The sequence below is a fragment of the Dromaius novaehollandiae genome, chromosome 10, assembly GCF_036370855.1.
Source record: "Dromaius novaehollandiae isolate bDroNov1 chromosome 10, bDroNov1.hap1, whole genome shotgun sequence".
In the NCBI taxonomy this organism is placed as follows: domain Eukaryota; kingdom Metazoa; phylum Chordata; class Aves; order Casuariiformes; family Dromaiidae; genus Dromaius; species Dromaius novaehollandiae.
Window position 1 is genome coordinate 5,192,398 of NC_088107.1, and position 144,179 is coordinate 5,336,576.

Below are 144,179 nucleotides of genomic sequence, written 5' to 3' on the forward strand. Positions count from 1 at the left end.
CGTGAGAGAGATCCATGCTGGCATGAATTTGAAGTGAAGAAGTGAATTTTGTGCAATTAGAAAGTGCTAATAGGTGTGATCGCATCTTAGGCATGCAAGCATTAATAGTGAGATCTGGAGATGTTCTTGGAGAGGTCAAAATCTCATTTTGTCAGACTAGGAGATAGCTATGCGCATTTCCTGAGAGTAAGGAAAACAAACGCAAGACACTGAAAGCGTGACTATTAGTATGTAACAAACACCCTCCACTGCCACCCGGACTCAGCCTGAGTGTGATTCTATGTTATCACAATACTGAGCTCTCATCAGTGCTGAAGGATTATTTAATCCTGATTTTAAATGAATAAGAAATGCCCTTAAAAAGCCTAATTCAAAGCCCAGTGGAAAGATTACCATTGACTTGCGTGGAATTTGGGAGGAAATGGTTTGATTCGCTGTTAGCTTTGGGGCTGACGCATGAATGTTTGAGCAGCTCTATATTGAAGAGGGCATGAAATGCTGTCTAAATTACCCTCCAGTGAAGTGTAATATTTGATAACATCAGTAAATATAAAACAAAGACAAAATGACACCAACATTTAAGTGGCTTGTGATAGCAAATGAGGTTAAATGGATATAGAAAAGGATCCCCAGAGGTTGGATGACAGCACGATGCTGGTAGGAGCCCAGTTGTTACCGTCCTGATATCAACACGTGGAGCTCTAAATCTTTTTGGACCGTGGCTGAACAGATAGATTTGCCCATAGCTACGTTTTCTCTTATTCATATTGTATAGGCTGTCCTCCTCTCCTACCAGCAAGCAAATAAAAACTCTGTGCGAGCTATAGAGGTAGTTTGCATGGAAAAGCAATGAAGCAATTTCAGGGAAGTATTAAATGTAATTTTGGCTTTTTTTGCTGTCACTTAGCAGCTAGAAAGAGGAGACGCACTGGTGTGCAGAGACTGGAGTGTATTATGCAAACCGTTATCACAGTCCCGTTGACTGTTCATGGACCCCCAACTCTCTGTTTCCATCTGTTGTTTTATGTTTTAAGACTAAGTTGTTTGGAGGATGTCCAAATTCCTCTCCCTTCCCCAGCTTGGGTGAAGTACCTGCCTGCCTTAGGCTCCCAGCGTAGTCAACGGAGATAGAGGTTCCTCCAGAAAATGACTCAGTGACGTGCCAGAGCTGCTCCTTTCCCTCTTTCTCCTCCTCCCACCCCATTCCTTTGCCTGCCCAGGGATTTTATAGGATGCCTAAATACATCGCCTCAGTTAATGGCCAAAGGTGGTTGGGATGAATTGGGGCAATGCTGCCTCCTTGAACTGGTCATGGTTCAGAGTTAAAATACGGGTGCGATCCACCAGTGGACAACAGCAGACGCTGCCATGTCTGCGTCTAGCAAGTGGCTCATGGCTGACACAATATTTCAAGGGATAACAAGGGAACTTCAAGCTTATCCAAGAAAATAGAAATGACACAGAAGATAAATAAGCAGAGCACATAAAATGTAAACTCCATCCTATTAAAATTAACTATGTTTTAATTTCTGAAAAGAATGACATTTTGGTGTTAGATTTACCGAACAGGAAAAGATTACATGCATCATTAAAAGAAAATGTTTTCAAGGGCCCTTTTAAAAAATTTTATCCGTGTTTGCAATTGCCATGTGCAAAATATAAAAATCAGAGAAGGGGAAAAATACCCAGGAAGCAGTAGAAATAGCCCATTTTGTGAATTATAGGAAAAAATATACCATCTGTGATTTAGTATGGTTCCCAAGATCCCATCTGTGATCGAAGCACAGTCCTTGTTGAAGGCTGAATCCCTAAGCCATTCCATATGATAAAATATTTCTCTTGGAAGAATCTTGGGCTGATGTATTTTTTTCTTTTTTCTGGAATATTGCTCTTCTAGATGAGATATAAAACCCTAGAGGCCTAATTCCACCTCCAGTGGCCAGCTACAACTGACGTAAGCAGAAGCAGGAGTGAAAGGAGGTAAGAGCTCCCACTACCTTTTCTATCAAAGTTTCCACAGTATTTTTTTATCTGGTCAAGGTCAGGGGTGCGATGTCTGTCTATATGGTGATTTTGTACTCTCTAGCATAAGGTGTTGTGGTCAGATGCTTGTGCACATTTAAAAGGGTAGTGTCTTCTTAAAAGAATAACCACACTTCCGACTGCCTCCATTTTACCTGCAGTTACAGTGTTTTAAGTGAATGAGCTAGGCAGCTAGTGAGAGCTCTGTCACTGAATTAGAGAGGAAAAAAACCATTTCCTCTGCCTTTGCCAGGCAAGGATTTTGTGCCTTGATAGAGTCTGGGTGTAGCCAGCTGCCCTCCCGCTCCTCCCGTTTCAGCCACGGAGGCGGGCGGAAGCACCGGACTCCGTGCAGGATGCGGGCTCGCGCGTGCAGATGTGGCTGCAAAACAGAGGCCATAACTATGTTCTCTTGTCGTTCCTATAAATCTTTCAACAGAGTGAAAAAAGAGAGTGAGAGCCACATTCCTCTGAACTGGCAGGAAGGCCTTGAAGGCAGATGCACTGTCCAGGTCTTCTGATGCCTTTATATGCAGTGCCACTGTAATCTGTGTCCTCAGTCCAAAGGTGACCTTAGAGTATCACATATTTATACAAATGCAACACTTCTCATTCCAGCGCTCTATTAATTATACACACACGTACACACTGGCATCATTTCACTTACCACTGAACTTTATATTTGAAAAATAAACAAACACATTCACCTATTTAATATATGTTTATATTTTCTTCTCAATATAATTACAGGCTGATTATACAATTACAGAAAATACTTATATATTTTGTACAATTATGCTGTTACTGAAATAATGCCTGCAATAGAAGCGCATGTGTGTGGGTACGCACATTTTTATGAAAACACAGCCGTGGTTGTTTCAGGGTCGTGCAGCTCCGGCTAGAGCGAGGTGCGCTGTTCGAACAGAAGGTGAGCTGCTGGAGGAGCGTGTTTGTTATTTCTGTTCTCACCTGTGGGTGAATCTAATACTGTTACAGAATGGTTTCGGCTTTATTATGGAACACCTGCAATAAGGATGCTCACGCAGCCGGCTTTCGGGCTTGGCTGACTCGGCTCCGTCGCCCCCGAAGCACCACGCAGTGGGTTTGCTGGCGCGTTGTTACGGCGTGGACTGGCACAGATGGGACACCCCAGAGACACCGTCTCTCTCGCACGGAGCAGTGGGGGACGGGCCACTGAGCCTGTGTCTGCACTTGCCTCCGTCGGCTTTAGGACAGACGTTTCACTGCGCTTATGCTGCCTCAGAGCGATTTAGGCATTCGTCCAACCTAGCGCTACCCAGGGCTGCTTGAGCGCAAGAGGGATGGGGCAGAGTCATGTCACGGCATGTGATGTCGGGGCACTCGGCTGCAAACTCGGAGGACGTGATTGCGCTTGGCTCTCGTACAGCCCTCTTGTCTGGGTGCTCTGAGCCTTGATGGGGTTCCTAGTCCTAGTTTAATACAGATGAATAAACAAACAACTGGCAGCCATTGAGAGCGTCAGCATCTGCGTTGCTGCTGATGGCGAATGAAACGATTTACCCAGGCTAACACAACAGAGCGGCATCGGAGCTGCGAGCACAGCTCCTGCCTCCCACCTGCCTTTCTCTCAGGTCAGCTGGCTCCCGGCATCGTACCTCGAGGGGGAGAAAGTTCTCCTCAACTGGGTAAATATACTATGGATTTGCCTCTTCCATGCTGTGCAGTTCTCGCAGCCAAAGGGTTAAGAAGAAATGAGTGTGTTTGGCGTGCGCTCTGTGGAGTACCCAAAGTTTGAACACGAAAGGCCAGATTGCTTTTCACTTTTTTAAATTAACCCCCGTCCATACGCACGCAGCTAACGGTGCTGTTCCATTAAATAAAAACTTGTTCCAACTCCTATTTTTAATAGGGTAAGACCCTGCAGCTCCATCTCACAACTTTACTGACACAAGATCTTATTCAAAGCAGTCCTCCCCCTCTCCTCCTTGAAATCTGAGCTTCTGATAGCTTCATCCACATTGTGTTTATTTTATATACGCAGCTCTGCAGCTGCTGCTTCCTTCTTCTCTGATAAATGACAGCATAACTGTTGCATCCACTTAAAAAAGTAAATAAAATTAAATGGGGAAGAACAATACATCTCTGGCAGAGAATAATAACTCTTTTAAGGCACGTATCTAAATTGTACAGCCTGATCTTAATTGTAAGGATAATTCTTTGTTATTTCAAGCAACTTGGAACCCGACAGAAAATGCACGCTCTTGGCAGTACATCCAGGGAGATTTCTTTGGAAACAATGGAGTGAATTCTCCTGGACTGAAAAGAGATTGGAGCGTCTTTATTAGGTTAATAGGGCTATACTCGGTGATGAGAGAAGAATGGAAGAATATGCTGCAATCTATTGTTTGTTTGGTGTTGAAGGTCTTTTTTTTAAGCGTAGACAATGCTGGATGAGGCCCCGCACAGGGTGTTGTGTGGGAGGCGGTGAGCGTTAGGTATCAGGGTAAGCAGCAAGGAGCCCCCGGCCGGCTAAGCGCCAGCCCTCTTCATCTCCCTCCAAGCGAGGACGGTTTCCCTCGGCCCGCCAGCCGGTGAGCTGGCAAGCTTAGCGCACGCTGGACTGGTGCCACTGGTGCGTGGCCCCGTCTGGGCTGCGCATCAGCGCGTTGCTGTTACCTGTGTCGCTGTCTCACCCTTTGCGGGTGAAACCACCGCCAAAGGCTGAGGCCGGCAGAAGCGTGGGGTCAGTGACTAGCACAGTTGCCCCTGGAGCTAGGCTGCAAGTCCAGTATCTCTGTTCAGTCCTTAGAAGTCCTCTTGAATTTGCCTGAAATTTGTCTGAGGATCTGTTAAACAATCAAGGCAGAACAAAGCGAGGGAGAATAATACGAAATCGAGCTATTACCCTAGAGCAGGACAATATTTGTGGTAGCATCAGAGACTGGAATTTTTCTTGAATAATGTTCGGTTCCTTCTGGAATAAGGGAAACGTATACAGATGCATGATGTATTCTTCTAACAGATTGACTAATTCGGAAACTGCACACCTGAGACTGAGTTAAAGCAAGTTCGAGGGGAGCTAGGGGCTGCAGGCAGCCAGATAGTTGGAAGAAAAGAGGATCTAATACAGCGTTCAGGCAGAGGAAGGGAAAAGAAATAATTTCAAGCAACGAAACACTGATCTTGGTGAGGATGGGCTGAGAGAGGACAAATAAATAATCCAGGTGATGACTTAAAAATGTAGACATCTTGAAGAAGAAAAGGAAAAAAAAAGAGACAAAAGCCTGCAAAAGATGGGAAGTGCACTGTCTGTTTTGAAAGTAGCTATGAAAGACCTTGGGAAAGATCAAGGTGGGCAGGAGCACTCTAGTTTTGGGCGAGCGATAACAATCGACAGTCAGTCGAGATGGACACCTCCTCGGAAGGAATAAGGAATAATGGCTACAAAAGAAACGAGAAAGGCTTCCAAAACAGGTGAAGGAGCACTGGTGGGAGATTTACCCTGGGTGGTATCTGGGAGCTGGTTGCAGGAAGGGGCGAGGAAGGGCATCTGCTCAGGAAAACGTGCTACGTGACCGTACTCCTCCACTGCACGGCGGGACACAGGCGTTCTGCTCTTGCAGTCGTACAGCCGGCGCTCGCGTCCCTGGGACCGTGCAAGAGCTCTGGTGGCGCGTGGGGGCCCGCGGGGCGGCAGGCTGGGTCCAGCCACGCTTCCAGCTGCCCTTGCATGTCCCCACGGATAACCTTAATCTTGAAGGCGATCTTATGGTTTCCCTAACTACGTGTCCTGTTTACCACGTAGTCAGTGGCCATTTACCCTTGCACCTAAATAGATAACAGCAAGTTGTTTACCGTGGCGTGGTCTCAGCCTGCTTTGCTCCCTGGCTGGACTTGGTGCTGCCCGAAGGCCCTACTGGGAAAGGGTGGGGAGAAACCACAGCTTCCCGGAGAGGAGGAGGATGTGCCGGACCGCATTCACGTATTTGCTCTGCCAGGCAGGTCGAGGCTGGGTATGGGTTACGGTTCCAGCGTAGCCTCAGGGATAAATAAAAGGAGTCACGTTCCCGCTGAAAGCTGGCCCTGCTACCAGCTCCAGGTATCAGCAGGAAAAGGGCAGCTCCGTGTCCTGAGCCAACCCAGCAAAAAGGAGCCGGGTACACCTGCCTCTCTCCCCGTCACCTTTCAATACAACGAAAAGAAAACGCTTGTCCCCTGTGCTGCCTGGGCCTGCCCATTTACTTGTCTTCTTAGCACTGCGCCCTTATGAGGGTGAGCGGCCCGTTGCTAAAATCTCCTCCTAATTGTCCTGGGAGTGTTTGGCAGGGCTGAGACCTCAGCCCTGCGGTTCAGCGTGGCCTGATGAAAAATGACAAGTTGCATCCCCCCAAAAGCCATTTTGGTTAATTTGTCCTCCGCACAGCTTGTCCGAGGCAATGACTGTGTTTTCCTGGTGTGGGGACACACACACACGCACGCACACTACATGCTGTTTTGGCTATTTGGGCGAAGGCAGCGCGGGCTGCATCGGAGGAGTCCCACGGCCGGGCTGGGCTGGATTTCCTCTCTTTTATTACAAAGTCGCTCCAGTAACGGTGTCCCCTTGCCGTCGCTGAGCGAATTCCAGGCACGAGCGGAGGGCAACATATGGCATTCTGAAATTATCCAAGAAGCACCAGACACAACCCAGTAGGAGAGGCAGGAGGACTCTATAAACCTGAAGTGGCATCCTCATTTTCTGACGCTGCAGTTTGGTAAATGGAAACAAGGTCATTGATGGGTCCGTTTTTTTTCTTTTAATAGGGAGTAAAGTTTTACTGCTTTTGGAGTATCTGGCCTAGCAATTATCGTACTGATGTTCCCTGCATATGCTCCAACTTGAGGCAAAACACAAAGTAGTCTGACTGATATTAACACGAGCTAGAGCTCATCATGAAATAATCACATCACCATAGATTTATCATTTGGTGAAGGTGAGAATTTGTCTGGGAACTGATCAGGTTTTTCTCGTTGGACTAAACATTGAATTAGGACCAACGAAGTGGTAAGGACGCAGTGAGCAAGAAAAGTCTTGCCCTGTGAATGAGGGCAGTAAATGAGGTTTTTATTTAGTTATATAAGCTCTTAACCTTTCTTGCTTCAAAGTGCCATCTAGTGTTCGCAGCCATGCCTGCTGGCCTATATTCCAACGTTACGTATTAGCATCAGATAGCAAACAGTTTAAAGAGACTAAAAGGGAGTCAGACAAACAAACAAACTTTAATAACCAGGTTTTATTGACTTTTAGTTCATGGCTGTAGTAACTTTGGCAAATGATGCTTCTTTATCGTGTGATGGAATATAACATGTTTCAGCCGGGTTCAAGAATTGACCTAGATCTAAGAAAGCCTGGCCAGTGAAGCCCATGCTGAAGGAGATTCTCATCTTGAAACCAACTGTGGAATCGCATGCGCAAAGTATGTGCCCAGTGATGTGTCAAATTTGCATGTGCAGCGAGCATTATGGCATTATTAATGTTATTTGTATTGCAGTGGTGCTTCTGCATGCTAATCAGGGAAGTGGAATGAGGCGCTGCACACATGTAACGGAAAGGTGGTCCCTTCCCTTCCAAGTTTGCGAGCTAGCTACAGCGAGTAGGTGAATATGGGAATAGGAGAGCATGTTAATGACCATAATCCACTGGGCATGTGTGCACACAAGTTAATTGTGCATGCAAATTAGTCATGCAATATTAGCACAGTTTAGCATCTAAAGTGCAAGAATCAGGGACGGGCGATGCACAGGAATGCTTGTGAATGGGAGGCGGAGGAGAGGCAGGGAAGGGCACGAAAATATCTCCACGGTCAGAATTATATCTGGGGCATCTTTCACATGGGGCTGGGGATGTCCTGATTGGCTTGGAAATCTCCCTGCCACATCTGATCACCCCTGAAAACACCCCGAGCACAGACCTGAAACACAAAGGTTATTATTATTTGTTGTTATCTGCAAAGTGCTGACAGCACTTGGAAGTGCCAGAGGATTCATGCCTGGGGTTTTGCTCCTGCGATGGCCAGGAGCAGACTCTAATTAGCCCCAACAATGTCCATGATGGAGAACAGCCCTCCTGACAGGGAGCAAATTAGGTCTCTGACCTAGCAAAGCATTTAACCATGTGCCACATTTTTTAGTACGTGTATCTCTGGATTAAGACCTGGATGATGTAACCTTTTGCTGCCTCTAATTTTTTTGATTGCAGCATGAAGCACAGCTCAGCTTGCTGACTCAGAAATCCTTGGGTCCTGTATTAATTTGCTTTCTAAACTGAGTCCTTATGTCTGGACAAAACACCGGGGTTTCCCGAAAACAGACGATCTTTGCCATTTAACCCTACTAGAGTTTCTGTAAGCAAACCCATCCCCCATATTCAGCTATCCACAACCGCAGGCTCTGAACTGCTGTTGGTTAGCAATGTCTGTGGAGAAAGTCATGGCAGTTTTAGCACCTCTGTGCTATGATGACTTGCCTGACATCTCAGCAGTAATGCAGACCTTTGGTGACAACTGGTCACCTAAAGGACTCTCTTTCTCTCTGTCCAGTTACACACACACACACACTCACACACACACACACACAAGCACACTGTGTTAAGGCTCTCAGCAAGTAAGACAGCAGTTCCTCCTGTCTTTTTGCTCCTTTCATGATTGCTGAATGCATCTTGCATTCATTGACTTACCTAAATAAAAAAATGGCAAAGCAGATAAAATAGTGCTGAAGAACCTGGAGGGCTGCACAAGCTATAGGGGATGGTGAGAATTACCCAGTTCCATCTTTTTGGAGTTTGGGAAGCAGATGTTGACTCTGTCACCTGGAAAGCTTGAGAGTCACCTCCCTCCCTATCCAAGCTGACATGACTTCATGAATTTGTCAGAAAACTCCTTGGTGCTGTGGACTTTATGAGGAGCTACATATCTCTAAAAGGGAATTTTTGGCTTAAGGTTTTTACCCTGGATCTTTTCATGAGATGGTGGGGGATTATCTTCTACAGGACAGGCTGGGAGCACGTCTGCTTCACCTCCCAGGCCACGTTGAGCTTGGTAGTTTTGGCGTGGGGAGAATAGGAGGCATCGGAGGGACACTCCGGATGGAGAGTGGTGGGTGTTACACTTGATGGTCTGCTCACACCCTTTGGCTCAGGAAGCGTCTGGGAGAGTGTGCCACAAAATACTCCTCTTTTATAGCTGCTCTTTCCCCTGTGCTCATCTGAACCCATGGGGCATTGGTCTGACTCCATGTCACTGCCTTATCTCCTCTGTTTTAACTAATCCCAACCCATTCTGGTATGCCACGTAGTTTCTACAGCTTTGAGAGGGCATGATACCATGGAGGGCAAGCACCCTTCTCCACTGGTGCTCCCTCGTGATCCAACGGGCCCCAAAGTTGCACCCCCAGAGAGACTGTGAGAAGCTGGCAGAGCACAGAGCTGCCCGCAAAGCGTTTGCACCCCTCGCCGTCTAACCGTGCGCATCCGCTTTGCCTCTCCTGCTAAGCCAGGAGGGGTAGGGTTTTAATGCATGCTGAGTTACAAATTGGCTTGGAGCAGGTTAGGGTCATCTTAAATTTTGATGCAGAATTAAAACAAACGAGGGAATCTAGCAGCTCATGCTATCAATGACCGTCCAAACTGTTTCTCATTTGCTCAGGCCAGAAGTACCTGGCTGTCCCGTTCCTCGGGGAGCTACTGAACCTAGGTTTTCACATGATTCTCAATTAGCAGAACAAGGGAAATAGAGATAAAAGAGCACTTCTGAGCTATGAAGAAGGAACCTCAGAGGTTCTTGCAAGTGGAACCTTCAGTTCTTCAATGAAGCCGAAGCGTGGTGCAGCATATGCCCAAACAGCACAGAGTGTGCCGAGAAACTTGAACTGGTTTTGTTTATTGTCATGTACTCAGTGCAGCAACATTTGTGCAGATCAGATCTGAAGAGGGGGGGAAAAAAAAACCCTCCACCCCTCTCTTAATTAGTTACAGCACAGTGTGTTTCTTTACTGCCACCTCTTGGCCAGCAGAATATAAGGTTTTATACAAAGACTGGAGCATCTCGTGTGATGTAAATATGTTAAACCTGCTCTGGTCCATGCTGCTGTTTCATGGAAGGAAATATTGTAAATTGGCATAAAAGAATATGCTGAAATATTTGTATTTCTTGCTTCTTTTTTTAATCAACTTTTGCTATCATGGGCATGGTATGGGTTTTGATGTTTGTAACTACCAGCTGGTGTGTGCTCAGGCTTTTAATATGGTCATACAAAAAAATTAGGCATTTTCAAGAATAAAAATATCACAGTATTTTTCCCAACACAAAAATAAATTACGAAAGGAGAAAATTCTCCAATATTTGCTTTGTTCGTCCCCTCTGGACTGCACTGCTTACATGTCTTTTTAGATATATACACCATATGTATCAATCTGTGGTCAGAAGGACCTCTTCCACAACAGAGGCTGGGGATTTTTCTAGTAATTCTTCCGTCAGCTTCAGAACTTTATGTTGAGAAAAACGATGGCTTTCAGACTGTGGTCCGCAGACCCCAGGGTTCATGCCCTACTTGTTCGTAGTCAGGGAAAGGTAACTAGAGCAGACAAGACAAGCTTAAGGTTTGCTGCACAAGGACTGAAACCGCCATAGCAATATTTTCAGGAATCTGCAAATTGAAAGAAGTTGCACACGGCTGAGCAAGAGAATACTCTTTAGATAGATGCTCGCCCTAGATGGGAGGTTTTCAAGTGACAGAGCATCTGTTACATCCTTAGGTAATTTGTGAAAATAGTTAATTACTCCCCTGTGATGTAAAACATCCATGTGTATTTCTAGCTGTTGGGATTTTTTTACATCACGTTTTTCTAGATGGTGATCTCTTCTAACCAGGGCACTCTGATTTTTTTTGGAAAGTGTGGATGCTATCCTAATTACCAATTACTGACTGATAAAATGAACTTAATGTATTATCAAAATACTTTCTAATAGGAATTACACGTGGTCCAGTTTTCCTGTTTAAGTCATGCCTCCGTCACTGATTCGGAATGATTTAGGCAAGGGCTTATCTGCAAACCCCAAAATGATCCTACTGAACTCAGCAGCAGTAGGCACCTCTCAGTATTAAAAATAAAATCTCCAGCACTAGCATTTTGTAATTTTAAGACCCAGCAAACTAACGGTTTGCCAACTGCGTTCGTTCTTTTCATTTTGGCTTCTCTTGGGCATATTATGTGACTCTAGTTTTACTCATTAAAGTCTCAGATTGTGCTTGTTTTGTTAACAACTGTTAGGGCAGGGGTTCTTACTCTTAATTGGCACCATCTGGAAATGAGAAGAAAATTGCTCAGGATGAACGCAAAGAAGAGGAAAGGCCTTGCACTTTCCCCGTTTGCAAAACTTATTCCATTTGGAATAGCCACATCTGATCTGGGAACCTGCTTGCCCTTCATTTCTGCTGGGGGCAGGAGGAGAAGAGCGTTTGCTCTCAGGAAGCAGACAACCTACACTCTGCCAGCAGAACTAGAAAATAATCATTAGAACCAGAAAGTTGCACAATTGAGGCTGCTAGCAAACTAGGTCTTTTTATGCAAATTGAATATCTTTGTTCCCAGTTTTTTTTTCTAATCTTGCACCACTTGTTCAGCATTTCCTTATTTTCTGGCACTGGTTTCCATAGCTGCATGCAATCACACTCTCACACAGATGCCATTCTGTGTTCAAAGCACTGAATGCTACAGGGCATATTAGTGTTTTTATGCTTTAGATCTATCTTTATGTAACTTCAGAGCTCATTAATATATACCATTTTGTGTGATTAAAAAACAACAACCTGGCACATGAGAAGCTTTGAACAGGAGAATGGATTGCAAGGAAAATGGCTTTCTTCTCATTATGCAGATTTTCAGCTAGACATGAGATGGGCCCAGACAGTCAATGGTCTAGGTACCACGTACTAAAATGCAATAATTCCCTAACTACAGACATGCAGACGGTGTATCAAAAAAACCCCAAACAAACACTATTCAAAATGTGAAGATTTTCACATTATGATTTCACAAAAGTAGACTCAAATGAGTGAAAAATCCCGCGATATTCATCTTAAGGCTTTTTAAAATATCAGTGAAAGCTGTTCTCTTTTGCTGTGTGAAGAGCTAGGAACTGGACTGAGGATCCCACAGTGATAGGCTTATTACAAAAATCTAGTTAGCAGAGGCTGGAAGAAGTGTAAATACTCTGGCTGTTAGTGAAGCACAATTCTCCCAGTAGAAATTACAGCTTGAAATGTCATCTCTAAAACTGTTGTGCCAAAAAGGATTAAGACTATGGGTGCCAGAGCTTAGCTCTTCTCTAGCTCTGGCTGCTGGCTTCAAAGGAATGAGGGGGGGTGAGCATCTTCCACACCAAATAAGGTGATATGGGCATTTTTCTAGCTGCCATTTCTGACTTTTCAAGCTGCTTCCTATATAATGACACCAGCATGTCACCTGCTAACCAAAGCACAGTCTGTCTTAGCAATACAAGCAATTGCCCCTTCCAGCCTGCATGCCTCTCCCTGACGTGGCTCTCTCTCTTACCAGGGTATCCTGATAACGCCTCAAGAAGAAGATCCCATGGTACAGTCTTAAATTCTCACTCATGGCTGAAATCATGCTGTGAAGGCTGTAATGAAGAGGAGTAACGGGTGAAGCTGGTAACCAAAACCAACTCAGGATACAGCAGAAGCTCATGCTTGTAAAGGTAGGTACACCACTTGGTACGTTTAACGGTAATCAGGGTACAAAACCAGTCTCAAAGAGCAGGAGGACATTTGAGCCTAAGAAAAAAGGTGGCCAGTGCAGCATGAAACAAAAATGACTCTTAGTGAGATACCTCCGTTTGCCTGTAATGCTGTAGATGCATGTGCTTTAGATGGCATCACTGAGCACAGCAAAAAGACACTCCCTCACACCTGTTTTAGGAGGCCATATTTCTAAGGAGCAGCTCTCCAGAAAAAAAAAATTATCTTTTGTGTTAGGGTGTTGGGGAATCTGCTGTTGTTGCAGCTTGGGCAGTGGCAGTAATGTAAAATCTGGTGTAATCCACCCAGGGCTCACTAAAATGTTTGAGAAATGGGCGAGCAAGCACATTTTTCCTGTCTTAACCCTTGACTTCGTGTTAAGGGGTATGTGACTTGAGTAGCAATGCAGCCCCGACTGGCTAGAGAAGTAACAGAGAAATCCATGTGGCTACATACGATTCACACAATTTTGTCTCCAAACAACAGTGCCACACAGTTCCCCAATGCTGAGCACTTTTTTGTGTCCCGTGTCCCCCCTCGCCCCCACCCTTTTGCTTCTTCACATTAGAAGAGATGTACTGATTATATGGAACGATGACAACAAATTGAGACTAATGTATGAAATGAAAATCCCCCCCTGATGGCACAGAGATCTTAGACACATACTCTGCAATTACTGCCTTGCTACAGTTTCTCCTGGGTGTTACTACTCAAACACAACACTGAGTACAGGCAATTTACTGCAGAGGTCATCAAAAAAATCTTATTAAACCCACACAGTTTAAGGCCAGGTAGTTTCCTAGCTCATGCTCCTGTTCGGGGCAAAGTCCTGGAGGCTGGCTGGGTGGCTGCCCAAGGGAAAATTCCCTCGCTGGTGTAAGGAGTAAGAGTCACAGCGGGAGGCAGAGGGGCAGGGCGAGCTGTGTGCCGTGCAGGAGGATGCCCGGGCTGAGCGAGGCGGGGGCTGCAGCCCGAACGCGCCTCCAACTGCACTGCAGACCCGCGGACATGTCACCAGCTGCTCGGAGAGGCCGTCGCACGCAGGGAGACCTGGAGCCGAGGCCAAGTCTCTCGAGTAGCCAGCAGCCCGCACTTAATAGCCATTTCTTTCCCTGGAATAGCATAGCCCCTGGGGACTTGGCATTCGTTCCCGCATGATGATCTGTTGAATACCCTGCAAGACGCTGGACCAAATTCTCTTAGCAGCAGCATCAGGTGCTTGCAACTGCTGGGAGCCGGCGGGGCCAGTTGGCAGAGGCCCGGGTGTCTAGCAAATGTGCTGATCTAGCACTGACACGGGAGCTCCTGCCAGGGCCAGCCCTGCAGAAGGCCAGGCAGGAATTAGAGCTATCTTTGTGCAGTGTAATTTACTGACAGGCCCAGCTGTCCTGTCTCCTGTTTTTAGGTGGTAAATGCCCCATGCAGAGATGCCACAACTGCGCCAGTCAGGGTGAATCAAACTCTTCAAACAGTCATCACTGATGAGGCATTTTGCCTTCTCTGGCTAATGCCCCGAGTGGGTAGAGAGGCCTCGTGTCAGCAGTTGATATAAAAGAGGGAAAAGATGTTGCCATTCATCCAAGAGTCTTTAATAGCCCAGATGACACTGCTGCATCTGAGGTGCAGGTCCAAGGGGGAACGCAGGCTCCTAAATCTGCTTCCCCATCCCGCGCCACTGCTGTCTGCATCCTCTGAGGGAAGAGGCATCCGTGCAAAACCCTCTCTCGGCCCCTGCCACGATTTAGCGCCGTGCCACGCTGCATGGTGACAGGCTGCACACAAAGATGTGAGAGCTACGTGGAGGGAGGAACAGTGCTGGGAACAGGTGCTACATGGGCAATACATGAAACTGGCTTTGATTCAAGTACATGTTTGAAGAAATACACCTGAGCTATTCCCATGGAAGGTAATTCACATCCCTGTGACTGGAGACTCAATTCAATCTAAGAGATCATTAATCTAAAGACAGACATTTAAAAAGCCCAACAAAAAAAAAATCAGTGCTATGGTTTTGTTAATTTTTTTTCCCCAAGAAAATGATAACATATATTTAAAATAAGTTAATTCCCTTCCCACAACACCCTACTTCCCTCCCCCAAACCAGGCACTTTTTTGCCATTATAGCTTTGTTTTTATTAGAATATTATGATTTGTAGAAATTATTTGATGATGAGAAACAACACAAAAATATCAGTTACCCAAGGAGAAATATTTGTATATACAGAGAGGGAATTTAACCTCAAACATTCAGTTCACCTATTCATGTGTGATTTATATTGCCCCAGGCTCCTAGGCAGAGTGAACACTGACACCCTTTGATGTTGAAAGAAGCCTAGTGACTGGCCTTTGGAGAGATTTGTGATGTCTCTATCAGTCTGTCAATGGAAAAGCAGGCAGCAAAGCCAGGCCCCCTAAAGATTTCAAGGCCTTGTAGGCAGTGGAGTCATGTAAGCATTTTGCTTTCACCTAGTGCTTGAGAGGCCAAGCACAAGCGGCTGGTCTAATTGAGTAGTTGCAGAGCAGCGTGCTGCGGTCTGCATCTACGCGGACCTGTGTGGCTGCCTGCCCTTTCGGCCGGGAAAAGGGACCGGTGTCAGGGATGGCTCCACTTACCGGCTGCCCACCCTTGAGCCAGGAGCCCTACGGTTTCTGTTCCAGACTGATAGGGATATGCTAACCTGTGACCAGGATTCGGAAGGGAGGAATAAACCTTGCTTATTTGAAATGAAAACATTTGCTTGCACTTGCTGAGGGGCAAATAAGCGCTGCCCAGAATTTCTGCTCCGTAGTGTGGTATCAAGCACCCAAAGTTTTCCGTGGGGTGACATAGCCTGGAATAGGTCTGCCATCCCCTACAGAAAAGGACAAAGCTCCAATGAAAAGGGGGAGGCAGCAGTGTATTAGGCATTGCACATCCTTGGCACAGGACCAAGCCGTGCACCGAGGTGAGCAAAGAGAAGCAGGTGGCAGAAGGGAACAGGCGCTGATGCTCCTTGTGAGGCGAATTCCCAGGCAATGTGTTGAGTAACACTTTGGAAGATAGGATTAAAATTCAATACAATGCTGATCGATTGGGGAAATGACTTCAAAACAGTAACATGTGATATAATAAAGACAGCTGTAGAATGGTTTACATAGAATTAGGGACTGCTGGCTAGGCGCAGCAGGATCTGAGGATTACCGGGGATTATAAACTGAAGATGCATCTAAAATATGATGCTATTGCAAAAACAAACAAACAAGCAAAAAGACCAGTGCTTCATGGTTATATTGAGTCTAAGAGCTCATTTGAATCAGGTGTGTCCACAGTTGCAGCTTAATAGGAAAGTCACAGAAACCATCCAAGTATTTGGAAACTAAGAGTAAGGGGAAGCTGGTATATTCCCTTTGGCAAAGACTAAAGAATTGCATTTGAGAGGGATACAGTAGCCAGAGACTGCTTCTTCTTTCTGGCTGTCGAGAAGAGAACAGAAAAGCGAAGCTGCAGGCAATTTACCTGCTTGGGTCATTTTACATGTGATGGAGATGAAAAGTTACAACTATTATTTTTTTTAAGTCTAACTCTTCTGGGCAGCAATGAAGGGGGCAGGAATATGAGATGAAGCTGAAGACCCAGAATGAGGCAGGTATCTGTAAATTTGCTTCAGTGGGGAAGTGGAGAATAAACTGTGGGTTCTGCTTTTCCAAGGAGCCTCTGTGGGGAACTAATAGTCTAGACTTGTCCTTTTTGGGGCCTAATTATGTCTCTCTGTCAAACTATAAAAACAAGAGTCTGTAGCATCACAAGGGAAAATGAAAGCTATTGGCCTGTGTTCTGCATTTAATAGGATGTCAAAATCTAAAGCACAGTCTGACTGGTTTTTGACTGAGGTTAGAAAAGAAAATGCAACTAATTGGGCTATTTCTGAATATCCCTTTCTGTCTAATAGCTGTGGACTTGCATACTGTAACGTACTGGGAGTCCCAAACTCTCTGATCAGTGCTGCTCTCTGGATGGGAGGGGTCTTTTCTGCTGATGGGATTCAGGCTCCACTTGATGAGCAATGTCACTACTGGTGGGAATGGTTTCCTGGAAAATACTTTTCACCATCCCACATCCCCATGTCATGGAGATGGAAAAACAGAGCTGGACTTCCAGCTGTAAAGAGGTGTAGCTGGAGAGGAGCCGAGCGCTCCATGGGAAGCATCTCACTCTGTTGGTGAATTTTTTTTTTCAGTTTTCATTGAAGATTAATTTCCAAAGTCTTAGAGAATGAAGAAACGTACAGAAGGTATCTTTTCAATTAAATCACAGATTTTTCTCTTCAGGTAGCATGTTCCCTGAATCAAAGTAAGACACGGTGGTCTCCAGCTTATATAAACAAGTACGGAGGCTAGAGTTCACCTGAAAAATACCCCATATGTCTTATGGGTGAACTAAAGAAGTGGGAGCCAACCTTTTTCTAGCCAGGCTGCTCCTCCATGACCCTCTCTTCCACTTGCACCTGCTTCCTGACCATTAACTCTTGCTTCCAGGTTCTTAGAGCTACCTCCTTTTTTTGCTCTCTCTGGTGCAGCACACACCAGACCATGTGCATCCAAAAAGTCTGAGACAACAGGACATAACGGCCTATATTTAAACTGATGAATGCATTAATTACACTGTGGGTTTTGCTGTGTCAGGGGATGCTAGGTGATGGTTGAGTGCCTTTCCTTTTCCTTTGGAAGTCGGTTTGAGGCTTTTTGAGTTGAAATAATTTCTTGGAGAGAACTGCAGCAGTTGCAAGTCCCTTTTACCTTTCCCTAGCCAGCTGCCCTCATTCTGAACCAATGCTTTGCTCAGCCAGTTCCTCATGTTTTACAGATGAACTGAAACAAAGGTGGAATTTGTCCCACTGCAAAAGAAAGGAAGAGGGAAAAAAATAACTGTCTACATGATTTCCCACATCCTTAATTTGCTCTCTTTTTGACAAGAAAATTCGATGGTCTTCTGCTTTAGATGTTTTGGGGTGGCTTCTCTGAGTTTCATTCTTCTTTTCTGACCAGACTTTGTGTTCATCAGGAAGCCACCAACCTTGCTTCACAGTCAAAATTAAACAATGCAATTCAACCTCAGAGGACAGGAAAAAAATCTGGCCTCAAAATGGTGATTTTTTTATGTCACTTCTGCAATGTCTTGTAGAGGTATTTGAGTCAGGTAAGCAAAGCCTGTGAGTCCACAAGAAAATGGAAGGTCTTTCCAGGAGTCAGCAAAAAAGGATGGAAAAGAATATAAAAGGTGAAAGACTTGAATAACCCAAAGGAGCTTAGGTAGCTGAGAGAAATGAGAGCACCTGGATCTTTTTGGCAGATGCCAAAATACTATGTGACAAAGCCTCAACACTTACATGGGGATTTATAGCCATATTTTCAAATAACTACACAGTGATTTCACCCACAAATAATAGTTTCTGCAGACACAGCTAAATTATGTTGTAATTCCCAGGCTGTAGCTGGAAAAGAGACTCAAAACAGCTTGGCCCAACACTGGAAGCAGAAAGTACTGCTTACTACCAGGCCTTTTCTAGGAGGGCCCTTCTCTTTGGCTTTGTATCAAGATGCCAAATTTTGATGAACATGCACTTAGCACAGAGCAACGTCCACTGTCGCAGTGGTGCGGAAAGGATGGGAAACTGGACATGACTTGGCCAGGTCATTAGCCCTGGGTCCATCCTGCATTTCCAGAAGTGAGAACTGATGTCACTCAGCTGAGGGTGGATAAACTGAGTCTTTGTGTTGCAGCCCTGATCCATGGTGGCCTCTATCTTTAGTAGCAAAAAGTCTGGGCAGGAACCAGTAGCGCTTAATGCTTCATTTCATGAAACCCAAAGGTACGTGCGTGGGGATGGTGCACCTGGTGCTGAGTCTCCCGGGCCAGGCAGGGACCAGTCACGTACTTTCTTTTGTAGCCCTTGAGCACAAGATTCCCAGAGATTACTGGGAAGCTACTTAGATAAGGCCTATATCTGTATTGGTCTTAACTTAAATGTGTGTTTAATTGTTACTGAATCTTGCAATAGGTGGATTTAAACATGTGCTTAAATAATTTCCTGATTGCAGCCATAGCCCTCAGCTGGATATTGCTGCCAGTTTAGTGATGATAGCACTGTCTCGGTATGAGTAATTTGTGAGTTACATTGGAAGAACTAAATGATAAATTACCATTTCTTCGAGGAGGGTCAGTTTGCTTGCTGCCCCCACCAGCTCTTTCCTTGTGCAGACATTCAGGGTGGTTTCTCCGTTCAGCACAAAAGCCTTCCTGACTGCTTCACATTTAGCACAGCTTGTCAGGAGCTACTGAAATCTCACATCTGAACACAAAGGTGCGAGTCATTTCAAAGTTTTGACAGTGATCAAGGCAATCAGAAAAATGGTGACAACTGCAATTAAAATACAGGCTACTTACGGGGCGGGGGAGTGGAATTAATAACCACGCAGCTCAAATTTGGCATGGAAAGTTATGGAACTGGAATTACGGGGGGTCCAGGTTTTTCCCTTCTATTTTTATCTGTACAACCTGAAGGGTTGGAAGGGACATGCTGCTCAAATAAGGGATTACTTTTGCCTTTTAATCTATGGCATAAAAATGACATAAAATCCACCTCCACGAGCCACCATGTAAATGAATCCAAGGCAAATAATGCACAGGGTGTAACAAAGCAACCCAGACTCGCCTGCTTTGCAATATGGACATTTAATTCATGCTTCAAAATTACGGGAAAGCTGTGGCCATTTCAATTTACAGCCCCACAGAAGCTTCCCCCTCCCCGCAACAGCCGAGTTTTTTTCCTTTTTGGGGGTGGGGGAGAAGAAAAAAAAAAAAAAGGTCGGCAAATCCGTGTTCGATTACGGCTCAGATTCCTCCGCTACAAAAATAAAAGGCCGAGCAGAACAAAGAGATTTGCATTCTAAGTGATGCAAAGCAGCCAACAGTGTTTTAATGTTCTGTTTGCTCTGTGATGTCTTCATCAGGCGCTCAAAGCGAGCGGCTCTGGCAGCAGCAGGTCCCCGCGAGCCTGTCAAATTCCGTTTCCATGGTTTTCCTTCAGGCAGCACCATAGGCAGACAGCGCCGAAACGGACCCCTGCAACCTGTTTTGAACAGTGTCTCTGATGTAGGGCCCCAGAGCGGGCATCAAACTAGCAACAAGCAGCAAGAAAATAACAATTTTGCTTTTCGCAGGTGTCAGAGCGGCAAACAAAAGGCTCTTTATAAAAGATGCAGCATCCCCTTTTTGTCGGCGTTAGCAGTTTAAAGTCAGCTGGTCAGCTGTCAAGTTAAGAAAGAGGTTTTGGAAGGGCTGTGCTGGGAGAGAGGGAACCCATCCTGAGCAATTCTGATTGTTTCCCCTTCACTCCTTTGGCCGCGCTAAATAGCACCTTCTAATCATTGAACTAACAGCTATTAATGGTGTTTCAATTATTCCATTTGAATCAATGAGGAGGGCTATTTTTTTCGAACAACTACAATTTTTTTTACATACAAAGAAAGCACAAGGGTCTCACTATTCCTTCACCTTGAAGAGTACTCTTTCATTTAAACAAAAAGTTCAGAACATTTAAAGCATTTGAAGCCATATCTGAGCATTGATACAGAGTATTCAAACACTGAGAAAGACGAGTCTGTGGTCTTCTGCAACCCTGTCTGCCTGTGTGAAATAATGCTTTAGAAACATATCCCGTGCTGAAAGAGCAGAAGTCAGGAAAGCTGACTTCTAGATCCAGTTGGACCAGTGAATGTCTGAGCAACACTGGTTAAGCAGCTTCATTTCTTGGTGCCTCCGTTTCACCATATGTGAAGAATATTGAGTTTTACGGCTGAGACATGATGTAAAGATAATTGTTATCATTGTGGTTGTGGATGCTGTTATTACCTCCCATTATCATGACACTAGTGATTGGAGCTGATGAAATTCCCTAGTGGAACAGTTTTCCATTCAAGGAAATTGATGGGTCAGATGCTGGCGAAGATGCAACAGAACCTGCTTTTTCCTACCGGTTAGCCTACTTTATCACAGCTGCTTGGGGAGGTTCTGGGAGGCTCTGGCCTTGTTGGCTCTTGCTGGCTTAGCAATGCACTTGATAAGCCAAGGAGAAGCCAAGAGCCTTGGGAACATCAACTCCAAGTTACTTGCTTCTTCCTCTAGTAGAAAGACCTGAGGGTGGAAATTTGGTGTTACTGGGCTTGCAGTTTTTGGGCTCGTAGTTTCTGGTCATGATCTGTGGGTGGTGAGCTGGGAACTTACAGCGCATGGCTTTCCAACTCAAGAGCTCCCAGTTCATCTGAGGCTTCCATAGCAGGGCTTCTTCCTTCACAGAGATGTAAGCTGGAAGTCAGCAAGCTGTAAGGATGCCAGTCCAGGATTCCTCGCTCTTCCATGGCTTTGAGGTCTGCAGCACCCAAGCTTTGTATTCCAGTTCTTGAATTTATGCTTCCCACTGCCTCGGAGACTGGGCCTTGTTCTCCTTAATGGAAAAAATCCAAATGTTTGTGGTTTTGTTCCAAATTAGGGTGGAAGCCAAGTAAAAAGATATAGCCAAGTCTCATGCAAAATAGAGATGCATTTTTCTGTATGGCTCACCCCAAAGCGATCTAGTTTATAGTTTGATGAAAGTTAGCTAAAGTACATTCAGCTAATGCTGTTGCTGCCCTCGCAAAACTCACTGGAAAGTTTGTCACCTCCCACGCTTTTAGGTGCTTTCAGAACAGACTAATTCAATACTTTGCCCTTAATTAAGTGGTTAGTTGATTATTGCACAACATCTGTAGATGGAGCAGACTGACGGTGCTGGGTGTGGGCCGAGATGCCAAGTGTCAGGGAGCAGATAAAGGTGATGCAACGCTGCAGCTGAAGTCCTGCCCTGACCCTGGGTTTAAATGAACAAACACAAGATCTGTAAAGAAAACAAGCTTGGGACTGGCTAGTGAGAAGGCTTTAAAATTGCATATGCCATGTTGGTCATTATTTTTTTCTGAACTTTAATTCATCTGTTAAATAAAACTGAAGCATTTTTAAAACGAATAATGCTTCGCTATAAACCACACATTAGCACCAGAACAAGGTCAGGTGCATCTATACTGACAGTGAAGGACAAGTCTTGGCATCACTAACCTCTCTGTACAAAGTTTCGGTGTCCCAGGAATAGTTAAATTCCTTCTCCATAGATAGAAACAACACATTTGTTCTAAATGTGTTACTGTACAGCGTAGAATTTGCTCCCACTTTCTCAGGAGCCAACTGTACAGCAGAACGAACGTTCAATGAAATGAGCAGTGGCTGGTATGAAGGGAAGGGGTGAACAAGCTGCAGACTCTAGCAGAGTTTTCTTTTGATCAGAGCAACTGTTCATGACTTTTGTTCAGCTTCTCATGCTGAAAAAAATCCTCTGGTGAGAAAAATATGTCTGTGTCACAGTAGAGTCAGATGCTGGCAGTAGTTGCGCCTAGAATATTTTTTTAATGAACACTTCTGTTTGCAGGGTATTACATGATTGTACAAAATGCAGCCTGTACTGTTTCTCAGTTCGAAAATAGCTGTAAGTAGTCTGGGTTAAAACAATCAAACAAAAAAAGCAAAAGTGACTTTGTTCAGGAATGGTTTGGAGCCATACCCTTATGTAGCAGGGTGAAGGGGACGTATCCGTGGAATTACTGGAGGGAATTGCGATCAGTTCTTTTAAAACTGAGGGTTTTTGAAAAAAAAATCATTTTTTCTGTATAGCTACACTGTTATTTATGGATGAGGACTGAGCTGGAGGGAGGGAGGGGTGCTTATGGGGTACTAACCTTGTATTCTCTCTATTGCTTAGTTAACTCCCATTTCAAAATCGAGAGCTTTACAGATCTATTATTTAATTTGGAATAAGGATACTTTGTTTGGAATAAGAGTACATTGTTCTGGTTTAGGCCTTTTAGAATTGGTCCAGAGGTCCTCACTCTTGTCACCTGCGTGGGCCAGATTGGAGAGCTGTGCTGATCAGGGTGAAAATGCAGGCGGCAGGTATAAAAGGGGAGAGCCTTTGTCCCCAGCCCTCTCCTGGGCTAGGGTAGCAGAGACCTGGGAAGCACCGGGGTTAAACTATTGTGGGGAAAAAAACATTGTTATTCTGGACAAGTGTATGCACAGAGTTACCCCTAAGAGCTGGGTAGGGAGAAGCTTGTTAACCTCTTGTGCGCTGGGAACCAGGTAGCACCCTTGAGCCCTATTAGAGAATTATTAATTATTCTGTAGGGTCTCCTTCCAGTCAATGTATTCCCATTCGGATGCTTTGATGAGCTGGTTTAGCAACACAGACCTCATCATTACCATGATTTTATTTGCTATTCTTACTTCTCAGGGTATTAGAAGTTTTTTACAAGACAAAAGCAGTCCAAAGTCTTGCTATGCCAGTAAGCAGGGATTTATCCTGTTAGAAGTCTTTTTAGACTGTCAGAATTATATTATTCTGTAGAGTCTTGGTTGGGAAAGGTGAAAAATAAAATCAAAAAGGACAAAGCAGTTAGCACAGCACAGTGTGCAAGAGGTATCCTGAGCAGAGAAAAGACACTGGATGACACACTCAGGGTGAAACAGAAGTGGGAAAAAGTAATTTTATCTCAGCATTTGCTTTGGCTGGCTTCTCAGTCGCCAACATATTAATGGCTCTTCCCCTAGCAACTACAGAGCTTCCAACATGCAACTATTCTTTGGTCATAAAGACAAAAAATTGAGTTTGCCAGAACAGAGCTACCCCATTCTGGGTTGCTGACAACAGTCCCAGACTGTCCATATGCTCTGTTGCACTCAGAAGCGGTAAAGCAACATTTTTGCTCCTGCTGGTGCCGGTGGTGTCCCTGCGGTTGTTATTGTTTCCATCCGTACCCTCTCCTCTTCCCTGGAGCTCGCGCTCGCTCGGTTTCAGCCTGTACTGATAGCAATGTCACAGAGCCTTAACGGCAAGAAGAGCTAACAGATGTAGCTGTTGTCGGTTCCCTGGGAGCCGGTGGTGTGGCCTCACTTTATTCCTCGAAATGGCTCTTGCGGGATGGCCGTGGAGCGTTTTAGAGTGGAAGGGTCACAGAGGGAGCAGACCTGATCCCGTGGGCTGGATCAGAGCGGGGGGGGGGGGGGGGGTTACCCTGCAGGGAGGTGCAGGATCTGCCACGTTTGGGGTGCAGGAGCTAAGAGTAATTTCTTTTTCAGAGGAATTGGATGTAACAGATGAGATAGGGAGTGAGGAGCAAGCTGGAAAAGGGCTGGAGGGTCCCTGACTTGTAGGGGACGGATAGGCAGTTCTCAGTTACTACCAGCAAGAATTCAGGGCCATGGAGGGATTGGTAGAGATGGACTAAAATGTTCTCTCTTTCAGTGAGAGTTGCAGGACTTGACTTCTCTCTTTGGGTACACAGGCAGGGTATGAGTGTTAAGATGAGAGCCCAAACACTGCTTGCAAAGGCTGGCTTAAAAAGCAGCCAGGCAGGGGAGTGCATAGCTGTGTTTGGTCGGCTTCTCCAGTGTCCTGCTCTATGGTACTTCACAACACTGTTCACCATCAGCTTAAGCTGCTGTTGCTTCTTAAAGGGGTGATCCCATTTGCTCCTACTCCTCCACGTATTAGCTAGACATCCCCATCCTGCTCAGGTCCAGCCAGAAACTAACCATGGGCTGGTCCATGTGGCTGACAAAGAGCTGTTTGTCCACAGGGTGGAGGGGGGCAAGGCCGGGGGCAGCCTGGCCTTCGGTCTGCTTATGCTGGCTGTGAAACTGCACCCACAGCCGGCATCCCGCACCCAAGTTTAATTCTGTGTTAAGCATCCTGATTTGTTGCAGCCCCTTTTGGGAATCTTTGAAGGTATAGTGTCCTAAGGGATCCTGATGCATTGGGCAAGCTCAATTAGGTCACCAGAAAAGCTGAAATATATCAAAATAACAGTTTCTACCTTTACCCATTAGCAGCAGAGGGAGCAATTCATTGTTCTGATTCCCTTCCATGAAAGACAAGAGTGGGCAAAATACCAGGTTCTTTCCACTATTAATCTATCCTCTTCCAAAACCTACTCTTATCACAACTTATTGTGCTTTCAGACCTGCACATTCAATACTACATGCTTTCTTTAGGGTGAGGATTTTTGTGTTTATTGGCACACTCACTGCCAAGGCAGATAAGAGACTTTAGTCTCTACATTATCACTATTTTCGTTGTCCTGGAAGCCAGTCTGACTTTAAAAAGAGGGATAAATATTTGAGCTTGTTTTGCAGATGCAAAGTAATGCTCTGGTTTTTTATGCTTATTTATATCCACTAAAATAACCAGCTTGAAGAGGCTTTTTCAGCTTGTTGGGCTAAAAAGTTCCCTTTTGCTAATATTCACTTGCTGTGTTCATTATTCTGTGCCAGGCTCTTCCCTCCCCTGATTGCATGTTATCACCTTCAATGCAACAGCTGTGTCATTGCTAAAGGGTGTTAATCTTCCCCTATCTAACACCTTATTGACAGCTAGAGTCCGGGAGGCCCCCAGTCTTTTCTGACTTGGGTGATTTGGACTTCTCAAAAGATTTCTTTTTTAGCTTCCATTTCATTTTGTACCAAAGTGCTTCTTGCCATAGTCTGATCTGGAGACTCAACCACAGCCCATCACCATGCACAATTAAAGCCATTCCCTCCTGGGCTGCTGCAGCAAGGTTTGACTTTTCTGTCTACATCAGTTTTCGAGACTATAACCAGGAGAATATTCCCTAACGATGTCAAGGAACAATGAGCCACAGCTAATCAATAAGCACAATACCTACGGCACACCATAGCCCAGAATAGAAACTGCTCCGGCAGGTGGGACAGCTGGCTTGAATTTTTATTTAGTGCTTGTGAAAGACACTGTGGCTTTCAGCAAGACAAGAGCAGCACTGACAGTGACAGATCCCCTATTACCTTGTGCCATTGAACAGAGTGAGCCACTTCAGCAGATACAGTTCTTTTTTCCTCAGTGTTTTGTAGTGGATTGGAATTAGTCTAGAATTTCATTTTTCTGAATTCCCATTACGTAGAAGTGTTCCGGACTGTCCTTCGGTTTCCAAGGTCACCTTGACTTCTTGGAGGCCTGGAAAGTTGCTCTGACTCTACAAAGTGCAAACTTGCATGCTGAGCTGATTACCTGACTAGATCTGATTTATACCATCCCACATCAGTGCAGGATTCAAGGGGATATTTTCCAGAGATACCCTGTTTTGCAATGGAAGAGCAGCAGGAAGCAACTTTCCTTTTATTCTTTATCCTCCTCTACTGAGTGAACTGCTAAATACATGCAGACACTCAGGTGTTTATCCCACCTATGTTTGGACACAGCGCTGAAGTGCTGAAGTTGGGAGCAAACTGCCTTTTGCTCTAAAGTCTACAGAAAGAGACTGACACTACTGAGCCCACGTAAGGACTGAGTTGCTTGGCAGAGGTCTCCCCATGGGTGATACAAGAAACCACAAGCAACTGTTCCTAAAAGGAGAGAGTAACCAGCTAATCAACACCAGTTGTCCTGGGTTTCTCTTACAGTCACTGTAGCAAAGTGGTGACCATCAGAAGTTGGCTCTCAACAGCCCCTGCTGTCATAACCTTAATTTCCCACTGAGGCTAAGCATTTTTGACAGGAGGAAGCATTTATCAGCAGACTGCTGAGCAGATCAAGATGGATACAGTTTTCTTTTTGTTTGGATTAGGAGGGGCGTCCAGAAAAAGGAGACAATTGCAGTTATAAAAGAAATGTAACATTTAGTGCACTAAGTGATCTACACATCCTGCTTCTCCAGTACTTAAAAAAGGTAGCTGAGCGCAACACCGTGGTTTGAATACTGAACCGAGAATCAGGGGTGTAGGGGACTTTGCAGAACTTGAACTAACTGCCTAATTTTACTCTCAATTTAAGTGAAGTTATCTAATTGACTATGATTGTTAAATTCGTTAGGTCACTCTAAACTGGGGCAATAATAATAGGTAATCTGTGCCCAGAACAGCTTTACCTGACAGCTAAAGTACAAATACTCATTCGATGATAAGATATATCCTAGTCTGAAGATATATGTGCTCAACATGACTGTCAATTGACTTCAAACTTGACTCTCACAAATACTGCATTATTCCACTTCAGCTACACCTTCTGTGGGGCTGCAATTTCCAAATTTCCTGCTGCAGTTCCAAAGCCATCAGCACATTTCTTTGGGGGATGAATTGGGCCAATAACATTTTCAGATAGGCTTGGCCAGATGTAGTTGTTAAAAGAACCAGGCCAACACAGTGTGTCATTAATGAAAGAAACACAGACCCCTGGGGGAAAATATGAACATCAGGTTATTTGGCCACCAGCTGATTCCTTATCAATGAGTGATGTAGCAGAAGGCAGAGTTGTATTACACGTGCTGAGAGGCCACTGCTATACAGAGAGGCACCACACTCGGGATAATAGCCTCGTCTAGCTACTCTGGAGCCCTCAGCAAAGCAGAACATGCCTGGCACCCACTCTTTTTTTTCTTTAGTTCTGCTTTTCACACTACATATGAATGATATGGATAAACAGGCTGAGCTGATACACCGCTGTGGTGAGCAGTGGACCCCAGGGAGCTGGCTGACAGAGTGTTTCCAGCATCAGGGCTTTAGGAAAGGCATCACTTACTGGCTGGGAGTGTTTGCCCTGCATTATTTGATACTTTTATAAATTGCAAATAATTTATTTTCCATTCTTATGGGAAGGAAAGCCATCAAAAACTGGCTGACTATTTGATCTAATGTAAAATGAAGGAAAAAAATGTTCTCAGCCTTGTTAATAAGTTTGCTTCAGGAAATCAGCTTTGTTCATTCTGACCAAACTTTGTACCCTGAGATCACAGCCAAATAGCTGAGAGAAGTCTGAATATTACTTAAAGGAATGGTAAGGTCACAGCGGCCTGAGCCTCTCAGGTCGCTCTCCTTGGAGACCAGTCTCCTTTCACGCAGATGACTGTGCTCACAGGTACATTCGTGTAGAGCAATGCCATCCAGTGGTTGCTCAGATTCATCACAAAGCCAATGGCTTGTTCCTTAGGGACATTACATGAGCCTAAATGTTTCTGCTCTTGTTTCCAGCTAAGGCATTTCTCAGATACCAAAAGACTGTGAAAGTGGCCAGGTTGATCGCTTCCAGCTTCTTTGTCATTTTACATGTAAAGCTGGGGTGTATTTCAAATAGCAGCCGCTTGAAAATGTTAATAGACATTTTGGGAGAAATAATCTTCTATCCATGCAGTCCAAATACCCAGAGTGATTATTAGGCCTGAATTTTGTTGCAGGGACTGATCACATGGACTGGTGTGGCAAACTATGCTGATTTTTGAGACAAAAATGCAGTTTCTGAATGAAACTTTCTTGCTAGCCATAGCCCAGGAGATACCAAGACTGCTCAGTGGACATTTTTGCTAGAGAAGGGTGCACAAGGATAAGAGAGTATTGCACAAAGGAAAGGATGGATGAGGGCTGAGCTGAGCAGAAAGCATCTGCTCAATGTCCGTTTTTAAAGAGCTCCAGTATTGCTGGCTACCCAAGTAGTGTAGCATCGTTGCAGGCTGGACATTTTGGGGGTCTTAAGTCTGCCTGGCTTCATCCCCTCCCTTGCCTTCGCCCACGACTGCCATTGGACTGTGGCACAGGCGAATGCCCCATAGTGACTAGATTAACACTTCACATTTCTGCCTTTTGCACTCCCGAGTCAGACTTAATTGCACGGTTCGGATGGGGAGGATTAGCAGCTAAAAGCCGTGGCCAGGGCCGCAGCAGCTGTTAGGCTGGCACATCACCCGAGCAGGCAGCACCTTGCACGGGGCTGGCGGCCAGCCTGCCCGGGTGCTCTGCCCACGGTGACGCTCGGACAGGGCCCGTCTCCCGCACACGCAAGAACACGGCCCAGCCATGCTCGCATGACGCTGTACGGGAGACAGGCGAGCCCAGACTTGAGGTCTGCCGAGGGGTTGCCCTTCGCAGCAGCGCGGAAGTAGCCCGTGGGTCTTACCTTCATTTACACTCGGGCCCTTTTACGCTGCTCAGGCAGCATCGGCGACAGCCTTCCCACTGAGACGGCAGCCAGGATCGCAGAGATGCTGCCGTTGCCCTGGAGCCGGGCGCCCGTCTGCGCGTGCTGCGGTGGGTTTCCGCTCTGTGCATCGCTCCTGTTCGGCAGAACAAATTCCAATCAGGCGCGACAAAGCCCACCGGGTACTTCTGACAACAGGTGTCTCATTAAACATCTCTCAACCTTACAGGCATTCTCATTGACAAGAACCAAACTCACACTCAATCACAGCTTAATCACAGCCAAACTCTATTAACAAGTCATACTAATTACCAACTTCTAACAATTTCTCAGGTTCAGAGGCAAAATATCCTTTCTTTATAGATGAAAACAGACTGGTGATACTCCAGCTCTGGCCATAATTAGGTCCTTTTAAACAAAACAAAACTAAAATAAAAATCCAGACAGATCCCTTTGTGATAATGGTCCTTAAAGTACAGTTGTACAATAAGATGTTTTGTTTGTTTTAATTTTGTATCTGCTATGTTGCCCACAAGGGTCCAATTAGCTTGTTACAGATGCTTGTATCAGTTTTATCCACTTGTCTTTTTTTATTTTTGTTTAAGAGGGGTAACTTGTCGCACAGATTGCTGGCCTGCAGGCATCCAGAGATCAACAACCAGCTTTCTGTGATACCAAGCCCCCTGTGAAACAGGCAGTCCTTACCCACAGAATTCATAATGCAAAGGGTAAAATGAACAGAGGGGAGGGAGGGGCTTGAACTGGATTTTGGATTATTGTGGAATCATCTGATGTGTTCAGAAGTGGCCTGAAGATGGCAATTCTGCCATGGCTAAGAATAACTATGACGAACTTTGGTTCCTACACCTTGAAAATTAAAATGCAGGTTTTATTCTAATAGTGTGAAGCGTTGCCTTGCAACAAAATACACAGCTCTTAAGACTTTCCTTTGAATTGTACATGTCAGTACTTATTCTTATCCCCTGGTATGCTTAGCACATGTGCAATTCTGTGTAGACCTGGATGCTTTTCTCCATTGTGTGGCTGTATTGAGTGCCCAAGCACTTAAGAACTCACTTGTATAATCGATACGATCACAAAAGGGTCCATATAAATTAACACGAAGAATCTGACTTGAACTGACAGTGGGGGTATTTACAGCTAGGGCTAATGCATCATCTTTAACTCACGCTGCTGCTGGAGAGGAAAAAACCCACAACAGACTGAGTTAAGGACTAACATAAGATTTCCTAGCATTTTCTGAACAATGTTGGTTCAGGGACGAAAGCCTCCTCCTTGTATCTGTTGTGCAAAATCCAGGAGCTAGCTATTTACTTTTTCTTGGGTTTAGTTGCTGTTTGCTTTTCCTCTTCTTAATTTTAAAAGGAAATTAACATTTTCCCTTGAAGATTATGCAGGCAAGGGGGAACAGAGACTTTTGCTACTTCAAGGCTTAGTATCAGGAATTATTTTACCTCTGGAGCAGGTGGTTTTGTTTCTTCACTGAGGAGATGCAGGAAGAATACAGGATGCCTGAAACTCCTGGAAGACGATTGTATTTCGGAGGGGGTGGGTTGGTGTGATATGCAGTTCCAGTTCAGCTCATGGTGAGGGTCATTATGTGCTGGGGCAACTCCATGAAGCCATGAGCCTCAGAAAGCAACTGCAATGAGGAGCAGGGGTTGCCCTGGGCTGGCGTGCACAGCTACTGAGCAGCCCGGGAGAAACCTCCCTGCCTTCGCCTCCAGCTCAGCCCCACAGGCTCCATCCTTCATGTGTCGATGCTGCTAGACACCACGCGTGACTCCAGGCGACCACGAGTAATGCAATGGCTTAACAGTAATGCAAGTGGAGAATTGGTCTAAAAATTGTTGTTACATGGCAACAGTAGAATGGCTTGGGTTTAAGACTGAGTGTCGAAGGTGTCTGTGGTGAACAGAGAACTGTCTTGATAAGAGCCTAAACCTTTTGTTGTGACATGGTCATCCTCTTCACTCCTGAGGCTGACTAGATAGGACGAAGTGGCTAGGCCTGCCAGAGAACGGTGCAGGGGATGCCGTGGATCAGCCCAGCACTTTTCCATGTACTGTGCAAAATACAAAGCAAAGCTGCTTCTGTAGCTTTCAGGCAGAAGATGGTTTGGACCAGCACTTCTCTGCTCACCAGCCTCCTGCATGAACTGGCAGCAGTTACCCAAGCGTGGTACAAGGAGATGTGCCAAAGAGGGATGGGCTACAAGCAAACAAAGCTGCAGGGGAGTAACAACAGGAGGAACGCCTGGTGAGGATACATGGGCACAGCTACCTGATGGCATCCCTAGTCTTTTATCATTTGGTGGGGCAGCACTGGTGTGGCAAGTCTAATGTAGGCACTCCTGTTTCTACAACCCTGAGCAGATCTGCTCAGGGCAGCCTTTGGTAGAGAGCAGCCTTCCTCACATGATTCCAGATTTCCAGGATGGCCTGGCCTGACGTGCAAAGCAAATTCCATCTCTTGCTTACTTACCTACTGCAAAAGGTTGGTGCATTTTGTGCAGCCAGGTGGAAATACAGTGAGATGTCATCTCTGTTATTGGCAATTGGGTTACAGTGGCACTTGCAATGCTTCCAGCAAGGTTCGAGTCGCAGCCTGGGCCTCTGTGCATAGTCATTGTACACATGCAATGGAATAACCACAAAAAAACATTCATGCAGTGTCTCATCAGGGGAAAACAGGAGATTTTTGCCTAGCCATATTCTCTTTCCTCTTCATAAAAGGCTGTTTCAGACCAGAACAAAGCTTTTTGCTTTTGCCAGATGAAATTTGGATGAATAGGCTAGCAGGTGCTGAAGCCGGCTCTGAAGATTTGTTCGGGCTTCAACGTTACTCAGCATTGCCAGAGCTGTAGAGCACAAGAAACCTAGGGCCGATCTGATCTGTTTCCTTCTGTGGATTACAGTGTGCAAGACCTGCAAGAAACCTTCCTAGTTCTGAGCTTTTCTTTGGAGTATGGATTTCTTTTTTCTTCATGGATTTTTATTATTCCTGAAGTTTAAAAAGAGCTAACATAAAATAAAACAAAAGAAAAAACAATTCAAGCTTTACTATTTTGTGCAGCAATCACTTCTGATCAGAAACTGAAATCCTGCTTCGTGCTCCTCAGTGTGGAAATCTGTCAGGTAAATAGAAATCACCTTGTAAAAGCCCCTAAACAGCTCTGTTTTATATTTTAATTGAGGAACAGAACATTTTAAGTACTTTTATTGGGTGGCGCCTGCTGAATGACAGATGTCCATGGCGGAGTAATGCTGAGCACACTTTCATAAAACAGGGCAATTCCTTGCTTAAAACATTTACAATTAAAGGCTTGATTGAATAACAATGAGTTCTGTGCATGGAGCTCATTTCTGCACTTGTTTGTGCACCTGAATCAGGCTGTGATCATTCGGTAGGTTGGATATGAGGTGCCAGTTGCTTTGTTCAATGACCAAATAGTGCTTATGGGCACAGCTGGAAATCTGCCTTTGATTTTTCACCGAGCAAGAGATAAGGTACACTACGCTGCACTGCTAGACTTGCTAACACCCTCATTTCAGCTTAGAGGCTGGGTTTTTTTTAACTACATGTTAGCAACTCTCCCAATTTGTCAAGAGCCAGAGATTTTAAAATGAACACTAATCCTTAGCAGCTGATAAGGTCTTACTAGCTTCTGCTTTATTTTTTGTCTAGCTCCTGTGACCTCTATTACTGAAATACCTGAGAACATCACCTTCACTAGTGCACTGATCCTCACAGTATCTCAAGGAAGTTAGGCTATTACTGTTATTATTTTATACAGTCATGTATGGAGTACTGAGGTACCTGAGATCAAGCGACTTGCCCAATGGTGTTCTGAGAAAAGGGGTGGAAGAGTTATCCAGTCCATTGCTCTATTTGCATGACTAGTCTTAGGATGATATTTAAAATGCAGCCTTGTGAATGTAGAAACAGGCTTAAAGAAAGAACAAAACAAACTGCAGCAAACCAGTTGACACCAGTTGACCAGTTGACAGTGATAGTGCAAACTGTCACTCAAGCCAACTCAGGGACTCAAGTGAGAAAGGATTTCAAATTTGATCCCTACAGAATCAAAAAAAGACCATGCCTGCATTGACATCAATACAAATTTGTGAAGGCACAGAAAATCCTAACAGGGAGCACCTAAGCTCGGAAGAAATGACCCCACTTTCCTCAGAAGAGATGAAAACATAAAGTAGATGTTGCCACAACAGAATGAACATGTGTCATGGGAATAGCAAAAGGCAAATTGTGTCATGGGAAAATCTCGAAGGATTCAACCCAGGATGAGAATGTGCAAATTGATGCAAAATTATATGCAATTGAGCAAGATAACACACATCCCAGCACTGAAGAAAATGCACTGCATACTCATGAACAAGATGGAGCTTAAATCTGAGGAGGTCTGAGGAAGTCTAAGCAGTCCCAAGTGACTAAATCTTGGCAGGACTAAGAAGGGTTCCCAAAAAAGGAGGCAGGAAGGTGCTGCAGAAATGAAACAAGGACTAAATGAAGAGAAAGGGTAAGTTACAGAACTGAAGGGAAATTTGTAACCCAGCACTACTACATAAAAAGGAGAGGTACTAAGTAATGATAATAGTTGGTCTGCGAACAGAAAGTCACCCTGTAGCTTGCTTCTGGCATACTGTATTTTTTTCTCTTCCTGGCCTACTCTGTTGGCAGAGGGATTTCAAACAGTTGCAGTGTTCCGGCTCCAAATAGCTGCATTTCAGTTCCAGGGGAAACAAAATTCTAAAATAGCCTTATTTGTAAAATTCTTGAAGATGTGGGAATTTCCTCTAGTTTTAAGGAAAAGGAATGTAAGCCAAAGGCTGGTACAAATAGAGAAAGACGGCTGATATTTAATTAAATGCATCTTTCTTGTGGCATAAGTGACTAAGCTCTTTCAAGTTGAAAATCTCTCATACTTACTGCACTATTCTCCATTTAAGTGACAACACAGACCTTTCTGGGATGGAGGGAAATTTTCACAAGTTTTCCTAACTTGTTCTGCTAAGAAGTACTGATAATGATTCTGGCAATAGGTTCAGCTGCTCAAATCCCATGTCTTTCCTACGCAGTAACAGCTCACATAGATACCAAAGGAAAATTTAAAGATTAAACCTTGCTTTGTTTGAACTTCTCATTTCTTCTAAGATGGGTAGGAAGATGTTACTAAAACCTCTTAATTTCCTCCTACCCATACAACAGGGAAAGGAAGGGAATTGTTCATGTAGGTGGCCGGTTCCCAGACCTCCCATGCAAAACTGAAGAGACCAAATAGTGCTGACCATCAGAGCTGGTATTTACTTGATATAGTGCCTCAAAATTCTCTTATTCTTCACCACAAGCTCTCTGAGGTCTGTCTTTGCTAAAATAGCAGGCTGGACAAACATTCACCCCGATTCTTGGTGGGCCTGTCCAAGAACAGCCAGAAAAGCACGATGGCTCTTCTGAGAACCATCAGACAGCTGTGGTTATTTACAGCAACCCCAGTACACACTGCAACAACTGCCCATCCTCACGGAGGGTGCCAGAGCCCTCTGCTTAAGTGCTCACTCCTGCTACGGCCTCTTTTCCAAATGTATCGGTTCTGCCAAAGCAAAAGGTTAGAAGAGTGGTTGCGATGGCCCCAGGAATAACATACACTTACGAATGATTCTGATTTATGTAAACAGGGTGCTGGCATTTTACAAAGCAGAGGAAGACTTGGTCCCAAAGCAAAAGAAGCCAGACTATCCAGTTCATCAGTGGTGAAGGTCTCTTGACACACAAATGAACACAACTACACTCACAAGGGACAGGGTGGGAACTAATCTCACTTTGCCAAAATGAAAGTTTGCCACATGGTCTAAGCTTGTCATCTAGCCTTCTTTGATAGCCCCAGGGAAAGGAAAGTATCAATCTCAAAATGGGATAAAACACTCTGGAAATGCCTAAAATAAGTGGAATGAACTGTTGCCTGGCAGTGCTTATCTTTCTGTCTTGACTATATAAGGAGACTAGACACAATATTCAGACTGGACACCCAACTTCCAGACACCTAATGCTAGTAAAAATGTCCTATGGTCTAGGAAATAAAATCTGCAGAGAGAAATGGTGGGAGAGATTATGAAGACATGGCAGACAAAAGCAAAGAGACAAGCACAGGTGGTGCAAAACAGACGGAGTCTAGCTCAGAGTCAGGAAACCGTTCAGCACCCGTTTGGTTTCCCCTGCCTGCGAAGCAGCTGGGAGACTCCACAAGTCTTATTCCAGGTTACCTAATTCAGGACAGAGGCACATGCTTTGCACAACAGAAGGGGTTACCAAAGGGACCTGCATGCGTGAAACCAACCTGGCAGAAAGGAGGAATGAAAGCAAAGCTACTCGGACAGAGCGCTGAGTGGCTCTGAGCACCCTGGGACGGTGTCTGTCACAGCAGCAGCGTATGGAGGAAAGCGGGGGAAAGAGCACTAGGGTCAGTCTCGTGTAACCTTCCTGCACGGTGCTGACATCAGCAAGACTCTTCATGGGCAATGATCCCCAGGTCTGGCAGAACTGAGCCCTAAGTTGGCCTGTCAGCTGCTTTCCCTGGAAGAGGCGTGCTAGAGAGGCAGCCGCACTACACGCGGTCCATGGTGGCACTAGTCGGCCCGCTGCTAACAAAAGAACATTTTGAGAGCTAATAACTTTATACTTTTACATGACAAACCAATCTCTTTGGATTGTCAGATCACTGACACATATCTCTCCAGTGCCAGAAAACTGTACCAATGTTGTTCCCGGGCTGCTGGGGTGAGGAACCCACATTGCTACTCCAGCTGCACAAAAGCACAGGCTGCCCTGGTCTGCCCTCAGAAGCAAGTAAAAATTTCCAGCTAGTTACAAAAAAAAGCATGAGGAAAAAAAATACCATGTATTGGGGCTGTTATTGTCTAAAGAAAACAGTTGGAACACAGCTGGCCTGATCCTGCACCCATGGTCACTGCTGAGCTTAGTGCGAGCAAGGGAGTTACACCAGGAGAGTGTGCTGACGGAGGGAGCTGAGGATCAGGCTCGCAGACCTGCCTTTGCAAAGGGTCAAGACAATCTCACGTAGGGCACAACTCTGTTAGTTTTGTTCTGGTCTTCTTTTTTTTTAAAAAAAAAAAAAATGAAAGGGACAGCATTCATTCTTTTCTGAAAATGATATTCCTCTATGTGTGAGAAATGAGAATAGGTCAGTCTAAAGGGAAGGAAGAGTGTAACACATTGACTACAAATGTAAGAAAATACCAAGGTCTGCAGATCCCCAGCCCAATTTTGTTTTTACATATGTAGGATGACTTGTAGCGACATGGAATTTTATTTCATAAACCTCTCACTCTCACTGCTAACCATTCACAGCTGCTATATACGCAACAACAATAACAGCAATAAAAAGGAATTCTTCTCTATTAGAAAAGAGATAATTAGGGACCAGGATGTATATGGCTCCTAAAAGTTACCAGGGCTTTCCAGCTGTAAGTCAGGACCCCACGTGCCCGTTATTCAGCGGGAGGCGTGCTCTCCGCCTGGGCTGCGGGCCGAGATGTGTCCTCGCCATCCCGACACAAGGGCCCCGGCCGGCCGTTAGCATTCCTGCGCGCGGCCCCATTGACTGGCGACGTGGGTTTCCACGAAGATACAAACCGGGCATGAGTCAAAGCACAGTGAAGTCAAAGGGAGTCTTCCCAGGGAAGCTGAGATGTGAAATGCTCATGGGTTTCTTTGACAACATCAAAAGGAGTCCGTTGCGCGGTATTCCCCAGGCTTTCTCCTAGATGTCTACCAGCTACACCCTTCCTTCCCGGCTGCAATTAGCACTTACAGTGCTGCAAAGGGAGATGATACTCTGCCATCCTGCTTCAGAATCTCTCCCGCCTTCCCCTCTGTTAGGGACACGCGCCGTGGGTCAGGAAATACTGTAGTGGAATTACACTTGCTACAGTACCCCCCCCCCCAGCCCTTATTTTCTTCTGACTATTAGACTCTGCTCAGCATCGCGGTATATGAGCATGTGAACACAAACGATAGGAAACAGCTGCAGCGCTTCGTGTGCTCAAGCCCCTCCGTTTGAGTCCCAGCCAAACACACTGGCCCGCCGTGCCACAGAGACACACGGCCAAGCTCCCGTCTGGGCTTATTCCAACCCCGTGCTTGCGCAGGCCCAGACGAAATATGTGAGGCTGCATTTGGTTCAGCGGACCTCCAAACCTCTGCAACTCCATTCGCCCCACTGGAATGCCATGCGTGCAAATTGGGCCCAGTACGTTTCATGCAAGGTAACTGGAGCTGGATAAGTGTCTGCAATTTTGGTGGAAGAGTCGGGGCGAGGAGAGAGGTGGGAGTGTATGACCGCTGACCTTAATTAGAGGAGATAAAAATGTTGAAACATGATTCCTAAGAAAACCAAGGAAGGCCTCTATTGTCAAGTGTTTCCACATGGATGCCACTGAGAAGAGGTCAAGTGCTTTCTATATACTTTAAGTAAACAGCAGATTGTGAGTTCACAGTCTGGACTGGATTTGAGCAGCCCCTGTGTTCTGCAAGATCATAATTGAGTCTTATGTACTTAAGATTTGATATCCACCGACATTATTACTTGAGAGTTGCCAGGAAATAGAGCAGCGATTAAGAGTTATAAAGTTTGCTAGTGCAGCTATGCCTAATGTCATATATGTCTAACCTCAGGCTAGAATTGTCATGGGTTCCCACTCTAATAGACCAGCAATAATAGACTCTTTTAAGAGTGTCTCTGCTGCTGGTGGCTTTCTAAGATAAAGACATGTCTCCTTGCATCTTGATTGTCATGAAAAACGCGCACAGCCTGCAAAATTAAATTTGCTAAATGAGAGATGGGTTGTATGTCAGGAATAGAGTGCTCCAAATAATGTAGTTTACTTACAAGCTAGTGTGAAGCATATCAAGCCACATTTAAAACGTTAGGCATAAAATTCTTCCATTCATCTTTGCAGCTCTGCAGACTGAATGCTAAGAAGATTGAGTGCAGTGAGTTTGTACCGAAAGCAGCTCAGTTTTCCTACCTGGAAGTGGGATGAGTGGTCGGAAAACACAGCTCTATTTCATATCTGCAGATTCAGTTCTGGTGTCACTGTCAGCAGTTGTGCATTTATCCCAGGTGCTCAGCATCTCTCCTATGCCTCCCGAGGTACACAGTATCATTATTAGGGGTCCTGTTTACAGACAGGCAAACTGAAGCAAAGAGCAGCTGTCCAAGTTCACAGAAATCAGTGGCAGATCCAGAGCCCCTGACTAAACCCAGTAGACCTAATAAGTTCTACAGCTATTACGAGCAGGAAGAAAGGGCAGGAGTGCTCTTACAGGCCTAATTGGAAACATATGAGAGTTACTGGAAATCTTCCTGTCCATTCAGTGGGCTTTACAGGAGGATTTGAAATAGTCAGGACCCAAATTATTTAGGGTGTATTGCTGGAAGGAGGCAATGAGGCATGAAACTTGGGAACCACAGTCCCAAAGACCTCTCTTGGAAGCCAAGCCATAAAGCTTTATAAATGCATCTGACGTGAAATATCACTCTTTCCCTGACTGCATCTGCCTGTGAAAAGGAAAGGGCAGCTGATTTCTGAGTGCTTTCTTGTTAGAACTGTGGATTTTAAATCTCTGTCCATAATTAAAGTGGGGAATGCAATTGCACATACCGTTAATTAGTACTGATAAACCAAAGTAGCAATGGAATCAAATAAAAATCTCCTGTCACTATGATCAGATCCTGGAAAAAAGAAAGACTCGGGAGCCTCTAACTTATTAGCATGTGGGGTTTTTTTTGTGAAATACATGTCTGAATTGCTAGCCTTCCAAACCTTGCATGTACTCTGACTACATGATGTCTAAAGGTGTAGATCAAGAGAGAGGAACTTTATCTACATAGATGGCAAAAAGCAACTTACAGTTCTTTTAACATGTGACCAGTCCCAATTATGGCTTCTTCCACATGACATCAGTATGCGACGGAGGATCTCACGTTTTTTTTCTTGCCAGAGGCAAATGAATACATTATCCAGCAGTGAGGCGTGGGGCAAACGGATGCGTAACTCCAGGGTGATTTGGATTCCAAGCTCGCGCAGGGGCGTGAGCCAACCTCAGAAGTCATTTTCACTGATGCTGACACATAAGGCATCCCTCAGAGACCTGTCTATCAAACTGCAACATGCTATGCAGAAAAATTAGATTACTCATGCTACAATAAAGGAGGGAAGATGTCAATGATGAAAAAAAAGACTTCAAAATATAACAGATATTTATGAAGTGAATAAAAATCCTGACAACAGGAAAGTATCCTAGAGACTTTTTATTTATTTATTTTACCTCTTCCAACCCATTTCAAGAAGAGCTAGCTGGAAAGACCCTATTAATTCAGACACTGCCTCTGGAAAAGCCACCACTTCATCATGATTGTCACATTACTGTACTTGTGAAATATCATCTTAAATACTCGTTATGATTTTGCTGCTGATCTTGCTGCAGTCAGCAGCAGGATTTCTTGTGGCTTTGCTAAGAGCAGGATCAGGCCCTCTCTCTCTCTGTGTGAATTGCAAATGGCTTGTTCACGTGTCAGCTCAGTAACTAGGCAAAGTTCACCATGCTCAGTTCAAAGCATGCAAGATGAAGCTCAGGGCATTTCACCCACAGTGTTTGCAGAGTTCCTCAGGTCTACAGAAGTGTTAAAGTGGTTTAATACAAAATCCATAAGACAAACATTATGCAGCTATGTGTGAAGCCCTGTCTAATAAAATCTATTTCTTTGGGAAAAAAATACAAAGTATACTTAGTAAAGAAAAGAAAAGGCTATGTGAAGCTTAGCAAAATCCTATAAATCAGAATAGTGAACAGCTTCAGGAAGGGAGATTTAAAATAAATCTGCAGAAGAACATACAAACATACACACACACACACACACACACACACACACACAATCCATAGCTGGAAATAGATCTGGACAAGTGCCGAGGTTATAACATCTCAGACAGCACTGCAGGACTGGTTTTACAATATCAGATAATGGAAAGGTTTGGATAAGAGATTTTTCTTCTCTAGTAATAACAAATCTATGTTGCGGCTTCCGCTATATTTGTTCCTTAAGTTATTCCTTAGGAATGCTATTTGGGAAGGCTAATTGAGATTTTAACTCCACTTGCCCTGAATCATCTTATAGCCATACTACTCTCAGCTGCAAATTCTATTTTACCTATTGTTATAAATTTTTAAGGAGCCAGTTGCTATATAGTGGCTTGATTTGTGAAGCAGTTCCAACCATTTTCCATGGGTTTTACTTTCCTGTCTTGAGTCTTTCTTCCAAATATTGCTTCTTTCTCCTGCCTCAGAGCTATGTTTTTGGTTCCCATCCAAACCAAAAGAGGAGTACCATAAACTCTTCTGCAGCCCTGCATGTTGTATAACCTCAGTGGAGCTAGTGTACTGTTGACCAGAGCAAAGAACAGATGCATGGTAAGTCTGGCTTTCCCTCTTTATTCTCTGAGAGTATAACACTGTTATACTCAGTTGTGTATATCAACCAGGCTATACCCTGTAAGCCTGTCTCATGGTCTGGGGAGTTTTTGGCTTTGGCTGCTTAATACAGACTTGCGATTTCAACATGACCACACAGAGTGGAAGTACACAGAATTATAGGACTCTTTAAAATTGTCAGGAGCAAATATGATCAGATCTGGTTCTTGATCTCATTACTGTCTAAAAGATTTGGTTGGCATTTTTAAATGCCGTGATTTATGTTCCTCACCTTAACACGGCCCTCGGTAGTGTAAACCCAGTAACTCTATTATTCTCCAGGGCAACTTCCAAGAATCTGATTGGAGAATTTTCACAACACTGCGTCTGTAAGAAAATATTAACATGGATTAAGACAAGTTGCTGGATTTTAAACCAGGCTATAGAATGAGAACCAGTGAGAATAAATCAAATAATTTTGCCTAACTACAGAAAGTATTTGTAAAGCCCTGTAAGGTTTCCATTTCCTAAAGCCACCTGCCATCTCAAATGCCCCTAATCAGTCACAGATGCTGGATACCAACCTGCTAACCCTATGGCTTTGAGAGAAAATATTGCACTTTGTAAACTCATTCCTAGGTATTTCCTTAATTTTTCTTAAACTAAACTTTCATCCCTTATTTTCCACTTAAATGTAATGAGTTAAATCAACTCTGACATTTTGCTCTGCTTACCCTTACAGTTCTGTTTAGCTGCTTCCCTATGTACTTCTTGAAAAGTTAGAAGACCTTGGCTTTTTCTTTTTCTTTTTCTTTTTTGTAATCATTAAGGTATTTTTTCCACTCTACATGTCACAGCCCCCTTCCTAGTGTTGAGGAATCATACTAAATGCAGAGTTTCAAACATTTTTCTAACCCACTGCCAATAGAAAAAAAGTGATTTTTTTTTTTTTTTTTGTTCCTAACTGATGTTTATCTTGATAAAGATGTACCAAGCATTGAGCTTTTCTAAAGTACTATGGAATCATTTTTTAACCATGCTCTTTCTTGGGATGCACCTGAAGATGGAGTCTGTCCCGGTGCAACTCAGTTGAAATTAAGGGAGAAAAAAGGGTTGGGCAACATGTAGGTAAAGGCAAGGGGGATGAGAGAGGAAAGGGTCTTTGCAAGACATTGCTGTAGAGGTTTTAAAGACACAGGTTTGGTGGTCATTCAGCCTGGAATGAGATTGTTAAAGGGTTCAGGACAAGATTTTCAAATGCTCAGTGTTCAGAGCTGGGGCAATATTTTCAGAAGGTCACGCTCGCAAAACTGCTCAGAACTTTCCATGAAAATTTCCGCTGAAAAGCCCTTTGTCTCTAACAAATGCCTAAATGGCACCAGCACCTAAAAGAATGAAAATCTTTGGAAATTTTGTCTTGCAGCCTGAGTCTTTGAACAACTGGCCCACAGTGTCTTAAGGACAAAACAAAGTTGGAAAGCCCAGTCTTGTGCTGGTATTACTATTGCAGAGTTCCCTTTCAATTTGCTAGAATCTCTACAGATTAGAATATAGCATGGAATCAGATTGGTTTTGTACAAATCTCTTACTTTTTCCATCAAAAATTCTACTCCTGAACAAATAAATGGCATTTTAGGGGCCTGATCCAGCACCCACACAAATCAAAAGAAAGAATGCCACAGATTATGGAAGCTACTGAAACTGGCCCTGGTGCAAAACACCACTAGATGCTCTTAAGACAGATTTGTGTTCAGGCAGAACTGTGTTTGGCGTAGCTCTGGAAGGAGTCATTATTCCACTTCAGCTTGTGAAGACAGACGGGGAGTGGGAGTTGTAATGGAGGTAGGAAGCGGACTGGATTTTATTAGTCTTCCATCATCTTTAAGAGATCCCTAAGCAGATCAGGTTTCAGTCTCTCCCTCCACTCTTGTGTCAACCTTTGGTTCTGTTTTTGCTGGAGGATAAGTTTCATTATATTAATAAGCAGCACAAGTGGTTCCAATTGTGGAAGAACCACTCGGAGCTGTCAGAAATGATCAGAGGAGAAGTTTCAAACTTTCCATGATCACAGCCTCTTCTTCTGGTGCCTCAACTCAGCACTTCCCTAGTGCACTTCACATTTTTAGCAACCATGACAATCGTAAAAAGTTCATTTACATTTCAGTGAGCATAGGTTATTTTAAGGAACTTTATTGTCTGATCATGGAAGTACATTAATGCTTGTAAATCAGATGCTAATGTGAATAATTGGAATAATATCCAATCTACTGGCTCGGGGTGAGTGTGTACTTAAATGAAACTATACATTTTCAATCTAAAGCGGTCAAATTTCAAGCATGGACATCTTTAATTATGTCACTAAAACAATTAGTTTGCATTCCTTGTTACTAATAGAAAGGCGCCTGAAACAACTCATCACACAATATCACAAAAGCTGAGACTGTTTGGTCTCTATCTTACCACGATCCCTTAGCGCTTATCAGCAATAACACACAAGCATTTGCCTCCCTAACAGCTTCCTTCTGAAGCAAAGCATTTTAGGTAGACTAATTAGTGAATCCCTGTGCGGGTGGAAATATTACCAGATTGATTTTGCAGATAGGAAACAGAAGCACAAAAAGTTTTTAGTTCATCTGAGCGCAGCAAACTGGCCAGTAGAGAGGAGACAATCTGACTCACAACCCTGTGCTCTAACCACTAAAGCCATCCAGCTCTTGGGTGAAGAGAAAGGCCGGCGCTCGTGTGACGGGCGCTGAAAGCCCAGCCTGCTCGGACTGCCTCGCTGCGCTGGGCAGGATACGGCCGGCAGCCCGCAGTCGCCACGGTCCTTGTGCTGCATCCGCTGACGTCGCACGAGCTTCGTGCCGGGGCACGGGTCTGCCCGCATCCCCAAAGCTGGGCGACGGGGCACCAGGGTCACAGATTTGCCACGGAACCGACTGAGACTCACGCTTGCCACCAACAGATTCCCCCACTGCCCTGGGAGGAACTGAGCAAAATTTAGTTTTCAAATTAGAGCCACCTGGGACTAGTCACTGAAATGTCATCCAGAAGATGGAATAAAAAAAAGAAGGGAGAAGTGTAAAAGGAAATCTTTGTAGCCGGGACTACCTGACTCTCCCGCAGTAGGAGACACGAGAATACCGTTTCATGTCATGGAGATGTAGTTAAAATGCAGACTGCATATCCTTGTTCTCAGAATCTGAGAGGTGTGGTTATGCATGTGGACAAGCCATCGTTCCTCCCTTTGATCTATCACTTGATGTAGAGAAAGGCTTTTATGTGTTAGTCCCATATAATGGATAATTTAGTCTGAAACCATTATGAAAAGTATTGCACTTTGAGTACATATGCTTCAATTATTCTTTAAAGTACATGGAAATATTTTATGACATTCATATATATTTCAAGTAAAAAGAAATCAAAACGAAACCAGAATTTTTGTTTACCATCCAAACAAATTTGTTTGCTTGTTTGCAGCAAATTTAAATGTATTTTAAAAGAATTCTGCCATTTTATGAAAAATACTTTAAGGTAGAATGTTACCAACAGTTTTGAATGTTAAATAGAAAAAATGTTAGAGTCATCATTTATTAAAATTACTAGTGGCACTTATTGCTTCTTAACTGAATATATTTATTCCTTTTATGAATAAAACTACTTAACATAAAGAGTAATAAATACAGAGTTAAAGTCTCCTTGTTCAAGCACACTTCTAGCTGAACTTTCAAATAAATCCGATCACCCTTTTACAAATAGAGTTGGCCAGAGGGAGACCTGACAGAGCTACCAGTAACACCAGAAACTGCCAGTAAGACATGAGACACTTTGACAATGGGCAGACTGGGGTAACCCCCTTTTCCCATGGCATAATTTGTACTAAGAAGGATGGGCATTTTAAGGAGGGTCTTTTGCAGGAGGATTGTCTCCTTTTTGTTTTCTTTCCCAAATGTGGTTCCACGGACAGACCTAGATGGGGACAGCTGGATGCCAGTCAGAGGCAAGTGCTGACAGTAGCGTCACTGATGTCCTCATGCAAGTCACTACACCTCTGTGCCTCAGTTTCCCTGTTTCTAATTAAACATCTCCATATCAGATATCGGTGTTTCAGTTATGACAATTATCTTAGCACTTAATTTGGTATTTCCTATTTCTACTGAATAAAAGGACGGCTGTGGCCTCTGCGCTCACACAGTTAAAAGAAAGGATTGGCCCCGTTTCACTTGCCAGAGAAAGGGTTAGGGTGGCAGATGTCACCTTATAACATCTATGAATTGAGTGTGTCATGGGTCTTTTCCTCCAAATGTGGAGCCTTTGGCATTGCTAATTTAAATAGTCCAGCTAGAGGAAAAAGAGTGTTTAGCCTAGAGGTATTCTGAGCTTCACAGACAGCAGGAAACATTTCAAAGAGAAGCCCCGCTGACCATTTCAAGTTTGTTCTCATGACTGTGTAATCCATATTGGCCCAGTCACCTTCACAGCTGCTCTCCCGCAGAAGGAGAGACCCTGGTGCCCCCATGACCACAGCCACTGACTCCCCAAGGTCTATGGGTGGAAACCAGCTCTGCAGGTCCTGGCTTCCAAAACCTGAGCCCCTGGAGGGGGACTGGAAGGGCTGGACAGGCATGTCTGCACCAGCCACCCATACCCACCTTAAAGCCAAAACCAGATGAGGAGCAATTGGTTATACAGCATGGCTCAATGCAAGCTATCAGCCCACGGTGTTTGCTGAGGCCTGACTTTACTCGGTGCACTGCACAAGTCAGCCCTTTCCCGCACAACATCTGAAGTGAGCTTCATCAGCGGTGCCCAGGTTCCAATAGCTGACCGAGCCTTTACTGCAACCCATCACCGAACTTACCAGAGATGAAAAGTGTCAAATGACAGGATACAGAGTGCCGAGAGCTGGCAGCCGAGGTTTCTTCTGCAGACATCTTGCTGGCTGTTTTAAGGTCTTCTGCCTCTAAGTGGCACCATGCTGAGTGATTGAACACTTGCTAGAATCTGTTCTACCTTTTATTGTAATGGTTTCTTACAGAGCTCCCAGTTTCCAAACTCTGAACTTTCAAGAGTACTACCTGGATGTCAGAGCCCTTTCGTCAGAAGCACCACAGCCTTCTGGAGTGATGGTCCCAGCACTACAAAATCCCTTTGGAAAGCCAGCAGCTCTTAAACCAGCACTGGCAAGGACTGAAGTGCAGCTTTTAGAGAAGGCTGTCACATCCTCAGGATTCATAATGAGAGGTACTCAAAATACAGCCAGCCAGAGCTTTCACTGGTGTAAACTGCCAGAGGGTTACACTGAATCATACCCATGCAGGATATAGTTTATGGTTTTGTATTTGCTTAAAGTAATTAGGGCCAGATTGTCTTATATGCAACTTACTTCTGTTCAGAGAAGAGGAAACAACCTGCATGGGGGAAGGGAGCGTAGGATGGATGGGTCTGATGTATGCACATACATACGTGCAGACACACACTTAGTACCCTGAAAGTCCTGAAACTGCTTAAGCAAATTATATTCCTCAAACTAGCCACCCAGCATAAGAACTATTGTACTTAAAACAGAAGGAAGCAATCTCCTCTCAGTGCCATCATGAGCTCATACTGCTGAAATATTCAGATATTCGACCATCTACCATGAAATCTGACTTTGGTTTACTACTTAAAGATCCTCATGCATTTTGCAGAGTTCAAGGCTATTTGTTCTACTTTAAAATACAGTAAGATTTTCTTGTCCCTAAATAATAAAATCTACAACCCAAACTCTTACTCCTCACAACAATAAACACAGTAACAAAAAAAGCTACATACCCCAGGATGATTACTGACAGCATTTACACACTAAGAGGGCTAGGGAAAAGTATACTAAGAAGAAAGTTTTTCTATACTTGAGGGAAGGTTGTCAGGATAGTAATATAGTACAGCAAGTAGTGAAGACTGGAAGATTTATGTGCCAATTCTGTGCATGATTTATTTAGATGAATCGTTCTGTATCAATATGTAAAAATCTAATAAATATAACTCTCTATACAAAGGGTTGCTCCAGTCCCAATGTTTCAATGGACAGTTTTGGCAGAAAGTCAGGATGTGCATTAAAAACACACTTTTTGAGAAGTCTAATAAATAAAAGCTCTGAAATATGGTTTCCTACTGAGAAAGGCATTTTAAATCATTTTGATAAAGAACCTAAATTAGGCCTTAAAGGGAGGGGGGAGCTACGTCCCTGTAACTAATTATTTATAGGTATTTTGAATATAAAAGTCCAAGAAAGCTGGCCTCCATCCCCTGTTCTCTACCACAATAAAGGAGAAAAAAACAGACATTCCCCTTCCCCCCCAACCTGAATTTAAAGTTCAAGTGTTAGAAAAGGGAGGAGGACAACAGAATTAAAATGGAGAACAGGCACCTGAAGAAACCAAGAAACTTCAGAAGTCCTGAAAGAAACCCTGTATATTTTCTACCGAAACAAATGAAATGAGTAAGGGACAGGCCTTCGGTTCTCCTCTACGATACTCTTAAAAGTGAGCTGTTACCCACTCTCATCCCCTGAAGTGAGAATACACTGTTATTCGTTAAACACCAGAGGGGATGTTTTTAGAAGTGAACAAACATCTGAATAGCCCTGGTCTTTCTGAAAGTCAAAGCAATGTATAGACTGCACAGAAGTCTAAATTGCAGGGACTTAAGCTTCTAAGTCACTTAGGTGCTTCCAAATCTGTTAGCCTGAAAGCATAGCTGACATTTTTGCATGTCTACAGCAACCCCCAGGCCTTGTCTTAGAGGATTTACAGTTTGGAGACTTGCTATCACCCGCAGCAAAACCAGTGGTGTTCGAGAAGGGCTGATGGGTTTGATGCAGGAGGTGCTGTGACTCCACAGCAGTAATCAGCACCTCCCAGGCCCAGATCTCATGCCAGCACAGCAATTCAGGCCCATTTCATAATACTTGGTGCTCTACATGTAAGAAGGCTGAGGAATGAGACACTAACGCTCAAAAGCATCATGAAATATGCTGGAGAGATTTCTGCCATTGTGGTTGTACCTATCAGACTTTCTACTGAGGTTACTGAGTTATTAATCTCTGACTGAGAGCCAGAATTTCCCTCCCAGTTCTCAGCTCATTGCTTCACCTGTACTCTCTTACAACCTCCAAGCACGGTGTCCTCTCAAGTCTCTGCACAAGGAGTTGTTCATTCGCCTTTGCTCCATCAGGGGTGTTTCCCTGAGCTCAAGTTCATCCCCCTTTCAAATCCAGCCTCCAGGCTTTCCTTTTCATTGCAGGGTTCAGCGAAGGTATACCACAGCAATTGCCACCACTGCATTTGCAGAACCAGGGGGTTGTTAACATATGGCTTTTAGTCCTAAAGAAGGAAAATACAGGCATTAGAAAATTAAGAGTGAGGCACTTAAGCTTTAAACAGAGCAAGAGAGTGAGTTTGCACCCCCATTCAGAAGGGTTGCATGGCCCTAAGTTCATGGGATACAGAGCACGCCGTTCATTGATGGGGCTAGTCACAGGCCAAGGTCTTTCTGTGTCCCCCAAGTCCCATGTCTGTGCGAGATGAGAGAGTCCAGATTTCCAGAGCTCTCTGACAACTTGCAGTCATGATGCCTGCACCCCCAGGAATAGCAGATATGTCCTCTCAGGTCAGAAAAAGAGCTCAGCCACACAGCACTAGGGCACAATTTTCAGCTCCAAAACCGACATGGAAATATGTGGCCAGATTTTCAATAGCACTCAACAGCTTGAGGGCTTTTTGAACGTCTGCCTGTAAGCACAATAGTGAGAACTGCAGGATGCAGTTCTGAAAATCTGGTCCCAGCTGTAAGTACTCAAAAAAATGGCCATGAGCTCCTCTGAAAATGTTATCCTCAATGACCAAATGTGAAAGAGAGGAAGATAGGGTTTGTGCACAAAAGAAAAGGTGTTAGCTGCAATTAAGACAATGGGATTCTGCACCCATTTCAAAGGGGTTGAGATTTCATCCAGCCCACCAAATATAGAAGTTCCTAGACAGACTGAAAGTCCAAAAAAAGGGGAAAAAAAAGAGTGCTAATTTGAATTTAAATTGAAACCTTAAGGATTAAGAAAAATTACAAAAACATTTGTTGGTGTCATGAAAACTTAAACTCAGGCTTCTGACATTTTAAACTTAATAAGGAAAAACATCAGCCATAATGATTTCTCCATCCGATTCAGCATTAATATTCAGACAAATGCCAGGGGCTGTCACTTTCCATATTAAGGCAATCCACATTCGTTTGCATCCAGAACACCTAAGGATGTTGTGCTTCTGATGAACAAACTGTAATTTTTGAGCTGAAATGAAAAAAGGAAAGAGGTAGAATAAGATGCCTGAGTGTCTTTTGCAAACATCAAAATGCATTTTCTTTTAAATCCCTGAAAAAGAATCTGATTATTTAGGGATCCTTTCCTCTTCACTTCATTATCAACATGTCGTCAGTGTTGGGTTATCTAATTACTCGTCTCTGAGCTGGAAACTTCATTTTCATGCATTAAGGTGTAAGAGGACTAGCTTGTCTGGCTCAGTAGTTGGTACTTAAAGAACAGCTGTAAAGAGCAGAGCCGGGAAGGCTGCAGCACAAGAGGAAATCCTCAGTAGAATTCAAGTGCTTTACGTCTGTCATAAACACACTTCCAGATCAAATTAAAGGAATTTCTTTTAACTCTATTCACAGTCTCCAAATATTCTTCACAACAAGCTGCCTGAGATCTTAGTCATTCTCAGAAATGAATCATACTCCCCTTGTCATCTGGCCGTTCTCTGCTGACTGCTAATTCATTGTGTATTGATTTTAAGACTCTGTTAACACATTATATTTCTGTGCTAAGCCAGGAAAGCTTTTCTTGCTGAAAAATCATGTCCCATCCTCATTCCTCACAGCATTCATTGTTGTTCCTCCCCCTTTATTAGAATGACTGATCAACACAATTTGATCAACTTTAAACAGTTCAGTGAATTGTTCCGTGATACAGGACCACTTATATTTTCTCTTACCAGTATTTAACTCCACAACATGAATCCTGCATAGTAGACCTGTGGTTTTGCCTATTAATGCAAAATTTTAGATGAACAAATAGTTGCCAAGGTAGCACTCTGGGGTTCAGTAGAGTTATACTACTGAGATTTTGGAAATCAACTACTCAGAGAAATAACTTGTTATCTAAAAGGAACAATTTAAAACAAAGGTAATTGGAACGGTATATATATTTTTAATCACTGATTTAAAACAGGTCAAGACTTTTAAAAAGCTCCTGTGAAAATTTGTGCTATCACAGCTGGTGATTAAAATTTATAATGAATTAGATAATAAATACTTTGCTTGCTTCTTTTAAAAATGTCCCTAATGGTGGGGTCTCCCATTGGAATAGTACGAAACTGCTGTTGGCAAAAACCTAAGTACAAAACCCAAAGGCTTCATGTTTCAGATGCTTATAAAACTTCACTCTCCTGAATAACCCTACTAATTTGGGTCTACTTGTATGCTTAAAGATTGTACATAAATATTTTTAGCATGTAGTTAGGCTACAACTTTGCTTCTATTAAAATATTTCTAACAGGCACAAGATCTTTGTCCCTTCAAAATAAAATGGTTTCTATTAAATAGAAGTCATTTAAATGTTCAGTAGAGCCACAGTTTTTTGAGAACTTTTCTATTCATGCCAAAATCTTCAAAAACAGGCACCAAAAGTATTTAATTTCATAAAATTAGATATAGGAATGTATTTTTGCACTCTCTCCAAACTCTAACAGAGTAATATATTCTGGAAAGAGTATTTTAGTCATTTTCTGTCTTACAGACATTCAATATATCAGGTGTTGGTTGCAAATATAGTGCAGGCAACTTGTCAATTTTGTGTCTGAGTTATACTTTTCTCAGAGGAAATACATTCATACAACTTATCTTTTTAAGTATAGATGAACATTTTAAATATGAAGTTTCTCAGTAGCAAAAAATTCAAAGTTGGATCTGAAACTATTAATCAGAAAATTAATGAAACAAGCTCAAATCTTCTTAAGACTAAAAGAACAGCAAGAAAGCATAAAGTCACTAGCATACAAATAAAAAATTAATTTGAATTTAAATGTATATTTAAATAATATGAATATATGTTATATGTATTTACATTAAGAGTACTCATGTTTCAAACACTTAGTATTTTAAGAATATACACTTAACCCACCCTGGTGGGGAGAAATGATATAAAAATGTAAAAATAGAGCTTGTTATGGGTGGCATTAGACATTTGAAAGGCAAGTTTGAGTCTGGGTATGATTACATGTCAAATAGGACCGAGACCTAAATGAAGTTGTATCAGAACCCTCAAAAAATAGTACATTTGGGGTGATTCTTTTTTGTGTCTCAGGAGCCTACACTGGATGCAAAATTTGCATGGTATGCCTGAAGTATATAAAAGAAAAATAGCATTCATAGCATTTAACATGTAAAATCAAACAATTAAAAAAAACATAAAAAAGGAGGAATCTGAGAAAATCAATCTGCTTACATACCCCATCCGGTTTAATTTTTATCCAGTAATGTAAATGGTGATATATACCTCCCATTAACAATAGTTTACTAAACTATTTTGGCTGAAAAATATGTTGATTAGCAAACCCCCTTACCACTAAGCTGCAGCTTATTAAACATTTCATATCCAAGGAAAGGGGAAAGAGTGAAGGATTAATTTAGAGGATCACTTCACTGCTAAGACTAACACTTCGGTCAGTGTAAGATTTTGTCCATTTAACATACCTTACAAATAACAGACCAAATTCTGCTTCCAATTACTGGAGTGCAGCTTTGACTGAAGTCAACAGATGTTGCACCTCAGTAACTGTTAGCAGGACTGGATACTGAATAAAAGGCTACGAGAAAAATTCTCCGATTAAAATATTTTTGATGAAAAACTGATTTTTCAGATAAAGGAAAGCTTTGTGAAAAGTGTTTCATGGAATAGAAGTATTTTTATCAAACCCTTTTCTGCTGAAAACTTGAAACTTTTTTCCCATTATTTTTTAATGACAGGTCAGAATTTTATTTGGAGGAAAACGTCTAATCATTTGACATGTCACTGGAACAAAACTACCTATGAAGTGAAAACATGCTGCCATACCCAGAGTGCCAAGAAAAGGAGATATAAAGAAAAATGAGAAGAGGGCAATCTGTTTGTTATCCTTTAGAAAGTTTATTACAAATTCTCAGCTCAGTATTTTAATTCCTTAGACAGAGGTCATCCCTAGATACGTGCATGGCTTCCAGCACGGCTATATCCGAGCTGTTCGTTAACCTGAACGAACTGAAGCATGGTGAACCGGGCATTTGGTGGCAGAGGGTTCGTTACACAGTCACCAGCAAAACAGCGACCGGTAGCCTCATGCTATGGTAATATTTCAGTACTCATTCACTGGAGAAAACACAGGAACAGGGCTCCGAAGAGGGAGGGTAAGCCAACATAAATGTAGCTGTTTCCCGGGGTATGACTCCAAGCAGGGGTTTCAGGAAGCAGAACCTGTGAAATAAGACAGGTGTCTGCCCCTGACCAAGGCAGTCTGGAAGTATTTAGTGCATGCCACAAGCATTTCCAAGTCCACATTAAAGAGCTGGTACAAGAGAAGCAGGTATCATGAGAGGAGGGGGTAAAAAAGGAGAGAGAAAAAAGAAAGAAGAAGGAGAAAAAAGAGAAAAAGCAAGTGCTTTGGTAACCACACAAAAGAGCCTCCTAGAAGGTCCGGCTGGTACTTAGGCCCACAAAGGAGAACCATGAGCTGGACTATAAACTTCACTTCCGCAAGAAGTCCTGGGAATGGCATGAAGTCAACAGGACTATTTTGAGGAGCAAGAATCACTCACATCAGAACAATCTTCAGAGCACAAAATAGATCGTATCATAAATCTAAGTCGACGCTGCAATGGTACCGACATTACCCATTTATATGCCGGACACCTCTACATCTTTGGCCACTGCAGATGCTGTTTGATAAGGCCAAGCCCTCATGCCCTTTCTAGCGGACAGGAGGAAGACGAGACAGAGCCTTAGTCCATACAGGACTGCTGGTGTGCCGGGAAATGGTACATTTAGATCTGTAGCTAAGGCTGGATGACGAATCAAGAGCATTACTTGGAAGACTGCTTTTTATTATCTGCATCTGGGGATTTCTGGGAGAAAGGAACATTGTTATTTACTTCTACTCCTCTGGTACCCAGAAGCCTCAGAGAACAGAGCCCTTATTTCCTTAGGCATTGTGAAATATGTAGAAAAGCACAGTCACCATTGCACAAACCTTGCCTGCTATTTAAAGGCAGGCTACTGAAGGGAGTGCGAGTTAGACGAACTGTGAAAGAGGGGGAGGAGAGGAAGAAAAAAGGTTAAATAGCAGTAGGAAACATGACTATAAAGGACTAACTATCTGTACAATTGATGGTTCTGAGCCTTTGGATTATGCTGACAATATATTAATCATATGTTACAGCCATATGCACACATACTGATAAATTTATATTTATGTCTGCCTATAAATGAACGTTAGATGTAAATATATGTAAAATATTGATGATTTAACATTATGTTAATATGATAAATATTTTAAATATTTTAAGTATAAAAATCTTTTTGCATTACACCATCAGAAGAAATTACAGAAATACATGTGTCTGTGGGAGACAAGCTTACAACCTACACAGGCTCCAAAGATTAGGCTTAAAATCCTAGATCGTCCACAGACTCCTTCTGTAACTTAGCAAAGCTTCCAAAAGCATCCCAATGATGTAGGAGGACAGTTCCCAGGTTTTGAAAGTAACTTAAGTTACTATGCGCTCTACTGGCTTTTGAAACACTTTCCCATGGCCACTCTCACTTAGAGTTTAGGTAACGAAACCTGCTGCCCCGGTCCCTGTATTTTTTCTGAATTTAAGATCTTTGCTTTTGCTTTTTGACTCTGGTCTGTTTTAGATGCTAACTTCCCACCACCAGGAGCACATCTCCCACTAACCCACCTACTCTATGGCCATATATGACAATCCCAAGTGCTTTCATATTCCAAATAATTATATGATGCCATGTGGGAATTCCCTTGGACTCCATTCCCACTTCAGTTCATGGATCTCAATGAACTTCATGAGGGTAGGACTAATAGAAAGGATTAGACTCAATCTATGTCACTCCTTTTGTCACCTGCCTTGCCACCAGCTGGCCTGCTACACTCTGTGATGACTATAGGAATTTTCCTGGTGAATCCCATGGGGACAGAAAAGGCTCCTCTGTTTTCCCCCACAGGTGATGATCCCATCTGCAATAGGTGAAGAGACACAACTGCCTAGCTATAAACAACAGGAGGTCATGCACCAGCAAAGGTCCCTTTTTAAGACCTTGCTTTGTGCCTTGGTCCTCTATATTCGATAATCTGAGCATATGGGAGGACTCCCAGTTTCTCCCCGTTCCCTATGGCTGCTGAGGGATTGGCAGAACCAGTTTTAAACAGCAGCAGCCACTGACCGCATTGTGATGTGTAATTTATGGGCTTGGCTGAGCAGCAGGTATCTTTTCTGATATTTAAATTGCAAATAAACACTTGTACCACCAGGACAGTGCCTTAGTGGCATTTTATTCTTGATATTTCCCTGGAAACACCTCTTCCTGATGTAACCCTCCCCCTTTTCCAGAAACACCCCATATCTAAACTACTACGTACAATTACAGTCTCAGGAATCTAAAACTGGTGGTGCAACACAGAGATCTGTCACAGGAACCCACCTTTTGGCTTATATGCAATGTGCTTTTTACATCCTCAGTGGCTGAAGCTCCCAGTGTTTACAGGAGCATCCCAGGGCACCATTTTGCCTGCTCGGTGTTATGAAGAGGACAGGAGTGATTTTTCACTGGGCTCTGCTCCCAGACTGACCTGTGACTGTAGGATCTCTGCTCACCCAGTGGATAAACCTCACCCCAGGCCAAAGCTTAAGTGGTGCATAGGGCTGTGGCTGTCACAGTTCAGAGAGGGTTACTTTTACTCAGACAGAATGAAGCATTAAGAGTTGAGTGCATTCATTGCTTGATCTCTCTTTTGCTAAAGTAAGATGTTCCTTACAAAGCTTGGGAAAAAAGAGGCATTAAAAAACCTCTATAAACAGATTTTTTAATGTGTATGTTGTGATTATCTTGCTCTGGGACTATCCTCTAGATTCTTAAAATATTCCTGTCTCTTTTTTCCATTAGCTTCCCTCCCTTTTTTACTTTTGCCATATGCTGCCCTGATGACACTGCCTCCGGGAGGGAGTGTTGGGGCAATTTCCTTGACAGTGCTGAAAAATCCCTTTGCATCCACCTCTCTCGTTCTGTCGCTCCACCTCCTGCACTGCTCACTGTGGATAAATTCCTGCAATGTTTGGTCTAACCACCTCTGCTATCCCTCGTCTGAGGCTTGTGTGCTCAGCTTACATCCAGTCTCATCAGGATGTCTTTTTGATTTAAGCCCTTGTCTTCTTCTCGCTAGGTATAATACCTCATCTGTTAGCCACCGCTGGGTTTTGCATTGTTTCTTTATCCCAGTCATATTGTGTGCTGTGTCTAGGTTGACATCTTCTCCCTCACACCATAGGTCATTTGGTCCCTTTTTAGTCCTGGCATGGTAACAGCACCTCAAACTGGCTGCAAACTTCTACTCTGGAGTTGTTGCTGATAAGTCCTGGGAGAAACCTCTTGCATGGAAATAGCTTTTGCTTTGGGTTTTTGAAAGTTTTTTTTCCCCCATTTTGTTTGTGTCTTTATGGGACATAACATGTGAATCTTAGAAGCCAGAAGATAAGAAGTAAAGGTAGAGAGGTGATCTTTTACTAGGAATTCACTGGCATATGGTCAGAGGCAAGTCAACTCTGCTCAGAGAAATGAGCTTCTGTGGGACAGGTCTGTCACTGAGTATGAGGCAAATGGATTCAGTCTCCAACTCATGAGGAAATGTGTCCATTCTCTTATTTTGTTCCTCCCTCACTTCTGTCTCCCATATTATACCATATTCTTTATGAACAAAAGTCTTCCTCTGCTTCCCTAGGAGCCAATTAAAAAAAAAAATCACTATGACAGAAACAGAATTGGATGTGCATAATGGAGATGCAGAAAGACAGCAAACATATCGGCACAAATATAGGCCTTGATCCCATGAAGACTTCTGCAGTAAAGTCAGGGAAAGATTTGAGTGCATAAAGTTAGGTGTATATGTCAGTCTTTGGCAGACAGAGACCTTGAAGCCTACTCAGACATCATGACTGGATACAGACATAAACTTGACACTTACGATATTTCACTGAGCTCTGGCAAAATGTGATATTCAGGCAGTTGCTTTAAAAAAAAACAAAACAAAACAAACAAACTCCCTACTGGTTGAATTACCCTTTCAAATAAGCTTGGACTATAGCTTTCTTGTTACATAGCTTTCTTGTTTGTGACATTTCCCTGGGAAAAATGTTTTAAATTAAAGGAGAAATCTGTAATGAAACTTGGTCAGTTGTTACTGTCCTATTGAGCCTTTTGGACCAATAGACAGAATTAGATAGACAGAAAGAAAGAACTAAAGAAAGTACGAAAGAAAGAAAACATACCAAAAGCAGTTGTTGAAGATTTTCAAGGGCATTTGAGTAGCATCTCCTCCACTTAAAAATGCATGAAAAAGGAAAAGGGAATCTTTGCAACAGTATCACGTCCTCGCATTTATAGGCCAAGGTAACTGCTAGCTGGCTCAGGAAGAAAACTCTTCCCCAGTACACAGGTCACTGTTTTTTACTAGGTCATTATCAACACAGAATACCGGACTAGATTAGGGAGGGCTGCACTGTGGTCTTGCTATACATATCCCCCCTTACTTTACTTCCAAATAGTGCATTTTTTTCTATGTAGTTGTATATGGAAAAAGCAAACGCAGGCTCTGAATCTAGTAGTTCAATCAATAGTTTTGTGTGGCAGGATGCCCTGCTCCAACTTTACTTGGCAGCAACAATGCCATGTAAAATCTTTACTCTGAATTTAGCAGAAAATTTCAAATCCTGAGTGCTGAGAAGAGCTGAGCAGATATGGCTTAACAGCTTCCATGAAAGCATCCCCATCCCTTTTCTCTTTGCATCCTACATCTATTCTATTGAACATAGTTAACAGTGGGAACACTTGAAAAAAACAGTTCTATGCAATTCTGAGCAAATAGTGGAAGGTATTCACAGTAAAGCAGTTGTGAACTCATAACTCAAGCTATTCTCACTCAAAAACTTGAGTCCCATTGTCTAGTTCATCCAGTTGAGAAAGAGAAAATATATAGTGGAAGAAAGAATGAATAACTCCGGAAAAGAAAAAAGCCATTTTTCATGAACCTAAAGTCTAAATGACTCCAGGTTCATGAAACAAACACACCCATTGCACATCTGTATGTTGAAACTTGAGCCTAAGATGTAAGCTTATCTAATTTATTGTACTCTAACCATATATCCATGTTTGGATCCTCTTTGCAGCTCTTCAGGAATGTTGCTAAGGACACCAATCTTAATGTTTGATCATGCCTGGGGTGATAGAAAGAAGGGGGGAACACCAGCAACCTGAGACATCTCCCTCGTCAACAACAGAGCGAATATACTAGAAATGCAGTGGCTCCTCATCCCCCTGCTCGTCTTCCCCTTTAAGAAGCCAGGGAAAAAAATGAGTTGGGCAAACTGTGCAGAAAGTTTGTTCCACTAGCTCTCCAAAAAGCCCTAGAAATCAATAAAACCTAAACATATCAAAAAAGGTTGGAGACTATATTACCTTAACTGGTAATTATTAATTCATAGCAAAAACATGGGTTGACTTGGCGAGTCTTGTAAGTCTAGGGAAGTCCAGCGGAAAGCTGAAGTCTCAGTAATAGCTCATGCTGCTGAGAAAGGGTGGACCTGATGACTTGATTGTTTGAATATAAAGAAGTTACTGTTTTGTACACAGAGGCCTGAAAACCAGCAACAACTACCCTCATTTCTGTGGTGAGACCAGGAAGTATCTTGCAACAGAAGGGAAAACCTTTTGTAATGCATAGGATCAGTGGATCTAGCTGGAATGAAAAAAATACTGCTTGGGTTTCTGAATATCACAGACTTCTCTGAACAGTTTTGCTGTGAACATTTGTGACCAAGAAAATATTTCAGTGATTCATTCTGAAGAGCAAATGAATCTCAGAAAGCTGCAATCTATTCAGAGGCAATTAAATAACAGAAGAGAGAGGATTCACTAAATCAGTTATTCAGCCAGTCTAGCACTATGTCAAGAGAAGATACGTGACTCCACTGCCGTACAGTGCGCTCTGGTTAAATGGCACTTGCTCCATCTTGGTTGTGTTTGGTTTATCTGCAGCTTTTGTGTTCTTGACTCTCTTGTTACTATGGTGAATGACCGTCACAGAAGTGTACAGAGGGATGTTTGGGACATGAGTAGAGACAGCAGCCAAAAATGATAATGGGACAGTGTGAGTTACCAGCAGGTTCTTCTGCCTTTCTGTGTATGTGGGAAGGATAAGTGAGAGTTGGCAGCTAATCTGTCACTGCGTCCATGAGAGACAAATGTACAACTCCTGTCCCAGTACTTCAGCTCAGTCATGGCTTTTGCCTAACAGCTGGAGAAAGAAAGACCAGCTCCCAGAACAGAGGTAGCCTTGGCTACTGCTGCTGGCATTTGTGCCTATTACAACAAGGGACTCCTGATGTCTTTGCATGGGCAGGCTCTTTTTGGTACCATGTCCACAACCCTTGGTGAAGGATTCAGAAGAGTGAGTAGACCACTATTCTTCATGATCCAGGTTATCCAGACAGGAAAACCCAGCCCTGGATCAGTAGAAATGCTGGCTATGTGGAGTTCATAAAGTCGTGACTTAACCTTGCCTGTCTTCATTCACCTGCGTGGTCTGATCAATAATGCTTATTGCTTTTTGGCTTCCCTTCCCACATGAGAGACAAAGCCAGCAGAGCAGTGCACGTAGCATTACTACACACACGTTTATGTTTGCTGATGATCCAGAAGCAAGCAGACTTGTCTGTCCTCGTGCAGTCTTACCCTTGGGTAAGGCCCCTCTGTTCTTGCTGCTGAGTATCATCCCCATATGAATATTGTTTAAGTCTTAAAGTAGTGAGTGTCTTCAAGATGGGAGCAAATTAGGAGACATGTCAAAAGAACAACTACAACAGGAATTCTTAACTGCCACATCTTAAATCATTTGGGCAAATTGTCAGTGTGCTTATATTTCTGCCTTACTCCCCAAAGTTTGGTGATGGATGACCACTGATAGGAGTAAGTTGGAACTCATGATCTGGCACCCAATCTCAGCATTAACTAAATCATCCCCCTGCTGCCACAAGAAAGAAACATTGATTCTGACCCAGTTTAAAAACTTAATGCAAGCAAACCAGAAAAACATGTATGACACTAATTTCTTACCAGAAGAAGTTGGTAAAATACAGCATAAAATACAAAGACACTACTTTTCCAACTGCAGAAGGCTTGTAGTTCTTTCTATCCCACAGAGGTGCTGATCACAGTTAGCATTAAAAAGCCCCCTCAAATGGATATTTCCGAAGCTTATTTTTGGCAAGTTCTGTATATTAAGGTATCCAAAGGAGCTGAATGCACTGGTTTCTCAATGAGACATTTAACAGGCACGTGCTTTCCTGTAAGGTTTCATTTATACTGTGTTTTATAGATCAGTAAACTGACAGTGAGATTAGGTAACCCGCTAAAGAGCACATGGCAGGCAGGTGGCAGAACAGCAACTACTGCTTGGAAATGCCTCTTGCTCTTCTGCCTACTGTCGAGTCAGACTACACTGACCCATGTGAATGTAATGAGGAAGGGAGCGAGGGAGAGGGTGCACAAGAACTTCTCTCCTTTTATCACACCTTCGCATGCCCGTGAGGGCCCTGACCCCTCCTACGCTGAGCCCTCTGCAAGGGGCAGGTTCAGGAAGGATCAGGGTGAAATGTGAACTCACTATTTATCACTCCGAGAGGTCAGACAGAGTCTGGACGTGAGGCAGAAGCAGCTTGGATTTCTTCCAAGGCTGGAGTAGCTGCTGTGGTATGCGCTGCCCAAGATCTTCCAGGGCAAAGTCTGATTCAGCTCTAAGTCCTATTAGAGGATCTGCCTGAAATTTCTTTCATTCTTATCCATTCAGCTGAGGGCATTCAGGGCATCCTGACCACTAGACATTATCCCCTCATACCGCCGCAATCCTTAAACCTCAGTGCCTGCAACGAGACAGCTTTGCAGCCAATGGAAATTGCATAGCTCTGCTGACACAGGTTTATAGCCGCTAAGGAACTGGCCTCATATTTTGACTGTCACACACACAGCACAAGCAGCACTGTTCTTCCCTATTTTCATCATCACCAAGAAAATTTTGTTTAGGACTGTGGTTTACAAAGATCTTATTATAGAGAAATGAAAAGAAAACTCATCTAAAATCTGGTTACATTGAAAAATTCCAGCTGTCTTGCAATTCAATGCAGCTGTGCTATCTAGTATCTTTTTCTCTTCCTTTTGCATCTCTTTATAGAACATTAGCTTCTATAGAAAAATGCATTTTTTTTTAAACATGGTGATTTTTTTTCCCCTCCCCTCTTCATTATTTGCTGGCTGTTATTTCCACCAATGAAACCTAGAGACTCTGACAAGGAAAATGCAAAGATATTTTGAGACAGAGGAACAGTGAAGAGGAAGAAAATAGGGTTTGTGGAGAGCTTCTACTGGCAGTCTCTTGTCCATGAATTTTTCTTATGGAAACTGTAATATGATGATATTATGCAACTGCCTTCACATATTAGAATCATTATGAGCAGTAGCTTTGTGATATCATACAGCAGGTGCTAAGAACAGTTTTTGTTTTTTCCCCAAAGCGACTACAAAATTACTTACGATTTCATTACAGAACAATCAACACTTTGTGGGGAGAAGTTTGTATTATTTTATGATTGTGTTAGTGAGGAAAAAAAAATCTATCTTTCTGGGGAGTTTGCAGCATTCTCAGGGTGAAAAACTAAACTGAATTCGGAATGCCTAAGTCCTTAGCCAGGGAAAACTGATGAAACTGGAAGGACTCCAATTCCCACTCAGCTATCTGCCTCCTCCTGCAAACTCAAGTCAGCAGGGCCCTGTAGAGAAGATAAAAGACACAAGTTTCTTGAAAGTGGCTGGTGACTCTCAGGCAGCTTTGGCTAGACTTCACATCTGCCTGGTTTTGAACATGCCTCACCCCACATATGATGGAACTCTTGGTTTAGTGTTTTGGCTTCTTTTTTATCCTAAAAATGAGAAAATGTAAGACCCGTTCCTGTAGTGATCCGACTTCTCCATCTTCTACTTCTGTAATGTAGACAACGCTTATCTCACAGAAGTTGTCAGATCATATAAGTTGTCTACTGAAAGATGTCCATTAAGTGCAGAAGGAGATATGCAGGGTACCAAATCACAGTTTCAAAACCCGGGCACTAAATTTTGCCCGCAGCTCTGCACAGTTCAGACCTCACATGATTCTCTCTGAAGAAACTCTGAGGCTTAAGAAAGCCTCACTTCTGTTCAGCTCAAATTATTCCAGCAAGAATTATTCTAGATGATTCCTGCTCCCAGAGGAAGAAAGAGCCACAGCCTAAGCTCTCTAGTTCTCTCTGTGCTAGGAGGACCAGCAGGCTTATATATAATTGCATTTTCTTCCCAGCATTTCCTGCTAGTCTCCAATGCCCACGTTGCATCTAGACTGCTAGTCCCAGAACGACTTTATTCCGATTAGAAACAAGGCAGACCTTGAGTTATAAACCTTCCTTTTCAGTCAGAGAATTGCAGAACTGTGATCAAACTTCATGAAGCACCAATTCTTTGCCCCTTCATTTTAATAGCCTGGAGACTGCAACACTTTCCAAAAAGTCCCAGTCTATGTTGTCCCATCCCAAAATATAATTAACAGATTACAAAGTACTTTTTCACTACAAAAAGCAAAATGTGTTCATTGGCTTGTATCTTCTATTCCCAGATTACAGTCTGCCCTTATTATATACTATTACTATAACTAAAGGTTCACTACCAAACACTCCAAGCCCCTTTAGAAGCTGAAAATATTTAAAGTAACTCTTATTTATATTAGGAATAGACAGCAGAAACACAGGAAAAATCTATATGGCAAGAAATGTGTATATTTCTCATTAATAAAAGTATGGCAAGGCAGAGTAACATAATGATAACCAAATGACTGGAACATTTTGCTCACTGTGCAAATTCCTAAAGTGCAAATCACAACATTCAAAGCTCCAGCAACTCAGTGCAATATTTGTTACATCTGAAAACAGAGATACGGATCAATTATACTCAGGAGAAACCATCTTAACATTATTCCCTGCAAGAGTACAGCTTTGAGTAAGACACGCCACACTTGCGGGAGTGACATTTTAAATAACAGTCCCAGCAGATCATGGCTTCACTGCTGCAGGAAACCAATGAATTCTGGAATAAAATAATTTCCCAGCCTTGGCATCATACTAAATCAGAAGCAAGGCCCTGGACACCTGGATAGCAGAAGCGAGACCCTGGCAAGAGCCACTGGTCTCCAGACGGATGGACTTCAAATCTGGCCCATTTCAGCTACAAAGTAAGGGCATGAAGTGAGCAAGGCAGGTGGTGTGTGCTCACCTGCTAAGAGCTCTCAGTGTTTTTGGTGAAGCTACTCTGCAACTGAATTGATGTGAGGACCTGTCCATTCTGGGGGGACTCCCTGGGGATTTGCGGCTGTTGCCAGAGAGTGCGCAGGTGGGCGCAACAAGACACCTACTTAGTACAACCTCACGCCACAGTGATTGTTGATGATCAAAATGGCCCTGGAAAACTGATGCCCTAAAAGGTTCTAAATTAAACCCGACACCCAATGAACCGCTAGGCAAAATGAACACAACATGTTAAAATGGCTTAAATCTGTAGTTGCTCCCACACCCCACTTGTACTCAGGACCTAGCTCAGATCAGAGAGTCTGGCCCCAAATCACTGCAGCTATTCCAGATTGAGTGATGTTGTTCCTAGTCAGAGATCATAGGTTGCTTTAGGAAAAGGGGGAAATTAATTCTTCTTTGTCGTCCTCCCCTTGAAAAGCTTTGTTTCTGTCTTTAATGCTTTCCCTCTTTGTTCCTGGTCTGAAGGAGATAACAAAGCTAGGTTTGTGCATGGGCCAGGGTGTCAGAGCCAGATTGTTACGGTACTTGCTGGACATTCGATCCTAAATAACTGAATTAAACCATATGAACTTTGGATGAAGTTACTTTGACACCTCGGTGAAGGCTTTCTCCAGCACCAGCACACACTGCCAGACATATTGAGCCAAATAATTGCTTTCTTCCCAATAACTTCACTAACAAACTTGTGCTTGGCACTGCACAGATAGCTTTGTTGCTTTTTGATCTGGTTTTATATTCCAATCTGTGAGTTATACTGATGGACTGGTCCCATAACAGCTTTTATATAAGCAGATCAGCTAACATTAAAAGCATTTCTTAGTCACCATTACTATAAAATCTGTACATAAACCTTTATTCAAATCCACCCTTTATCTCACACTTTCAAAGCTACTCTGCATCCAGTGGGCACTTAAAATCTACCTCTTCTGGCTCTGTCTGATTTCCATCTGACAGTGCCCTTTCAATAACCACACTGCAAAATTATGAATTCTCTCATTTCCTGCTTTCATTCTTTGTAGGATAAATACACAGAGATTTTTTTAAAAAACCATTTGATCCTCAGGTAAAGGGTTTGAAAACAGGTATATAAATAAGTGATAAGGAATCAGGGCCTGATAAAACACACCCTTCCAGGGAGACAAAACACGCTCCGTGACATGAAAACCCATGAGTCTGACGTGAGGTTTAAGCTCCTCTGACCACTGAAACTCGTCTCGAGGTCCAGAGCCGGCCCCGGACCTGAACCTTGGTAGCAACGGGAGACGCTCAGCTCTCCTCTGGCCTGTCCCCAAGCGAAACAGGCCACGCAGAGCTGGCGGGGCCGCACGCGCCCTTGCAGGGCATCAGCCCGGCCAGCTGGTGCTCCAGGCCCTGCATGACCCTCATGTCCCTCACGACCACGCTCCTCAGCCCAGCAGCGCTCGCCGGGACCGGGCGATCTCCCCGGGCCGGGCCGGGGTCCTGCCGCCAGCCCCCAGGCTGCGCCGGGGGAGGGTGTGGGGGCGGCGGGGGCCCGTCTGCAGGCCCAGCCTCGCGCCCCCGTGCGCAGCGCCGGGCTTTGCTGGGGGTTTCCCGCCCTCACGGCGCAGCCGGCCATTTCCCGGCGCGGCGCTTTGTGCCCGCGGCGGCCGCGGCGCCTCCCCGCGGCGGCCGGTAGATGGCGCTGTCGCACCGCGCAGGCGGCCGACGCCAAGGCTGCGCGCAGCGCGCCCCGGCCGCGCCCCGCCGCGCAGCGCCCCGGGAAGGGGGGGGGGGGGGTCCGGCGGCCCTCGCCCCGGCGGCGCACGCAGCCCCTCGCTTTGCGAGTGATGCAATTAAAGCTGTTTCTTCACCGGGTTTTTATTACCTTTTTCTTTTTTTTTTTTTTTTTTTTTTTTTTTTTTTTTTTAAGGAACATGAAAGAATCAGCCTGCTGCAACCCCCCCAGCAACTCCGGGGAATTCCTGTGCGGAGATGAATATGGATGAAAATCTATATTACCCCAGGCACCAACTTAGCACGGGTTGTTTATGAAATATTCCTGAAATGTAGTTTATTTACAAATCAAGTTATCCACTTACGTGAGATACTTAAAACAGTTATGCAGTTAGTGGACGGTTATTATTATTACTTACCACTTGTTAAGCGCCAGGTGCTCTGTGCTGTACAAGCCACACGCACAAGAAGTCGGTCCCTCCTGCTAAGTCTGTACGACGCAGGGGCCTGGTCCAAAGTCTGGGCTTCTTTCTGAACAAGGCCATAGCTGAAGATGCGATGCCGCAGGAAGCCTAGGAAGGAATAAAAGCTTTAAGGGCTTTCTCCACCAAGTTTGTTCGTTAGTTATATTTCTTCTGAATACCTGCTGGAGCGAAGTTTCCGTGCAATTCTGAGCACAAAATAACCTGATCAGAAGGTGCTTCTTTCTTTCCTTCTTACGCATCTGCACTGGTCCCTTTCCTTCTGCTTCCTTCGAGCACCGGGCAGATGAGATCATGTACCCAGCCCTAAAGAACAGTTTCACACTGTTAGAAAGAGGAAAAACTGGAACACTCACGAAGAGCTAAATGAGCTTCAAAAGAGTATTTTTAACAAACCTCTGAGCCGTCATAATTTGTAAAACGAGAAAAATGCCTTAGGAGTCTCCGAACTGTATTCCCGTACAGGGAGCCGTATCCCTGTGCACTGGTTCTGCACAACACGCAAATATTTAGCAGTCTCTGTTTTTGTCTGTACATGCATTTGTGTAAGGGCACACGATAGCACTATACCTTTCTTGTATAGAAAGCTATAACTATGGTAACAGGATGAGATCTGTTGTGAAACACTGGAGATTTTTTCTTTTTCTTTTTTTTTCTGAATGGTGACTTTTTTTTACGCCCGCTTTCCCCACACATGCGTTAAGATTTTTGCATCTGTAGCAAACCGGTGTTCGCTGAACTCGCTATTAGACTAGGGGAAAACTGCGGGGTTAGTAATCTATGCAGCGCATGTCCTCCGCTGAGCAGAGAGCTGTGTCATGCGAGACATGGCATCGAGCACGCCGCAACTTCAGGGCAGAGGGTTAGCAATGCTTTTCATGGAGAAGAATCTCTCCGGCTCATCAAAAGAGAGCCAGACGTTGCCCATACAGAGTTTAAAATCACAGCAAGAACTTGTTACCCTTTTCCAACCTCTCTGGACGGAGTCTGTCGCTGCATTCGGTGGGGAGGGAATCGCTCGAGGTGCACGCGCGGCCCCTTTCCTTTTAACTGCCTGGCCTTTCCCGAGCAAGGGATGAATTCGGTGCTTCGGAGGAGCGCTGCTCTTTGTCTCTTGATTCGCTTCCTGTACTGTTTTAAACAGGTATTTCAAATAGAAAGCAGTTAACACAAATATCAGCTTCAGAGAAAAACAGCGTTAAACTATCAAACAGAAAATCTGAAGTGCCTATACCATGCATATCTTGTATACAACACGTTATTTTTCTATGCTGTTTCTTTTTACAAAACCATCCCCAAACAAGCCCTGCCAGCCTATTAAAATTATATTCTTTTCCATGTAAAAGAGGTTAAAAATGTACCCATAGTGATTCTATATTTGTTGTTTTATGTTATCCCTCAAAGATTTAAACTCTCAGGCTTGGAGGAGTTCACATACAGGCTATAATTTTGGATTTTGCGTGTTTTCAGTTGTTTCAGAGCAGTATAGGAACAGAAGAGTAAATGCTCCAACAGCAACGTGCTCTCTCAGTGCCGTTCTGAATTAGGTCCTAGCTTACCCAGTTATAGAGCTGCCTCTTACATTATATTTCTTTACAAATATTGATTATTAAGGAAGTATCTTGTTAATGGACAAAAAAGGAGACTGAAATACGCAATTTTAGAAGTTACGCTGGAAAAGATTTTTCATAGCAAGTAACTCAGCTGAAGTTGACCAAAATGGATCAGAAAAACCCAGAACCCCGGAAAATCAAGGGAAAATGTTCTGTCCTTAGCTCACCCCTTTATGATAAGGTATTACAGCACATTTCACACTGTTTACAGAGTCATGCTCTTTTGCAGGCTGTTCTACTGTGTAAATATGAATGCAGAAGAGAGGAGCCGTCATCCTTCTCTCTAAATTCCCTAAACTTTAGGGAATTTAAAGATAGACCTTTAGAGGCATTGTAAGTCCTCTGAATATAAAATTTGCCCTTTCTCTTTTAAATAAAACCTGGAAAGGAAAAGCCCCCAAACCCTTCCCTGAATGCTTTTAAAGAAGTTCATTGATCAGATAAAACACATCCACACACACAGAAGGTACATATTGTTTGAAATATAATTTCTAAACATACATAATTTCCTTCAGTAGGAGTTAGGCAGAAACAGGCAGTAGGATTTTTGGCCTCTGTTACATAGGGGGTCAGATGATACGGTCTCTTGTGGCTTTAAAATTTATGAATTTAGGAACTGCGCCAGTTCTGTGTGAAGTCATTGTCCCTTTGAGTTCGAGGAGGTAAAAATGCAGTCAAATTTAGAGCTTTTAAAAAATATTTCTTATTTGTTATTAATTTCAGAGGTAAGTGTCATAGCTCGTCTGTGACCATATATGCAGGATTGTTTTAAATTGAGCTTTTTAATGTTATGGGTTCATTCCCTGTAAAGTTAGATTATCACACAAATGATCTCTTGAGAGCTGATTTTACATGTGAAGACTGACACGGCACAGCATGCTCAGACAACTCGGGAGCACACGTGCTAAATCTATGTACTGACATGTTTGAATTTTTTTTTAGGGCTCCTTAGCAAAAAATAGCTACTATTTACAGTGAAATAAATCGCCTGCCTTTAATGTTCATTTCCCCAAAGCATCTGCTGAAAAGCTTTCGTCCACGTGCTGCACCTGCTAAAATCAGATTAAAGAAAAACCAAAGCTGTTTTCTAAAGGGTCCGTGTCTGGGGGGAGGGTGGGGAATTCAAAACAGGAACTGCAATCGGGAAGACTTCTTAAAAAGTATTTTGTGGTTTTAAAATGGGAAACTGAAAAGTCTTTTTTTTTTAATGAAATATGTAACTAAAATAAGAACAAGATAAAAGCCAGCAATAAAAAATAAGTGTAAAAAGCTCTCCCTTAGTTCAGGTTTAATTCAGAATACAAGAAAATCTGTAACCAAATTAAAACTGTTGCTATACCTAGCCATCCTCCAGTGGCCATGGAGTACTGTGAAGAATAGATGTGCTCATTCTGCTCATTTCTCAGAGTAGAAATGTATCACCATAATAAAAAGAATAGGCGTTTTAAAGATATTATTGTGTAAATGATGAATTATAATATTCATTGGCTTACTGATTATTTATGTGATGCTTGAGTATTAGGCAACAAACGCTTGGCTATCAGTGTTTGTGCTGATTGCAGGGTAGAAGTGAAGAGGAATAAACCCCTGACGGACAGAACGGTTGTCTCAGTAATAACTACCAAAGCCAGCCGGGATATCCCTAGGAAGGACAGATCAGGTATCATTTCTGCTTTAAATACTACATCTGCTTTCAATATCTGTGGTCATTTCAGGTCTTTGTGCAAAGTTATTTAACGCGGCCTTTTGTTGTGTAACACCAACGTGTTCTGTGATACAGGACTTCTGCCAGCTCAAAGGAGGGAGCCCTATGGAGCATCTTCTTCATGTCGTGGCTTTTGCTAGCGACTTTTGGTTAAAGCGTGCTTCCAGCACACTCTCTCCTCTCTCTCATACTCATGTGTGTGAAGCCGCAAAGTCATCCGCAATATAAATTACAAACTGTTGAATTTGCAAATTGAATATGCATGAAAATATTGCATAATGTTACTACCTTCCCCAGCCTAGTATAGGTAAATACGTCTGAAATTTGTGTTGGTAGAAGAGTGGATATTTAGATACTGTAGATATTAATTACAGTTGGGCTAATTTAAAGTTTCCGTTATTAATTCCCCTATAGTTTCACTGCCATCAGGATTAACTGCAACCACCTACGAGCACAACCATTTGGTAATATTCTTAATTACATTGAGTAGACGTTCTTTTTATAGTTAAAATGGTGCTTTAACAAGCACCTTGTAATCTCTTTCTTTCGTTTATTCAAAACAAATATTAGCCTCGAAAAAAGAAGAGGCCAATACTCTGTGAATAAAAACGGGCCTTTAGGGACTGAGACTAGCAATGATTTTGGTGAGTGCTTAATTTCTCGTTTGGTTAAAAAAAGACTGGATTGGCTATTGACAAGTCCCTATCAATAGGCAGACCCCGGAGGTCTGGCTATTTGCACATGGCCTGATTGACTTGTCCTTAATAGACATATAATTGTTGACAAATACCTTCCAATAGAGTGTGGCAGGCATGGCCGGGCAGACAAAAGAGGCTCCTCTACGCCGCAGACCAGCGCGGCGCGGTTCAGGGGACGCAGCACCTTGGGCGGAGAATAGCTGCCTTCCCTCGCGAAGCTTCCAGGGCAAAACCTGTAAAAGCCACCTTGTTTTATTCCTCCGGGGGCTGACGGCCAGCTCAGAAATTAAAAGCAGCATTACGCGTGGAGAGATCGCGTGGGATCCTTTCAGGGTGTCCCTTCTTCTAGCAACCTGAAAATACAGCTCAAGCGTAACAGTAAACCCATGCACTTAGTCCCCCCTGTTCCCAGAGCCTGGGGTTTTAAAAAATACGACTGGATTTTTTTTCCTGCTCGTGTTTGGTTTGTTTCTGGTACTTTTTCCGTAAGCATCCACCCCAGCTGTCCCAGGCTAGGTGGACCTTTGGCTGGTCTTGGGTTCCCTCTTTTTCATAACCAGCTCATTAAATAATGCTGTAATATTATTTTTTACAAGCAGAGAGATTGCATGCGCTGGCTGGGGGTGGGAGGCTCTGAAGCCTTCCTGTTCCCACTGATTCTTGCCGCGGTTGCAGGACGTCGGTGCCTATAAAACCAAGCTGCAGAGATGGATGTCTAATGTCGGTCACCTACTTGTGCGAATTTTGTCCCTCAGGAAATCTGTGGTGAAGCTTACGGTCTAGAAGTAGGGATCTCGGACTAAGCACAGCCCCCGTGTCGTGCAGTGGCTTCACACACAATTCTGAACAAGAGAGTTAAATAATACATTTACTGTGCTATCATTTTCTGCGTTAAATAACAGCACAGAAAAAAAAACCCGAAGAGGTGTAGACAAAGGAGAAAAGATAATAAACTGCATTTATCTGTCCTCAAGATAATAGTTCTGTATTAGATATGTTGGGGAATTAATTACATGGATTTTTAGGATGTTTAGTACATTATAGGCATTGCAATACTTGTCACAAGACAAAAGGCCATTGAAATGATGCAGTACAGCCTTAGGCAGCCGTAAAAGAACAAATTGTTCAAGTTTGTACATCAGTGAGAGATCCAAGCAACCCTGGCTCCAAGAAAAATGCCAGTCAAATTTAGAGATTTACCTACTCCGTGGATTTACCCAGAAGTGAACCGAAACCTGGACTCCGGCCTTTCGGTCGTGGCTTTGGTGTGCCTGCCTTTCCGTATCAGCAGCAAGCTGAGAAATCCCTCCTGAAAGTTTGCCTTGCAGGATTCGCTGCCTTGGTCGTTTTGGATTCGGCAGCGTCTTCGCCCTTGGCACGCCGCGCTGGGCAGGTGCGGGTGACAGGTCACGCCGCAGCATCAGCAGCTCTCAGAGAGAAGAGGGAGAGGTGGCCGAAGAGGGCTAGAAAAGGTGCTACTTAAATCCCTAAGCTAACGTCTTCAGCCTCCCTCCTCCAAGCTCTCCCACCTCTTTCCTCCCAAACTAATAAAAACAACCATTAAAAAAAAAGAGAGACAGAGAGAGGGGAAAAAACAATCCAGACTGTGATCACAGAGGCAAGCAAAGCAGGTTACAAATTAGTGTGACACCATCAAGGTGACACTGTAGACAACCTCTGACACCCGACACACAGCTGAATGCCTTCTGCCAAAAAGACCTTGAGCCTTGTCTTTGATTCTTATTGATCAAATACATAGATTAAATACAGTATCAGATGGCAAAGCTAAAGCCTGGGATTCTACCTACAGCAAAGACCCTCAGACATGAAAGAACAGATATACAACAGAGATAGACAGATAGGAGAGAGATATAGCATAACTGCGTTGTGAATAAACAGATGTAGGCTGAGGCAGACAGTTTTATCTGGCAGACGGGCAGGGCTTTCTGCACTTACTGCACTTCCTACAGGTCATGAAATTCAAATGTCAATAATATTAGGAATAAGGGGCAACATTTTCAACAGCATTTCTGCAATCCCCAAACATTCCTAAACATGTGCATCCTGCGCCCAGCTGCTTCAAAATGGTGTCTGTACTTGTGTGTGTGTGTGTGTGTATGTCCATTAATTCAGAATTACTCCAATTACGAGCTTTTGATGCTCCAAAACCCTCTTTCTAACCCAAAAGCGATGGAGAGCCCTCGGCCTGTCCAATCAGATCATTTTCCCTCCTGCCTGCAGCAGATGTAAGCAATTTACTTTTTTATTTCTGCATATTCAGTGCGAGCGGAGCTGCTGGTGACTTCTCACCCCGGAGCCTGCAGGATTCTAACCCTATCAAATTAAAGCATTTTGCTCACTTATTCCCAAGCGCTCGGCTGGTGCTTAGCAGGCCTCCCGCTGCATAGCAATGGCGGGCGTTCGTGTCCGCTCATACCCCGAGCCTAATCAGAGATTATTAAGGAAAATATACAGTGCTTTAATTTGATGAGACTGGTTATAGGTACTGCAGTTAAAGGTCACACTCTTGCGTGTATCTCCCTCAGTCACTGTAATATTTCCCTCTCGCTTGACAATCCTCCGCGCCAAACAATAGGCCAAGAAGACACGTTTATTTTTGTCACGCTGTGATGAGCTCAATAGGGACAAAAATGAATTATTTAAAGTTCGCATAAACAAACAACCCCAGGCCAGGCTCCCCGTATCCCGCTCGCCCCCTCTGCGTTTCGGCACACGTGTGCGCGCGCACACGTTTTGCTCCTCTCTTGCCTTTACGGGACACGTGACAAAGCCATTCCTCGATGGCAATGAGGACCCATTGAGACGTCAAGTCCAGCTACGATGGTGCCAGATGGCCAGTGCCTGGTTTTGGCTAGCTGGCGAGAGCCTGGCCCTTCCAACCTTTCCCAAGCGCTTGGGTAGGTCCCAGCGTTGGGTGCCCGGAAAGGAGGACTTCCCAGCTCCTTGGGCTCTGCAAGCTTTCCCCGCGCAGCAGGAGGTAATGGAGCCATCCAGTGCGAAATAAAACACACAAGGCCTGATGGGGAAAGGCTCTGAGCTCTCCTGCTGCCACGAAAGGAGCCGAAGGGGCTCAGCTCAGTGCTTTGCAATTTAAAGGGTTGAGGGAATGAGGGAAGTGCATCGACTCCAACCTGCGTCCCTCCGTATGCCGTCATAGCTGGCCCGCGTCCCCGTCTAAATTCACACCGCTCCTAGGTGAGGCTCTGCGGGTGTAGAAGGGGAGGGAGGAGATGCAACAATTTTTTCTTCTTCCTCTCTCAGCCCCAACTCTGCTGCCATTTGCTAAAACAGAGAGGTGGTTTAGTCTGTTGTAAGAGCTGCGTGGTGGGGAGGGAAAGCGAGCGAGAGACGGGTGGGTTAATTCTAATCTCCTGTCGAGCCTAATGGTTTGAGCATATGTGTCCACGCAGCAGACCAACAGCAGGCTTATTTACCTCCAAAATTTACATGAGAATTGCTTTATGCAGCTGTATGTAAAAATTCAAACCACACAGTGTCACTGTATCACACAGGTCAATCCAAAGCCCAGTGGCATTATAGCAAGAGACAAAAGCCTCACCACTTTGCCAGGGTTTCCTTTAGGACTGAAACTTGTTCTATTAAAAACAAAAAACAACAACAAAAAGTGCGAGCCTATTTGCACCGCTGCCCCCCTTCCAGCTTCCCTTCACATTCCTCAAAGGCTGCCGAAATTATGAGGCCGTGGAGCCTGATCCTGCTTCTGCCACCATCAGCAGGCGTTTCGTGCAGGGCTGCACAGGACGTCAGGATCGGGCCTGATTCATTTTGTGCCTGTGAATAATCCCGTTAGCTGATCCCCAGGCATAGACTTTTTATATACACATTACTGATGGGCAGAGGCAGAAGAGTTCACAGAGGTGCAGTTTCAGTATTTATCCTAAACAGAGGCAGACAGGCTCAGGCTGCTTGGGATGCTAAAGGCATCCTGGTCCGTCTGGTAAATTGCTTGTGATTGCCGGGTTGTTGGTTTGTTTTTCTCCCCCAGTTCGAAGGGTCTGGGATATCACCAGAAAAGCCACAGCTAGATGTGCTGTGGAAATACATGTTACACGAATTTCTCCAGGGAGCTGGGGAATCCTGTGCTGCACGAGAAATCAGGCTCTTTCAAAAGCATCTCAATTATATTCTGCTATGCTGATAGCATCCCACCTTCTGATATACAAAAGAAAGCTGCTCTGCTTCAGGGCTCCTAATTCTAAGTGCTTCTGCAGTCATCTGAAAAGCTTTGACTGGCAAATTCGGCTGGAATTGCTAGCGTCTTCCTGATTTGAACATGGTCAGATACAGCATTAGCAGTCTCTGCAGTGGAACTCCCTCTAAAAATGCAAAGGTTTATCAAGGGGAAAAAAAGTTACCTGTGCTTTTTTCAAACTTCGGAAAAAGTTTTTCTGTGGAGGCTTGGGACAGTTCTTATTTTAGTCTGAACCAATTATTCAGCCTTAATACCTGGACCCTGGTATGCTTCTGTCTTTGATCAGAAAGAACTTGCCTGAAGGCCAGCTCAAGAGAGGTTCAAAGTCAAATGCTTTGATTTAAACCACTCTGCTCCCATCCATAAAAGAAGATGAGAAGAAGCTCTCTGGTATAAGACACAGATAAGTGCAATACGGCATGTCACATGCAGTATTACAATGCAAAGTGTATGAAAAGAGATGTTTTGGGGAGCACAGTGCTTAAAACACATATCACCCTAACAATCCGGTGATTTTGACAATTGTAAAACACCCTAGGGATTACTGCAAAATTCTCTAGCCCCTGAGAAACTTCATATATTCCACGGCACTGCAAGAAATACAGATCTTTGGAATGACCAAGGACCAGGAGTCAGATCCTCTTGCTCTGAGAGCCTCTGCAATAACATTTATAAGTTTCTGGTAGCAATACATGGAGGATGGGATGCAGCTGGACCAGTCCAGTTCTCGGCACAATTCTTCCCTGGAGACATTTTGCTACAGCATTCCAAATAACCGCTTAGCTATATGACTATAAAGGTGTTTCCAAAGTTTATAAAAGTTGAAGCCTAGGACAGACCCCCTGCTCTAGTATTTTAGTGAAGAGAAGGATGATACCTACTGGCTGCCATGGAAGAAGACAGGACTCGGGCCCAGTAATCAAGCTGGATCCTCCACAAAGTGAGCAAGCACAGTCTCCTGACAGCAATAGGAGTTTGTTCTCCTTTCCTACTTTCCTCAAGTACCTCGATGAATATTTCAGCCTTTGAACCCCACCACACACACAAAGAGAAAAAATTCTCCCTAGGCTTCACACAGGAAATGAAATGCAGGAAACACAATATCAAAATACCGCTTTCCACTGACAGTGTCACCGTTTTATTGCTCGGGTTGTAATCACTCTTCGGGGGAGTGATCATTTCCTCACCGCGTACAGCAACACACCAGGCAGGATGCACTGGCTGGAAATGCAGGGAGATGATTTCCCCCCTTGCCGTTCAAAACTTCACTTTGTTGACAAGAACTAAGGGAGTAAAGAGGAGAAGGGCTGTTTCAGATTTCTTTTTCCACTTCTGGTGAATGAAAGTGACTTGCCTTTAACTATCGGTGCTGTGGCGAATACCTTTAGTCACTAAATCCTGCTGGGTCTCTTCACTGGGGAAGGTTTTGATGGCAGAGCCCTTCTTTTCTCCACCGACTGGAACCTTAGGCATTTTCCTATCTTCTTTCATCAGTTTGCTGTCCCTTCTGGTGTTCTGATAATTCAGACCACAGAAACCCAGAATTCATTGCAGCGTAACACAACCCTGTTATAGCAAACCAGACTGGATTTTTACCTTGGAATGGGACATGGGGTCTCTTAGGCAGAGACCTCTCAAAGCCCCATCCCTACAATTGCTCCTGTGATTTGAGCAGGCCTACTTTGGTCAGCTTTGTTGACCAAGGCCTTCTTTCAAGATGTACCCAGGTAAGGGATTAAACAACAACCGTGGGAACATGTTCCAGGGCTGCTTTGTCACCATGCTTTGCAGTATCACTCTGCTACACACCGTGCTCGCAACACACCGGCAGCAGTGGCATAAGCAAAGGAGACAAGCTAAGCCTTTCTGATGTTGAGGGAAGCAACTCAGTCCATGAAAAGGGAAGAGTTTGAGGGCAAGGCTTTGAAACTCTTTTTTTCCCCAATAGTCAGCATGAGGGAACCTTTATTTGGAGGTGAATCTTCCTCATACTGACTGTCAATGCATATTGCTTCTTTGCAGGCTCTGGAAAGGTCTGTTGTAAATGTATAATCCCATAAGCAAAACAAAATCAAAACCAAAATGCAAAAAGCACGCTGGGGCTGAGGGGACACAGTACGAGAGATCAAACCATCAGAAAAATAAAACACAGGGGAGGATAAACAAGAGCAGGAAAGCGACTGTACAAGAGAGGGAGAATAATTAACAAACAGCATATGCTATATGGAGCAGGAGAGTCCAGCTCATAAAAAGCAAACAGTGGGCTCTCTTATCTGCTTAAGAGGAACTCTGGCCTCTGCTATGCCTTGAGGGTTTGAGAGGAGAACAAGGAGTTCAGTTCCAAGGTGCGCTTCTGATGTTTGGTGCACCGCGCCACGGAGGACGGTAGCTTGCTGTCATCAGCCAGATTCATCTTCCAAGAGGTGAAACAAAACTTTAATCCAACACATCCTGCTAAACTTTCCAACCAGGCCAGCAGGCTGCTCGTTTTCTGCATGCCAAATCCCAGTTCCATGAATGCAGCTCAACATGCTTACTTTGTCTCAACCATAGCATACGTAACTCTACATACTTTTTCCATGGATACTAGAAATTTGACACAGCTTGAAGTCTATCTGGGTGAGAGGCACTGTTAGAAACCAGGCTGGAAGAAAGCATATTAGTTTCTTGGTTCCAAAGTTCCTGCCACGCTCTCTATCAAGGCAGTTTCTCTGCTTTTTCAGTGGGCTGGCAGCCTCCACCTTTGCGAATGGGAGACTACCATTTCAATGGTACTCCCTATATATCTGGGGGGGACCTTTAGTAGCCAGTGCTTTTGGAAAAAAAAAATGTGAGACTCATAGAATGACTTTCCTCCATACAGAGGTAAATCTGCATGGGTGTGACTAGAAAGCCCCTAAAAGCTCTCCAGCAGCTGTGAGCCAGAAAGTGAAGAAAGAGAAGAGTCAGAGAACCTTGAGAACAGCTCAAGGTTCATTAAACGTCATGGTAGGCCTTACGGAGCACGATCCCTTGTGCTCCTTACTGCAAAGCCTAATGCCATGTGCGTGTGTGGTGGGGAGGCTGGCATGTTTTCTTCTAGACTCCTAGGTCAGGAGGAGCGGGGTTTTTGGTTGTGCCGTGAAACTCTGGAATTCCCATAGGGATGCACGGTTTCTCAGGATGCTGTTAAAGAGCGATGAGAGGAAATGGGAACTTCAGAAAATTGGGTTAGACTTTGAAAAGGAAATTAACCCACAGCAATATTATTTAAGTGAATACAAAGCAAACAAGGAAAGAAGGCATGAAAATCGCTATGGAGGGAGGATGGGCTGAGAGTACAGAAAAAATTACAAGTCTAAATGAACACCTTGCTTTTAGTTTCCATAAGAATTGGCATTGTCAAACATGGGGAGAAAAGGCAAATTACTGGGAACATGGGATAGTAAATGACAAGGACACTGTCATTTAGATACACGAACTATATCTCAACAGGAGACCAAATTAAATGTCAGTGCATTTTGGTTGACGAGACTGGATGATCTCTTCTGAGAATGAACACATGAAATTGCTTGTCCAGCAGCAACTGCCAATAGTTAATAGACCTAGCAAGGTTGCATGGTGCAACACGGGAGGCAATTGCAGTACCTATGTTTTTAGTACCTACTTTTTGTTCCTTGTGGTACAGTTTTCTTCTTCTTAGAGTAGATAAAGGGGATTTAGAAAGACCTGTCAGTCATTCCTTAATAGCTTACAAATTTTTAGAACAAATTTGAAGAAAGACTCAAAACACAGGAGAAAATGGTAAACATTTACAATATGTGCTTCCTGACTCTAGAATGTGCCAGGCTATCCTGAGAGTTTTTTTGATAAAAATTTTTTAAATTAAAATTATTAAAATCCATCCAAGCTTCATTAAAATATTTCAGCAGGTGCCACCTGGGAACTACTTAGTTCACCTGGGGAAAATGAAGAATTAGTCAGAATTATAAGGTCTAGGTTGGTGACAGGGGAAGTGAAGATGTAATATGCTGCAGGGGGAAATATGGGGCTGGAGGGAAGATATTAGGGGAGTTCTGCAAAGATAAGCCTTTGGACTGATCTCACTTAATGGTTCATTAATAAGCTTGGCAAAAAAACTAAGTGTTCAAATGAAATCTGCAGATTGTACGAAGTTGGGAGGCACCATCAACACAAACGAAAACCGCAATATCATACAGGAAGAATTGGATGACCTTGAGGACAGAAGTAATAGAAATGGGATGAAACTGAACAGTACAAAATGCAAGGTCATGCTCTAAAGGACTAATAATGAGAATTTCTGCTAGAAGCTGTTGGGAATGACAAAGGAAGAGAAAGACCTGGGTTTGCCAGTTGATTACAGGATAAATATGAGCCATAATATAATGCAACTGAAAAGGCAGATGCAATCCTGGGATTCATCACCTGTAATAGCGCTAATAACGAGAGGAAAATATTAATGCCACTACACAAAGCACTGGTGAGACATTATCTGAAATACAGTGTAAATTCTAGTTACCCATGCTCAAGAAGGGTTCATGCAAATTGGAGCAGAGAGTGCGAAGAGGACTATTACAATGATCAAGGGACTGGAGAATTTCCAAGAGGAAACTAAAAGTGCTTGACTGGTTCAGTCTAGCTAAATGAAGGCTTAAGGTGGCACAGTTACGATTCAGGAACAGGGACTGTCCATACCGGCTATATAAGCATATATATGTGTAGCAGAGACACAAGAATGGCTACCAGCCGGTTTTGAGTTCACAGAATTTGGAAATTATGGGATGTTTCTGACCATTGGAGTAAACGTTCCTGACACAACCTTCCAGTGAGCGTAGTGGAGTAAAAAAAAAACAAAACCAAAACCAAAATACTAAAACACATACAGAAAGTTTTAAGAGGTAATCTCATCGGTTTATGAGTGCTACAACATAACATAACATGGTGGCCAAGAGGCAGCAGAGTGGATTTGTTATTCTAGACATATATTCTTAGATTTACCCGTAGTCTCTTGCATTATTTCTCTAAGACTCAGGAAAGTGGGAAGAGAGATCACTTCGCTATCCAAAAGGATGACAACAATAAATGGGGGGCTTTACAACATGATGAGGCAGTCTTTTGGAGATAAGAGTTAGTCAAGTTAGTATCTTGAAAAAAATCATGAAAAATTTATTCATGGGTATCTCATATTCCATGGCCATTCTGGGCCTTTTTAGAGGAAGCTACCACTTTTTAACTGAGTAGAATTGCTACTGTAGTACATAATCAGGGTATTAATGGCATTTTTGGTGCTAGGGCAAGGCATGTTACTTGCTTCCTACTGCTGGATGGAACTTTTCAGGAAATTAGTTTTATCATTGAAAAATCTAGCATCAAACTGACCACCATTATCTGTAAATTCTAATAAATAAGGTCCCAAAAATGCAAAAATGTTCAGAAAAGTCTAGACACACATATTCAACATTTTTAACCAACTATTTTGCTTTGTGATTCCAGACAATATTTTCAGTCCAAATATTGTTAAAGTGCATTAAAAAATAACAAACATGAAAATAACCCAAACATTTTTGATAAAGGTCAAACAAAATATTTTTGATAACTCAATGCACTTTTGCGGAGAGGACAGATTTTAGCTAGAAAAATGTCTTTTTTATTTCAGCTAAGCCCCATTTTATAATTTTTACTTTAATGTTAGTTACTGAATGAGAAAAATCATTTATTCAGCTGCTCTAATGGCAACAGTTGGAGGGACAGAAGGGGAGATTTTACACTGCTGGAGTTTAGACACCTAGTTTAACTGGCCAATGCTGCTTATGCTAAGCAAATAATAATGATGAGATGAATTTTCTGTTGTCTCATAGATGCCTGGGGCCAATGAAGGGTGTGTATGATAGAAATGCCATCAGAGCTTCACAACAAAACTACTGGGCAATAGGGCTACGAAATAGGTATATATAAATGTACTCAAGTGACCTGAACATACAAACACATTCCTGCTACGAAATGGTGTTATTATGAATGTTATTGCTGATTTGAAACCCCAGCAAAATATTACATTAATATTTTAATTACAAAGAGAGGGCAGGCAGCTACAGTTATTTCTCTTTACTTTGGCATGATAAAAATCTCTCAGTGTTAATTCTTGACTCACTTTTTAAGGTAACTGAAATGGCCGCTGGTGTGTAAATAAGGAAATGTGGGGATATGCTGAAGAGCTCTGCTGACTACTTAGTGCTGTACGAGAATAACCTCATGCAGGGGAATTCAATTTGTCCATTTGCATGAATGCGGCTTGGATGGGAAGTGTCGCTATTCTGCCCTGCCAAACACTATGGCTCCTGCTATGGAAACACAATGAAACCAAACAGTTAGAATTATTGCTCTTAAAGAAAACTGATTTGCGTGTCTGTCTTCTAAGAAAAACCCCGTTATCGTATACTATCATCTTTGGCTTGACTGGCAGTGATTTTCCTGGTCTAGTCTGCTGGGAACCTCAAATGAACATGAGCAATTATAAACCCAAAGTCTTCGGCAATTTGTAGGCATTATCTCAGGATAATTGCTCTGAAATGTTCACGTTGCAAAGCAAAGGTAGATAATTTAAAAATCCATCTTTCTCTGTCTGCACTACGAGTTGGGCATAGCACTCTCCCCTCCTGCGGGCCTTGCAGTAGTGTGATAGAGCTTGGAACTGGTCCTTTGGAAAATTCTATTGCTGTCTTTGAGAAAGCAGGGAGGCCAAATCTGCGTTTAAACTTTCTTGGCTTAAATTCTTGAAAACCGAACGCAAATCACATTTTTCTGGCACAAACAGAACAACTAGAGTATTAAAAGTCAAGGGAAGAAAGCTGTCCTAAGGAGCTCCCGAACAGTAACACCCACTGCAAGAAAGGTCTCCTGCCTCCTGGGTAAGGTGAGTACCCCTCACGAGGATACACTAGGTCTTGGCCTCCTCATAGCTGTCCATACGCTATCTGAGCTTAGTATTTGCTGCAAGGTTTACTTATGAGCTTCCAAAACTGCTCGTAAGTGCTCAGCTCCCACTCTAACCACGGAAAACCTCATGAGAAGCACTGAACATTTCTGCCTTCCGACTCACACAACTGCCTCATCTGTGCATGGTTTCCTCAGTTCCTTGCCCCCATCCAACAGAGCAAGTGACTGGAACACATTCACGGCCTCTCTTATTTGTAACAGTGCTTCCCTTGGCTGAAGGGAAGGAGCATGGTGTCTGGCTTCTGGGCAAAACACTGATCTCTAAGCTCCTACTGTACAGAACTAGTAGAACTAGGGATGTTTGGAGTGAGGAGGAATGGAAAGGCACAAACCCTCCAGATTATTTTGGAATCTTTTAGTGAAACAAGGCATCACTGTGTTTTTTCTTGCTTTGACATCATCAAGCCAAGCAAAAAAAATCCAGTGAAATTAGACTTCTGCAAAGCCAAAAAGTTTGTTCCAGTGAAGAATGGAGGCAAGGCTGACTTCTGAGGAGCAAAATGCAGCCCTCAGAGCGGGCAGTGGAACGCCTGGTACAGTAGTTACCTGTATGCCAGCTTGCCAAAGGTGAAGAAGTCCAGCTCGGCCTCTTCCAGGAAATTGGTTATAAAAATCAGCAAAAATGGAAGTTGGATAAGCCCAAACAAAAGATTGGTATCAGAAAGACTGTGTTAAGAGGACATTTAGTAAATAAGAAATCAATGAAGCAAAACTGGCATGCTGGAAGTCTGCAGTGAAAATGCTGGATACCCACCCACTCCCCTTCAGTTTGGAGTCCCTACCTTCCTGCAGGGGACAGGAAAAGACACGGGGAACAAACACCACTATCAAGGAAATACCTTTGCAGTATTCTGAGTTCCTATAAATGGCACTGAGCCTTCACTGTGCTCATCTGGAGAGAAAACTTGTCCAGAGAGCATTTGAAAGATTGATCCAGTTCAAACCACCTCTCACAGCTCCTTTGTGAACAGCGTGACACGTCTGACTTGAATGCATTCTGCCATCTTTGCCTCCATATCCCCTTTCTCTTTTCTCCTTCACCCCATCTTTTTTCACTCTCAGCTGACACTGTAAAACTGCAAAGAGCTTATGCTGACATGCTCCATCAAACCCCTTGGGAGTCATTAATGCAGCCGCTCCCCTTGATAATCACGTGTCTGTTAGTGGAGTTTCCCTTCGAAACCAGACTTGCTCTCAGGCAGGACTATTCCGTGCATTGCTGGAAAACTGCAAGACATGATGGGAGTGCAGGATATTACTAGCTGTGCCAAACACACGGCCAGATCAGACCCAGGAGTAATGGTCACGCATGTCGTCTTCCCTACTCCGGCACTGTCGATAGAGCCGTTACAATAGCTGCCTTATTGCACTGGTCCTTTTAGGCCTTGGAGAGTTGGCTCTCTCCTTTTCTCCTGTGATTCTTTTTTTTTCTGATAATTGGGCCACCGAGTGAAAAGGGGAGAGGAGAAAAGGGGAGTTATCAGCAAGAGGGCCAGCTGAGTGAGGTTGGTGACCTGATTTCAAGCATACTGGGGGTACTCCGTGACCCCTGTAATTTTACTGCCTCCTGAGTTATCGCTTGTGATTTTCACTGGAGTGAAATGATACATCAGGGAACAGTAAGGATTCCAGGAGCCCACAGACAGGCAGAATACAAAGTACCTACCAAAACAGCTGCCGTACCTCTGGCGAACATATATTTTTAATCCTTTTGAATGGAGTCTCCAACTGCCTAGCCAGATCCCCCAAGGTTCGGTTAATTGAAAACGTTAGAAAAGGAACCATTTCTTACAATCATGGGCCCAGCTCACAGTGCAGAAGCTCTACAGGCTTCTGTAACTTAGCTCTCAAGGAGCTTAATCCGGATTTGCACAACCTGTGGAAGGCAGCGTCGGCGCTGCCGCGGCTCCCCGTGCAGACCTGCTTCCCTCAATGCATCGCAAAGAGCATCGCTCGCCCGGACGGAGCTGCGCTCAGCGCAGTCCCCGCCGAACAGGGAGGGCTCCATCTCAGGTAGCTTGGCCACACCGCCGTGCCCAACCAGGGACTGGACAGCTTTAAGAAGAATAGTTTCAAGGAAAATATCCATCAAGAACGCGCTGATGTCAGAGGAGACATTTCTTGGCAAAATAATGGAAAGACGATAGATATACTCTCTCTTTTGGATGCGATTTCAACTCGCACTAAAAACAGCTTTTCTGCAAAGTTCAATCCAGGCTTTATGGTCACGACGGCTATCTTAAAAAAGCAAAAGCAAAAGCAAATGTGAAATTTAAAATGTTCTACATTCTGTTTTCAGGTTAAAAAATGGTACCTTTTCGAAAAACTAGTGAAGTCCTACTTCATTTCTTGTTGCAAGGGGAAAAATACCCTTTATTTTTCACTGGTTGACAAAAGCAAAAGGTAAAGTAACAGAATAGAGAGGGTTATACACACTTCCCCTTACACTGAGATAAACGCATTGTAAAACTTTGGCCAAGACACTTCTGGCAAGATTTCTTGCTTGAACTGAAAATGCATTTTCCATTAAAAAAGTTTAGGCAGAGTTTTCACTGAGTGTAGTATTCACACACCTGTTCAAAACTGCTACAGGCTGAACATATAATTCCAGATCCCTCTGGAAAAGTCCTGTAAAATTATTACCAAATAAATAGAATTGTATAGCAATGACAGCAAACCGTCTGTGACATTGACTGGAGAATTGGTTCCCTGCTAGCAAATGCAAACAGTAAGTTTAAAAGTGCTATACAAGTTTGTCCCCTCCAAAACATGAATATTTTCAATCACTCAGTGAAAGATTTCTTTCTTTCTAGTAGATTACTGTGTGATAAGTCTCTGGACCAAAAGCATGCACTGAATTCCTTCTAATTTTTAAAGAAGAAATCTAATATAGACGATAACAGTGATAGCTTCATTCTTATTCATGTACTCGTAGCAGGGTGCTACTCGAGTGCTGGGATTGCCTGCATGCTTGCTAATTAATGCTGTGCAGGGCAGTTTGCAGCCTTTCTGTTTCACCCATTCCTTCTTTTGCCAACCACTGTTTGGTTTTGTTCCCGCCAGTAGTTACCCACCACATGACAGCAGGTGCATCACAAGTGGCGTAGGCCAGATCTGAACTGGTGATGTGCAGCTCGAATAAAATAGTTAAGTGACTTTGATGGCCTAATGCTGCCAACAGGGAGGGAGCTGCAGGGTCTGACGTGAAGTTAGAGCAGGCTTCTTCATGTCCCAGAGAAGCAGAAGACCTAAATACTAGTCTATGGAGCACAGGCATAGGACAAGCACGGGACCTACCAGACATTCAGCATCAACGTGCTAGCTGGCCCTTCAGATCGCTATCAAAAATACTGTTTTTAATACAGAGCTGTGCAAACTTTTCCTCCCTCCTGTCCCCTCCTCTGGCACTGCAGAGCTCCTTGGCCATTTCGGGTCACAGCCTTAGGGTTTAATTATTAGTACAACAAGCAGAGCTTTCACAGAGGTGGAGTGCGGAGGTGAAGTGGCTGGAGACATCCTGCCTCAACAGGGCAAAGGCAGGAATAACGCTTTCCCCCTTCCCACCTTCGCTGACCACGCTTCCACGAAAGGGCTGGCCGGGGCCCTGGGGGCCCACAGCCCTGATCGCACCCTCCACCTCCCAGCTCTCTTTGGAGAGGTGAAACGCTGCTTTTGGGCCAGGGGCCCCTAATGTGAGCTCGATGCAGGAGCACAAATGTCCCCCTTGCTCTGTGTGTGAGCGCACTGTGGGAAGCAAGAGGTATGTTTTTACGTGCGTAGGTACGTGTGCAAGCACACATGTGCTCCCGGGAACAGAAATCCCTCTATGCTGCTTTGATCTCCTGGTGCACCTTTGCATGTTGATCCTTTTCAGCTGCAAGACTCCTGCTTCAGACTTTGGCACAAGATGAGAAACAAAAAAATCAACAACATTAATGGGCATCTCTGCCCTGTGTGCCCTGCTCCCATGCCATTTACACGCTACTTGCCCTTGCCCAGTAATATTACTGTATGTACCAGACAAAACCCCACTATTTCATTGCCTTAAACAGGAAAATGTTTTCAACTCCCCTACGCGTTCTTGCCTAGTTCATGGCTTGATTTAATTTTACAAGGCAAGAGCTGGAACAATTATCTGATTCTTCATGTACAGCAGGCTTTCAGTGGTCATTTCTGAAGTTTTACTGGTTCGTAACCTCTGTAATCAGAAGACCCAGTTAAAAAAAAAGAAACTAAGTGAACAGGCAGGAATCTGTTCATATTATCCCTTCCTAGCTGTCCAGGCTTTCATCCTCTTTTCTCCCACACATGCCCTTATTGCTCTGCTACTCACCCACCAATGAGGGTCTGTCAATGGCAGTGAGAGGTCAACATCAAAGCACTTTTACAGCTAGCAGCTTGCAGCTAATGCTGGCATTATGGAGAGAAATAGACGGAGAGAGAGAGAGGGAGAAGCACAGGGATTGAATGAATGGCCCTCTCATAGAGAAAGAGACTGAAGAATAGAACAAAACCTCCTATTCTCCCACTCTTTATAATACTCCTGGGCCGAGTGTGCGTATGTGGTACACAGCTGAGTTTGAACTGCATTAGCACTCTTTCAGTTTACAAACAAGAGGCCTAATTTAGAAGAAAAATCTCCTATCTGATTATTTCTTTGTGTTCACCCATGTGGTAAAAAATGTCTGTACAGAGAAGGGAGGGGGGCTACAGAGGTGGCTTATTAACTTCCTTGGCTGTATCATGATTGCGGAGGGCAATTGGGAGATCATTATTCATCCATAATTTTCAGACTCAAAGAAGAAGAGTAATACCTCAGTCCCTGAAAAATAAAACAAATCTAAGCACAGATTGCTATTTTTCTAAACAAGGGGATGGAAAGACTGGGGGTCTACCCCACAGCAACTGTACGACGGATGCCAGCGCCTTTCCGCTGCCCACACAAAACCCCAGGAAGTATTTTTGTCCCATGCAATTGACACCGTGATTGGATGTCTTCCTGTAAAGACACTCTGGGCCAGGCACAGTGAATGCCACAATTTGATGAAATTACCACCTCATGCTAGGTGGATAATTGTAATCATCTTGCCTGGCCTATCAATCTGTAAATCTGCGTGGGGGAGAAGGGGAATCAAAGCCTGTGTGCCTGCAAAGTTGTTACCTTGAGTCTCTAGCAGCAGTCTTAAGGATAAATATTCTTCCAGGTTTGACAATGAGTATTACTATTTTTTTCTCCCTTCTCTGAAGCATGGCACATATTATCCTTCTAGGACCACCTGGGTACATCACTTAACAAATTTCCTGCTCCCCCAGGGAACCTAGGTTTTGGCAACATCTTTGATCTCTCCTGCACTTTTCTCGTGGCATACCGGAGGTACGGTATTTCTGTCTTTTACTACATGCCTTTTCCTTGTTATAAGGAGCATGAGGAAAAAATGTGCAAGAGGAAGGTATGCATACTTTGCATCTCTGCAAGACTATACTATTCCTAAAAGATTTATTCTGATCTGCTTTAAGTAATCAAGTGAGGACCTACAGGGCCTTTGCGGGAGTGAAAGGCAGCTTGAAAGAAATACCAGAAGGTCACCTGGGTTTTCACTTCCACACATGCCTGAGGATGCCACCAGAGCCACCGAAGGGGACAGCTGGATACACCATCAGTGTACAACAACCCGGTGCAGGAACTCCAGACCTAAATTCTTTCCAAATTAGGGGTTTCAGACAGCAAGATCTGATTCAGATCCTTGCATTAGTGAACAATTTGTATTTCTGTAAGCAGGGTGTAGATGCAGTAGTTACAGAAGCATCATCCTAGCTGAAAGGTTCTTTACTCTGCACAGATTGACATCAGGTGCAGCTATACTGAACGAAGAAAAATCTTAGTGACCTTGAAAGTTTCACCGCATTTCTCCTCCTTCAGTTTATAGATGGAGAGATCACTGAATGTCTGGAAAAGTCTGCAAGTGATAGAAATGAACAAACAAAAAACCCCTAATCTTGGAGACTAACCTGAAGAAAATATCAGTGATCTTGGAAAACTTCCGGATTGGTTGGGGGGAGTCTGTGTTTGCCTGGGGATTTAAAATCTCTACATCTGCAAAGATTTTCCGAGACAAACCCTCTGAGTCTGACATGTAAGGAATACTAGCACTTGCTTTTCCAGCACAAATATGGCTGAGATCTCAACCAACCTAGTATCCACTATTTATTGCTTGAAGAAGATTCACTATGAAGATCCCTCTAGTGTAAATATGCCTGTGACATGTAACTGCAAGGTGTCTTGATGCCTTGAATGCCTTTAGAATACTCTGCTTTTTTACTTTATTTCAGATATTTTAGTGCCAAACTTTGTAGGCACCATTTTATACATTTTGAACCAGAAATCAGCATGATCAGAATTAGACAAATGCATTACATTTTTTTTAGTATCCTCTAGAAAGACAATATCACAGTACTCCTCTTGTATAAAGGCTCCTATTCTTTTATATTGTTCAAGGTAATGAAAGTGCAACTTGGCTTGTTATATACTGAACTATTTTGAACAGAAAGCACTCTTAGTAACCTCAGAGAACTGGATTTCAACCACGTTCGGTAAATGGGAGAAGTGCAAGTCCAGAAATCAATGAACCAAAGACTGCTGGATCAGAATTAGTGTGAACTGGTGGATAAAAGCATGATGGCATAGGCTCTCCCAAGCACCTCTTTCTGGGAGTGCAAAACACATGTCCCTGGAATATGAACTAAAAAGGGCTGAAAGGATTAATTACATTACTGTCCTTTGGAGGTAACTGTACTGGGTCTTTAAGCTCAGTAGAAAAAAAAAGCAGATAAAGGATATTATTATTATTATTATTACTGCTGCTGTTTTGCACACTCAGGCGAGGTTAAGCCTGATTATATAAATATAATGGTTTAAAGTCTTTGTCATGACAATGATCTATTTTGAAGATCCACACATGGGCAGTGAGAAGAATGCTGTGCAAGGAGTAGCTTTGGGAGTCAGTGCACCAACTCAAAACTTTTATTTATCTTCTTGAAGATGGCTGGGATGGTTCATTAGTTAGCGCACGTTCATAACTTTAGACTGTTTCAGACAGAAAATAAGGACATAAACATTTAACCTTTGAGAAGGGAACTCATTTACTGGAAAGCCAACTTTATGAACTAAGGTTATAAATATCTCTGATGTACTGCAATCAGCATAGTATAATGAGATCACATGAATGGCTGAGTTGTCTTTAACCTTTGATTGTTTAAAAGTGCAGATATTCATTTGTACTAAGGATTAGCAGTGATGCACACTGAAATGAAGCTGAGTATCATCAGGTTCAGGCTGGTATAGAATATGTCCCTGAAGTGAAAGTAGTCTCCTCCCCTCCAGTTTCCAACCCCAACATTTCTTTCATTCATGGTAATTCAGTTGTAATCTGTCAAAACACTAAAAAGGACATATACTTCCAAATTTATCTGTAGGGATTTTGTAATGCCAGAACAGAGCTTTTTCACTTTGCCGAAATACATCTCATGAGAGAAGTCTGTTCGTGTTACACACTTTTTAAGCAACCGTATTAAAATGCAATGTGTAAAATACATTTTTAAAGTATGTGCTCCCTCATAAAAAAAATCTGCTGCATAGTAGACGCATTTTAGTGTGATGAAGGGAGAAAACTGTAAAGCTTCATCTTTACAGGGTCCTGCCTTGACACTGGGCTTGCAACTCCAATCCTCTGCCAAAATATGCCTGTTAGTGACCAGAGGAGGAGAATGCTTATCGGGCTGTTTTGGTTAATCAATTGCCTAAGTAGAAGATTTAAAGATGATTACATTAAAATGTTTCATAATAATGGATAGCACTTCTAGCCTTCAAAAGACTTTAATGACATTCCTGGCTTAAGTCTTACAAGAAGTGAGATTTCGCATGTCTGTGAAGCAAACATCACTCACCCTGTATTATTTAACTGTTCGTAAATGCAGAAGTTGAATCCTAGGATAACTCTGCAGCCTGCCCCAAAATTACAGAAGTCCGAGCAAAGAGACTCAAGATCACAAATGTCCCAAACATGCTCTTCAAGAGAAGGCATGCAAGGTTATGCATTATACATACTGTCATTTTTCACAGATTTACTCCTCGTGCTCTAAAGAAATTCCTGATGTTTCAGGCTAGCGCAATATAGTTTACTGACTGATTTCATGACAGAACAACTGCCTTTTCAAAATTGCTCTTATTTTTTGCATGAAAATGAGCACACAGGCACCCAAAATTCAAAAGACACACAAGAAAAAAAAATCAGGACATGCAGAAAACATTCTTGACCAACCCTGTTTTTCCACAGAAAAATAGGAAGATCAGTGCTGATGGTTTTCTTTGACCTGTTTCTGCTCATTTTCATCAATACTTTGTGGTCAGGATTTCAACCCAGCTCTTGCAAGATGAAAAGCTTCTTCAGTATGTAAAGATATTAAAACTAGTCAGTGTACACTACAAATACTGAATTTTTTGGCCATTAGGAACATCTGCCTATTCCAAGAGGAATATCAGAAGATGTGTCCAGGCAGAAACACAAATTGAGAAAACGTCTGTGGCAGCATACAGAATAACGACAACGGGATAAATAATAAAGTATTTGCCATGACACACCGAGTCTCCCTCACCATAGCCGTGTGGAGCAGCCTCTCCAACAACATACTTCCAGCGTTACCTCATGGAAGCGGTGTCAGAACATGGTTTATTGTAAATTATGGCCTGGATTGCCATATATCCACTACACCTCCAGGAATCTGAACTCTGAAGTCATTTAGAGGTAGGGTTACATCTAGAAGAAAGAATATCTTCCCTGGGAGATAAAACAATAAAGCACTTCTATGTTTTACAGATGTAGCGAGAGGGAAAGAGCATTGGAAATGGACATCAAGCTGGGAGAAACTTTTCTGAGCCTAGCAAGCTTTTTCCAGAAAAATCAATTAAAAAGACTTGCTTCCTGGGCATTAACATTAACCCTGCCTCCCCTCCTGCCTTTAAACTGTAAGACAAAGTCTGCTTCTGATTTTAATTCCGTCTGTTCTCACCACTTTGACTGAAATAAGCAAAATCTTGCCATTTATTTGATCACCAGAGTGGGTGTCCCAGCTTGCACAGAACATGCCTGCACGCGTAACGTCAATGAACATGCTTGCATCGCAGAACCACTCTGGTAGCAATATGTCATTATCTTGAATACCTTCTCTAGGTCTTTCTTCCTCTTTCGAACACAGAGTTTGAGGCTCCTAAAATAGCGACTTTTTCTAACATTTATCTGAATTACCGCAGCAGCAGTACCCCACCAACGTTACATCTGGACACACTGAAAGGCCATGTTAAAGCATAAGCAGAAATAAGTTAACGGCATGGAGTAGAGTGAGCCAGACTAAGATTTTCAAAGTCAGAAACTTTTATATACCTTTTAAAATAGAAAAATGCCATTTTTAGTTTTTTTTTTTTTTTTTTTTTTACCCAAAGAGGGGGATTTCATTCATGAATATACTTCTCTTCTCTTCCCTATTTCCCTAGTATTGTAAGCTTTGATAAAGCTGACTGAGGAAGGTAAAAAACTCCATACTTAAATACATCTCTAAAATATTAACGGGCACTCCTGTAGCATATCATTGTCCCCTCTTACAGGCTACATCGAGAGGCTGAGTGATTCCTCAAAATTACACAAGGCATTGGCATCAAAACTTTCACATAAATCCAAAATTGCCATATTAAGCTGCACCCCATTTTTCTGGAACAGAGCCACTTTGCATAATTTTCCCTGATGAAATAAATTACAATTAAAGAAAAATTGAATTAATGAGGAAGAGAAGCCTAAATATTAAACGATATGTGTTGGAAGAGAATAAAACTTTTTGGCTGATTCACACTGTGTCTATAAATTACTGCATAACATAATGTATCATGTCTCAGATACAAGAAGAGTATTGAAAAGAATAATTTAGTTTCTTATACACAGTTAATGATGAATTACCATTTACATGTTTCATCATTCACTAGTACATATGGCTATAATTCAGGAATCGTGACAGTACAAAAACTATTACTCTAACAAAAGATTTGTATCAGACAATTATCTTGATGGTTCCTGCCTTGTTCTTGGAGTAGTAGTGCATTCACAGAGCTCTGTCAGTTATCTGCCAGCTCTGGAAGTTTTTAGATACCAGTGAGCCTCCCTCCTCAATTGTAAAAATGTAGAAGAAAAACTAATGTTATTTTTATGTGTAACTTTAGAACATTCTCATTCCCCTTTCTCTCCGTTGAGAAAGGCTGCAGTAAACCACTAATCTATTCTGTTCTTTCAGTTCTCTTAAAGGAGTCCATGGGCTGGATTTTTACCTGTGTTTTTCCTCAACTGTTAGGTGTTGCACAGTTAATTTCCGAGTATAAGGCAACTCTCTTCTCTGCACAAAGTAACCAACCTGTCTTTCCAAGAGTGTATTACATTACGATTTTACAGACTGGACGCTGAAGAACATTAATACACGATTTAACGTTGAATATGATGGGAATTTTTTATTCCCTATATTTTATGCATAACTATAAACCAAAAGAAACCTTCAAATTAACTCTTTAACCCCTAAATATGATGTATGCATTCATAAAGGCCTATATCAAAAGCCATTTCTTTCAGCGGAATACCAGGAAGTATGTTATATACCACAGGGACATGTGAATAAAGCCGTGAAATATTCTAATCCTGAATTAACTATTGACTCATTGTGCAAGCTTTCCCATGCCATTTAGCTTCCATAAATCTAGCTATGAGACTTCAATGAACACAAAACAAATTATGCCCAAATCCAACTGGGCCTATCTGGTTTCTGTCATGGTTTGACATCACCTGCTTCATTTTATAGCTCAACTCACATTAGCAATCCATATCCTAACTCATGCAATCTCATCTATGCTACAAAGTCCACAGAGAGGAGACCCATCTCTTTATTTAGGTTTTTCAATAACTCAGTGAAGCTCTTCCTGGGCATGAATTTTCTCTAAGTTATAATAAACATCTCAGTATTTTGACCCTATACTCTGCTCCATAAGGAACGGATGAAGTATCTTTGAACACAGTCTCAACTTCCGTTTAGTCAAAAACTTTGCTTCTTGAACCAAATAAGAGAATCAAATCCATTTATTGACATTGTCTCTTATTTCCAGTGTCTTATCTAAGAAGTTTTCAGCGAGTCTGTCAGATTCCTTGATTAAATCATATGCCTCAGCTTTGAGCCTGTTTTTCCCCTCAGTTGACATCTCGCCCTAAATATAAGCTTCTGCTTAGGGCTACCTCTTTCTCATTCAACCTGTCAATCCTAAATTTATCAAAACCCAAGATGTGGATATCCTTTTAACCTATTTATCCACATTAGATAATTCTTGACTTCTCCCCAGGGGATATTTCTGGGAAGCTTTCCACTCCTTTGTCTCTTTATTAGGCTTCAAGGTTGTCACATTTATGCAATTCATTTGTAGTTCTGACTTGCATTTCATTTCAACAAATGACAGTTCGTTTGTTGAGTTCTGACTTAGTTAAGACAATGTCCACAGGGTTACAGAGCTCTCCTGTACAGCGTAGTTGTGCTCCCTCTGTGAACAGAGGTTGGTACTTCTTCCCCGTGTCTGAAGATCCTGCCTTTCCAGTAACACACTTAATTCCCTTCTGACTTACAATTGATTTTATTTCCATTATCGTAACCTACTACTTTCAACAGACTGACAGTCAGGTGAGGACTGGAGAAAAGGACCTTCGTAAATGCCTAGATATAAAAACAACCTCTACAGTCTTTGCCACAGTTTCATATTTAGAATAGCACATTAAAACTTCAGGGGGCATGAATATATACATTGCAGTCAGATCTCTATAGTTAAACAAAAAAGTGAAATTATTTTCCTTTTGTTGTTTGTGGAGTTACGCAAAGTGTGAATGGATGGAGAAAGGTTTCACCACCACGTCCCTCTCTCCCCTATTACCATCATTTTGCTGTTCTGTCATCAGAAACAGGATGATATCCCTGGATTAAACCATCCCCCAATTCAAGCCCAAACTCGATTTAGTTCAGGTCTTGCCCTACCTATCATATGCATGGATACATTTAGTAATCCTATTGAATGTGATTTAACCTGACTTTTCCATTAGACAATCTTACAGCATGAAATAGTGAACAGAGGTTGCATTTATCTCAAGAACAACTATGCTGCTTCTGGGGATATTGTACGCACTGTGTTAGAGAGAAATCTGTACAAAGGTGTTTTGCTGCAAAAGTTTTTCATCCTGTCTAGAAGCATCTGGGGTCCTATCAGCCTCATATAAAATATTACAATCCCAGGATACTCTGATATGTCGCACTGTAAAAACAGTCCCGAAAGAACCTTAACTATAAAGTTTAGTGTGTTATAGACACAACGTAAATAAAGGAAAAAACTTTTTGGTAAATAAAGGGAAAAACTTTTTGGATCCATACATTTTAACATGTAACTGCTCCTTGGTTATCTAGACTTGCACACAGAGCTATGATAAGCAGTTCAAATAAGCTATCCATACACAAGCTATTCCTTACAGTGCCTACTAAAGCCGTGGTTAATCGCTATTTGTATTTTATCAGAGGAGAAACTATGGAAGAGAGTAGGAAGCTACAAGAAAGTGATCAGGAAAATAGGATTAGAAGGTAGAGCCCTGACTCGCGAGAAGGTCACAGCACACCAAGTGATGGGCAGTCACGCTCAGGTGCTGAGTTAGCCTAAGTCTCTTCCACGGAGTAGGAGCACACACACACACACAGTTACCACAGATCAGCAGCGATAACTTGCTCTGGTGCTTAAAATCTGAGGTTTATTTCCCAAATATGTCCATCATACTAAGGGGAAATAGATATGTGCCAATACACTTCCCCGATTATTTAAATTGATTTGAGAGACTAAAAATAGCTTCAAAAATGTGTTCCTATGTTGTTCTTTGTGACACCCATTACTTCCCTTGCAAGCATGCTGCAATACCGTCCATCTTTTTGAGATTATAGACCAGAGAAAACACATGGGGAAGACTGATTCTCTTTACACGAAGGCCTCTCTGCATCCATCTGGCAACATAAATAAAGCTTACTGGTGAGGATAGATGACACTCAAGTCCAGGCCCTTCACACTGCCAGACTGGTGCAAGGCAACCTTGGCATAAGCGAGAAGCCAGTGTCTAGTGTTCATCTGACAGGAAGCAAATCTATTTTTGGTTATAAAGGCTTGTGATAGATCATTAAAATTAAAAAAAAAAAAAAAACCTCCCTACCCCCCCCCCCCCCCCAAGATACTTGTGCTTATTGGAGGAGAGAGAGATGAAATAAGGCTGAAGACTGTTGAATCTTCCAGGACATTAATAACCAAGAACCACTAGAAATAACCATGGTAACAAACAGTAGCTAAGTACAGTACAATCACCCTGATTACCATAGAATTAGCACAAAACAAATGTTTATTTTTCCTAAATACGTGTATTATGATGATGATGATAATGTTAGTAACTACCCCAAATTACAGAGTATTTGCCCAAAATGCCAATGGCATTCCATTAAATGCTTTGCTCTGCACTTGTTTTCAGACTTGCTTGTAATAATTTGTGTAAGAAGTGTATTTATAACAGATTCTTTCCTCCCTCATTCTCTGTCCTCCGTCCCCCCTCCTCAACTCTCTATCAGCTCCACTAGTTTGAATATTGGTTGGATTCATTGATCACTTCACAGCTGACTGCAACACTTTTCTGATGTCAGAATCATTGCACCATTAACCTTTTTATAAGGCTTTCACCTAGCAGACAACACAGGCTTGATTTTCATTTACACCAAGAGTTTGTGTACTTGGGGACTTAGACTGTTATAAATGAAGATACTTAAACCAACAGAGCATATGCAGGGTTGGGTTTAAGGGTGTTGGGGGAAAAGCGGTACTATGTTAAAATAAGTAGCAATGTTGGTAGCACAATGGGAGGGACTTGTGTGTGCTCTTTTTGAGCCCCATGTGTCTAATCCCACATCTTGGCCTAAACTCACCCTGCAAATGCTTCTACAGTGCCATCTGATTTCACTGCTGAGCTTATCTCACTCACCCTGAGCCATCGGTCATGCCTCCCTGATCCTGGTAAGCTGCTCTGGGAAGTTAAAATGGCAAAAAAGCTTTAGTCATGGTTTCGGTAGGGCAAGTTTATCTCCCTGAATCAACACAGCACCAGTCAAACAAGCAAGAGGAATTAAGGGCTAAGATGTAACACTAAATTACATCTTTGGCTAAAATACTGGTCTTCACCAGCAATACATTTAATGACATCCTGCCCATACCCCTAGACACTTGTTTTTGTCACTTTATTTTATTTTTTTAAATCAGAATTAGCTATCTAAACACTGGGAGGAATTATTCTTTTAAGGCAAGTCAGTTCTCTGATTTGGCTGAGACCTTGCATCATGGTTTTGCCGATATACCCAAGAGGAAGCACTTCATGTACAAGGGCTGGAATGAGCAGCTGGTGGCAGAAGAAAGTAGGAACTATTTAAGCTATCTTTGCTGCTGGAGAAGGGGTATCTTGGAACAGCCTCCTTAAAGCCCTCTACTAAACATATCCTTTGGAAGTAGTTTAAACTTCACTGTAAGAAAAATATTCTTGGCGTTTGTGGGGAACACAGAGAGAATTCTAGTAACGGAGGTCTGCAAGTCGATCAGTGTACCGGGACTGGTGTAACAGTTCATGTTTTTCCTTGCAAGCATGTTGGACGGTCCTGTCACATTGCCAAGTGCAAAGAAGTCGCCACTACGAAAGAATCTGTCCCAAAGCCATGTGCGATTTTGCCATCTAGTACAAGGATCAAGTGAAATGATCACAAAAATAAAACTAGAGGACCGAAGGAAAACAGCTGAACCTGGCAATTAGTATCTCGAATGAGACTGCCACACTGACTGACAGACATTCACTGGCCCTGATTCTCTCGTCACTGTAGTTAGCTTATGCCAGCGGTATTGCATTAGCTAAAATATATTGATCCCACATTTACACCAGTGCCAGGGAGAAAAAATACCAGGTTTTATACCCACAGCCTAGCCAGGGGCCCAGTTGGTATAAATATCTGAAACTCTGCTGAAGTTAACAGTTAGTCTGGTTTACACCAGCTGAGAATATTTTACATGTATGTATAGGGACATCACAAAGCATATATTCTGTGTGTTTCACGATACAGTACATATTTCTCTGCAACAGAAGTACCTATGTACACATACATGCACACGTGTAAGCGGGTAACGCTCCCATTATTAGAAACATCCTCTGTTATGTATTAAGATTCCCAGAAAGTTGAGTTAAAACCTAGTCACAGACTATCAGGCTCACATCAATGTGAGGCATAATGACAGCTGGCACTCGGCTGTTTTCAAAATCCCCTTTTACAGCATACAGCACCATGCTTCGACACGCGATTGAAGTAATTAGCTGCCGAGCGGCTGAACGTACCCCGCAGAGCACTGGTGTCTCGTCTGACACATCTGGGCACAGAAAGTAATTGAAACAGCTGCTTCTACCCATATGGCAGCAAAAGCTGGTGGTAGAGAGCCTGCTGGCTAGGCTGTACCAACCTCAGACAAATTAGCCATCATTAATCCCAGAATCTGACCAGCATACACACAGCCACTAATCAAGACATCTGGGGGAGGGGTGCCGAGCAGAAGGGGGAAGGAGGACTGCCAGGGAGGTAAAGGGCCATTTAAGATTATTCTTAATGGCAACAAAGTAAAATAATAAGGTTAATTTTTTTTTAAAGCAGAACACCACAGCACTCCCTCACCAACACCTCCCTCAATCAGCTTGTCTAGGTGGCTTCGCCCACGCTGTTCATTAGAGGGCTGCTAAAATTGCAGCACTGCTTTCTGAAAGTGTCATACTGATATATGCACATGTCTGGCATCACACAAAGATTATAAATAGCAGAGTGCAAGCTAAGAACCTTGGGTATTTTTACATTGTGGTGAATGCAGCAGTCAAGCTAAGGCTGTGATGAAAACTGGACCTCCCCATGCATGTAGGTACCTGAGGCACTTCCTCCTTTTCTGCAGGCCTAAATGCAGTACAAACATACACGCGGGCTGTTCCCTTTCACACACGTAACACCGTTCCCAGCTCTGAACTTTGTCACCTGCTGTGAAGTTGTGCAAAACAATGCAACTCTTCTCGGCTTCATAAAACTTAGTGCACAAGGGGGAGGATTGGGAAAACTTGGTCCTCATACCCACAGAAACATAGAGTGCTATATAAGAAAGCAATTCTTTCTGGGAAGAATGGATTGTATGAAGCCTGTAGTAGTGTCTCACGTCCGCAATACTTCATGTCTAATAAGGTGCAAGCCTTAATCTGAGCTTTTCCTGTCACTGGGACATTTATGCTGCCCCTCTGTGAATTCCCCACTGTCTTTTCTTAATTGCTGAACTCACAACACAGCATTTCCCTTAAGAAAGTTCACTGACTTGGAGGGGTTTCTTTTTTCCTTCTAGCCAGCCACCTGGGTTTCCCAAATTTATAGGAACGTAATGTCTCTGAGATCTCAGCCCGGTCATCAAATGCGGTTGAAATCATCTAAGAGGTTCAAGAGTTACTCAGGGAATAGATGACCACCTAACTGCATACACCGTGCTTCTTCGGGACACAGCGCTGAAAGACCTTTGAACACTGCCAAGAGCATATACGTGGACATTTTAGCTTGTTTCAGGAATGTGCTTCTGATTATTGCTGCTCACTGCGCTGTGACTTGCCTTGTGGAACGGCCTTGGGCTGTGCGAACCAGACTCCTTTTGGACAAAACTGAAGCAGAAGATGTGTGCAGCGAGTGCCCCCACTGCACTCCAACTTCTGCTGCGACCAGCACGAGCAAGGCCAAAAGCAGCCCCTCAAAACCTGAACAGCATGGTGTTTTGCTCCGCAGGCCTGCTCCTCCCATGCTACTTGCTAACGTACACATTGTCTCCAGCAGCCTAAAGCACCGCTGGCGTAGCAGTGCCAGTGCACCAAATAATTCCTGCATATCAACCTGCTGTTACCCATTAACTAAGGAAAGCTGTGACTTCTTCACAAACACCGATCATACGTTGTAAGCAAGGTCTTGGCTCTGCTGCTCTCCTGTTCCTGTTTTAGCTTTTCTCTTTGTACCGCATCAGTGGTGCAAAGTGGGATCACTTGCACTTGATCCTACAGTGTCCAAGAAGTAGCATGTTCCAAATACTTCTGAGATAAATGATCTCTTCCACCCTTAAACAAATACTGCTGCTGTTTGATTTACGGCAACTATCTCCCCACTCCATCCCCAACTCTTCAGTTTTCAGATGCAGCAATGTAAGTCAGGTTATTTTGCAGGGGAGCATCACACAGTCAATGCTGGGAAAACAGTCTATAATCAATGAATTGCACCATACCTGCAGATCTTGCTAACCCAAAGCAGGTTCTGTCTGGCTCCACTAGTGCTTCATTATGATCTTAATTGTGCATGCCTCAGTTCACCCATGTGGGATAAAAAGTTTAAAAACACTTATGCCATTCAGCAGAAGAAAAGATTTTGCCTGGATGGTTAGAAAGGATTAACTAAGAGTCACCAGGATATAGGACATCTGGTACTAGTGATCTACTTCTCACATCTTGCCCCTGTCCCTTCAAGCCTAACTGTCCTTTGAAATCCATTTTGTGAAGTAGGTATCATATCCTTATATATATTTGGAAAGTTTGGGTGCTTCTACAAAATAAGTAATAATGCAATGTCTTTTCCAGTTGGAAATTAATTCTTATTGATATACTGCTTTATGATTATTGGGATGAAAGATGCCATGGAAGTGCAAAAGTCCGTATTACATCACACCACATTGTGATTTCACTGCAGGCTCATTTAATGGAAGATGAGCTGCAAGACAGCAATTATAGTGGTAATTAATAGAGTAAAAGAAATTACAGAGAGCATATGAAAGGCAAATGTGTTTGATTTGACTTTTTTTTTTTTTTGAATGTTATTCTCTCAACTAACACTGAGGTTCCCTTGAAATCTGGAGATTTTTTTTATTTTTATTTTTTAAGAACAAAACAAAACATTATGTAACGAAAGTACCTGCCTGGATAGCTCTACTGACAGCAGATAATCTGTGCTAACAAAGCAGGCCCATAAACTCCAATGCACTCAAAAAAACAGTACAAGTAACACGACAATTTTGGCTGCTTGCAGTGTCGATGCACTGCTTCGGTCCTGCCCGGCTTCTTACACCCTGCTAAAGACACGCTGCTTTGTGGGATGTGCCTGGCTAGAAAAGCAAGAGGAGAGCGAGGTGGCCCCTTGTGATTTGTTTACGAGAATGTTGCTTCCATCAATCTACGTCTGTGAGGGATGGAAGTATGGTGTTAATGCTTCCCTTGACACATGGATCAGGTAACATTGCCAAAACATATCCTCCCCTTTCAGACATTCCTCTGCTTCTGGATTCTGAAGGCAGATGTAAGCTGTGTCTTCTATCAAGGCATCTGCAATGTGGTCTTTTCTTTGGTTTCAAATTCGCCTTTTTTTTTTTTTTTTTGATTGCTTGGCTGGCAGGCTAAGCCACTTTTTTACTATCAAGAAGGCTGTAAGAAGAGTCACAGCCTGCACATTTTCTTCCAAATGCTGCTGGCTATTTGCTTTCCCAGTAGTTCCTTTATTCTATGCAGTTTTATTTCAGTAGTTCAGCTATATGCATTACAAATATTGTGCAATAATTTTGTTTCAGCAGTGCAAAAGTGTGTGTGCTTTCCAAGGACTGGAGGGAGCATTTAAAAAAAATTTTTTTTTAAGAGTACTTAATAAGCTTTTTAGGTACCCATTTTCTTTTATGTACTGATGATTCATACTCTAGTAGATTAGCATCAGTATACACTTGTTGATCCACTGTTGACCACCTAGAGTAGTCTTCCCTTCACTAACTCCCTATCAAATATCAACACTTCCCCTAGGATATATCCTAAACTAACTGGGGAAATGACTCACTCATTATTAGGCCTTATAGCTTGACATGTGTTTAGGTATCCCGGCTAAGCATTTGAAGTAAATGAGACTTCTGTATTTTGGTGAACCAGCACAAGAAAAAAACATAACAAAAATCCCCAGCAGGAAATGAACAATGCATTTTGAACTGAAAGGTTGAAATTGTTTCAAATGTTGGAACTAGCATTTAGATATTTAACTTTTTTTGGAGGACATATTTTTCAGTTTAAACAGGCTGACAGAACTGAAACAAATTAGTGGCATATTAGCGTGAACCTGAATCGATAGTTTTTGGTGAAGAAGTTTCTGCGGAACAAAAACCTCACCCGATTTGACAGAGAATTTGATGAATGAATGAACAGAAGTGAAGACATGAACAGACCTAACCAGAATTTGAATACTATAATCCTGAAGCCTGTACAAAATGCAAACAGGTGAAATGACAGTCAGAGCATTAAGAGAGAAAGTGGTGCTGTGAAAACTACCCTAAGTGAAGTTCGCTGGTGCTTGGCCCAGTGACGAGCAAACGGGCTTATGGTGCAAAGTACTCCGGAAAGAACCACGACAAGATTCAGGGGATGAACACTTCAACCAAGTGCCCAGAGAACTTTCCTGATGGTGAGATCTTTTCGCTTATACAGCAGTCTCCAAAAACTAAGAAAAGTTCAGTTCTTTGAGACATTTTTAATTTCACTAACTTCCCCCTCCCCCAAACTTCAGGGAAAAAAGGGTTCCAGGAATGGAACAATCCTAACATTGCAGAGGAAGAAACCTGGCACATTTACACAGATTTTACCTCTTTAATATCTCTTACTGAGAAGGCTTACAGGTTGGTTCAGAAAAAGGAATAGCTTTGGCTTAGCTCTATGGGAGCTGGACACTGCATGTATCAACTCACACACTACGTACCTGTGTACTCCTTCCAAAAGAAGAGCATTTTTCCTAGCCTAGAACATGAGAAAGGAAGCTCGTGTTTCTCCTTTTAAAGTAGGACATTTTGGGATGTATGGATCTGAATTGTTATCTTTCAGCAGGGACATTAAATGCTCTGTGGATGTGAGCACCTGCAAGCCTGCACCGGCAAACATTTAACAAAGGGAACTCTTTTTCCCCTTTTGTCCACTACTACATTTATGAAACTAATTATATTTTTCAACAAGAGGATCACTGTTTTCCTTCCAGTTCCCCTCCCCATTTGAGCCCCGGGCGTACACACCACACCGCACAATTAAAACAGTTAGCATAACACCTGGATTACAACTCTGCAGTCAACTGGAGGCCATGTGTTATATTATTCTATGTCTAACTCTAGCCACGCATATTTTCTCTCACATAAACGAACACCACCACCACCCCCCAGCAGAGATTTTGAAAGCCAACATGCTTTATTTCTTTAGATATAAGTAGGTGTTACACATACTCTCAGATTTCTATGCTGCAGTGGACAGTAGGCTGAAATGCTCAGTTAACAGATCTGTTTTCAGATCTTTCTGAGAAAAGTAATTCAATTTGAAAGACCTGAAGTTCTTCATATGAGACCTATGCTGAGGGTATGTTCTACCTCTGCATTCGGCTTCCTGCCCGACCAAACCAGGTTACGAATTAATTATTAATGTATATCTCATGTGCATGCATGCATGCGAGGGTATGTGTGTTAACAGTCTGCCCGTGGAAAGCACAGATTTCTCTGTTGAGGTATTTTAAGTCATCTACAACACTGGTAGCTACCTCCATTAAAAATAATATACAGGGTCAGTTCCACGGAACTGACAGAGATTAGTATATATGCAATGAATGTGTAAGATTCAAGATGCTCTGGATTTTCTACACATTTTAAAAATCAAATTATCCTTCAGTATTCTATCAGAATAATCATGAGTGCTTGCTCAAATGGCTCCTGGCTAAATGATGGTATTTATTTGCATTCCACACCAAGACACCACTGCAGTATAATTATTATTCAAAACACAGGGCAAAAGGATGAAGCCAGCTCCAAAGAGTTGACCATTTCAGAAAAGCTTTCCTTTTGGAGGAAGCCCCTTAGCTTCTAGGAACAGTTAATCACACTAGTGACTCCTGCTCAGTAGGGTGCTGTTCTGGCCCTCCAAAACTTGCATGGCAATTCTTTAGTCTCGAGCAGACCATATACAATCCTGACCCTGACTGCTGAGGACAATGTTATGCTTCTCTCCAGAAAGTCCATGGTCCCAACAGCTCAAATCACTTCATCCATAAAGTTACAACCCCATGCAAGAGAGAAAAAGAGGGATTGTAAATGACACAATTCTTCTTTCCTGCCAAGTGCTTTTACCTCAAATTGTTTCCTTTATTTATTTCCCCCTCTGCCTTCTCCCTGACCCTTAAGCTTCATCACTTTTTTGTGTTGGGCTTCCATGGGTCTCCTCTTTTTTTTTTTTATTAAGTGTTCTAAAAGAATGTTTTTAATTATAATTCAAGGAGGAAAATATATGATATTATTGGAGACCCCCTTGGAGCATTCTCAGGGTGGTTTGCTTATAAATCAAATTATTGAGGGCTTAATTGTGCAACCCTTCTGTCTTGCAAGCCCTTACTTATCTGAGTAAGTACAGTGAGACTTCCCTGTGGGTAACTGCTCACTAACATGTGCGCACAATCTGGCATTACATGAATATTACTCTCACATATTTTGTGGTCCAGTGTATTTCCAGTATTTGCAGTGTGTTAGATACAGTTTAATGGTAAACATCTGTTAAAAATGATTTATCAACATTATGGGTTGGTTTCTAACATCCTTACTCATACGGAGTGGTACCTAATTCCTTGAGGAGTCCCCTTGAAATGAGAAGGAACTGCACACTGGAATGTATCAGAATCTGGCCCTACAAAGCTCAGTGCTGAACACTTTGGCCTGGTCCACCAAAACATTTAAACACACACTTAATTTTAAGCATGTGCATATATGCTTATATCTACCTCTCATCAGCAAAGAAAGCACTCAAAAAAATGTATTATTTGAAAATTTCTGCAGGCTTAACCTTGCAGGGTACTGATTTTTATAGAGATGTTAGCATCTAATTAGAGTTAAGCATGTGCATAAGTATTTTCTTGGATTGTGCCTTAGTCATCAGCACCTTGCAGGATTAAGCCTGCCCTGAAGAAACAATTTCAAAACATATTCATCATCTAGAATTTTAGCCAGCAGCAATTCAGTTTGTTGCTGTGTGGTTTTTTTTTTCTTTTTTTTAAATCTATCACATACAGCGGATTGGTGTAGGACTAACAAACAAGCCCTGTAGTTTAGGAACTACATTTATCAAGATGATGTGTAGAGAAGTTTTTCTTTTCTATTAAAAAAAAAAAGTAATTTCATACACACACATAGACAAGGTATTTGTACATATAATGGATATGTATATATGCACATAGACACAGAGAGACTGTGATATTTCTGTACTGTATCTCAGCAAAGAAATCAAAAATTTGTTTGCTTCTAAACCCATCTTGATTTCAGAGAAACAGATACACTGTACTATGCCCCTCCCATATGCAGGGACAGATAAGGCTTTTGAATAACTTAAATACTTACCATTATACAAGTGGCTCTAGAAGCAGCTGCTCTTCTGCCTATGGATTTGTACAAAAAATATATGGACAAAAAAAGACAAGAGAAAAAAAAAGATGCTAATGCTATTGTCAGCAATCACCCAGCAAGCTCACCAAATGAGAAAGTGTAATCTCATTTTATATTTCTTTTAATTTATAGGTTAATATTTCATGCATCCCTTTCCTGTGCGATTACTATTTGATTTCACAGAGTATGATTAACGAATCTCTGGAAGTCTGTCAAACACATTTCCTTGTTATAGACAATACAGTTGATAAGATGCTCTGTAATAACAGGCCCATACAGCTCCCAACAAAACACACCAGGACACGTAAGAAAAAAATAAAAATTTAACTTTTAGTGATAGTGACTGCATGTAGAGCCTGCAGCAGTCTCATCCGTCTGACCTTGCTTTGTGAACTACAAATGACCTCACTGAAAAACAACAGAGACCTTTTCTTGCTCTAGGCTGTCTCTTGATTGTATCTCTTCCTTCAGGTTACTGTAACTGCTCTTTTCCAGGGGTTGGGAAGAAAAAAAGAGAAAAGCAGAGTAGAAACACTTAGCTGAAGACCCAAAGGCCCCCCAGGCCTGCTTCTTCCTCAGTTCTACCATCAGTCTATTAATAACGGACAACGTTTTCATTAAACGATGCACTTTCCCGCTCCAGGATAGACTCGAGTTTTCTGTACTGATCATTATAAGAGTCCCAAGAGGGCTCCTACAACCACACTGTCTTCACAACAGAGACAAGAACTATCTGTTCCTACACAAACCATACGCTATACTGATCCCAAGAGTGAGAAAGACCTAATAACCCACAAGTGAAAGAGGTACGGAGCCTAGTTATCAAATTCCATCCCGTAGGATAAAAGCATCCCCCGTTCAAAGTTCTCATATAAGGTCTTTGTGGATAAAAGATTTCTCCCAGCTGCCCTTCAGTGGCAGGAAGCCATTTCTCTTGCATGGCAATTAGGCCTTGTTTTGTTTTATTTTAAATTGAAGAAACCACCCAAAACATATTAAACCTTTTTCAGATCTAGATTAGTTGTTGCATTTAGAAAACAGATGTCTGTTCAGTCCAGTTTAATACTTGAAGCAGTGACTACCAAATAGGAGCAGGCTGTTTCTTTATATGATTTTTCTCTCTCTTAAAAAAAGAATGTTATTGATATATATTTAACCCTATGTTATGACAAGGCCAATATGTTGTGCAAGAGGCTGTACAAACACATATGGTAACAGCACCCACTGGTCTGAGAAGTTCACAGTCTAAAGAGACTCTGCATGATAACGGCATGAGAAACGGAGCAGAGTTTCACCCTTCCCACTCGGAATGGGTAACATTTTCTCAGTATGAGTACATGCCTTCTTCAGAAGGGTAAAATAAATACTATCTGTATCTCCAAAAACTCCCCTGTATTCTTTACACATTAAGAAATACCACTTTTCTTACGAAAACTGGATGAAGAAAAGAAACTAAGAAGATCAGTAATTTAAATACGGAGGCAAATCAACTTTACTGACTGACTTTTACGTAACTTACATAAATAACTGACTTTATGAGAAATCCCTCAAAGTGCTTCCCTGGAGTATTTGGAATAAAAGATTTACAAAAACATTTATTTCTGGAATACTACCTAAAAATCTGGCTAGGATAATATAATCAGATATTTACCAAAGATATTTGAGTTAGCATTGCTAGTATCAGTTTTGTTCACAGACTAAAAGTTCTCCAGCATAAAAATCACACTGGGAAAAAATGGAAATTTTACAACTTCGTACTTGAAAAACGATGACTTTACTGAAGATGTTCCATCAGCATCTGGAGACAGATTATATTGGCACGGCTACAGTTAATAATGCTGCATGGCATAACAAATTAAAGGACATTGCTAGTCAGACAGGGTGAACTGAGGCTTCACTTTTTGGGTGGCCATCTCGAGACAGATTTTCAGACTAGGCTTTTCCACTTTAACATCAACTAAAAATCTTGCAAGCCCTCGGAAAATATGATATTCCCCATGTAGTTCTACTTTCCAGGGCATGGAACCAGAGTGGCCCAAACAGAAGCTATAGATGAGGACCTGCTATCGGTTAGTTCTTCAGCAGTAAATAAACATTCCCTCCCTGACGACCATCTTTTATAAAGTCCCAGTCTACAAAAAAACACATACTCTAGATTTTTAAATGTCGGTGTGCCTTGGAAATCTATATGACATAAACTTTTGCCTAAAAATCAATTCTGAGTTACGATTTGATTAGAAGAAAATTGCTATCACATTTGTTTCTACATTTGTCTACCTCATGTCCTTTTCATTCATAGGCTAGCCGATTTAAGCTTTCTTTAAAAACTCCCCAAGAAAGTCTGTGACATTAAAATGTCCTTTGATGCTCTTTCACTAAGCAGTGAATATTAACAGTTATGGTGACCCTGTTCCCTAATGTGTCTCTGTTGGATCAATAGCAGTTAAGTGCCACTGTTTTACAATTAAAAAGGGGATCATTTTAAATTTAAAAGCTCATAGCTAATTTTCTTCTTGGCACTTAATAGCATAATTCATTTTTGAAAAACCACACAGGGAGAACATATACTTTATTCTTTGTCGGCAGCCTTATTGGGGCTAGCTTTAGTATTCATTGTTGCATTGTGCGTAATTTACAGCAATGCCCAGTCAAGCCGTCCACATGGCAGGAAGTGTCATATTGCTCCTAAATACAAGTTTGATCCACAGGCAAGAAGTAGAGGAAGAACCTGCTGTTTTTATATCTCAGTGAACATTTTTTCTATATGCGTTTTGTAGCAAATCACTTTCAGTGTTTTATTTCTGCACCTTCCTGTTAGACAAGGCCTCTGCGAGGTTTGTGGTCTGCTCTAAGAAACCGACAGGTAGGCAGGAGTTATTGAAGTCTAGGCAATCCAGGACTGTGTACAAAATAATATAAAGTGAGTAACACTTTACACTTGGTGCATTTTCCACCTGTCAAAAAAGCACTTAATCTTCATTATTTCATCCTGATTGTTTTCTGCTCCTCTCCCAACTTTGCAGCTGAGAAAGCTGAATAGAGGAATTAATGAAAAAAATTCTACTGCCTCTTCTCCAAGTTGCCCAAGGGTATTTTGTGCTAAAGCATTTCCACTGTGGAATCAGGAGCTGAGTGTGTCTTCACGTTACTTAGGTTTCAACCTTTTACTGCCCTTATCCAGCCAATGCATATGAACCATCTTTCTCTGTTTAGATCACACGTCCTACAGCTCCATCAAAGTGGTCCGTATAGAGCTTATTTGTGAAGGAAGAGCAGCTAGCAAGAGGCAGTGGTGAGTTTCCTGGCAGAAGCTTTCCTATCACAATATTTGTGCCCTTGGAGTCCTACGCGTACTTGGAGTAAGAGGCAGCAAGAGACAGTTGTCCTCATTCTCCCAATTTCTGCGAAGCTTCTAGAGAGGACTGCACTACTGCTAGAAGTCAGGTGGTTTCCAATACAGACATCAAAAGATAGTTTATGGGCATGGGCTTTTGATGAACGCAGCTTTCAAAGGCTATAGCAAACCTCTTGTCCAATGGCCTTCAAGGAGATGGGCTAGTTGAGCAAGGTTAGGGATGGGATTTGATCTGTGGCTTTTCCATATTTGTAAGACTGTCAAAAACCCACATCACAACTCAGGCAGTACACTTGTTCTAACTGAATTACGAGACCAGGAACATAGATACGTTAGTACAGAACCAGGAATCTATCAATACTCATGTATTAAATTATTTGCATTTTCCAGGACAGGGCTGTTCCTTGAACTGGGCGTATTGCCCCACTGGCATAGGCAGTCAACTGTCTGACTATAGCTTGTATCCAGTAAAGGAACTGAAAAAGTATAGTGTACTAAACTGGTAAGCTAAACTTCAGTGTAAATCCATGGCGATAGCATAGCTGTGTCAGTATCTGCAAACCCACAAGAAGCATGCTCAGCTTCCATTCTAGGCTAAGGATTGCAATGCCTGGCCCTGATTCAAATTATTCCTAGGGGTCTTGAAAGAACTACTGGGCTTGGAAGCCACATGACCTGCCCTAGTAAGAATAGTTCAAATTTTAATACAAGAACAGTCACTAGCAGCCTCATACTACCAATGGCATGAACACAGAAACCATACACGTGCCTCTGTAAAGATTACCCTCCTCTTCTCCCACCCCATCACTCCCCAGAAAAAAATTCAACTAAACTTCTCCTATTTTCTAAAAATAAAGCAAGGTTGGTTTGGAACATGTTCCCCAAGTATCATCCAAATATTCCGCATCAGTTTAATTATTCATACCCACATTGTAAACAGACAGATACCAGATTTCCTGACCCTTTGCAACACACTCAGTAATAGAAATGAGGAAAATAAAGGAATTATCTGTAGCTTTCAAGAACTGCCAAGTTTTAAAATTGGTTCTTGTCATTGGGGTTTTGCAATTCATAAGTTCAGGAGGACCTCTGCCCCTCCAAAATAGCTTCTATTTTTGAAGTTGGAACACACAGACATGAAATTGAGCAAAGTTTAGGACTAGACTAGACTAAAAGGTGATATTACCTGAACCTCAGAGATCACTCTGTCCTTTGACGCAACAATAGGGAGAAGCATACGTGTAGATAAGTGTGAATATTTTTCTTGCATGTCATTACAGCTATTGCTGAAATAGTAATAACAGAGCTAAGAAGGCCTACAGTGATGGGGAGTCATTAGCTGATTGTTTTATTAAGTTTGTGATGAAGAAACCTGCCCCTCTCTGCCCCCCTCCCCCCACTTCTCCCTAATAACAACACATGAACTCTAAAATATATTTATGGAAAACAGCACTTCTGGCCCCCAGCTGACACTGCTGCTAGCAGACAAACAAGCCTACCCACTTTATAGGTAAAGACTAGCTGGGGCTTTTAACGTAAAAGCCCATATTCACCCTGAATTAAATAAATTCTGTTTTAACAAATCACTGCTGTGCATTAGGGAAAAAAAGGGGGGAAAAAAACCAACTAGAACCACTAAGCTGCAGCAGTATGATAAAGTCACATCAAACAGAAAATGTTCGGGTTAATGCAAGCTGGCTCCCTTGAGGAGGCTTTCACCCAAATGGTCATCTCTGTAACCCAAGTCATCAAGGGAATGGGGAGGCTGGAAATGGCAGTAGATCAGGTTCTAACGAAGTGTGCTGGTCTAACACACCACTGTACAACACAATTAACCGCTTACACCAGGCATTGCCTTGTTTCTGCCACGTTACACTTCTCACATTTCATGTAATAGTGTTTGCAAAGTGCTCCCCGTTTCCAATTAGCCAGCCTTGCCCTCCCACTTACGCTCATCTGTGCTGTTCTGACCGACTCCAGTAGACTGCTCAGAAGCCAAGTCTCAAGCACAAACACTCGGTGTGTTTCAAAGACATTGGTGGCAGTTTAGTGGGTTTCTTTGTTTTTTCTTTTTTTAAGCCAGTCATTAGATATAATTTATTCTATACACTTCTGAGGAATCAAATCAGGGATATAACTTTCCTTTGCTTTCCTGCCCTAGGTGTACAAGAAACTCATAACAAACTAAGCAGTAACCACTTCATCTGCAGAATAACCTTTCCACTTCTCCTTCTACCTATTGATTTGCTGATCTCCATCACAAAATTTCAAACTACTGCTTCACATCCTGCTTCTCTTTGATGTAGACTTATGCAATTGCATATAGATTAAAAAAAAAAAAAAAGACCCAGGAGTTTTGTCCCCTCTCTCTGTTCCCCACACTGAACAACACACACACTTTTGTTTTTTTGCCTAATTATCCTTCTATATCATTTTATACCTCTGTACCTCTGTGAAGTGTATGCCTTTTAGGATAGCAGAAAGGACAAAGAACATGCTATCTACCTGGCTTTCATTAGGTACTAATTACTTACATGCACCTGTAAGACTGCCAGTCATCACAGGAAAAACATACTACTGCATGATTCTAGAACTGCATTACTATGTTTATGGTTCAAATAATGTGTTGTTACTTGAAACTCATGTATATACATGATTTCAAACTCTCAGAGTTGTGGAAGGTTCAGAGATATAGTTTATTTGAAAAATTTACACTATGCAAGTAGGAAGTTAAATGCCTCAACAGGTCATAGCGTTGGTCTGTAAACTTCAGACAGTCCAAATTTTTTTTTTTCCCCTAAACACACAACTCAGAAACCTCAGGATATGAGCAACCCAGACTGGAACAAGAGACACACTGATCACACACAAACTGATGCAACTGTGGTTCACGCTCTCAGCTATTTTCAGAGCTGTTTGAGACAAACTGAGCAAAAATAATCTCACAAAACTAAACTTTTATTACAAGACACCGGTTACTTTCAATTGCCTCGGCAATCAAAAGCAATATAAAGTCAAACAAGAGGATTTATCTTGGTTTTTTTCTTTCTTGTATTTTTGATAAAAATTTAGATGAAAAGCAACAAAAATTACTATTTCAAAAACTTTTATGCCACAAAAAGATCAGCTTGGAATGAAGATCTAAACCAGATCTTACCATATCTAACTAATCCTGCTCTGTGTTTATCATAGCAATTGAAGAGACAGCTTCTAAGCAGTGATATTCAGTGTGGCACAAGGATGCTTCCTTCCCGGTAACCCAGGGAATACACCACTTAAGGAAGAAAGAATGGGAGAAGCTTGGCTATTTGGTGCATTGCTGGAAAACCTGTTGATCAAACCAGTCAGCCCTAGTTTGGAAGAGCAATCAGCTGACACTGATTACACCCAGTCAGGAGTTTGAATCTGCACTGAGAATAACTCCTGTACAGTGATATTTCACCGGACTTTTACCCAAGCTGAAGATAATCCTCTTATTTCCCCCATCTTGGATTTCCCCAGATAGGTCTTCACAAGACTCTGGCTATACCAAACTATACCTGGAAATAAACACCCTTCTTGAAGATGAACTGGAAGCAAAAATATCAGTTGGAGGAGTCTGACCTCTACTCCTTACTAACATTCCAATGTCTGGAGAAAGAATCAAATTCTTGGTCCTTCTTTACATTTTCAAAACACTCAAGAAGGTCTGAGATACCAGCCAGGCTGCAGACCTGATCTGGAGGCCAGAGGCCCCCCTACTGCCTTTGTGGATTTGGATCAGGGCCACAGAGAAACAGCAATTCTTTCAGCTTGCATTAGAAGACAATTGCCATTTGTAGGCAACGTGTGAATATTCAGAGTGCTTTATTGCACTCAATCCAGTAAAGTTTTACTCTGTATTAAGTTATTGCAATGTTTGAAACTGAGCTACAAAATTTTAATTAAAAAATCAGTAAATTCCATATGGCTCCCAGGTGTTCCTCAACCTGGTCCTCATCTCCCCTCTCCCCCTCCCCAGAAAAGGGAAAAAAGAGATCTGGATTTCTGCATAGAGATACCCTTCATTCTACCGCCATTCTGGTATTATTGTATCCAGTGTTGCAGACAAAGGTTGGGGCTTCCTGCACAGTATGGGCCCAAGTCTGCTTTCCCATTATACAGCATTTACAGATGTTTCCAGGAAATTTGCTCCTGCCAGGTGAAGAAAAGGAGTAAACTTCTTGGCTTTCCCATATATTAAGTCTCTCTTCCCTTGCCCCAACATTTGTGTATAATTCATTCTCCATTCAACCCCAGGATGTCCACATTCCAAAACAGGCAAGAAGTCAGTCAGGATTTTATATTAGTCCTCGTTAGGTTATTTTTAAAGCATGTTTATTGGTTTTCTTTCATTGAGTTAACATAGCTGCACAAAATGTTCAAGTGAGACCAGAACTTTGAGGTACCTACGCAGAAGTCACCTGCAATATTTTCCTTTTATTTATACTGTTGTAAAATTTTATAGCGCAAACAACCTTATTCCTTTTCTTTACTTGACTCATGCTCTGACTATTGTATTTTGACAAAAGGAAAAAACAGTAAGATTTAAATTGATTATTTAGAAATATTTTACTATTACAAACCAAAACACGTCTTTTTAGGTTGGCTCTTAATACGACAGGGAAAACCTCTGCGCTTTTTCCAGTCATTTTTACCTATTTTTTTAAACTTAAAAACATAATTCTCCCAAGTTCTGCTTGAAGGTCTGCTGGCATTTTCATCAATACAGTTAAAATAGCTAAAATAAAAAGAACTACTTAATAGAATTGTGGAAGTGATCACCTAATCCTACCCCTGCTTCAAGACAAGGTAAATCTACTTCTCCACTTAAATAAAGATTACAGTTGCAAGATCCCTCTCAGCCCTTAAGCCTGCTACTTCTCCAAACACCAACAGACACTACATGAGCAGTCAAGGAAAGGAAAGCAAAACTCAAATGTTTAATGAAAAGCAAACATATTTGCTTATTGAAGACAAATTTGGAACAAAGGAAAGAGGCTAGGATGACAAAAAACTGTACAAGACTCCATTTCCTGGAATATCTTTATTCATTTTTAGTGGGGAAAAGAGTGCAAACTCCTGTCCAGGAAATCTTGACAATAACGCCCAAAACTTAATGAGCCCTCCTTAGTCTTGTTTTTCACTTTGCTCTCTTTGTCCCTCTGTCTTCTCTGGGTTGTAAAGCATTTTCCTCACATTGCACTCATAAATTATCATTCAATGCAGTGCCTATTCAGCCATTAAAGCTTTTAAAATACATATATGTAGGTAAGAGTTGTCTGGGGAGAAGTCCATTTTCTTCTTCCAGCCCTTTATGCTGGATTTCATGCCACACAATTCCCTAAATATGGATATTTGCCATGGCAACAACTGCAGCACAGTTCTGCAGAACTCACCCCTTAAGTGGCTTAATGGATATGGTATTTATTCCCTTTCTGAAGATTTAGCTTTGGTGACACATTAATACAAACATAAATGGAGCAAATATTTGTGTGCTTCTTGGGAATAACAAAGGCACGTTTATCTGATCCACACAGAAAAGACATTTTTGAACCTCATTAATACATGAGTAGAAGTCAATGGAGGAAAATGGATCTTGTTAACTGGCTTCTTGGATACCAATAAGCATCTCATTTGCCTTAAACATATCAACCTAGCAACACTATTTATTCAATATAGAATAATCAGTGACATTAGAGAGCCCCGGCATTGCACACAGAGGAATGATTAATCTATTATTCATTCCACAATAAAGACTCTGAGGGATTTACAGTATGAAAAGTGGTATTCAGAAAAGGAGACAGTATTTTTTTTTTCTGACCTGTATGGGAATTCCTGTCCTGTGGGATTAATTCCTTTCAATAACATTGAGGGAGTTGGCTTTTTTTTTTTTTTTTTTTTTTTTAAAGACATATCCTCCCTTCCTGCACGGAAGGAGAAATTTCAGAGAACTAACTGACAGAATACCTGGCACAAAGATGATTGAGACACATGCAGATGCAGAACTTTCTATAAGCTGCTATATCATCTAGATCACTTTTGGTCTTCTGAGGAGAAACAGGGAATTGCGTTGCTATGAGACTCTTAGTATCCAGTGTCTAGTGAAACTATGTTGTAAAGACGGTCAGAGCCGATGTAGTCATGCTTTCCTTCAGCCTACATATATATATATATATATATGCACACAGAGACATGCATGTATATGCACACACATATATAGGAACACTTGAGAGAACAAATAACTGGGAACCTCACATGAGGGATAGCTCCCAACTGTTAGACGCCTGCCCTCCAGGCCCAAAAGATTTGCATCCCAGATTCAAGAAACTTGGAGAACATTTACCCCACACTCTAGCAAAAGCAAACACTGGTCTACTGGTTCTTGGAACACACAGAGCACAGCCAACCACCTCCAGAGAAGGAGGTGGTCTCTTTAGTTTCCTCTAAGAATATGTCAGAATGGCAGTAGGAAACGCCATCTGTATGCGCAAGTGTGTAGATGATCTCTTTCTTGTGGCACTTCTCCACATCTATAAAAGCTCAGCTATTGAAGGCTGGCCCATAAAATCCTATCTTTCCTCCTCTTAAAGCTTCCAGATGTGGTTAGGAGCCACCAGCTTTCTACAGAGCTGTTACTAATGCTTGAGATAGCCCATCAGCAAATCCTGGCTCCCCTCTTTGCTTCCACCTATGCAAATACATTTAAAAGGCAAATAAAATAATAGTTTAGATGCACCCATAACTTTATTTCACTCCACAGACAACTAGCATGGCTACCACGTAGCCACTTGAAAGACAATAAGCAAAAAGGGTATTTGCACAGCCATGAGGAGGTGGAGGGTATCTGGAAAAATATTGCTTATGGACCACCTCGGAAAAAGTGGTTCCACCTCCTGCATACCCTTGCACATACATCAGGCACCACGTTCCCTGTAATACTCAGGAACCCTCTGGATGCACTCACCAGCCCCATCTCAATTCCATACTGATGGCAGACTGGGGTAAACACCAACCCCACATACCTTGACTTCTATAAGAAGAGAGACACGTAGGCTAGTAAATAGCTATACTGTGCCTTTGCTTTAGGCAGTTTAGATACAGTCATTACCTTTTTTTTCTCCATTAACTGTTTAATAATTAAGAACCATTCTGTTTACTTCACAGCAACAGCAATGGCTTGAGTTACAACACATCAGCAGTCTAGCTCTATACATGAACAGATGCACAGTTGTGTTTTTAATTGGTGTCAAGATGGCACCTGAAAAGCAGTTATTTGAATGTAGATTTAGATTATAGGACAGGTGACTTGCAAGAACTACATATGCATTTGTGTGGACAGCTTGGGATTCTGCTGTTTCAAAGACCAGGATTTTTTTAATTTCCTTTTTTTTCAGTAACTTTTTTCCAGAAGCTAAGAGGCCTTTCCAATCAAGGAGAAGTTTTGTCTAAGTAAGCACTAAGTAAAAATTATAGAACTGGGATTTAGATGATGAAATTGTCTAAAAGGCAACTTGTTATTTGATTTTGAAATGTAATTGAAAATAAGAATAATGAAGATAACTCCAATTACTTTGGAATGGCCTCCTGCTCCTTGCTGGGTATGCAGTGATTAACTAGCCTTTTATAGCACTTCATTTTTTCCCCAGTGATGGAAGATTTACGCAGGAATCCCTGTGTAAGAATAATTTGTGTTGGCAAAGGTATTTGTAACAGAGTGAAAGGAGGGCACAAACCTCTCCCTCATTTAACTCACCCACTCAGCTGATCAGCTTTTCTGTGGGCTGCCAGCTGAGAAGCCAAGAAAGAAACTGTTGCAGAAGGGGACTCTCCATGTCAGTTTTGAACAAGCTAGCACAGCAGACAAAGCAGAAGACAGTGACTTTCACCATTCTGGTGAATAGAAATGAATCTTAGGGCCTAAATGACAAGTACACTGGTCTCAACATATTTGTAAACACCAATGACCTCAGTGTTTATGAAAACAAAGTTGCACTTTTAAGAACCTCTGGTGAATACTCCCACTTGAAATTGTTGGACTTCGAATAGACAGGGCTGTTGGTAGATCTCTTTTCTATTCACCATTAATTTTGGTGAATAATGCAGACTAGTTCTACTGACATCCAAATAACAGTTGTGAGTTATCTGTTCTATTAAAGTATACCGTCAATGATGAGTAGACTAACAGCAATCATAGTTTCTTTCATCAGGAGTTCTGTACAGCCTTATCACCCTTAGTCCATGTGCATCTTGATACAGCTCCAAGGACCTCAGAGAAAACACTTACTTTTTGATGACTGAAATAAGGGTGCTGCTTTACGCCACAGTTTTGGTTTAAATTATGCAAAACTCTGAGATATGCAAGGCATAAGGAAGGGAAGAACAAGGCCTTTAATTGAATTCATCATCCACTTCAACTGAATTGCTAAAACTCTAAAACAGAAGAGCAGTTTTGCATTCTGCTAACATAATCCACCTCCATCCACGTTACTCTTTTCCATGAGTCACATGCACACACACATACCCACAGTGCATGAGATGCAAGAAACCACCACAAAGCAAGCAGCTGAATTAGTCATTTCTTTTAGGTCTTACATTCTACCATGAAATCAGTAAATATTGAGATAGGATTATTCCAGTGGTCATCTACAATTCATTTTTATAAGAATGACCAAGACTTCACCTAGAAATTCCAGCTGTCATGCCGATATGCTGCATGTATTCCTCTGCTGCCATCAATAACCACGTTTAGTTCAGACCTTTCTAATGCAGCATTTCAGAAACTCCAGTTGCTGTTTCTCAGCCCACAGTAGAGTAATTCAGTCTGTCGGACTACTGTTCCTGTAGGAGACTGCATGTTTGTGCTGCTGTCCTCTGACTTAGCTCCTAACAGAGGCAAGAGAAATGACGGGAGCAGTTCAGATGCAAACGCGTGAACCCTGTGATCAGAAGTATCCGTTCTCAAAGCATTACGCGACAGCTCCTGTGGGATGAGGCAGGAAGCCAGTGCTGGAAGCAGCCGCCATGGGAGCGCTCTGCTCCTGGAGGGATGATAGGGACAGCACTCAGTGCCAGGATGTGCCTCTCCCCTTCCCAGGGGCCCTCACAAACAGCAGCTGGGCGGCCCACGAGCACCTCTTGCTGCCCCACCACCACCACGCAGACTGGCCTTGCCCCGGCTCCTCTCCCTCATCGCCGCTTCCTTGCCTTCCTGCCTGGGCCTCTCACCTGCTGCTTCCCAAGACCTTGCAACCACCTGCCCGCCTCGCTGCCTGCAATGACCTTACTCCCTGCCCACTGTGCATGCAGAAACAACACCATACCGGAGAGGGGTCCAGCGCTGCATGAAGGTGCCCTTTCCTCCTCTTCCACACCAGCCCCCCAGCCCAAAATGGCTCCCAGGGCCTTCCAGAAGGGCCACGGCCTGAGGGGCGGGGCAATAAGGGCCTGCACCAGTCACGTGACAGCCACTGCACTTCTCTGATTGGCTGAGCTGCTCCAGGCAGCAAGATGGCCCCTGGGCCAGCAGCCGGCCTCCATGGTGGCGGCACCTGGGGAAAGGCCCGGCGAGGCAAAAGCCTTTGGAGACAAACGTGCTGCTGAGCCAGTTCCTGCTACAGGAATGGCAAATTTTACATGCAGCCTCCTGGAGGGCGTCTCTCCCGTCATCAGCAGGGGGTTCCTCGCGGGAGGTCGGGCAGCGGCTGCACTGCGGCTGCCTGTGTGGAGACCCTCGAGGCTGCCCGTGGGGGAGCCCGGGGCCGCGGGGTCTCCTGCGGGAAAGGGGCCTCTCCCTCGTCGCTCCCCCACAGCGACGATCGAGAGGACCGTAATTACTACCAAGCTGGCATAGCTAAAAAGGGTAGCACAGCTTTGTGCTGGTTCTTCCATTCGAAGATGCAGCTTTGCAAAACTATTCCTTTTTATCCTTCTTTACATATTTATTACAACTCTTTAGACTGATCCATGCAAACTAAATGAAAGCAACCAATAGAAAGAGGCCGGCTTGTGCCAGCAATCCCCAGACTGTCAAGCGATCACTGAAGATTGGACAGGTCCTGATGAAATAAATGTTGGCTGCTGACTCTTCCAATTTTGCAGCACTCCTCTGTGTCACTGGAGCAGCCTTGTCCAAGATTGAGATATTTGCAAACTGTCATCTTTCATAAATATCTGCCTTGAGTGACACTTTGCCCCCCTCCATTTCCCTTTGAAATGTACCTAGCTGGCACGGAGCCTGCGGGATTTCATTGCTTGTGATAGGTGATTAGCAAAGAGATGATTTCCTCCTCCCTTCCCCCCCCTTCCCCTCTGCCAAAGGGCTGAGTGACAGGTCCAAAAGGCGAAAGGCAGACTGGGGAAGCAAATCTGCCAGAGGCAGAAGTGATGACACTCCGAAAACACTTCATTCATCTTGCCAAATTACAGGCTGGGCTGGGGACTGATGGGGACTGGAAGGAAGAGGAGGGGTGGGGGGGGGAGAATCTTTTGCATTTGGCTTGCATGCTTTTGGCTCAAAAACACTGCAGAGCAGCTCCTGGAGCTTGAAGGATGCTCCCCAAAACCATTCGCTTTCTTGCTCCATAATGCTAACGAGCGAGCTGCTACCTGGCTCGTGTTAGTAGCTTTCTGACGAAGTATGTTAACTGTCTTAGTCATAGATGTCAGAGCCCTTCAGCTTTCACAGGCTTCCCACCTAGATGTCAATAATTGGAGCTGAGAGGGAATTTTGAAAAACAAAAATTAAGTAGCAGACATCTAGCCCTCATGGACAGTGGAGCAGGAGCTAACTGTACAGTTTGCATGCCTTAATTTATTTGGTAGGGAGCTCTTCCAAGGGTAAACCAGGTATATGTAATTGGGAAGTTACCTGTCTCCATATTGGGAAGGATCCACCTGTGGACCTGGTAATTTGGGAAATAACACAGGAGTGACTAAGCTGGTTCTCTGAGTACTGTGCTGTCTTCTGGACAACAAAAAATTAATTATGTCTTGGACAAAGTTCTGCACAGAACCTTATTTTTTTTCTCCAGGAAGAAAACAGATTTGGCAATGCCAAATCCATTGGACCCATTTTTGCTCAAAAAGTTATCTAGAAAATGGCATGACTGGAAGCTTTTAATTTAGGGATTTTTTTTCAATTTCTTGGTTTGCAGTGGACTTCTGCCTTAAATATAATTACTTTTTTTTTTGATTCATGTTTAACAGTTTAATATTGAAATGCTCCTGGCTTTTCCAATTAACCACTTCAACCCAAGTTATTTTCCGTGAATTTTCAAAATGCCTCAGATCTACAGTACTTACACTTTCAGACTCAACAACTCTTTTTAATAATGAGATTACCAACAAAAGAAATTATCTATTTTCCCCCTACCTTTGCCCATGGCCAATGTAAGCATTAACATATTACTGAATCTTGAGTTCACTCTTACAAATGAAGAACAAGCCAGTTCTTTCAGCTCGGGCAACTGAATGTCCCTCTCTTCTGTCATCTTGGAGTACTTCACACAAACCGTTCCCGAAGAATGAGAGAGAATGATTTTGTGTTTAATAATGCATGAGCTTTTAGTTACATTGCAAAGATAGCTGACCAGCTTCTTGTCTTTCCTACACTAGTCCGAGGCCTAATGTGCACTCAAATATAGGCATAACGCTAATGTAGTAACTTCTGTGAGTTTTGTTATATCAGCACCTAAATCCCAAATAAATGCTGATGTCATTTCTCATTTTTATTATGTAAATTAAGTTGGAATGTAGCCTTGGATAACTTTCTGTAGCATCATCTGCTGACCCGCTCTCTTAGGATATACTGAAAATGGAGCCTGGGACATAATAAAATTCATTCCTCTTAACAAAAATAGACTCCCTGTACAGGACAGAGTCAAGTGGCTACCCTAGACTGGAGAAATATCATCCAAAATCAGCTTAGCTTATCATCACAGAATCACAAAAGTCACTTGGAAAAGAATCTGTCCGGGACTGTTTGATACAGCATGTTTACAAAGTATTATTTTGCTAAGAGGATGTTTTGTAGCCATGCAGATTTTAAACAATATTGCTACTGTACTAAGGTCCAATCAACAGAATTAAACCTGCAGTACTTTAAAATATTCTAACAGGTCACTTGGAACATAATATGGCTTCCTTTATCCCCTGAAGACTGAAGATCTGCAAAACTGAGACTCAAAATCTGCATGTTCCCAAATGCCCTGTATCTGAAAAGGTATTAAAACCAGCAAGTACTTGATGTTGTTGACTGGAAAAGAAATGCCAAGACAACAAAACGATTAGATTTTTTCCTTATTTTATGAACTCTTGCTTCCAAATTGGAAATGCTGGAAAATGACCATCATTTAGTGTTGGAACCAGGAAGAATCATCAAACATGAAAATAAAGCACAGTAAGGATCAAAGTCAGCCAACCCTTTTCAGTAGATTTCAGTACCAAAAAGTGTGCAAAAAAATCTGATGCCATTTATTTTGAAAAGTTCTGTTCTATCATCACTCCGTGATTTACAGCTTCAAACAGCTAACTGAATATCACATACACTGCGAGAGAGGCTAGCATAACAACATATTATTCGACCCAGTTTCAGACAAAGAAAGCTAGTCAGAGAAATTAAAATGAGCTTCTCCATGAAAAACACCAAGTTTGTAACAGAACAGAGATTAAAACTGGGAAGGCCTTTGTTTACTTTCAATAATGTTAACTACCTCACTATCTTATATATGTGTCCCTACACCCAGATGTGTATTCACACATACACACAGTCAGGCAAAAAAAAAAAACACAGGGAGAGAGCATATGGATACGCAAACCTGAAATTCAGCATATGGACAAAAATGCAGTTAGGTATCTAAAGAGGCGCTCGTGTGAAATTGAGGGACCTCTATCCAAAATTGCAATTAAAAGTAAAAATCCTTCTCAGATACCATTTAACTATCTCTCTAGTTTAATCATTTTTTCCCCCTGCAAAATAAAAATAAAAAAAGTATCAGAGGAATTCCTCATTCACAGCAATTTACTGCTGGTGGAAAAATTCTCTTGGGTGTAGCAGCTGTGATATATAACTCTGAAATCAGTTCAGGTGGCTGGTGCCTGCCATCAGAAGAGCAGTTAAGGTTTTGGCTCTCACCGGAGCTATCTCCCTGGAGCAACAGATGAGGCTCCCATTCTGTAGAGGGAAGCAGGATTCGAGATTTCCCAGCGATCATCTCCAAGGGACTTCTGAGTGATGCACTGAGTCTAGGTGGCTCTACACTAGATCTGCTGAGGTGTCTAAGGATTTTACTGGAGTAGCCCTGTATCTAATTTTTGGATTAGGAGAAAGTGATAAATGCTACATATGTGAGCATAAGACATAGTGTAACCCATCTGTCCACCTACAAAACACATGCATTGTACACATGACAAGTTAATTGTGCATTAATCAGGATATAATCTCATACTGCTAATGCAAGTTATGATGTAATTTTACCTTAACTACTTATACAGCTATGGCCATTATTATCATGTAATAAAATGCATCATTTCAGACTGATGAATGACACTAGTTAATGTATTTCTAATTTGTGTGTTTCACACAGTGATTTAGCATTACTCTGATTTGTTTCTTACCCGGGAAGCTGCCATATAGTTGTCTTTATGTCTTCACTGGACTTCTTCAAAACACTTGCAATGGAAGGGAAAATTATTTGGTATTTGCTTTCGTTAAAAAAATAAAAAGGGAAGATTTTACCAGAGACAATGATTTCCTTTTGTTAGGACACTGGTTCCTTTCCAGTGAGCCCAGATTTGAGCAGAAACGGATATACTTCAAGCAACAATAACAAAAAATGCTGACTTAGAATTTAACATTCCACATTTGGCCTTCTCTAATGTCTGATGCAGGAATAAATAATTGTACATTCATGCCACTCCCACAACATGTACACATGCCTGCTTGTTAAAGTGAGTCCCAGACAATATAGCTATGGCTAAAAAGGAAAATTTCTGTGTCAAAATTACGCATTCACATTTTTTCCTAGCTTCTGCAGCTCATCTCTTTACATATGTGTGTCGGACCCTCACGCCTTAAAGCTTTTTAAAGTTCTGGATTTTTTTTCTTGAGAACACTTTTTAGTGATAAATATGAAAATGTAAACAGAGAACATAGATCTAGAATGGATTATTTTTCTAATGTTTTCCATTAAGTAGCAGCTGCTGTTACCAAGCTGTCATCTTTGTTGCTAGGGAGATTTTGTGCGCATGCCAGAATAGGACTGGTTGGTTCAGTGCATTCACCCTACTGCCTGGGAATGTCATTGCATTGGTGAACTCCTGGATGTTGGGCTGAGCAACCGTCTTCCTCCGACTTCAGTGGGAAACGGGCTGCAAGAGCATAACTTGTTGCTCAGGTCATTAATGCTGAGCAGAGCATTCAGAACTGCTTTTCCAGACTAGTATGGTCTTGTCCCCTCCCTCCCCTGAAGTGAAAAAGCTGAAATGTTTCATTTTGACATTTTCAGAATTTAAAACGTCCTGATTTTTCATTTCTGAAAGACACTTTAAATTTCACATACAGCTTTCTGCCTTCTCAAAGGAAACAACAAATAACCAGAAGTAAAATACAAAATATTTCAGGCAGTTCCAAGCAACCAGCAAACCCAATCCAATAATAACTGTCTGCGTAATGCTAGAGTCAGTGACTTCAATGGCACTTCTCCTGCTGCAACATTAGGCAAATGTTAAAGAGCTTTGTTGGCCTATACAGAAGGCATTAGAGTTGTTTTGCACAAATAAGTGTTTATACAACCTACCTATGTCTTACAGTTCCCCACATACTCCTCCAAACACAGAAACAAGGGCCTAATTTTTCTTTATTAATGTCAGTGGAGCCATACTAAGCGTGTATCACCTTTCCAAGAGCAGCATTTCTCCAATCTGCAAGATAAGACTCCAAGACTGGAGAGATACCTTTTTTCTTGGTTAGCATGCTGTGATCAATGTATGTATTCAGAGTGTACAATGAATGCGGTAAGAAGGGTACCATGTTCACAATTCTGTAATATACTGATAAGAAAACCTTATCAGTTTATTAGTGAATCACAAATGGTGACAGGTCAGATCAAATTTCTCATGCAGCATAAAGATCATAAATGCAGTTCCCAAGGCTACCTCAACTTTAATAAAATGAAGTCATCCATGTGTTGCTTTGTATTAAAATTGCAACTGGGTTTAAGCATATATAAGCCATGATTTTTCCTCAAGTGTTGAATCAAATTGAATCACAGATTTTTATGAGTGATAAAATGATAATAGACCAGATCTGGTCAGCTAGGATAATAACTTGATTCAGTACTTTGGATGTAAGTGTTTAAGGTTTCCACAATAAAACTGTAATGTTATACCCTAAAGTGTGTTAATAACATTAAGTGATGTAACAGTGAAAGCGAACTGACAGAATGTAATACCCATAGGGCCATGATAATAGAAATAATTTATAATGTAACAGCAATAAAATCTTTAATGTTATCTCAATCCAGTCCTGTCCCCATGTCTGGGGTTTCAGATTACACGTGATTTTTTTCTATGCATTTAAGTGTTAACCTAAAATAATTAAGAAAATGGTTTTCAAAGTGGAAGAGCCTTTCAAAGTTGCTGACCGGATAATCATATTATTAACTCTTTCCTTCCTAACAAATTCCCATGTGGCTGATAGCTAGTATAAAGAGAGGTAAAGCTTTTTCACTTCCAATAAGAGACCATTTTTCCCTTTGAAAGCAATTTACAACAATCAAGGAATATGTAGACTGCATTAATAATGAAAAGAGTATCTCATTCTCACACACAAACAAAAAATAAAGTGTGAAAGAGTTTGAACAAAAACGTAGTAAATTAGTTATCCCACTATAAATACATAATCTTCATATATGTGGCTATCTGCTAGAGGAAGAGGTGGGCAATAATGTGTCTTCCATCTTCGTGGTGGATAGAACAAAACATGACATGGAAGTGCCTGATTTGGTATTAGAAAATGTCCTTAGCAGTAAAGCTAGTAAGGGCTAGGACAAGTTGCCTAGAGAGCCATGGGATCTTCTGCACTGGAGATCTTTAAGAACAGGGATGATTCAACATCTAGCAGGAGGGAATATAATGTAGTTTTTATCTAACACTGTCTAACGTTAGGGATAGATCAGAGAATCTCATCTCTCACATAACTCCCCCACCCATATTATAGCATAAATATCTTCCCTGGCATATCAATATAGTGGGATTTTTAATATCTCTTACGACTGTTGTCTCCAGGAGGTAAAGAGCTTTGTGCTCTTAAATCTCTTCAAAACATGTGAAAACTATTAACAGAGCATATATGTAAACAGAGGTAGAACATGCATGTAAAAATACATGGTTTAGTAGTGGAGTGAAAGCAGTCTTTATCATGTAAATCAGGATTTCTTGGATGCAAGGTAAGGTAGAGTTTTGCTCCTTCTTCCCAGCCAAATTGCCTTCTGAGAATACTGACAGTTTAAGGCAGACTTACTGAGGGCCTATTCTAATATATGCCATGGCCCAGAGGAGCCTAAATGGAATAAATTCAGGATTTGAATGCTGTTCCAAACTCATCCAAACCCAGGACTTACAACCTGTGCCTTCAGAAAATACTCCAGCAGCAGACATACAAGATAGTTATTGTGTAATTAAGAAAAATCCTCTGACTCGCAGGTTCTCTCTGGACCCACCAGGGAATCTGGAAAAAAAAAAAAAAAGACCCTGGAACTGAACAAAGCAGCAGCTTATCATCTTGAAATATGCAGGGTTAATCGTCCCTTTAAAAGCAAATGTACTAGGAAAATATTAGATCCTTTAGCCCTCTGTGACATAATTACACAGGCTTCCAGTTAAACAGAGGCTCTCATTAAGTAAAACATTTTATTTTAGTTTCTCGTTGGTTGCTGGTAGTATTGGGCTTCCTGCCCAATTCCAGCCAGGCTACCATATGAACAGTGAAAACAGCCAACATTGTTAATACAATAACAACAACAACACTTGGCACTTCCATCATTCCTTTGATCTCAACATCTTAAAGCAATTTACAGATATTACTTGCTTGCACCATGTGACAAAATTGCCGAGCAGGTAAGATTGATCACCCCTATTTTACAAATGGATAAAGCAGGGCACAAAGGTATTCAGTCGGCTTTCCCTGGCCGCCAGCAAGTTCGTGGTAAGATCCAGAAGTCCTGAAGAGAAACCACTTGGAATTACTGTTTCAACAATGACTGAACTTTTTTCTCCCTCCTTAATTGCTGTTGTCTTTTATAGGTTCCCTGTAGCATAAGAGGGCTCGTGCCATGAATAATCAAGCAGGATACAAATCCTATTGAAAAGGGAATTTTAAGCATCACTTGTTATTTGCAGTTTGAGAGCCTTGTTCAGCTTCTCTCCAAGTAGACTTCTGTTAGTTTACATAAAACAGTATGGGCCTGGTTTTGGCTGGCTAAGACATAAGGTTCGCACTGGTGGAAAAAAGGCGTAAGTGGTACAGGAGGAAGGACGTTTTTAGCTCCTAGTTCTCCAAATCTGGCTATTCAAACCCATGTAGCGAGATTTCCTTGCAGAGCTTCTAGCAGCAGGAATGCAAAGAGAACATTTGTGCATAGAGTCTAGGAAAACATTTATAAATGTGCAGCCTCTGAGTTGCCAATAGCACTTATTCTCAAAAACCCTCCCACCCTCTCAATCCATCTTTGGCAAAGACATTCTTCACACAGGGGCTGTGAATGGGACTCTGGCAAACTAGAATCCAGGTACGCATTTTTGTGGCCAGACTTACAAAATAAGGCTCCCATCTACAGATGTGTATATATATATCTATGTATATCACCAGCCTGAGAAAAAGTGAAACGGCTTTTGTCTTGCATCTAAAAACACCTCATATGTTGAAAGCTGAGCAGAGCTGGCATTTGCTGCTGATGCTATTGCTTCAGGAGAAGAATCTTGCAAAATATAGCATTTCATTTCACGCAGAGAGGGTTTCATCCCTAAGCTCATCTTGATAAATATTTCTCAATGGTGTGCTGGATAGTAAGGAGACTCACTGGTCGTTTGCCAGATTTCTGCCATAGCAAAATCATTCTTTTTGTCCTCTGCCTAGAAGAGAGAACTTTGATATCTAAGAGCCTGATGTGTTAAACTCATCTTAGGCACTGAGCTTTGGAAACAGAATCTCATGCGGTGGATATAAATACCAGCTGTAGCCAGACTCTGTCGGTGTGGACTGTAATTGACAGCACTGTAAATTATCTGCTACTGATACACACCAGCACCCCCTGATTTGTAAGCTCAGGTGCCCCTTCCTGGCTACAAAAATAAAACCTTAACATAACACCTACACGTAAAACTAGCGGAGTCAGTATTGCAACAAGCCTTTAGGTCTAGGTGTATAACAAGAGGGAGAGAGGTGGAAATGTGCCTCTCACTTGTTCTGCTGGCTATGAATGACTGGCTTCAAAAGAAACTCCTGAGTAAAAGATTAAAGGGAAGATGACCATGAACTATCCTTTCCCAAAGGAAGTTCAAAGCTTCCTGATTTAGGTTCTTATCACACTATAAAGTGGGGAGCAAGGAAGATAAAAATTTAAAAATAAATGAACTTTAAGAAATTATCCTCATCTGAGCGTCCTCCAATACGTCTGGTCCTCTAAGTGTTAAGTGAATTGTAACTAGATCCTAGGGAGACAGTTGCAACCTGGTTATCAGTGGCAGTAAATGGAAGATAATAGCCCCACTAGAGAGTTATGAAATGGCTTGTCTTTGAGCTGCCAAAGTGTTTAGGCTCTCTTTTATTATATTCACAGCAGTAATCCGATATGTCCTGACTTCTGTCATCTGTATGTAATGCTTATCAACTCTCTGCCAGTGATTCACCTCCTTGTCAGGGACAATTATTCCTCAAAGTGCTGAGGTTACGACTGAAGCAATATTATGACTAGAAAGAAAATATGAAAGGTGCAGCACATCACAGCAAGCAATCTTCAAGCTGACGTCAAAGTGAAGGAGAACATTGTTGATAAAAAAATAAGGCATAAGGGGAGGGTTGCACTATGGCTCCCAAGGCAGTCCTGGGCATTGCTAAGGTCATGCATACATACGACTGTGGTAATGGAAGATTTTCCCATTATTTTATTGGAGCCATCTTGTCAAACTTCTCTTGTTAGGTCTCTGTCTCCATTTCCATTATAAGTCCCCATTCAAAACCACTTAAAACTACATAAAGTCTGTCTTGTCCCTGTAAGTTGGCAGACAGGAGCTCAACTCAGAAGCAATTCATTTCCCTGCAAAGGATCATGAAATGAAAAGCATAAACTAAGGGACAGAGGGTCCAATTCACAGTTGTCAAGTTCCCTGAAATTACAGAAACACCTCTGGTAAAGTTCTGATCCAAGTGTGCTCAGACCAACCTGTTTCACCACCCTCTTAGACACCTCAGGCAAAACGGAAAGAAGTTGTGTTGCTCCTTGCGTTGCTTACGGATTCGTTAATTTGAAGTGGAATAGATCATCTTGGGCTTGCGATTAGGAGAGCAAGAAGGCACTGGGGGAGCTAACAGCGGTGTCCTAACTACTGCAAGAACAGTGCTGAAGAGCAGAAGGCACCCTGCAAACCAGGGCAGGGACCTTGGGGCACCAGAAGCTCAAGGCCACTGGGAGAAGGTGAAAGGCTGTCATATTTCTTTGTCTTCTCTGGAAGCAAGGGGAAACTGTGGCCTGGGAGGCTTTGTCAATGGCAATGAGCAAAAGCAGCTGGTCAGTAAAGATAATGTTGGAGACGGGGAGGCCAAAGAGTGGTGCCAGATGGTCCTGGGGCAGTCCAGCTGACCAACAGCAGCACCTATGCCCTGCATGCATATGTGGCTTCCCTCCAAATATGGGTTGTTAGATGTCGGTCAGCACATAATTCATTCGACTAAGGGTTTCAGCCTACAGAGCAGCAGAAGTGGAGGGAAACAATACCTCTCTGTGGTATTTTGATAGTTCTCGTTCTCTCCAAGTATAGTACCAACTCTGTTCTGTGGTTCATTTTGCGAGCAAGTGCTTAAGGAATGTCACTTCCAGCTTAGAGGGTCACAGGGGTCTGTGAGGCTGAGGAGGGCCCTATGCGAAGGTGAAGCAAGTGGGAAAAGGGTGCAGGGGGAGGGAGGAGGCAGTCAGGGTTGAGAAAAATTAAGTTACAAATCAGCAGGCTGGTCAGAATGTGGAGTCACTTAAGCATTTGCTTCTCTGGCCACAGAGATAAATGCAAGCCAAGTCTTTCTGTAGCAGTTGGTGCTGTTATTTGCCTGGCCTGCCCGCGCTTGAGAGAGACCAGCCTGCACCAACAGGGAGCCTGCGTTAGTCCCGAGGGTCAGGAACAGCAGGGTCAGCTGTGCTTCCATCGAGAGAGAAAGGAGCCTCCTAAAGCAATGAGGAGCGAGAATGAATCACTACGCCTTGTCTAATATATCGCAGTAATGTAATAGAACAGCAATAACCCCCAGAGCAGCATCTGGTGAACCTGTGACTAAACACAGCTTGTTTTGCTCAATGCACACAAGCAAAGGACGAGGACATATTTTATTCCTCTGCTTCCCCTGCCCAAGCACAAGTGGTAACAAAACTATTTCTGGGAGCCTCGGAGTACCTCCCTTTTCCCCACTCTGTCTACAAATCAGAGCTGCGAGCAGTTATTCCTTCCCCACGAAGCATGTAGGTAGCTCGCTCTGCAGGAGAGCACTTCAGCAGCATAAACTCCTGAGTCTCACTCATGGCCACCAAAGTAGACACAGATCTGATCTGGGCTATTCAGCACACATTTCTGACACTGCAAAATTCCCTGTTAAAATCCTGTGGGTAGGTGGATATTTCAAGTGATATTCCCTGGGGATGCAGGAGGCCTGATTCTCCCATGAAGGATACTGGTGACCAGTTGCTCTGACCTTGGTCAGAGTTAATCCTGCAGGACTGGAAAGGTTCAGACTTCGGTCCTCACTGGAAGAAAGGAGAAGGGAGGAGGGGCAACCCCCTACAAGCATAAAGACATGACCAGTGGCTCTGCCATCAGTAATTGCATTGCTTGCATTTAGCATTATATTATGAAAACACCTATTCAGAGCAGAAAATAAGATCAAAGATGGCATTTCCATCATGATGACTTTAGCTCCACTTCTTGCTGCTCCCTCTCCTCCTCCTGTCCTTCGTGTTCAAGGCTTTGGCTCTATTCATCCACGCTATGCAGCTCTGCCACCCCAGGTTTGTAACATCGCATCGGCGGCAGCAGCACTAATAACCCATGATTCCTTTCCCTATTGTGTTTGTCAGAGTCAGTAATCTGGGCACTACAGTAGCACAGCACTGAAAAGCTACAGTGGGTTCCTATAGCAACCACCTAATCCGCAGGTGGAAGGTGATTGGGCACCTTTTGCACCGGAACAATAATTTGAAAGATCTTTTTCAGTGTGCTGTTCTGCGGCATGAGTTCATTGTATCGCAACCCACCACGAATCATTATAAACCATCATGAAAATGTAGCCACGGCTGCACAAATTGTAGCAAGGAGAGACACGGCTTCCAGCAACAAGTCCTTGAAATATTTCACGGCAGGTTAAAGAGGCCAAATTGCATATAGCGAGATGTATTGAATAGGATAAAACAAAGGGCTTGTATAATAAGCCAGTGCTGACAGTCTTGGAGTCAGGGAATCCCAGTGAAGAGTAAGTGTGTGCATGAATATGAGTTTTCCTGAGCTATGGAAGGAAAACAGACATAATAAAAGAAAGTGCTGGGCAGAACTCCCACGTACAACTCTTCCAAAACTGATTACTCCCACCTGGTTATTCCCATCTCTCCTAAGACATCTTCTTTTACAGAAGAGAATTTAATATTCTCTAATTGAAACCTCTAATTTAAGGCACGTGATTGCTATCCTTAAAGTCTGAAATCCTGGCCTGGATTTTCAAAAGGTGACTAGAGATTGTAGAAGTCTCAAATTTTTGGATAGTCAAGCTGAGAAACCTTCAGGAAATGTGGAGCACCTTTCTTCTCAAATCAGGCTTCTTTATCTTTCTAGCACTAAGTAGTCTGAACCTGAGGTAGAGAGTGATTTTTCAAAGTAAACCATCTTAATCTATGGAGTAAGTGCAGCCCAGTCAGTGACAGAACAGACATTTCCATATCATTCTTGAGCAAGGCTCACTGTCATTTCCAGTCCAGGCCCAACTTCTAATCATTTTTCATTGAAAACGCTGGACTGGAAATACTGGATATAAATAGGAACTTCTTTGAAACAAAAAATTGTTTAAGCACAAACATTCCCCACACAGTGACTGCAATGGAAAGGGAGAGCAGATAGTGTAAATGATGCAACAGGCAGTCTTACAGGAAGGCAGAAAAGGAAATCTATAAAAATATTCAATAAGAAGGGAATAGCATAACTACTTCTGTACAGCAGTTTAATCACATTGTAGAAAGAATGTCTTTATTAAGCCGGGGCTTAATAAAAATGTCAAAAACTCACTGCATTAATCAGGTCTTTCAAGATTTGTTGGGGTGATGGAGGAGAACCCTTAAACAGAGAGGACAAACGGGAGTTTGGCTAGATAGTCAGTTACGATAGCTACGATTCCAACTTGAAAACTTCCTTACAGTTATAGGCCAAAGATTCAAACCTGGGACTCTTCCATCTGAGACAAATTTGCTAACTTCGAGCCAGTGAAGCCAGGCTCTCATTTCCAACTGAAGAGTGTCACAAAGTACAATGTCTCCCCTCGAGGCCAAACAAACAAGCAAACAGAAGAGAATCAATACTGTTTTTGTGACTTTTTTTTTGTCACTGATCTGAAAGTAGGACACAAGTTCACATACTTAGTCTAAATCAGCAGAAGAAAAGCTTGAATGAGCTGTAGGGATACCTCCTGGGGAGATTATTAGATTACTGAATATTCTACAGCAAATACCAGTTTCTTCCACTTCTTTCCCCCTCCTGCCATTCACTTACCTTACAACTCAGGAAATTTTCTCAAAGAAAGTTTCACTGGAACTGGTAAATGTCTCTAAAAATTTCTTAATCAAAAATTTCCAGCAAAATATTAAAACATTCTTGACCATCTTCAACCGTGAAATTCACTGATCATTCCTCTCAAGTAATTCATGCCTTAAAACGACATATTTTTGTTCCTTTCAAAGGGCTCAGATAGATAGCATTGTTTTTCTTTCCAAAGCACATCAAAGAGCCCAAATTTTGGCAGGCTTTCTGTTTTCTTTAAAAAAGGAGAAAAAGAAAGAAAAAACATCAGAAAAACAAAGCTAAGAATAACTGCTCTTTTCTGAAGAGTGTCGTGGGCTTCTTCACTTCTAGATTCACAGTCATGGTGCTCACTTCAGGGAGCTGCTAAAACAGCGAGCCGGGAGGTGGGGAGGTGCAGGGGAACGGAAAGATCAGAGGATTGGCATGGGATTGAGAGCCTTTTGCCTCTTGGTGTTCAGGCTGAGTCTAGCCTAAGTCAGTCATGAACCAAAGTCATCACTGTAAGCACTTTCCTGGGCTACGTGAGGTCAGGTTGTAGCCACTATCCATTCCCAATAGACAAGTTTCCACATAACTACAACTGGTACTTCATTGACAGCTCTGGTGATAGTTTCAGTCTCCAGTTCTGCAACTGAATAAATTTTAGGAACTAGATGGATTTGGGTTAATCATGACCTTTTCCTTCCCGGACAAGCAGGTATAGGACGTACATACCACCACTGCTTCTTTTGCTGGAGAAATGTTGGTATCCTGAGTAGCCCTTCCTTGTGCTAGAAGGCAGCCGTCAGGACATAGATGTGACTGGTTTCATTCACCAAATCCGGGTCCATTTTAGCCTTGTCTCCAGAATGCCCTTGCCTATAGTCCTTTGCAAGTTATTACCTAAATGTGCACAAGGAATACAGACAGGTACGATGTAAATTTGCACAGAGGAAATACATTGGTACTGCTCCAGAAAAATGTGGGTGTGTTATGGCCCCAGGATCCATTTTTCTTGATTTACTTATCATGACATGTAGTCCTGTGGCAAGATCTCTAGCCTATCTTCTTTTTAAAATATCAACCACTCTTGTCCAAAGTTAAATAAGAGTAAATAACATCAAAAATGCAAGAGCTCTTATTCTGTGTGAAGCAGCCTTTATTTTGGTTTACCACATAACCAGGCATGCTTATTGGTGTTAGAATCAGCTTATCTTAATAGGGTTCAAAATTCTCCTAGAGAAATCTGAGTCATGGTGCAAGTTTGTGGAGTGGTGGAGTTCCCACAGCTTTCAGAGAAGAGATGCTTTGCTCTGTATCGGGAATAAGAAATAAGGAAAGCTGAGGAAAAAAATCACATAGTTTGAGGAAAATGCTAGGACTCACCAGACACACTGTTGCACCGCACAGAGCTGAGATGTGCAATCATTCCCTGGAATGATCTGTTCTCGGCTCCAACTACTTTTGCCTTTAATGGGACCTTTAGACAGCTACCAACAAAGGACATGACGATGTTGCAGGAACTGGCAGCACCTGCAGTTTCTGCCAAACGGTAGGGAATACCTGCAGTACGGTACGGAGCCAAAGTCCTGAGGAGCTCCTGGTGTCCCCACACATCAGGCTTTGGGGAGCGAGCAGAAAGGCACAAAACCAGGCCAGGTGACGTTAAATCCACTGCGCTGCTGAGCTCAGAGGCATAAACAAGAAGTGCATCACTCAGCTAACTTGGGAATGACTGGTGTAAAGAACATGTACTCTGGATAAAGATGACAGGGTTCATTCCTAGAACAAATCAGACAATATGTGAAGTTAGACTGTGCCCTATCGCTTGGAACAATTATGTGACCTTGTAACAAAGCATGGTCAAGATGGCAGTGATACTGCATATAAAACAGAGCCTGGCGCAAAGTTGCTATTCTTCAAACTCTCTTGCATCTAGACATCTTTCAAGTGATTTCAGAATTTAGGGTGAAAGTGGATCTTAGGCCTTTTTTTGAAAAGCCATTTCAAATCCTCATTCATATCATAAATGCTTTTTTCTCCTTTTTTCTGCAGGCCACTTAAATCTCTGGGGCCATGACATTGTCTGGCACTGAATGCAGCCCCTTTTTATCATTATAAAGAAATAATGAAAGCATATGGTGGAGAGGCACTCATATTTCAGTGTATGGTGCCTTCCTCGTTCTCCATAACTGAGCACTGAAGAACTTATCGTATGATGAGAGCATTAATTATTTGCAATATACTAACAGAAAATTCCTAACGATTCAAAGTCATTCCTGCTGCCTAGCACGAATGTAAGTTCAAAGTAAAAGAAACCAAACATATTCCTACTTTTGTGCATTAAACATCAGCAAGTGAGCTGTATTTTATTACAGTACACAGCTGTTTTATCACATAAGTAAATAAATCACCACTGAACCAACTTTGGGAATGAAGATTTTGAATAATAACACAATTAACTTTTCCCACAAAGTCCAAATAGCCCACTTGCTCATAGTTGCTACAAGCTGTGATTCCCACGTGAAAGATATCAACTTATTTCCTTTTCCTGTCAATCATCGGTACCAAGTGGGGCCATGGTATGTCAGGTCAGGACCTTTCGCTCTGGGCATGAGCCTGCAAGCCACTAGTGAATCAACTAGTTTAATTATTTAGGCTGTTTCCAATAAATATAAAAATGTGGCCTTAAATATTTCACATGCTTGTTCAGTTTGGGCTTTCAAGCACCTCTTATCAAGCCCACCAGCCTGAAAGTGTGCTCTTATTGGTAGGAGATCAGGCAATTAATAACCAAATCCAGCCTTTGGAATAAGGTTTATTTGGTTGATTTTGAGCTTCCTGGTTTGAGTACCACTTGCTTGTTGGTTTAGAGGACAGGATTTTTATTACCCCTTTTTTTACAGAAGATTGGACTGTTTTTAATCAACACCAGCATGGGCCCATTTGATTACCTCCCTCAAAATGGTCCTTCAATACAACTGCCACTATAGGACCCACAGTTTTTTATATATGGTATATTTTCTACATCTCCTTCATCTATGGGAAAAAACAAGCAAAAAGAAAACCAATATAGTAAACTTTTCATAATCCAATTCTTTCTAAACTATTCCTGAGTAATGCTGTCAGCTTTGCTATTAGGGTCCCTAGTAATGGACACAGTTTTCTTCCATTTCAGATCAACGCATGATGACAACCTTCCTTTGCTGGAAATCCCAACAACTTTTTGCAGCTTGTAACATCCATACTCTAAAAAGCCAGGCCTGAACCAAGCTGCAGAGTTCAGCCAGTGTTTAGCAGTATTACAGAAGGAGTTCACAGTAAGTGTTCAGCCATTTAAGTAGACAATAAGTAGTAATGTTTTCCATGGATGGGAACTAATCACGTGCAATGCTTTGTATTCTACAAACATTTGTACGTGTCACACCACAAACTTTCCAGCTGGTAAACACAGGATAAAATTAAACATGAACAACTGATTGACAGTGCCTTTTGAAAGAGTAAGCCTCTAAACTTGGAACGCTAGAGCCAATTTTTTCTTTGGAACATTCCTGAGATGTACAGAACTTTCCCAAGATTTCTTAGGTTTATTTTGCTCTTCTTTCCTCTAGTGCTCTAAGATTGCTCAAGAAAGTGAGTGTGAAGGACTGTCCCTATTTATAGATGACAAACTTAACTTGTATCCTCCTCCCTCCTCTCCCCCTCACACTCCTGCATCCAGGAGACGGCATGGGGAAAGGGAAGAAAGACGCTTTTGCACTGACTTTCCCATTAACTCTCACAGGCTGCTGAAGAGGAGAGCTGTCAGTTCTGGAGGAAGTAGCAGCATTTCAAAATTTATTTTTATTTCAAATAGAATGAAAAATCTAAATGACAAAGTGTACCACAAAGAAAAAAAAAAGAAAGAAATTGCCACAATGTAGGCATCTTGAAAACTTCCTTAACTGAACTGTTTTTGTTTTGGAACAGTTGAAAACATTTCATTTTGATACTGTTGGAATTCTTCATTTTCATGTAATCACTTGAAAGTGTGCCCAATTGTAAATTTTAATTTACACTATAATACAACAAAAGTCAGGTGAAACATCCCATCTTCATTGAAGCCAAGTGTCCCCACCGTATAATGCTGCTGCTCAGTAATTTCAGCAAAACTGCTATAGTCCTGAAGAATCTTGCAAATTCATCTAAATCAGCATTTGCTGATGAAAAACCATCTTGTAAGAAGTTTTCAACTGTTTTACTCAAGATCCCTCAGGAAGAGCATATGCTTATAACATGTGAGCAAACTCCTGAATCTCCTGGTGGATGAGAGATCAAAATCAAAGTATTGATCCAAGGATCTACCACTTCAAAATCAGATATGGAAAAATGCTAAGGAGCAGCAGTGATTCTTAGGGGCTTCAAGTGCATTTAGAGTACACGGTATCACCTCGAACATGCTTCAGTTTGCACTTACCTTATTTAGCTTTTCAAAGGATGACCTTTCATGCACTAAGTTCGGCGACATAGCAGTCAACCTATTAATGTCCAAGGAAGCCGTGGACCAAATCAGACAGTTTAAATAACTCAGCTGTGAACACAGAACCCCATTATCATTTCTGTGAGGCTAATCTGAGCAGCCGATTCATCTCAAACAGTTTACTATGGATGACGGGTCTTCACAGCAACCATTTTAAGTTTTAAATCAGATGAGGGTGAAGAACTTTGCACTCAGACACTATGTTGGGAGGTGCCATACAAAAGGACAGACAGGCAGATAGACTCATATTAAAGGGCTTGATTTTCCATCATATTTTGCTAGCTGTGTTCTGATATGACGACTGATTCCAGTGGAATAAAAGCACGTAAGAAAGTAGAGAGTTAGGAAACCGCATAGCCCTTCTTCCCCTTCAACACACATCTCCCTGTTAAACATGTCTTGCCTTTGCATGTATTTCATGGTTTTAGTCCGAGAAAGCAGTATTTACTATACATATCTCCGATAACAGTACAGAACCAACACAACACATGAGAGTACCTAGGCATTAGGTACAATACAATAGCATTGTTATGCCAATTCTATTTCCCCTTTGAAAAGTAAAGGAATTGCAGCATTAGAAGTGAATAAGTATTGCACATCACTTCTTCTTGCAGCTTGTCCTTTGAAAATTATGAGAATTTCTTGATCTCTATATACTTTTTTCCTTCCTTCTCCGGGGGGGGGCATGCCTTTTATTACATGAGCCTAAAGGCTGTTGAGCAGAAATAATCTGTCAACCACATCTTCAGCACTATCTGATAGATCATGCCTTTTGAATGTGAACTACCAAAATCTAAGCTGGAAACAGGAAACTCATGTGTTTTCTGAAATGGGGTTGGAGAATACCAGAAACAATTATAGCTCACAGTTCTTTCACTCTTTTCCAATGTGCACATGGAAGGAAAAGGCCATTAAATCAGGAACAATGTAATTACATTGCTCCTTTTCCTTAGTGCTATTATTTTGTCTATTAGGCTCTGCTTTTTAAACTGTATCTGCTTACTCAGTAGTTCAGTAAGTAACTTTTTCATTATCAACACTGAAAACCCAAACAGTTTTCAGACCATAATGAGGTTTTCACTGTTCTCAGGCAACGCTTAGAAAAGTCTTTAATATGATAAGATGTGAGACAGTCTGAGCAAGGTGTATGTAGTGCCAAAGGCATTACTTTCAAACAACCCTCAGCTTCTTCACTCAAACAGGTGGTGATAAGGTTCTAATAAAAACAGACTTCAAATTATTTCATTTATCCAGTCACTGGAAAAGAAAAAAAAAAAGAGTTGTTGTTATTATAAGCTCCTTTTACAACCTCCAAAGAGCTCAGCAAAACATGTATGTTTAGAAGAAAATTTCAAGTCTTTCATTTGTAAAACTGTGGCTTCCTGTAGGATATTACTAATAACGCCCTCCTACAACTTACAAATGCTAATGCTTGAGTCTTGTAAAAAGAAGATCTTCAAAATGATAGAACAAACTTATTTGTACAAAAAAATGGGCCCCAACATACATACACACATCCAAGTATTGGTGAAGACAGAGAGAGCCCTTGGACTGCTGAGAAAAGAGGACAAAAGACAGGCCCTAGCCAAACTGCAGCATCTGAACAGGTATTTGGGAGGTGAAACTAAATTCAGATTTGCATTTTAAAGCTGCCTCTTTCTTAGCTGCAGAGTGACAACATGCTGGATTCATTGCAGTGGAAGCCTATCTCTACCTGAAGAAGACAAAAGATTTCAAATTTAAGCTGAACTTACATGCTTAAAACATTTATGAGTGTTGGAAGGATCACAGGAAATACAGGAACCACATGTGACACAGTTCTGTAGAACGGTCAAACATTCTGCTTTAATCAAAATTGAGATGCTTTGTACTATTCATATTTTGCATTAAATAGCAGAGGCTTGGGCTGCTTCCAGAAGCTGAGGAACTACTACTAAAGTTGCTTCTATATCTGGCTGATTTCCAGGCTTTTATATTCTGCCTGTTTTTTTAAAATAACCTTGGGGGAAAAAGGGGACAGGGTTTAGCAACTGCGAGGCTACTCTAACTTCTACCGGAGACTGGATGCACGGAGGGCCCAGGCTCACAGGAGCACCACTGTGGCTATGAAGACCCAGAATAACCAGGGTAGTCTGAGCCTGGCACTAATGCTGTTTTCAAATTTCTAAAGTCACAGCAAGTTTTACGGCTAAATGCCATGATGCTTTTTGAAGAATTAAGAAGCGTTACATTTCATTTGAGATAACTCACTTTTGGAGTTGAATGGCGAGTTCCTTAAATTCCTCCTGGATAAAATCTGCAGTAAACATCACAAAGTTTTGCATGGGTTTCTTGCAATTTGTTTAGGAGCTTTTGTGTCAAAGGGAGGTGAAAATGGCTGGCAATGTTTTATTTTGCTTATTAAGGCTACTTTTTGAATATGCAAGTCTCAGCAAGAAATATTTGGGGAGCACAACTGTGCTGCAGTTTTGCTGGAATAAGTGGCAGTTTTAATTAAAATAATTATGCAGTTCTTTGTTTTATTCAACTTGTTTGATTTAATTGGTTTCTTTAGCAACAAATAAAGCTTTCATGGCTTCTTTACATTTGCACAGAATATTAATGTTGCTGCCTTTGATTTCAGAACCTTGTAGACTTAAGTAGTCTCTCAGCTTTTAAGTCACAAATCATTATCAAGATTACAAGAGCAGCAGAGATGAGGATGTGGCTATTTGTATCTTGATATCATTAAGTTACAAGTGAGAAATCCAGCAAATGGCTAAAAATGCTTGACCGTGAGGGCTTCCAGAACAACTGCATTACATTATAATTCTGTAAAGATGTCAGGCTTATTACAGGTTCATCTCTGTTCCTCTCCTGGTCTGCATTCCTTTTCTTCCTAAATTCCTTTCTTGGAAATGGTCAGATAACGACATACAGAAATATTTGCAGTATCAGCTGTGACATAAACTGCCTCGTAGCAGAAAGTCCGAGGGAAGGCTGGCATTCGATGCAGTGCTGTCGCACTGTATAAGGCTGGACTAGCTACTTCATGCCTTGGACTTAAGGTTACATGATCTACCGCTAAACCAAAATGAAATGGCTCTGCAAATGGCAAAGCCTCTAAATGAAATTAAAGAGCTCAACCTTCAATAGAATCGCTCCAAATGTCTTTTCCCAGAAAGTGATTTATTTTATGTCAAAAGGGTAGGTTGGAAATTCAAAATGGTCCAACTCATAAGGAGTTACTCTCAGGAACTCATTTCCCCTATATTTTCTTCAGCTGTGGTTACCATTTACACCTGAATCCCTCTTCTGAAATGGCCCCTTGCGTCAGAACCAGGAGCTGTAGCAACCCTCTGTTGCTGGACAGAGAATTAAAGCTCTCGCTGCCCACCGCAGTGCCATGCGAGACATACATTTATCTAGAAGCACCTCTGCCTTGCAAGGCAGAAGGGTTGCCTCTGTCAGCGTGCACAGAGGCTTCATTGAGGCATACGTGATGCTTAGTAACAACAGCCGGACAGAAAGGAAAAAGGAAGGGTGACCTAATGCAGGAAAAGGCTACCACAGTCTGAGAATTTCAAAATTTGAAATGTCAGTAACCTTCAAAACCTTCGGATCCACTTTATAGTTGGCCCAAAGTCAAGGAAAAAAAGCTTATAGTTGTGATTTGGGGTTCTTCTGTAAAGCTTTCATTTTCTTTCTTTTTCCTGAATATTTTTTGATCAGCCAATCTACATGATACCACAGCATGTTTTCCAAAGAGTTTATGGCTTTTCTGTTTAAAATACCGATACGTTTTTCTTCACAATGCTGACACAACAGGTAAGACTCAAAATAAAAAGAAGAACTTAAATCTGGGTGTTTTCCAAAAGCTAAAGAGCTAAAAAAATACGTTCCTCTCCAGAAGCGCAGGTTCAGATTTAGGCTCACATCCGAAGCTGAAAGAAAGAGGGCGTTATTTTGGTTCACATCCCCAGTCCTGCATGGTTTACCCCCGCGGAGAAGACCGTGTGATTGCTGGGCAGCGTGGTGGGCAGCACCAAAGCTCAGCCCGCGCGGAGGGCGCAGATCCAGCAGTGCCAGGGCGCCAAGCTAACGGATTACAGTGTTGCTACCTAAAGCATCCCTTCCCTTAAATTCACATGAATTCACTTAAAATACCTCATTTAGTTTTTGCCTGTTGTTTTTTAACATCTATAGCTATCTCCCTCTTCTTTTTTTTTAACTGCTTATCCTGAAATCAGTATATTTTCCTTTCTTGAAGCTGTAACTTAATAAAAGCCAAACCGTTTCTTTCCAAAGAGTTACAGCTCCTCCCAGATGAGTGCATCTAGGTCAGGTTTCAGCCTGGCATAAATATTTTATGTTTGAGAACTAAAGGTCTGCAGAAATTGGGGTTCATATTGGAACGCCTGACGTAGCCTCAACCATACCAGCACATGCGGGTGCTTGCTTTAATAAAAAAGCCCTTAATCTCATTTGGCTCTACCTCACTGGCAGCTTGAAGTACTTGAATCAAACAGTACAGCTGTGAATTGTGACACTGGCTGGACGGAAGCCCAGAAAACTTTTCCCAGAGAAAACCCTTGAGGGAGGAAAAAAGAAAAAAGCAAGAGAAAAAGAAGAAGGAGGGGAAAAAGGGTTCGACAACCGAAACACAATACAGCCAAGTAAAAAAAATCCAACTGCCTCCAAAACCCCCCTGCCGAAGAACCCGAAACGAACCAGAAAGCCAGAAGATAGATGGAATTCTTCTTAAAAAGGTGACTTTCTAAGGCAGAAGGGCCAATCTGGGCAGGCTTTAGCAATGGCCCCAGTCCATATTTTCTGCATGGAAGTATATAACCAAACTCAATCAAAGCAATATGAAAGCTGGATTATACCACTCCTTCGAACTCCATTTAAAAGAAAAGGCAGGAAAAGAAGGCAGCTTTGATTTTTGTGAGGAAGAAGAAAAATATCCATTTGGGGAAATTAAAAGCGGGTTTGGAAGAAGAAGTGCCGTAAACAGACCTAGCACAAGTGTGCTTGCAGTATCTGTAAATTTTTTGTGTGTTTGAATCCTGAGGATGATACCTTCCCCTAAAGCAATATGGAAAAAACAAAACAACAAAATCATAGAAAGCACATCTGAATGGAAGGAAATGTTCTTTTTTAGAAGGCAGCAGCCGTACTCTGGAGTCATAAGGTCAAGAGGTGAATTTCTACTGAAGGAAAACATTAGAGCTAGATATTTCTCATCTGTCAGTCCCATTAAATACCATTTTTTAAGGACTCAGGACTGTGCATTGCGCCTTTCTTCAAGTTAGCAGGATAATAAAGATTCTGTTGCCTTTTGCAGATGTTTAAAGACATGATGTGAAAGACAAATTCTTCAACTAAAACCCTCAAGAAATGTCACTTCTGTGTCTTACTGAAGGAGCTCCAGCACATTCTCTACATAAACATCTGCCGGAAATGTTTTAAAAAGGAGGCTGTTTAAATAATAGCTTTTGTAGGCTTGTTGTTCTTTTTTTTCTTTAAAGAAAAGAAAATGAATTTGCGGAAAGTTACCTCTCCCAAAGCAACCTTCCTTTGCAAACATGCATCAACTAGGATGATCTGAGGAAGCAGGCTGTAAAATGGAGAGCAGAAATGTTGATAATATTCCTTCAGAACGTACTGTATCAATCATATCTCAGAGACAGCCATAAATCAGCGCTTTCTTTAACTTCAGAAAGTTTTTGCTCTTCATTGTTATGCTAACTTGTTTGTGACAATTATAGCAAGGCTCTATTTACATAATAATTGGATTTTCCTATTAAATTTAACAGACAAGGGGGGAAAAAAGAAAAAATAATAACCAACATTGTGTCACAAAGTGGTAAATTTGTGACATAAACAGCAAAAAGGAAAAATAATGAAAAGAAACTCAATCTGTAGTCTACTGTAATGTGATCTTTCGCTCACCCTTTGTCCTCCAGAACTATTCCAAGTCTGCCTAGACTTCTCCATCCTTAAACGTCTGCCATAGCGCTGTTCACTGGAATAACTGTACCAGAGCAGGGTAGGATTTGGAAAGAATTTATCTTACTTTATGTTTATTAGAAAGTCCATACTTCTGGATACACTACTTCTATTTCAAACTGATAAAAATTAGAGACAGGTGGAAATCCCTGTTAGGAAGTCCACCTGTTGTCACATTAAAAAGTGTTTCAGCTAACAATAACAATTTATCCATCTTATGGTTTTTTTGGGGGGGGAGGGGGGGATTAATGCAGTAGGTTAGAAGCTTCGTTAGACCTAGCAGATCCCAAGTAAGGTTCATGAAAAGTTCTACTCCTTCCCAAGGATTTGGAAACAGTCCTCTGCTGTGTGCAAACCCTACTGGTGACCAATATTGCCATCCGTACATAAAATGATGTAGGGAGAATTTTCACAAGGAATTTTATTGCACAGAATGTATCAGTCAGATGTATGACTGCTTCTTGAGGACAGAGATGGAGAATGAAGAATCCATAGCAATTTACCTGTAAGTAATCCTGATCCCCCTTCTCCTTAACTATGTATTTCCCAATAAACAAAAAACAAGGAGAGAATGCAGAGAAAAGCGACTGTGGAAAACAGAGGAAGTAATATATAATTTGTTACCCTATTAGTGAGTGATATAGAAAATTTTATACTTAGGTCAGAGTCAGGAGCAGAAGACAAGCTACTGTAGGACTTGAGACTTATCTATGAACACAGCTCAACAAAGTGATGAGGAAAGAAAAATATCTTCCACTCTTGCAGGGCTCAGGAGATCTCTGCCATCACTAACGCCTATCCCTCAGCATTACCTTAGTCTGTGGATTCACACAGAGTGTACAACAAAAAATTTCTTTCCAGGAAGGCCTAGATACTTGCCTGGCTTTGGTAAGGCGCTCCAGCATAAGCAAAGCCATTTGACCAGAGCGCTCTCTCGGGGGAGAGACAACCAAGAGGCCCCGCATTCATTCCTGTCCCCTGGCCCTGGAGTCTCCTGGCACTTGACAGTTGGGCATCATTACCCACCTCCGATTTCTTGTGCTGTGCAGGAAAGGTCCCAAAGTGTTAATAGCATACTCTTTCCTTTCTTTCTAAAATCAAAGAGAGGTGAAGACCTGATTTCCTTATTGTTTAAAACCCTTGATTGTCTCATAAAGCTTATGGAGGAAAACTGCTTTCCAAGCTTAAATAATATAGATGCAGAAAAACAGTAATATTTTCCTATTGTTTCTTATCTGTTGGAGCCTTCTTTCTTAAGTCACTAACAATTGTCTTTCTTGATGATTAGTTGCTATTGTATATCAGCTTGATTTTTGTATTCATATGTTTTCACAAAAAAGGTTGAAAGTTCAGTCTTTCCCAGTTTTCCCATCATGTAATAAAACATCTTTCGTGTGATCTGAGCTCCCAGAATCCCTTGTGAGTTTGACTTCACTGCTGGACACAACCTTGTAGAATTTTAAGTTCACTGGGTTTGTGAAAAAATACAGCTCTCTCTTTGTGTAACCCTTACGGATGCTTCAAGATGTCTATGTTATGTGATATCCTCGGGCTAAAAATCAAGCTAATTTCCCCTGCATGAAAATTGTAAACATTTCATTTAACACTTCCTTTAATTAATCCATTTGCTTTTCTAGCATATGTGTACTTCTATGTATGGTGATACAAAGAAAACGAACATAACTATCTAGTTTAAGCTCTGATTATTCTGATTTAAATGAAAACACTTCCAAGTACTTCTGGGTAGGGATAGCTTAACTAAGAAAGGATAAGGAAATCTAGTCCTTCATCCTTTCCTACAAAGGAAGCAAAGAAGGACTTCGCTCCTTTCTCATTTTACTCAAACGGTGGTTGCTGAGATTTACTCTACACTTTCTCTAAAAACCCCCTGCAAACTGTACAAATCTCCCTGCATCACTGTTTAACGTAGCTGATAGACACCAGCTGCACTGTAAGCCGAGAAGTTTCTGAGCAGACAATGATTATCTATCAGTGGATAATATCCTGTTTGGAAGCACTAATGCCCCTCCTCAGGTTCAGCAGTGGGATATCAGAATGTGCTTAAGCATAGGCTTAAATATTTGCCTGCCCTGAAAGCTGTTACCAGAAAGATGTATGTATTAGAAAGTTTTGGATGATGATCTTTTTCAGGGACAATTTTTAAGACTGAAACATTTTGTGGAACATTTTACCATTCTCTGCAAGATCTTACTAAATATTTGTGCGTGCAAGCCAGGCAGGGAGCTTACCCTTTCCTTAGCAGAGCAGGTGACATAGGCAGGTGGAGTTTGATCTTTCCCATGCTGACCTTCCCATAACTTCAGACCCGACCTGAATGAAGCACTGTCTCAAGGGTGAGAGACAACTTACTCATGGAGAAGAAATGATTATACTGCTGAGTTTTGTGATGCAGCTTCACCAAATGGCCAGTGCATTTTGGGTATATAACCACAAAGTGCATGTTTTGACAATTATGCAGCACATATGAAGGCCCTATTTTTTTTCTGAAATCCATAGTACTGCAGACAACTGTGGGTTAGATCCTATTCAAAAAGGCACTATTCTGTTCCTGTTATTTCATTACCTGTTGCTCTCTAATGATTGTTACTCTGTGACTTCAGTGCAAAACAGCATTTTTTCCTGGTAAGCAAAATGAGAACAGCTTTATGCTTGTACTTAATACTGTGGCAAAATACCTCAGTAATTACAATTTCCAGCTGCAAAGCTTGATTTTCATGTATTTGATTTTTAAAGATCTTTTTGAGCAGGAAAAGAATAATCTCCAAATACTCTGGGTTTACAGGTTTATTTTACCCAGTGCTGAACATGTTTATCTCCAGTTTGCACCTCTGGGAGCTGAGGATACTCACTTTTCCAAAAGAGGGAAGCTGGGCACTCCAGGCTACTTAATTCCTCTGGACAAAGGATGCTCCACAAGTGTAGCAGCAGTCTCAGTTCTCAACGCTCTCTCCTGCGTATGGCATCCGACATCTGGCTAACATAAAGAATTCAAATGAGAGAACGGCCACTACGACAAGCAGGAGCTTTACTGTCCACGGTAAAGGGTCGGGCTCGGTAGCAGGGGCTGCTACAGACTTTGCAGAGGACAAAACCTCTCTTGGCCTTTGGGACCTTTCTGCGTTTCAGTCAATATGAAGCTTCTCTTGTGTACACAGGTACTGTAGTGGCATCTGCATCAGTTTTTTAATTGCCAGATACTTCAAAAGCAGTTTGAAGGAGGTGGCAGAAGAGGAAGTAAGAAGATTGAGAGTTTAAAAAAGAAAAAAAGCCCTCAAACTTTCTCAGAGTATTGTTATTCTTCAAGGCAACGAGGGCGAGATGAAGGAGAGGAATGGAAGAAAAGCCATTACCATGCTTAGTTCCAGAAATTCTCCAATTATCGTTGGAAAAGCCATCTAAAAAGCACTTGAAATTGGTGATGTATGTTGTTTATACTCTTTGGGAAAAAAATTCACAACAGAAAAACCCAAATGTCTTCTCCAGAGAGGGCAAAGGTTAGAAATTATTTGTGCTGCATTGATCAATTTACCCGAGTTGTCTTTCGATAGATTGTATTAATGGAACTTCATTTTCTTTTATTCAGCCGCTGGCCAATTTCTTCTTGACTCTTAAAAAGATCAATGAACACATCTCACTATCATTGTACAAAATAAGCCTCTATTTTTTCCTTAAAGTTTAAGAGACTTTATTATTTTCATTTGTAATGGATTTTTCTGTCTCCTTTTTCTTTCAGCCCCTGTTGTGGTTTTTCTGATGTCTATCTGTTTTCTCTTTTTCATGGATTTTATCTAAACAACTCAGGTTTTCCTTTCTGTAAGGTACATGGCAGGTAGGAAGTTATGTCTTTAGGTTTAGTAATGTACAAATAGTTAAGATTAAGCATGGCTCCTTCTTTAATGCTGGTGTGAACAGGAGGAACTGCCACTAAAATGAGATGAAAATGAGACTGTGGTGTTTGATGAAATTCAACCAGCAATGTCAGTGAATTGTACTTGTAAATAGTCTCAGTAAAATCAATCAAATATTACTCAGTAGGAGAAAGGCTAACAAGTTACAGTCAGAGAGGATTAGTCTTAACTGGCAAGTGTTTTTTTTTTTCTAGTTTTGACTAATTTTAACTACTTTTACTCCTGTATTTTACATTCTTTTCTCAGGCCAACTGAGAAATATAATTCAACCAAATACTTCTGAAAATGTTAGAATTTAGATTCTGGTCTCACAAAACTTTGATCGTCCCAGTAACAGGACTGGAACTATCCATCAGCGTAAGCTCGCTTGAATGACTGCTCACAGTCCCAGCTCCACACTTGTTCTGAAATTTGTGTACTAATTTTTATTGCCCTGGTCTCTTTACCCATATGAAATTTCAGCTTTAAATCAGAGTGTGATGGCAGATTTGAGCATCTGATTGCAGAAGGAAGAAGTAGAAGGAGGTTTTGGAATACAGCCTGAAGGGAGATGAGACAATGAGCAAAATTCGAGGGACTTACCATTGAGCATCACCATTTGAGCCCACCAAAGACAGCTCCAAAATCCATGAAGGACATCTTTTAACCAACTGCTCTCATATTACCTCTTACAAAAACTTCTTCTGTGCATTGAACAGGCTTTGATACAGACAGTATTTCTATCATTTTAAAAAAATGCAAATTCCTCAAAATCCAAATGTTTTATTTCAAGAAAGCTGAAGCATTTCATTCTGATTTTGATTAAAAAAAAAAATTGAAAGTGAGTTTGAAATGACCACTTGAAGTGTGCTGTTCTGCTAAGGTCTTTCTAAAAACACTTCTAAATTTACTAATGACATTTTGTTGAAATTGATATGCTCCCACAAGACATTTTGATTTAGGCAAAATGGAATTCTGTGAGTTAAAAAACTTTCAGTGAAGAATATTCAGCCTATAGTATCATTGAAAGTTACAGTAATTGCTATAATAAAAATCAACATTTGTAGGTCCAGCTGAGGACGCTCTTGACTGTTTCTCATACAGTAGAAAAGGGCCGTGTTGAAATGACTCAGAGTTTCGACCTTTCCAGACTCATCCCTGAAGATTACAGTTTACATCCACAACACCTA

The 144,179-nt window shown here is 42.2% G+C and overlaps 1 long non-coding RNA gene across 3 annotated transcripts; it reads right to left on the bottom strand.

Annotated features, from left to right (window-relative positions):
• Nucleotides 1-19,494: 19,494 nt before the first annotated feature.
• On the bottom strand, nt 19,495-64,861 carry LOC112996313 (uncharacterized). Of its 3 annotated transcripts, none has more exons than XR_010390927.1 (6): nt 64,673-64,861; nt 64,438-64,582; nt 64,214-64,366; nt 40,657-40,751; nt 28,818-28,974; nt 19,495-21,281 (listed from the first exon to the last, which is right to left on the bottom strand). It is a non-coding gene; the product is annotated as an uncharacterized LOC112996313 (long non-coding RNA). The 3 variants fall into 3 exon arrangements; XR_003262401.2 differs by having other exon boundaries at nt 19,495-21,683; XR_010390926.1 differs by lacking the exons at nt 19,495-21,281; nt 28,818-28,974; nt 40,657-40,751 and adding an exon at nt 42,539-47,728.
• Between the last annotated feature and the right edge of the window lie 79,318 nt (nt 64,862-144,179).